The 137,244-nt window shown below is 47.9% G+C and overlaps 14 protein-coding genes and 1 long non-coding RNA gene across 32 annotated transcripts in view; 6 read left to right on the top strand and 9 right to left on the bottom strand.

Moving 5' to 3' along the window:
* The window catches only part of LOC118516626 (mannosyl-oligosaccharide alpha-1,2-mannosidase IA), a 23,525-nt gene extending 3,950 nt beyond the window's left edge, over window positions 1–19,575 (bottom strand). Inside the window, exons 1-2 of one of the 2 annotated variants that reach the window (XM_036062604.1) lie at window positions 17,045–19,575; window positions 851–1,249 (exon numbers count right to left, since the gene is read on the bottom strand). In XM_036062604.1, coding sequence (XP_035918497.1) covers window positions 851–1,249; window positions 17,045–17,764 — 1,119 coding nt within the window. In that variant the 5' untranslated portion in view covers window positions 17,765–19,575. Of the gene's footprint in view, window positions 1–850; window positions 1,250–3,019; window positions 4,591–17,044 lie in introns of those variants that run through there. The other variant, XM_036062610.1, reaches the window with a different exon arrangement.
* A 1,172-nt stretch (window positions 19,576–20,747) lies between these two features.
* Window positions 20,748–21,537, top strand: LOC118517511 (migration and invasion enhancer 1). The gene is made up of 2 exons (XM_036063736.1): window positions 20,748–21,031; window positions 21,120–21,537. The coding sequence occupies exons 1-2, from the start codon at window positions 20,892–20,894 to the stop codon at window positions 21,379–21,381; spliced, it is 402 nt and encodes a 133-aa protein (XP_035919629.1). The 5' UTR covers window positions 20,748–20,891; the 3' UTR covers window positions 21,382–21,537.
* On the bottom strand, window positions 21,043–24,822 carry LOC118517503 (molybdenum cofactor sulfurase). The gene is made up of 3 exons (XM_036063718.1): window positions 24,079–24,822; window positions 23,296–23,917; window positions 21,043–23,207 (listed from the first exon to the last, which is right to left on the bottom strand). The coding sequence occupies exons 1-3, from the start codon at window positions 24,146–24,148 to the stop codon at window positions 21,551–21,553; spliced, it is 2,349 nt and encodes a 782-aa protein (XP_035919611.1). The 5' UTR covers window positions 24,149–24,822; the 3' UTR covers window positions 21,043–21,550.
* A 968-nt stretch (window positions 24,823–25,790) lies between these two features.
* LOC118517507 (activating signal cointegrator 1) lies at window positions 25,791–28,367 on the top strand. Its single transcript, XM_036063729.1, has 4 exons — window positions 25,791–26,124; window positions 26,182–27,151; window positions 27,208–27,697; window positions 27,773–28,367. Exons 1-4 carry the CDS (start codon window positions 26,057–26,059, stop codon window positions 27,853–27,855), a joined length of 1,611 nt encoding a protein of 536 aa, XP_035919622.1. The 5' UTR covers window positions 25,791–26,056; the 3' UTR covers window positions 27,856–28,367.
* LOC118517504 (protein white) lies at window positions 28,085–37,499 on the bottom strand. 3 transcript variants are annotated; one of them, XM_036063719.1, is made up of 5 exons: window positions 37,405–37,499; window positions 35,087–35,270; window positions 29,906–30,846; window positions 29,501–29,834; window positions 28,085–29,439 (listed from the first exon to the last, which is right to left on the bottom strand). In XM_036063719.1, the coding sequence occupies exons 2-5, from the start codon at window positions 35,150–35,152 to the stop codon at window positions 28,693–28,695; spliced, it is 2,088 nt and encodes a 695-aa protein (XP_035919612.1). In that variant the 5' UTR covers window positions 35,153–35,270; window positions 37,405–37,499; the 3' UTR covers window positions 28,085–28,692. The 3 variants fall into 3 exon arrangements, with proteins under 3 accessions (XP_035919612.1, XP_035919614.1, XP_035919613.1); XM_036063721.1 differs by having other exon boundaries at window positions 28,366–29,439; window positions 35,087–35,301; window positions 37,405–37,494; XM_036063720.1 differs by having other exon boundaries at window positions 28,394–29,439; window positions 37,250–37,476.
* LOC118517502 (TBC domain-containing protein kinase-like protein) lies at window positions 32,667–44,003 on the top strand. Of its 3 annotated transcripts, none has more exons than XM_036063715.1 (8): window positions 32,667–32,901; window positions 32,962–33,219; window positions 39,733–39,877; window positions 40,056–40,501; window positions 40,561–41,320; window positions 41,417–42,219; window positions 42,307–42,578; window positions 42,726–44,003. In XM_036063715.1, the coding sequence occupies exons 4-8, from the start codon at window positions 40,195–40,197 to the stop codon at window positions 43,188–43,190; spliced, it is 2,607 nt and encodes an 868-aa protein (XP_035919608.1). In that variant the 5' UTR covers window positions 32,667–32,901; window positions 32,962–33,219; window positions 39,733–39,877; window positions 40,056–40,194; the 3' UTR covers window positions 43,191–44,003. The 3 variants fall into 3 exon arrangements, with proteins under 3 accessions (XP_035919608.1, XP_035919609.1, XP_035919610.1); XM_036063716.1 differs by lacking the exons at window positions 32,667–32,901; window positions 32,962–33,219 and adding exons at window positions 37,400–37,523; window positions 37,651–37,742; XM_036063717.1 differs by lacking the exons at window positions 32,667–32,901; window positions 32,962–33,219 and adding an exon at window positions 37,403–37,523.
* LOC118517501 (probable 2-oxoglutarate dehydrogenase E1 component DHKTD1 homolog, mitochondrial) lies at window positions 43,960–48,069 on the bottom strand. Its single transcript, XM_036063713.1, has 7 exons — window positions 47,587–48,069; window positions 46,396–47,088; window positions 45,925–46,340; window positions 45,422–45,847; window positions 44,921–45,347; window positions 44,239–44,849; window positions 43,960–44,167 (listed from the first exon to the last, which is right to left on the bottom strand). Exons 1-7 carry the CDS (start codon window positions 47,672–47,674, stop codon window positions 44,066–44,068), a joined length of 2,763 nt encoding a protein of 920 aa, XP_035919606.1. The 5' UTR covers window positions 47,675–48,069; the 3' UTR covers window positions 43,960–44,065.
* Window positions 48,070–49,859: 1,790 nt separating this feature from the next.
* On the bottom strand, window positions 49,860–57,819 carry LOC118517500 (protein mesh). Of its 2 annotated transcripts, XM_036063712.1 has the most exons (10): window positions 57,185–57,533; window positions 55,863–56,467; window positions 55,009–55,146; window positions 54,162–54,928; window positions 53,070–54,096; window positions 52,867–52,996; window positions 52,510–52,798; window positions 52,251–52,438; window positions 51,739–52,080; window positions 49,860–51,672 (listed from the first exon to the last, which is right to left on the bottom strand). In XM_036063712.1, the coding sequence occupies exons 1-10, from the start codon at window positions 57,531–57,533 to the stop codon at window positions 51,290–51,292; spliced, it is 4,218 nt and encodes a 1,405-aa protein (XP_035919605.1). In that variant the 3' UTR covers window positions 49,860–51,289. The 2 variants fall into 2 exon arrangements, with proteins under 2 accessions (XP_035919605.1, XP_035919604.1); XM_036063711.1 differs by having other exon boundaries at window positions 49,860–52,080; window positions 57,185–57,819.
* A 4,830-nt stretch (window positions 57,820–62,649) lies between these two features.
* LOC118517506 lies at window positions 62,650–66,746 on the top strand. Of its 3 annotated transcripts, XM_036063726.1 has the most exons (6): window positions 62,650–63,822; window positions 64,147–64,209; window positions 64,313–64,441; window positions 64,523–64,812; window positions 65,028–65,093; window positions 65,208–66,746. In XM_036063726.1, exons 1-6 carry the CDS (start codon window positions 63,772–63,774, stop codon window positions 66,289–66,291), a joined length of 1,683 nt encoding a protein of 560 aa, XP_035919619.1. In that variant the 5' UTR covers window positions 62,650–63,771; the 3' UTR covers window positions 66,292–66,746. The 3 variants fall into 3 exon arrangements, with proteins under 3 accessions (XP_035919619.1, XP_035919620.1, XP_035919621.1); XM_036063727.1 differs by lacking the exon at window positions 64,147–64,209 and having other exon boundaries at window positions 62,651–63,822; XM_036063728.1 differs by lacking the exon at window positions 65,028–65,093 and having other exon boundaries at window positions 62,651–63,822.
* Window positions 63,269–64,101, bottom strand: LOC118517512. Its single transcript, XR_004908322.1, has 2 exons — window positions 64,019–64,101; window positions 63,269–63,931 (listed from the first exon to the last, which is right to left on the bottom strand). It is a non-coding gene; the product is annotated as an uncharacterized LOC118517512 (long non-coding RNA).
* Window positions 66,747–67,129: 383 nt separating the features above from the next.
* LOC118517510 (AH receptor-interacting protein) lies at window positions 67,130–69,948 on the top strand. The gene is made up of 3 exons (XM_036063735.1): window positions 67,130–67,760; window positions 67,828–68,357; window positions 68,427–69,948. Exons 1-3 carry the CDS (start codon window positions 67,671–67,673, stop codon window positions 68,767–68,769), a joined length of 963 nt encoding a protein of 320 aa, XP_035919628.1. The 5' UTR covers window positions 67,130–67,670; the 3' UTR covers window positions 68,770–69,948.
* Window positions 69,949–70,045: 97 nt separating this feature from the next.
* Window positions 70,046–76,070, top strand: LOC118517505. Of its 3 annotated transcripts, XM_036063725.1 has the most exons (4): window positions 70,046–71,058; window positions 71,188–71,449; window positions 71,516–72,731; window positions 74,289–76,070. In XM_036063725.1, exons 1-4 carry the CDS (start codon window positions 70,957–70,959, stop codon window positions 74,341–74,343), a joined length of 1,635 nt encoding a protein of 544 aa, XP_035919618.1. In that variant the 5' UTR covers window positions 70,046–70,956; the 3' UTR covers window positions 74,344–76,070. The 3 variants fall into 3 exon arrangements, with proteins under 3 accessions (XP_035919618.1, XP_035919617.1, XP_035919615.1); XM_036063724.1 differs by lacking the exon at window positions 74,289–76,070 and having other exon boundaries at window positions 70,047–71,058; window positions 71,192–71,449; window positions 71,516–72,995; XM_036063722.1 differs by lacking the exon at window positions 74,289–76,070 and having other exon boundaries at window positions 70,048–71,058; window positions 71,516–72,995.
* Window positions 76,071–76,127: 57 nt separating this feature from the next.
* LOC118517508 (cytoplasmic dynein 1 light intermediate chain 2) lies at window positions 76,128–83,946 on the bottom strand. Of its 3 annotated transcripts, none has more exons than XM_036063731.1 (9): window positions 83,138–83,403; window positions 82,136–82,606; window positions 80,259–80,449; window positions 79,989–80,192; window positions 79,721–79,920; window positions 79,430–79,659; window positions 79,245–79,356; window positions 78,965–79,156; window positions 76,128–78,884 (listed from the first exon to the last, which is right to left on the bottom strand). In XM_036063731.1, the coding sequence occupies exons 2-9, from the start codon at window positions 82,225–82,227 to the stop codon at window positions 78,534–78,536; spliced, it is 1,572 nt and encodes a 523-aa protein (XP_035919624.1). In that variant the 5' UTR covers window positions 82,228–82,606; window positions 83,138–83,403; the 3' UTR covers window positions 76,128–78,533. The 3 variants fall into 3 exon arrangements, with proteins under 3 accessions (XP_035919624.1, XP_035919626.1, XP_035919623.1); XM_036063733.1 differs by lacking the exon at window positions 83,138–83,403 and adding an exon at window positions 83,848–83,946 and having other exon boundaries at window positions 76,132–78,884; XM_036063730.1 differs by lacking the exon at window positions 83,138–83,403 and adding an exon at window positions 83,725–83,928 and having other exon boundaries at window positions 76,132–78,884.
* Window positions 83,947–84,992: 1,046 nt separating this feature from the next.
* On the bottom strand, window positions 84,993–87,979 carry LOC118517509 (V-type proton ATPase subunit d). The gene is made up of 3 exons (XM_036063734.1): window positions 87,291–87,979; window positions 86,367–86,875; window positions 84,993–86,287 (listed from the first exon to the last, which is right to left on the bottom strand). Exons 1-3 carry the CDS (start codon window positions 87,409–87,411, stop codon window positions 85,871–85,873), a joined length of 1,047 nt encoding a protein of 348 aa, XP_035919627.1. The 5' UTR covers window positions 87,412–87,979; the 3' UTR covers window positions 84,993–85,870.
* A 3,524-nt stretch (window positions 87,980–91,503) lies between these two features.
* LOC118507656 (neuroglian) lies at window positions 91,504–134,475 on the bottom strand. 6 transcript variants are annotated; one of them, XR_004905707.1, is made up of 10 exons: window positions 134,353–134,475; window positions 130,852–131,117; window positions 120,815–121,115; window positions 120,613–120,739; window positions 103,514–106,324; window positions 103,096–103,427; window positions 102,781–102,991; window positions 99,556–99,674; window positions 96,360–97,570; window positions 91,504–96,047 (listed from the first exon to the last, which is right to left on the bottom strand). XR_004905707.1 is itself a non-coding variant. In XM_036046473.1 (9 exons), the coding sequence occupies exons 3-9, from the start codon at window positions 120,936–120,938 to the stop codon at window positions 95,917–95,919; spliced, it is 3,855 nt and encodes a 1,284-aa protein (XP_035902366.1). In that variant the 5' UTR covers window positions 120,939–121,115; window positions 130,852–131,117; window positions 134,353–134,475; the 3' UTR covers window positions 91,504–95,916. The 6 variants fall into 6 exon arrangements, 3 of the variants coding, with proteins under 3 accessions (XP_035902366.1, XP_035902564.1, XP_035902464.1); XR_004905708.1 differs by having other exon boundaries at window positions 99,556–99,656; XR_004905712.1 differs by lacking the exon at window positions 99,556–99,674.
* Window positions 134,476–137,244: the final 2,769 nt, after the last annotated feature.

Raw genomic sequence — 137,244 nt, 5'->3', positions numbered from 1 at the left:
TGATAGAAGAGAGAAGGAAAATACACAGTTATCGGTATGGCCATTAAGGATTTGCTGCCCACACACACACACACGTATGACGATTGTGGGTATATTATATAGAGTGATGTGCATATACCCCAAGCGGGATCGGCTGGGCATGGTAAACGACAGTGTGGACGGTGGACTAGGTGTTACTAAGAAGAATGCACTGCCGACGTGAGTTGTTACAGCATTATTAGTACAAAAAAACTAAAGCGAAAGTAGTAAGCACTGCAAAGCCACCTTAAAATGAAGATGAATGTGTGTGTTTAAGAGAAGAGCATGCTAGTAAGAACATAAAACAAGGCTTACACATTATATGCAGATGATGAGTAGCAGCACTTGTAATGACTAAAAGCTTTGATTGATAAAAATGATGTCACGCACTGCCATGAATGAATTTGTTACAAAATCGTGTTCATAGACTTCCAGAGACTTGAACAAGACTTTAGCAAAAACTGCTCCACACAATCTCCCCACAAAGGATTGACGATGCCAAATGATGCAGCAAAAAGATGACATCGACCTAATCCCCCCCGGTATGGAGCTGTGGAGATGCATTTTCTTTTCTTTTTGCGAGCATGAGAACTGAACATCCTGGATGGTGTAGCGAGATGAAGGGAAACATGTTAGGATGGCTAGGAGTATCGAACCGAACCTTCTTACATTGTGCGCCTACTGCTAACTATGGAAGGGAGGAAGGTATGTCGCTAATCTCGAGTGCAACGGATTTCAACTAATTAGTAAAGCTCAGCTGAAGACGGGTGGGAAGAGCATTCCCATACGCCATTATATGAGCCCGAATTGTCCAATCCGGGGTCCAACTTACCCCATTGTGTACGTTAACGAGCGCGTACGGGATACCGGTCGGTGTTTGGAACGCGGGCAGCAGCTTATCCGCAACGTAGCGTGCCTTCTCCAGGAACAGCCGATCGCCGGTAAAGGCGTAGCAGGTGAGAAACCCGCCGATGAAGCGAATGTTCGTCTCGAACACCGACAGCTCCGCGTCCACATTCTCGAGCGTAAACTTACGCTCGACCCACTCGCGCCCCTCGTCGAACTCTTTGTGCAGCCCCATCAGGTAGAGCGTGTCGAGCCCGTCCACGATCGTGGCGCCGAGATCGAACGAACCGAAGATGCTGTTGCTGTGGCCACGCTTGGAGAGTGGTCGAAGCTCGTTCTTGCCCCACGCGTACAGCTTGTAGTTGCTCCAGGCGTGCACCATCATCTAAAATAGGGACAAATATCGAATGGAAATATTAGTAATGTGTCATAAAGCTTCAATGTATCTAATGTGGGGCAAAAGCTGAAAGCGGATTCCCAATAGTGAGGTAATTCAACAACATCACCAAACATTGCCATCATAGAACAACCTTCTTCTTCTTCTTCTTTGACCAAACGACCTCCTTAGGTCATGCCTGCCATCTCTGGCTTACTAGACTTCATGATACCTTTTACTTGGATAGTCAGTCCTCACTACGGAGGAACGTTCCCGGATGAGACTTGAACTCCGGTCGTGTCGTATGAAGACCGGGACCGCTCCGGTACAATAGCCTACATATCCAATAAGGTTTTTTTCAATTAAAACAGTAAATTCCAGCTACACATGTGTGACAGAATTGCTTAGAATTGCTGTAAAGACAGCAATGCTGCAATGAGGTTTCTACCAATAATTGACAAAGCTGTCCACCAACTAATGCATTCCGAAAAGTCGGTTGTCGACACGAATTTTGCTGAGTGGATTGTTTTATACGTCCAGCAACCTACTCCGTATCGGCTTTCCTTGGAGAAACCAGTTTTGTCAACGCTCAGCAAATTTTCCCAACCCCCAAACCAGCCCATAAACATCACCAACTAGGCGTCCTTTCTGGGGCGTTTCTGAGTCGTTAAGCACCTAACCTTAGAAAATATACATATGGTTCAACTGTGGATCCAGCAACCGGCGGCAGATCGGAAGCGGAAGCGAACGTACGAACAAACCAACCAGCCAAGTCGGGTTCATTGTACGATAAATGCAAATATGCATAATAACTTTCCCCGCCCCCTGGCAGCCTTTGTCGTCCTTCCGCCAGCCACATACGGTATGCGAGATTTTGTGACACAACGGCAGGCAAACCGCGACCGAGCAGATGATCATCTGCTTCACACTACACCACCCCTCCCTTGCCTTATTCACCATCGGCAGGCCCCGCGTTGACTTTGGAGATGAGTTCAATAGCAATGTCAATGGGTGTTTCACGGTCGTCTGGAACACCCGCTTCTTCTTCACGGCCTAGACGACCAAGACCGAGACATCAGCTCAGCGTGAAATTTCGGGGGGACGAGTCACGGCAACGCATAACCTTGCGATGTGCGTTACTTCCTAATATTCCGCTTCGGGATGTTGGTTGTTTTCAAATGTCAGATGAGAGTGAAGGAAGGAGCACACTTCCATCTTGAAGGGCGTTAATGGCGGGACAAAATGCCTGTTTACTAAACTACTAGACGAGCAAAACCGAATGCAATCGAAATTCGAAAGGAACACCGACAACAACGATTGTATCAAGGGCAGAAGAGAGTGGGTTAAACGTCCGGTTCGATGTGTTCGGAACATCGGATCGCTAACCGATGCCAGACGAGTACGCTGTTTTAGACTTTACGAAACCGGAATCCTGTTGCTCTTACGTAGCTCGAAAGGACTCGGCCTGCCATTGCTGACGCTCTGTGACTTGATGTTACCCGTAGCTGGATACCCGGTCCTGCGTACGAGGAGGCGGACCTGGATGAGATTTGAACCCAGGTGTCCTGTGAGTTTACACATGTTCAAGTTGTAGATATGGCAGCCAAACTGACGATTCTGGGATTTCTTCCGTCAAAGATGACGATTGTTTAAATATCATGATCAGTGTAAGCTAGAATGTCGAATCGAGCGAATCCTTCTAGGTAAAGCCCTTCCGTACCCAGCAGATCATCTTGCTAAACGCTTTTGGAAGATATGCCTCCAACACCCAACACAGACCTGTCGTACGTAGTTTCGCTTCTCGTGGTCAATCGAACCTCCACCGTGGCCCACATCCGCTTCGTCGTTGGACGGGACGTCCTCGATTCGCAACCACCCGGTTGCGTTGATGTACCGCGGAACGTACGATGCACTATCGTACAGGGACCGTCGTACCCGGGTTTCCTCCTCTTCCACCTCCGTGTTTAAGCCCAGAGTCGGTTCTGGCACTGTCGGTGCCAGTTCACGCTTGGTGTGTGCGTAATGGTAGTACTGGTGATGGTGCGGGCTGTCCGGATCTAGGCCCCGGTCCGCGTGGCCGAGCCCGCTAAACCGCACATGATCGTCGTAGTCGTAGAACCGTTCCTGGTACTGGTGGGGCGGGATGGATTGGGGCTGGATTGTGCGCTGCTGACGCACCACCAACGTAACACCGGTCATTGCCACCAGAAACATTGCCGTAGCAACAGCACTCATTATGAGAGGTTATAGGCCCTGTTCCAGCCACGAAACGCTAATGCTTGCACGTTCAAGAACGTCTTCGATTCACTTGGCAGCACTGCACGACGAAGAGCGAGAGAGAGAGATTTTTACACGCAAAACCGACACTCTGTGCACTTGGTTGTCAGGTGTGTTGGAAGGGATTCGCTCGCCTGCACGCCTGTTGCACGTACCGTGTAACCTTTCGTCTAATGGGTAGCCTCTTGAGGGTCGCCTTAGCACATCAAAACCTTGCTATCGGACGCCATGTTAGGTGATGACCTCGTCCCCGTTCTGACACTTCTGGCACTTCACTATCGCTAACCCACCACACCAACACTTGTACTATCCCGCAGGATGCGAAAACAACGCGGTTGATAGGGAAGGTTCGCAGCCGCCGCCATTCAGCGTCGTGTGCTCTGTGTGTGATTGATGCGATCAGCTGTGAGGACTGGGGTAGATACACACTCTCTCTCTCTCTTTCTCTTTCTCTCTTGGAAGTTGAGTTGAACTCCTATCGCAGACGATCAATCGCCGCACAAGCTAAAGCCAGACTTCCGACACCTGCTGACGCCTATACCACTAGGGGGGCTCTGTCACCTAGAATCGGTTGATCGTTTCACTGCTAATATGGCACAGCAACACTCGGCGGAATCAGTGAGCTTCTGCTCATCATCACACCGCCGCCACTTACTAAGCTAAGCAGATGATCTAGTGCAGGGATTTTCGGAGTTCCAAATTGAGCGTTCCGGACCGGTTTGCACGGGCTGGAAAAGAGGTTTGGCGACCGGTTTTTTTTTGCCTTAGCTTTATAGCAAAAAATCTCCACTATTGCCCTCCTAGGACTAGTTGCAGTAGACTAGGCAACATCTTTAACTAGGAGCTGTATGCTGTCTCTCTCTCTCTATCTGGTGACGTCCCCCTTCGACCCAGATCAAGGTCAATAGCACGCCAATCGGAACTGACCCCACCAGGATCGGTGGGTCACACACACGCACACACACACGCAACTAGAGTTTGCAATCGAGGCGCCGGAAATGGCGTGCATACACTCTCTACTCCTCCGTCCAGTTCGGTACTGGTGCGGGCGGCGTCGTTTGACAAACTGGCAAACCGTCTATCGGCCTACCCGCCGTAATGGCTCTCTTGGTGATTGACGCACGATTGGAGACGGTTGGGAAGGAGGCTTTTGCAGCGCTCGCACTATGGGCAAAGAGCAAGGCTTTGTTTGCAAACAGTTTTCACCCTACTGATCACAAGCGAACAGCTATATCAGCTGTACACACAAGAAAATAATCAATTTTATTATGCACACAATAAAATAATTGTAAATAGAGACATTTACAAAAAAAAGAAAATTTTCTAAGTTTGCTCCAGTATTTTTTTTTTCTGAAATTTATTCAGTAATAGATCATTTTACTCGTTTTCAGATTTAATGTCAATTTTTAGCTCGACTTCAGTAAAGCAATTTACTGGATGCCTTTCAGTATTTTATTTTTTACTGCAGATTAGTATTTATTGACACACATCACGTATTTCACTGAAATTCAGCTATTGTTTTTTTTTACTGAAAACGAGGCAAAATCACACAAAATATAAATACCGGGAAAGGCAAATCATTGTTTAACTTAACGGATCGACAAACATCAACATACCATTGCATGGTTATATAGATATATACAACAAAAAAACTTGAGTTGTAGATAGACTGGACTGTTGTTCAAAGTGTGAACAGCTTGCCGCGTATTTTCAACGTGGACGTGGTATGAGCTGGCCATCACCGAAATGTGCTGTTAATTCGCTTGATTTTTTCCCCCTTTTTACCTTACAAAATCATAGGCGCCCTCCGGACAATCTAAGCCCATAGTGTTCCGGTGCAGCAGCTACTAAAGTCGCACTCTCTTTCTCTTGATCGGCTCATATTGGGTGCGTGCGCTCTTTAGTTTCGATTTTTTTTCCTTCTTCGCCTGCGATCATGGCCTTCAACGCGATCGCGCTCTCTCGTGAGGCTTTTTTTTAGCGAAGGTTTGTGCGTGTACGGCATTTCGGACACCTTAACAAACTGGATTGATTTCTTCACGCTCTGTCTACCCTGCCTTGCCAGCTTCTTCCGACGTTTACAGGTCCAGCCCAGCGTTCGGGTGGGCTGAAAATGTCACTCTTGGAGGAAAAACATTGTGCTTTAATTTACATCATGTCATTGTAAGGTTACACACGTAAATCAGCTACTGGTACATCACTTCTCTGGTGGAGTTACTTTATCCGGGGAAGGAGGTATCCAACCGTACTACTGACCGCCGCCCAGCTGATCTGTCCTTGTCGGCATCTAAACGTCGTCAGCTGAACCGTGCAAGAAGGTTAGAGAGCACCGTTGGAGGGTGGCGCTCAGATCGTGCAATCCACAGACAAGCAACAAGAAGAACCGCCCTCCATCGCTCAAATGCATACATGCTTCAGTGCAGCTAGAGGTCAACAACGCGTACCCGCCATTAGTAAATTGATCGAGCACGGCTACTGCGAGGAAGGGGGTGCGTATGTGAAGACTCATCCATACAGTCAAGGACGTGGGCACGCATAGTCAATGGTTTCCTGTGCCAAAGCCCAAGAAGAAGCGGACGCCATTTTGATGCAACCATCTTCTCTCTAATAAGGCACCTAACGTAACAGTAAACGCACCACAGGCTCGTGTCGTGGGTGAGTGGCGTTTAATTTCAAAGTTGTTGCGTTGGGTGTGGACCCCGCGAAAAGTCAAACGACTAGTGCAAGGTTAGGTCAGCTATGTGAAGGTTCAACTTGTCCAATCATTAGACCGCGCTATGCCTGTGCTGTTGCTTTTATGGGGAAAGATTTAGAAATTCTTCAACCTTTGCTACTAGCATTGCGATCTTGGCAGGTTTTTTGGTAACTTAACAAAATATTCTATCGAGATCGATCTCGAAGATGATGATGGCTAACCAACCTAAAAAGAAAAAAAAATCACCTTGACAGAAGATTAACATTTTGATATTGCTGAAGGATTTCTACGAGATCATCCTTGAAAGACCCTAATTGTGTACCGGGGCTTACACATTCGCCCCCGGTCCAAACCACTTCAACGCAGCTACTCCAAACTGTCTACGATGACCCCGCGAGATATACCTCGGGTCGGTGCGCGTATCAGTTCTTTAATGTTCAAGCCAACGGCGTGTACTTCTCGAGCACAATAAGGCGGCCTACCACCACCACCGGAGACGGACGATAAGGACACGATCGGTGATGCCCATACTCCGGAAATAATCGGTGCCCGTAATCAGAATCGTACGATGCAACCCACCACAGTACCAGAGGCCCACCATACACCGCTCTACACCGGCCCAACCGATTATAGCAGGGCTGTGTTTGAATGTGTCGAACGGTCGTTATGTTGTGGTGGACCAGATTAAGATTTCCGCGCCCCCCACCTTTACGGTTTATTGTGTTACAGTACAGTTGTTTTTAAGAACCGGGGGAGAATTCTAGGACATCACGCATCAGCTTTTCGGTTCATTCGGGTGACCTCGTTACAAGACCCAATGGCGTCTTAAAAAATCAACTGTTTGGCAGCGTGATGTAAAGCGAGCTGTACTTCGCGCTTTGTCTCAGAAGAGAAGATGTTGCAATCAATTGCTACGTGTCGGTTCAATCCTTTCAGTCATCATTTCCCTTCACAGACTAAAAAAGAAAACAAGGATAAAATTATCGCTTCCGGGACAGATGTATGCAAATGTAAAAATCCTAATCGCCACTTTAATTCGCCGGCTACAAATCGAGGCCACACGGCTGTGTAACCGCAACGGAATAGGGGTCACTGTTGGTTGCAAATGACATATTTGCGAAGCGAGACAGAAACAGATTCGTGGTTGGCCTATTTTGCCATTTCCTCTCGGTGTCCCTTTTCCCGAGCTGGGTGTAAATGCGCGCGCGGCAGCATTAGCTGGAGAAAGTAGGCTTCTCGTTCGTCTCTCTCTCTCTCTCTCTCTCTCTCTCTCTCTCTCTCTCTCTCTCTCTCTTCCGCTCTTTCATAAATGGTTCCAGATCGGCTTCTTTCCTATGTTGTTAAGTATTCATGAAGAGGCGGTGTAGTAGGCGAGCGAACTAACCAAAACAGAAAAGTTTGGCATCAACATCACTTCGTTCCATCGTGCTTTCACGCCGCACTCTCATTCGAATTGGTAAACGGATGTAACTAAATAGCATTGTGGCATTGTACCGTGCCGATGCAGTGTACCCCATCACCATCATAAAACCATTCACACACACACAAACGATTGCATTTTCCCTCTGTTTCTTCCACTGGCTTAAAGCAGAAAAAAGACACCACAGAGGGGAAAATAAACACCTAGCGGCTATTTTCTCTCGCTCCGATTAGCTCCGAACCAACCGGCAGCATAACGATCAAGGGTTCCAGTTTCATTGCTCTCCAGTTCGGTACACTGCATTCCGGGGCAAGTTTTTGTTTTTGCTTGGTTCCGTAATGGTTCTGCACATCCGCAACACAATAGCCAAGAGAATACAATTTAATGTTGATTTGTAATGTTTTCACTGCTATCTTTCGTCTACGGCGCAAAAGAAAAGTTTCCGGAAGGAAAATCCACCATTCAAACAAAGCAACGTTAAAATTCGAACGATTCGTGTAGTGCGGGTTGCCTACTAGCAAGGCGCATATACACACTGATGGCATGTGTGCTGCATAAGCACAGGGGACTAGAATTGGTTTCTGATGATGAATCGTGCGGTTTTCAAACTGAATCATACATTTTACAACATAACCATGATTATGGCCGAGATTTGAAGACATACACATACATTTTACTAAATTTTGCTGAAGAGTGTAAAAGTCATTGCTGCTTTAGCACAACAACCTCGAAAGATCCCGGTGGGTAGTTTCCGGCTTCCTTCACTAAGTGTAACCCGTAGTACCGAGAGTACTTAGTTCTGACCCCTGGCTCGACTCTCAAATTAATTGCTCTGTCCGCAACATGTTTCGAGTTCGCAGTAATTCTTTACGGCACATTTCTGATCAGCGATTAGACTTTATCTGCTGTCGCTATTTTTAACAGAGGATATTTTTAGAGTTTCAAATAACAAACTCATGGCTTAAGTTGGCTATTTGAAGGATTCGATCAACATTGGTACTCAATAAGTGAAGAAGTTCGTCTGCAGACGAAAAACAAACCTAACGCTGCTGGATAAACAAAAAAGGCCAATTGTGTAAAGAGTGTGTGAACAGCCTGCCGCGTATTTAGTTAGCCGAGATACCCTGGAGAAGCTACGGAGACCTGCTTACTTTTCGATACCGAAATCCAATATCGACGCGACACATACGACAATCAACCAAGTCGTCTAGAAGTTGTAGTGCCATAGAAACAATTGAATACCAGCGTTTTTGAATATTGTAGACTTCTGAACTTAGATAGGAAGAAGATAGAAGATATCTACTCCAATATGACCATTGTTCCTACTGTAGGTAGAAGTAGCTTAGATAGAGTAGAAAACCTCATCATAAATAAGCATCAATGCTCTACTTTCATTTGGGGGGTACCCATCTGCCCCGCTCAAAATAGCTCTGCAAATTCTTCAAAATCTTCGCCTCGTCACAATAGGCGCGGCTCTCTTCCCTCTATAAGAAAAAGCCACTCAATGCAATGCAAGTTAAAATCTTATAGAGGCCTGTAGATAATACATCTGCTGCCCTCTGTGGTGCTTCTTCTTCTTCCTTGGCACTACATACAACCTGTAGAGGTCTCGGCCTGCCATTTCTGGCCTTCTGTGACTTTATTTTACCCGTAGTAGAGTAGTACGGGGAGGCGGCGCTCTGGATGGGATTTGTACCCCGGTACTGTCGTTTGACGACCAGTGCCGTTATCGCCTCGACCACCGGACCGCCCCTAGCCTCTGTGGCTATCTTCTAATATATAGGTGAGCCACTAGAATCTGAATCTGCTTGATTCTACAACCTCGAGGGCTCTTGGCCGGCAATGGCTGACTTGTTTGACTTAATTTTATCTGTAACTGCGTAGTCGGCCTAGCGTCCAGAAAATTCGTACAGAACGTACTTGCCAAGGATATTCTATCCGGACCCAGGGTTTTGGCCCAATTTCCATGGCATAAGAAGCCGACCATGATCGTTATATAAGCAGACGTCCTCAAGATCCAATAATCCGTGCTCATGTGCTCAGGTTATATACAAAAATCTGACCAGACTTACAGAAAATGCTTGCCAACGTATTTTTCAAAACTTTCAATTTTACTGGCCCCAAATTTTAAACCTAAAGCGAATCTTAAAGACGTGCAGATCCAAGCAGTTCTCGTATAACTGTGCGCTATCTTTGCCCGTGTGGTACACATTACAAGCCGATTTCAACAAAAAGATAAGCTAAGCACCTGCAATAATAAGCGTTGAATCGCTAACGCAAAAACAAAAAGTGCTAACGCAGCAAACGATAACTACGTGGGTAAGATAATTCGCCGCTTGCTGCAGCATAAATAACCTTTTTTTATGTATTGTTTTGTTACTTTTATCTCACACAACTACGACACGAAAGAAGCAAAAAAAAACGCCCGATGGTGCGAAAGTGGCACGGTGTGGTGTTGAAAAGTAGCCACACATCAGATTAGCTGATTAGCATTGAAAAGCGGTGTTGTTCAGTTTTGGCGACGGGGACTCCCATCAGCAGCTGGAATTTCCACCATTCCAAAACCGTTTAGCAGTTCAAAGGGGAGGTAGATTTTGATTTGATAGGTTTTATTCAACATCAGACTTTAATTTCCCGTAAGGTTAAAAATAGCACCGACTGGAAAAATGGTAAGACCGACCCATAAAGAGATTTCAGAACCAACCAACCGACCAAGCATCCACACGGATTTCTCACCCATGTTGCACAAGTGTTGTTTCGCCCCTTTTTGCTAAAGTCGTGTCTAACCTCTTTTTTCTGCGTTTTTTTGTTTTGTTCTGGCTAAGCGTATAAGCCAACTGGACCATACCAGACAGGGATCGGTACACCTTTTCGCGAAAAGCGGCCAGACATGATGAAAGACGATTTTCCGAATGATTATTTTCTCTACTTATCTGTTAACATGTGGATTCAATAAGTTTAATATCTTATTTGTCTTTTTGAGTCTTCAACGGTGCCGCGTTCTTCACACGTGGTTCATATCAAATTCCGCCCGGACCGTGGTGTGGGCTGACTATCCAACTACTTTGTACTAATAAGTCTTCTTCTTGTTCTTCCTTGACACTACAACCTCGAGAGGTCTCGGCCTGCCATTTCTGTCTTTCTGTGACTTGATTTTACCCGTAGCAAAGTAGTCAGCCCTGCGTACGGAGAGGCGGTCTGGATGAGATTTGAGCCCCGGTCCTGCCGTGTGAAGACCGGCGCCGTTATAGCCTCAGCCACCGGATCGCCCCTAATAAGACTAGTAAGCCAGAAATGGCAGTCATGATCTAAGAACGTTCTTAGACGACCGCAAGTTTCACTCATTGATATGTTTTATGTTAACTTTCATTTACTTGAAATTCCACCGTTGCCGTTGCCGTTGCAAAATTAGACACGGTTGTTAATACTGCTATCTTAGGAAAGAGATATGGAGAGTTCTACCAACATATTCTCCCGTGGGCCGGCTGAGGAAATCAGCTGTCCAGATTTGGCCCGCAGGGCCTAACTTTGCCGACCCCTGCACTAATGCAGCGCACTCAAAAGAAACAAAAATACATATAACCGGGAGGTTTGGGTGGTGGCGTGCGTGCCGGCAGCATGGGAACTGCCGTTTGCGCAAGGGCATTAGTAGCGGAAAAGGCAAAACCCCATTTCGCAAACATTGCACCTTCCTCGATGTGGTATGTATGCACTTGCTGCACGGTTGAATGATGGGGGCCGCCGCGCATCAATTCATTCCGCGTTTCCACATCCACTGTCGGTAGCTGAAGTTGCACAACCGTCCAGGCAAAAAACTGGAACAGATCACTCACGGTGGACTCGTTTGCGCGTCTTCGAGAAGAAGATTTCAATCGGTTTCGGTGTCCACTATGCAAACAGTGATGCTGAGAGAGAATGTGTTGTACAAGCGCACCGTAGTCGTGCGTCACGATCTGCTTCGTTTTGCTTCGCCATTTTGCTAGACCTACCACCACCAGCGTATGCTCTGCTCGTCCATCTTGGGGTACCATTACTGTTCAATATACCGGCTCTATTGCATGTAGACTCGTGATGCCGAGCGATAAAACACCAATCTTGATCATGGTTTCGTGTCGTGTGGCGAAGCAGTCCAAGATAAGCGGTCGCTGGAGAAGGAACGCACGCCGGACGTTTGTAGTAGGCGTGAATGTATGCGCTGATTACCGAACACCACGTCGTACGGTGCCGTGGAGACACACAATGTGGATCTTGTTTGCCTTGCTGGCAGCCAAACGCAGACACTCTCTCCCCCCCCCTCCCCGATAGGCCACGTCACACGCGCTGTCAAACTCGCCGGTCCAATTATGGTGACTGGTTCCACCGGGTTCTTGGATTGGGGTAGAGGAAGTGACACAACGGTGAGCTAGAATCCGCCCGAACCAATCCAATCTTTGCATGCGATTCGAAACCATGACGCGTGCGTGTGTGTGTGCGCAGATGTATGCCAATGAACCCGAAGAACCACAGCCAAATGCGCACAGCACACATATGTGTGTGCGACGGGACGGTTCTCTCACGCGTTGGCTATGGAATGATGATGGTGGCTTGCAAATGTGACAACGATAATCTGGATTGTATTAATGAAGACCATTGCGCTTCTGCGTGTGCGTATATCTCGCTCGTTCGAATATAGTAGTACGGCTGACCTATGATCGATATGATTTATCCAGGGTTGAATAGATCGATAGAGCTAGTCAAAGTGAGTTGAGAGGAGGTGCCGTAAAAAGCCCGTTTTGACACATGGAAAGAAGTAGAAGACCAGCACCAGTTTGACGTTTACTTGACCGCATTGAATCAGCTGGTTATATGTGTTGTTTATCATTCTCGAAGCAATAACATCATTATATGATTTGTTTTCTTCCATTCTGCTGTTCAATATCGTTCGAAAAGCTTAGATCAAATGAAAAAATTAGGATATTGTAGTGTGTCAGTACTATCCGAGGTGATTCTGTATTATATTTATAACTGTTTTTGGTGGTAACGATTCAGCGCCTATATGGACAGGGCAGCTGACTGTATCGGCGTCATAGACGGAGCCGGTTTGCATCCCCGAACTATTGGAAGATCCGAGATATAGGATTATTCCACTTTTTTGCCGATCTGCAAGCAAAAATTCATCAAGAGCACAGCAGATCGAGCTTCATCAATGTATGCTAGAGATCGTTTGCTTGACCAACAAAGAATGCTTGACCGCAGTTTGTTTACATTTCAGTCAAGTAAACGTCAAAATTTTTTTCAAGATGTCCGACCGAGAAATCGCTATTCCGACACCTCCTCTCAACTCACTTTGGAGCTAGTAACGAGTGCACTGCGTCAGAGGTAAGATCACTCAACGCACGCTGAGTCCGTAACGTTCGTTACACCAGCACTTAATCTGTTATTTGTTTGTCATTAAAGAAAAACACAAACAGAAATCAAATCCAAATTCTTGGAAACGAAATAACAAGCACTTGGGGTAGATTGGGTAAGCTGCCCGAGCTTGCTGCAAACAGAATTATCAACACGTTTAGCAACATGAAGCACTCCGGACTAGTGAGGGGAAAGTACCGTTGGACCTGGTGGTTCGGAACACATACAATAATATAACGCGCCTGACCCGGTCCAAAAATTTCCTTCCTGGAAAAAGTTTGGAAATTTGTTATTTTTTTATTTTTTTAAAGAATTTTTAGAGAAATCTTCAGTTTTTCACTTTAATGCAAATCAACTTGATATTTTGAAAACGAAAGTGCAACAGCGAAGTCATATTACACACATAGGGGTAACAGAGAGGAGCAACGAATACATGTCCTCGTAACGAAACGAGGATCGTTACTTGCCCCTGGCATAATGCATGCAATTGAGAAGTAAATAACTTGTTTTTTTATTTACTTATTACAATTTAAGTATGACGGCTTGCACTGTATTATCAACACCGCAAGTGTTGAAAAATTACATATTCACAATAAAAATGACATTAAAAGAACAATTAACAAGGCATTTCCTCCCTGTTTTTTGTCGTATCCCGGGCACACTCGGCAGTGGATGAGTGGAGATTACGTTGTGGTTGTCCAGGTCTATTGCGGTGGTTCTAGTGAAGTACTATTGGAGGATATTTTAAAGATTTTAACAACAGCTAAACAATCATTTCATTGATCAGGTATCTAAACGAGCAACATGCATAAAGAATAATTAAACTTTCATTCGAAGTGGAAAAATCTGGTTCTGGAAAAGAGGAAACTCTCGGAATAAGATTTACATTAAGTGAATAACTGCTAACGTATTCCTACAACGTTCGTGAGGAGTGTCAAACATTTCTGCGCGCCCCACCGTACCCCTCATAAGCCCCACAGCCAAGGACATTAATTTCCGTTTCCCTCTTACTTATTCATCTTTTACCATAATCAATCTATGCTAATAATAAAGTTAAATGGTATTTCTTGATCAAATGATAAAAAAATGAATTGGTTTTTTCGTTCCCGAGCGTAAAAACCTTGCGGATTTTTCGCATTCACCTTTTAAAATTGCACAAAAAATCCTGCCAAAATGCACGTCATCTGATTCAACACAATACAGGTCCAAAGTAACCAGGTTTTCGTTACTGGTACTTTTTCTTGCAAACCAGGTACCAGGTCCGTTACTCCTTTTTCGGTACCTTTCCCATCACTACTCCGGACCCACGGAATACGCGTTGAACGGGTGTGTGTGTGTGGCTCTTTTCGCTGACACGACAGCAAAATCGTTGAAGCACAAAGAGATTGATAAACGTGCACAAAACCCTTATAATACACACTCACTAACACGCGCATAGGAAGAAATATGTGCCCCAGATCGCCAAAATAAAAACTACACAGCCGCGGTTGGAGCATCGTTGTTAGCCGTTCAACCGGAAGCATAGGCTCGCCGCCACCCGGGGTACAGCTTTAAATCGGGCGACCCCCGTCACCGTGACCCTACCCTTCCCCCAGCAGCTGCGTTCCAAAACTGTCCTGGCCTTAACCTTCGAGAGAGATTGGGCACATAACAAGTAGCAGTAGCTCGACCCGACCGAAGGCATTTAGGGGACAGTATCAACTTAGCTCACACACGCTTGTAATGTAAACTAGTGGATAGCCAGCCGGATAAAACGTCAAAATAAAAATAAAATAATTGTTACAAACAAAACGCTCCAACTGCGGAAACAACAGTGACGGGGAAAAACACTGAGCGCTAGAGCGGCTACAGCTGATGTTATGTTTTAAGTTGTGTTTTTATTTTATTTTTCGTTAATCTGCATTTTTGTTGCTGCTTCTGGCTTTGTTTCACCCTCGAGTCACACCGCATTCTACGTGAGAGAAGTGGGCCGAGGTGTAGCATACAACGGTGGAAAAGTGCGATTGCTTTATTTTTCGCACTTTTCCAATTAAGGGTCTCCCACTCACCCGCCCCCAGCAGCGAGTCTCTGTTGCTGGATTTGTTTTCGATTTCGGGGTTTGCACGTTTGGAAAAACAGCAAACAAACGCCCCGCCGAACAAACGAAATACAATGTCGAGTGAAAATAATACAGCTTCTCGATTAAAAAAAAAGTGGAGGTGGAAGTTACCGGCGGGGAGAGCATTCGGGATCGGAGATATATTTGCATACGTTTATGCAAAACTGTCCAGTGAGATTGATTTTTATTTCCCGGCCCTGTTCTGCACACCAAACTGTCACCACAAGTCGGTAAAATGTGGCTTTTAAGGAGCCGTTTAGTGTATGGTGGAGGAAAAAAACGCTATTTTTAAACTTGTGCAAAGATCCGTAACCGTAATCCGTAACGTTCCCGGTGGTTTTCTTTTCTTTTTCCCCTCCCTCAGCGATGAATGCGAGCAGATAGTGCGGCATTATTGACTGGTTCTTCGATCGTGTGTATATGTTTGAGGTAGGTCGAACTTGCTGATGCATCGCGTCAGCGTAATTACCGACATTTTGATTCATCCCCACACAGCACAGCACCGCTTTATTGATACAGTACCAGGCCTCACATAGCTACATTTTACAATCTTCTAACACCAGGGAACAGGATGTCTAATGATCTAATTTGAAAAATTCTTTATACAGGGGGAAAAACCCCCCATACCGGGGTGGAGGGTACAGGGATTATCATCAATTTGTCGTTGGAAAGGTTTAGCTAATGTCAACCGGGTGTTACGCTGGATACGAAATATAATTGCTTTTTCATATGCCATTATAATTCACAGCATCTTTTGGGCCCATCATCTCTCGCTCACCTGTTGTTGGAAGCGACAATCGGGCTTTTTACGCAACCGACCCCACCGAAAAACCGGTAACCATCATCCGGTATAGCAACACACAAATTGAGATTACTCAGTACCGATCGAAACGATTACACAATGCTCCGCCCAGCTAAGTGGTGGTTTTGTTTGATCCAGTTTAAATTTAAGCGGTAGCTCCGGTGGATTGGATCGATGGTTTGGTGTTAGCGGTTGCGGTTGCTAGCTCGTTGGAAGCAGGATCAAATCCCATTCCATGAATGTGTAGGTTTTTAAGGGTATATGAAGTCTGAAAAGTTTTTCCGGCAAAGGCGCGCGCGCTATATACAAGATTTCTAAATATTGTGCTGACAAAGAAGATTAAATTATGTGTTGTTTGTTAGGGGGTTTGTTTGATAATTCATTTTATGATAAATAGGTAAGTAAACCAATATCCCGGGGTAACAGGCAAGACACGACATTCTTGATGGATGGACATGGAGGATTCCCGTTTGCTTAACGCAAATATTTATCACTGTCAATATACCTTCTTCAAACCCTACACACTAGGAAGGGGGTGTAAGCGGAACACGTGGAGAGAAAAGGAAACCCATGTGCAGCTCAGCAATATGTATGGGTGGATGCAACCAAACGCAACAGGCAGGATGTAGCTACAACTTTAACTATCGGTTGATGCACACGCAAATAAGGGCAAGCGCGAGAAATCAACAACTCCACAGCAACAACAACAAAAAAGACATTTGTTCGTGCACGTCACCATTAGTAACGTTTGCTTTCCATAATCACGCAAAAAATGAGCACCTAGGCTGCACGCATGCAGCACTCATTCACCCCCCAACCCACCCAACAACAAAAAAACCGCCCCGTTTCATGTGGTTCAATTAATTGATTAACTTCAGCACAATGTGCCCTTTTTTCGCCCTATCAGATGTGCCGGAAACCCCCATACGCCTTCCTTCCCTTTCTTGCGATCCTACGTTTCACCTCTTCATCCGAAGCGTTTAATTTGAAATTGCTTTTTTTCATGTCGAATTTCCCTTGTAACAGCGGCAAGATAAGTCACTTATCGTTTGCGGTTACCATTGTAACACATTCCCCCCCCCCCCCCCCCATTTCCCTCCAAATTCCCCCCACTGGCACCTACCTCCTTCACTTTGTTGCGTTTTTCACGCACAGCTCGATCCGGATCTTCGCCAACGGACGCATTAAAGATAAGCCCGGCCGGGAACCGTGGTGCACCCTGCTGATGACGCCTGTCCGCCTGCTCCGCTTCCTCCTGCTCCAGCCCATTCTGGGGCGGTTGCACTACCCCATCCGGGCCCTCGATGGCCGGGCCGGCCACAACACCGACACCGCCGGGCAAGCGGTTCGCTTGGTCCGGTACGTCGATCGGTCCGCCACCCGCCCGCTGCTCACCGGCATCGGTTTCCTCACCGCCTCCTCCACCACCACCACCACCACCACCCCCATCGTCTCCACCACCGGTGTCGGGTTTTTCGAGAAAATCGTCCGGCAGCTCCTTCCGTATCTTTTCCTGCAGCTTCACGCGATCGTCCTGCTTGTGGATGTCCTCCTCGCCGGTACGGCCGTGGGCGGGCGGTGGCGCCGGTATGAATATTTCCGGCCCGGCTCGCTGAAACTGTTTGTACGCTTTCAGCACCCGGTCCGCGCTAAAGTTGTCCGGCAGGAAGAAGAAGCCCCCGAAGCACACGAACCCGAACGTGGAGAGGACGAGCAGGATGAGACACTTTTCCCGCGACCGGAACGAACGCCGGCCGAGCAGTGGGTTCGTGACGGTCGATCCGTTTGCCGTACCGGCTCCACCGCCCGCACCGCTCCCGACCCGCTGATACGTGGGTAACATTGTGGGCTGGTGGCGTTTGTCTTACGAAACGACCTTGACCGTTTCCTTCAGCCACGTTGCTAGTCTCCGTGGTAGCCTTCCCTTTTGGCGCTGATGGGTACAGAGCAGTAATTCGTAGTTTCCTCGCGCGTTCGCAAAACCCGTTTCGACCCGTATTGGTTTCCTCCTTTCCGTGCGCGCGCTCGCTTCCTCCAGCTCTTTGCTTTTATCACAACTTGCCTACCCGGCAGGACTGTTCTTCTTCTTCTTCTTCTTGAGGTAGAGTTGAAGGACACCCGCAGGTTGATGCGTTCGTGCTTTCCTTTCTCCCTTCGGCTCAAGACTTTCCTTCCGATTGCTTCAGGTATGCACCGGGGACGCCGAAGCACACATGGTACTTAGGGGCCGCACTATACCTTCGGACACGCTGCTTCACCCCGTTTTTCCGAACGCCTTTTTCCCTTTGAACCAATTTCGTTCAGAGGCTTTTTCGCAAATCGATCGATCCGAGTCGCTGCTTGGTGCGGGCTAAGCTCGGCCGTGTGCCATTACCGGTGTAGGCGTAAATGCTGCTGGTAATGATAAAGTCACGCTTGTACATGTGTGCGTTCGGGTTGGTGTTTTTGTTGCTATATTCGCACACCTACTTCCCAGTGAAAGTTCGTGGCCATTCAGTTCCAGGTGGACATCCAGCTTTCCTTAGCGCTAATTAGCTTTTTTGCCCGCGTTGCTACACCCGTCCGGGGTGCCTTCTCGACCCTTCTCGTCCTATTGCTTTTCTTAGCCCCTTCCACAACCGGCTTATACGCTTACGCTACACAGCTCTGCATTGGAATGCTCCGGCAGGGCCCCTATTATCGCTATGTGTGGTTGAATGGTTGGTTGCTGTTTTTGGTCGGGTTGATTGGCCCTTTGCGGGTTTCGTTCGGTTGATAGGGTGGTCTTGCGGCTCCACTTCACCGCCGGCTTCACCGTCGCCTGAGCGGATTAGGCCGTTGCGTTACCGACCGAGGGCGCACAAGAACGCCACAGCACACAGAAGTTTTGTTTGGACGGAGTTGCAAATAATAAAAACCCGCGGCGGGCTGTGGTATTGGTGGGTTTTGCTGGTTTGGCGAGAGAGGGAGAACGGCAGCACAACCACACTCACCAATGCGCCATTGCAGTTTCGCAACCGAAATCGATCGAGGAACTGTCTTGCTGCGGTGAAAACCCGGACGCGCCACACACTTCGCACGATAATTCACGGAAACGGCACATTAATCCACACACACACACACGCACACGCACGCACACGCTCGACGGTACAGTGGACCGCGGGGGATAAATCACAGGCTGTTGTTGGTTGAGTGAGAACGCCGCACATTCACCGAACGTAAAACAAGGATAGAATGCTCCAAAGAAGGCAATGGCAGCAAGGGAGAGAAAGAGAGAGAGCACCAAAAAAAGGCAATTCTACCCAAAAAGCCCCAAACGGAACCGTTATTTATTTAATATTTTTTCTTCCAACACTTAAAAAAAAGTCACCGAGACGCGCGCACACACACACACGCAGCATCACAATTATGCTACACTTTATTTTGCTTTAACGAGATCGGTTTCCGCCACCGTTCGGACCCAGTGATTTCTTTCACCCGCGTGTGCCTGTACACTTAACACGCCAGTAGAGTGTCCAACCGAAACCGTGCACACCGTTACGAGCAGTGCGTGTGTATGGAAGCAAGCTGCTCCCAATTCCGAACCACGGGTTTTTTTTTACAAACACCAGCGGCAGTCAAACGGCTTATATTGTGTCCGGTTTTGGAAATCCCACCGTGCCGTTTGACCAGTGCAAAACGATTGCTAGCCCGTAGTCTTATGTTACGGCGAGAAGGTGATCTTATGTTGCACGAGTGTAAGAGAGAAAGGAATATTAAATGACAGTTAGCAGCTATGACAGTTTCGCCACGAAGACCCGCTGTCATTTTTGCAGGGTTGCTCAGCCGTTCTGATCACGTGAAATAATATGGAAAAAAATGAGGATATTTTTTTTTAAATCTTTATTTGATTTAATTCCCATACACAAATAACCCTCTAGCTATTTTAATTTTTTTTAAATGATTTTCAATCCACTTCTGCTTCATTTTAATTTATCTACTACCTCTAGAGTTTGTTTGCCTATTGGCGGCTTCATTGATTCAGTGTTCACTTGTAGTTGAATATTACGTCCCGTCTAAGGGCAAGCGGTCCGAGCGGGATTTGATACCCGTTCCTGTCCAGTGAAGGTCGGAGCTGCTACCTACGCTCGGCATTGGACCACTTCAGATCGAATTAAAAATATTAAACCCATTGCTATAGCCCTGCTCAAAAACCCGGCATCGACGACCCAGTGCACAATTGGGTCGCGTTTTGGTCGAAATCGGGTCGAAACGGCCCGTCACCGTGTATGAAACACCCGGTTGTGAGAGTGTGAGTGTGTGTGACTTGTCAGTTTCGGATTTCTCTTCAGGAAGATCAGAAGAAAAAACGGTAAAAGACTCGAGAAGGCCTCCCCCTGACAAAATTTGTTAGGCACTATAGGATATACGGCTAAAAGAATGCAATCCGCAGTACACGTTGTGAAAGCTTCACAATGTGCAAAAAATGTTTGAATAAAGACGAAATAAATATTGCTTATGATTCGATTAAATCCCCCTCCCTCTATCCTGACCATTTATATTGGCTTACAGGAGCTACGTAATAATTTCTGGTCACGCTAGGAGTGACCAATCAGGCTTACAACATACACGGTGTTCCCAGACTGTAACGGAACATTGGTTCGAAGGATACTTGTTAACGGGCATATATATTCCGAAAAGGAGGAAAAATAAGAATAATAGCATTTCAAATCACTTCTTATAATGTTTATTATCATGCTTTACTCGCTGTTCGGTAACAGTATTAAGGAACAATGCACAATGTTTATATGAAACGAGTTATGACCATACAAAAATCCCACTGTGCAATAAAAATGACAGGCCACAGTGCTGCACATAAAAGATTCTAGGGGGGGCCTTCTCGAGTCTTTTACCATTTTTTTGAAATGACATAAAATTGGTCCGAAGATGTTTGTGTTTCGACCCCCGAAGGCAGTCGTTCCGACGGTCAAAACAACCGCCTTCGGACCGCGATGCGACTGATTTTACGCTCCGGAGAACACCAAAACAAATGCCACAGTAGGTTCGAATTCTCCGAAACTCGTCGCACAGTGCATGCAATGGCATCAGGCAAAGAAACGAGCAACAAACTACACGTCGATATTGAATACTGGTAAGCATAGGTAGCTTGGGCGGGAGTAAATGGTGTTTTTATTCATGTTTTAACTCTATTCTCACCTTCCCCTCCTGTACATCCGCAGTAATGTGTGCAATTCCGAACCACAGTGCGTGGAGCTGGCAAGCATTATCCGGGCACAGATCCCGGAGGCGGAAGTTGTGTGTCGCACGGGAAGACGTGGTTCGTTCGAGGTGCAGATCAACGACACACTAGTGCACTCAAAGCTGGGCTCGTTAGCGTTTCCTCAGTACGAGGATGTGGTGCAGAACGTGCGCAATGCACGGGACGGTTTGCCCGTGAATCGTGTGGCGGAACAACCGATCACCGACTGTGTGGTGCAGTAGCGAAACACACATTCACCGCGAAAAGTATGGTTAACCGGGTCGATTGTTCGTGGAGATCGCTCGTCGTGCTAGTCGTGTTTTTTTAGCATCTATTTTTTAACCCGTCGTTGTGGTGTGGTCATACCATCCAAAATGATACTGTTATTGCGCTAACAACCCTTGTACGAATCTATTCCTTTGCTAGCTCGATTACACCCGAAACCGTAGCACCACAGTGAAGTTCCCCGTCGAAAGTGTTTGTTCCGTCGGTTCCGTTCCGTTCGTCACCGTGGTCGTGCGACAGATACACGCCGAACCGCATGCGTCCACCAAACTCACGGCTGATGGTGCGCAGTGGTTCCGCCGTACGCACACCACTCGACTGATCGATACAGATCATTTGACACCGGGTACAGGGACCGTCGACGCTAAATCCACTCGCCCCTATCCGTACCCGTTGCCAGTCGGACTCCTCCAGCGGGCGGGCCGTTTCGATGATCAGATTGCCCCGGAACCGATCGACGAGCGAATCGAGCGCGGGCATCTCGGCCCCATCCCAATCGTCCACCTTGTCGCGCAACCACCGCACCGAGGTGCGGTTAATTAGCAGCAGCTGGGCTTGATTGTTGAGCGAAAGTTCGCGTGCGGTACGTCGTTGCCGGCGGGTTTCCTGCGCCGATTGGCGTAACAATCGCAACCCGGAAACACCGAGCGCTCGGCTCACCCAATCCGCGCACCGTTCGCCACAGTCCACGCCCTGCACACTGTCCAGGCACACCTTCGTCTGGCAGAGTTGTATCGGTTCACGCGCTGCGTCCAATCGTTCCGCTTCGTCGAGATCGATAACCAGCTCGTCCTCGAGCTCGTCGTGGTGCAGCGTCATACGGTCCCGTTCCACCGTGGGTCGGATGCGGCACATTTCGGGCAGTTTCTTCTGCGTCATCGCCACCCCATGCTCGTCGACGATAAGAAAGGCACGGTCGTACCGTAACCCGGTGGCGGACAGTGGCCAACACCCACCGGTAACACGGTACGGTCCACAGGATTTCACCGGATACAGACAGATCTGCACCAAACGGGGCCGATCGTACCCCTTGTACTGGGCCAGAATTTGATCCCTCGAGAGGGTACCGACGGTCAGCGGTCCGGTAAGTGAAGCGCGAACATAACAGCGTCGTATCATGCCCACCAACCGTGCGACATCGGCCGTACGCGTACAGTAGCCGAACGAAACGCGTACCGATCCGGTCGGCTGTCCGTCGATGAGATCGTTCGCGTCACCACACACATGGCCTGCCTGGTAGTGGCGCAGCAGATCGTTATCGGCAAGCCGCAGATGACGCTGGCAGGCGCCCGGATTGCAGAAACACCCGGTACGCAGGTAGATGCCGTGATTGGCGGCCATACAAGCAATCTCCGCAAATCCAACGTAACCGCCATCGTCGTTTAGCACGTTAAAGTTAACGATGGCGCCCTGGGAAAGTGGATCCCCGAATGCGGTATCGTGGTACAGCTCCACCACCCGGCCCCCGTTCGCGTGCTGCAGTGCTTGCAGCTCCCGGTAGCAGTGGCGCGCGAGCTGAAACGTGTGGCGCTGAATGCGCTCCATCGTTGCGCCTGGGATAAGCCGCTCGAGCGTGTCCATGCAGGGCAGCAGGGCGGCAATCGCCAGAAAGTTGATCGTACCATCCTCGAACCGTTCCGCCAGCGAGTCTCGCTTCTCGTGGAACGCATTCGTACCGCTCATCGCTATCTTCACCGTACCGCCGCCGTAGTATCGCTTGCCGGGCAGCAGCAACCGTCCGGCGTCCTTGCGCACCAACAACGCACCCAGCCCGGTGGGATAGCTACAGGGTGGAGAGAAAGAAGCAAAACCCGTTTTAAAAAGCTACTCAAGTGGAAGCTGCCGACCATCCCGGCCTAGCTGAACCTTACCCGAATATCTTGTAGAAAGAAACACACACAAAGCTAGGCCGGTAGCGGGTAAGATCTAGTGCGCTGGTCGATACGTAACTGGCCGCATCCAAGCATACGTGGAATGCGTCCTCGCCGTACCCGCGCACCCCACTCCTTTCCACCAGCTCGATCAGTTCCAGTGGGTACTTGACACCGTTAAAGTTACACTGGGCCGGAAATACAAGCAGCGATGGGCGATGTCGCTGACGGGCGGCTTCCGGTTCGTTGAGCACCTGCAGCAGTTCGGTCCGTTCGATCGGGCGCACGCGCTCGGTGCGTACGATTTCGCGCATCCCCAGCACCGACGTATGACTGTCGCGCAGATACACGAACGCACCCGCGTTATCCGGTTCGCCAAAGCCGAACGATTCGCCGAGCAGCTTCAAGCTGGCGGTCGTACCGGATGTAAACACAACATCGTACTCGGCTGGGCGGGTATTGAACCAGCGCAGCACCCGGTATCGGACCAGATCCATCAAATCTTCCATCGTGCGGCTGGTGTGCGGATTACAGAACAGACCACCGGCCAGCAGCTCCTGGATGGCGCGGAGCTGCGACTCACCGTACAGTGCCGTTCCAGCATGGTCCAGGTAACATTTATCTGTAAGTAAACGAACACAGGTAAGGCATGTCTCTTCTTTGTCCCCTAGCGATCTCTTAAGACCATTTCTGGAACTAACGAACGGTCCCGGATGGGGTTCGAACCCTCCGGACCTCCACCCAATCCTTTGTCCGCTTGCGCAGAGAGATATATATACTGACCGGTAAGGCGTGAGAAGTCCTGTTCAATCCGGGTCCGCTCTTCGTCGGTATACTCGGTTATGAAATCCATCGCTATTAGGCCGCACAACTGCAAAACAACAATCACAGCACCCACCTCGTCGGAGAACAAATTGATAACTGATGGCCGTCGATAGCGCTGCGATGATCGCGTGTGACGCGTACAGATAACCACCAGCAACAGTAGCAGCCTACTCAACTGCCCTTTCTTTGATACACGGCACGCTTTTAAACACACTTCACCGGTGGCTACATTTAAATCTGGACCCACGAAAGTGCGTATTCACCGTGCAAAATTATATAGCCCTCATTTAATGCCCCTTGTCGTTCCCGTGCCGGAGCAGCTTGACTGTTGCCATGGAAACGATTGAGGACGGTGAAGAAGACCACAGAACACCAAATAACAAACAAATCTCTCTTGAAAGCTATAAATATATGCAATGCGTGTGTGGCCCTGTTCGAATGATAATGATCGATTGGTGCGACATTTCCGACGTGCCGAACATTTCATTTCCTATCATCACCCGGAACCGGGCGACAAGCTTATTGCACTGACGCGTGCCATGTGACTTCTTTTCCCTTGGATTTAATGGCCGTTTTTGTTGTTGTTGCTTGCTGAAGTGTTCAAATACGTGGCGATGTGCAGTGTAGCCGTACCGGTGGTGCCTCACCACACCATAACTTTCCGGTATAAACTCTGTGTTCCGACCATGGGCACCACAGCAGCCGGTTGGGCCTTGGAGTAAATACAGGCCCACAAGTTGCATGGAACAAGCGTCGTGCAAGCTTTCGTGGTAGTGCACAGTGGTATGGGAACATGAAGCGATAGGACAAAATGATTTAATTTAAACTGACAGTAAGTGGTGTATGATGTAAAGCCTTTTACATTTGACGTGGTAAAATGTAGTTATAGATTTTTTAGAAATTTTCAGATAAAAGTATGAACAATTTACTAATTTTTATTAAGTCATGTAGGGTAACTGCTCCAGTTGTCGGCAATGTACATATTTTCACAAAATATTGGGCTAAAGTCTGAATAGATGCCCCCCCCCCCCCCTCACTCACGGACACTCATTTTTGCAACTGAGTTACCCAAAAGGGTATATTTTTCAGACTTTTTAGTGTAAGTTTTTATTTATTTATTATTTATTTATTATTTTAACTAGTATAAATAATTATTACAACGATTTCTCATATTTTTGCTTAGTTTTTACCTACATTTAAGGTAACTCAGTAGCGAAAAGTGAGTGTCGTGAGTGGGGGGCATCTATTCAGACTTTAGCCATTATTTATAATAATCAAAAATAATAAATAATTAATAAATAAATAAATTCTTACAGTACAAAGTAAAAAAATATACACTTTTAGGTAACTCAGTAGCGTAAAGTGAGTGCCGTGAGTGGGGGGCATCTATTCAGACAATAGCCAATTATTGTTATAAATGGTAAAAAAATAGGCTAAAGTCTGAATAGATGCCCCCCCCCACTCACGGACACTCATTTTTGCCACTGAGTTACCCAAAAGGGTATATTTTTCAGACTTTTTACTATAAGTATTTATTAATTTATTATTTTTAATTATTATAAATAACTATTACAACGATTTCTCACATTTTTGCTTAATTTTTACCTAAATTTAAGGTAACTCAGTAGCGAAAAGTGAGTGCCGTGAGTGGGGGGGGCATCTATTCAGAGTTTAGCCAATTATTGTTATTAAAGGTAAAAAATTAAATTAAAAATATTACCCTTATTTCTTAAATACTCATGCACACATGTCACCGTGAACTTTCACACACCTTGCATACAGTTGCGCCCCGGTACAACTTGTGGGCCTATTGTACTCCTTAGCCGCCGGTTGTCAAGTGAATCAAGCCAGTCAAATCAGCTGTGTGTTGATTGCGATACGTTGCGAAAACAGTGTGTGTGTGTGTTTGTGTGTTTAATTTAGAGCGGAAGCCAACATGAATCAGTGGATTAAAGAGGAACTGTCCAAATGCCTGCAGTTCGATATACCGAAAGAATTAATTGCGTAAGTTAACCATTGCTATGGGCGAACAGCGGAACATAACATACCTCTTCCTTGTAGCTACATCTACACCATCCAAACGGCGGACGAGATCGATGGCTACTTCCGCACACTGCTAGATTACAACAATCCACAGCATACGGCGTTTATGCGCGAGCTGAAAATTAAGCTTGGTCATGCCACCGCACCGGAGGCAGTAAATACGAAGGCAGCCGCCCAAGGGCCGCCAACAACCGGCAAGGGCAAACAAGCTTCCGCCAAGCAACAGCAGCAAACCGAATCATCCAAAACAATCATTCCGGCCGCCATCGTATCGCCGACGGCTAAACGATCGTCCGGCCAAGAGTCCGGCAAGAAGAAAACCAAGTACGTGAACCTGTACGGCCAGGATGGTGAGTTGGCGGATGTGGTGCTGCTGAAGGGACGCCATCGCTGCGATTGCCAGGCGTCAAAGCATCGGTTAGTGAACAACTGCATACACTGTGGCCGGATCGTGTGCGAGCAGGAGGGCAGCGGGCCGTGCCTGTTCTGCGGCAGTCTCGTCTGTACCGAGCACGAGCAGCGCACGATCGAAAGCTCCTCCCGGAAGGGTGACAGTCTGCGCCGCAGCCTGATGGAACAGAACCGGCCGGCTGGATGGGAGGAAGCATTGGCGATGCGGAACCGTTTGCTGGAGTACGATCGAAACAGTGAAAAGCGCACCACGGTGATCGATGACGAGGCGGACTATTTTAAAACACACTCGATATGGCTGTCGGACGCGGAGCGCAGGAAGCTGGCCCAGCTGGAGGAAGAGTTGCGCGAGAAGCGGCATGCCAGCAGGCTCGCCCGCAAGGTGACACTCGATTTCGCTGGCCGGCAGGTGCTGGACGAAGCGGTACTGTCGACGGAAGATATGGAGGAAATCTTTCGCCAGGCGTCGTTGGTGGACGCACCGCAAACGGAACGGGGCAAGGAAAATGATGACCCCGGCTGGATTGCGCACGATAGCGACGATGTACATCCGACACTGTGCGGACCTGCACCAACGGTATGTTGCGAAACACGTCGGTCAATATTATTTTACTATAAAATTCTATACTTCAGTTTATTGACAGCACTGCCGGACCGCTTGCGTCGAGTGGGTTGCGCCCCGCTTCCGGTTACGACGGTGTTTACTCGCGCGTGCAAGATAAAGAGTTTCTCGAAATGTCCGACATGCGTCACTGCTTGTCGATGCACCAACCGTGGGCCTCGCTGCTGGTGGCCGGCATTAAGCGGCACGAGGGTCGTACCTGGTACTCGTCGCATCGCGGTAGGCTGTGGATCGCAGCCACGGCGAAACCGGCCTGTCCGGATACGGTGCGAGAGCTGGAACATTTCTACCGCAAGCTGTACGAGGACGACACGATCCAGTTTCCTACCCAGTACCCGTCCGGATGTTTGCTCGGTTGCGTTTCGGTGCAGGATTGCTTGCCGCAGGAGGAATACCGCAAGCAACACCCGCACGGCGAATCGGACAGCCCGTTCGTATTTGTGTGTGAGGAACCGCAGGAACTACCGATACGATTCCCGGTCAAGGGTGATCACAAGATATGTAAGCTGTTCGCGTCAATAATGCTCCTGTTGCGGCATGTTCGTTCCTAATGCGTTTTTTCATTTGCGGTTTTAGATATGCTGGATTCCAAAATACATCAGGCCGCCGTTAAAGCGCTACAGCGGTTAGCGAAACAGAACAAACAGCTGGATGGTTGAGCAACGTTCGCAGCTCTGGTATTCAAATTCAATTTGGCCGTTATGGTCTATTACACGTGGGCGCTCGCTTTGAAGGGATTGAGTGCAATTTCGTTCGGTGTATTGGTGAAATCCTAATTCGGATTTGGAAATTGCTCGACGATACTGTGTTTCCGATCTTCCGGACCTTAGCGACCACCCGGCCATGTTGCCTAAATAATAAAGTGCTTAAAGTGCTCACAGATTAGAATCATTTTTATATTAATGTTATCGTTTATTACTACTATTACTATTCTTATCGCTTGCTCGTCACTTGTCATAATATTTCTACATTTAAAAGAACACCATAGCTGACCGCGGGCAGACAGAGAGGCAGCAGAGACTTACGAGCATCGTGTGTCGCGCCAAGGTGGCACACAATCATGGTTGCGAGAAAATTAAGGATAAGGAGATTCCAGGTGGAGAAGAATCTTCCGACAAGCAGCAAACAACGTAATTGGAGTGAGGAAAACGAAAAAAAAAACAAAAAAATACTTGACACAAACTACTTAATCTTCGGTTCGGTAACTAGGCCAACTTGCAAATTCGCTATATGTGTGTATTAATGTGTATGTATATGTATATCTCTCTCTCTGTCTTAAACGCCATAACGCCTTGTTGCGGGCCTTGTTGTCCTACGCATTTGCGTTAAGTTACTTAACCGTAGAAGAACAAAAACAGAACATATGCAAAGGTAGACAAAAGTAACAAAAATTAAGAAAAACAAACACATCTGAAATACAAAACAAGTTGCCTCGGAGAACAACTCGGAGAGAGAAAGAGAGAGAGAGAAAAAAACAAACATAACCCCAATCCTTCTTACTCTTTGCTGCGCGAACGCAACCATAGACAGAAGAGCGCACCGAGCCGGAACAGGACGATCAGCGCAAACAGGCAGGCAATGTCGAGCGCAAAGTCTTCCACGCGGAAGTTGAACGTCTCGAGTATGATCTCGCCCGACCGGGGACAGGTGACGTTGGTGCGTGTGCACGCAATCTCCCCATCGACCACCGTGCTCCACTGGTTGATCAGCAGCGCCTCGTTGGCGTACCGGAACCAGGACAGGTAGGAGAGATACTTGAAGTACGCCGGTACCGAGGCCGAGTTGAGGAAGAATCCACCGAAGATCAGGAACGGAATGACGACCGGCGGCCCGACCGACAGGGCCATCGAGATGGAGGAGCTGGCGCAGGATATCAGGTACCCGAACGAGGTGGACACATTCGCCACGAGCGTCACCACGAACAGGGTGATGAAATAGTGGGACGCACCGGCACGCAACCCAATCATCGGGTACGTGATCGAGGTGAAGACGAACGGTACCGCGATGAAGAGGGGCAGCTCAGCGATCGTTTTGCCCAGGAAGTAGGTGTCGACGCGGTACAGCCGGGAACGCTTTTCGCGCAAAAACACTGGCAGCTCGGCGGAAAACACGTTGATCACGGCGAACACGTTCTGGAAGGTCATGTTGGTGAGGAAGAGGAAGAGGGAACCGTTGATATTCATCACACCGTCCTGATCCAGCACCTGGCCGAAGTAGATCGAACCGATCAGCGTTGCAACCATCTGTGGGGAAACGATTCGAAAGTCAGCATGCCATCGCGGTGTAAAGCTCGGCACGACTTACCGCTGTCTGCAGCAGGCGTACTTTCACCAGCATCGGATCCTTCAGAACACTCAGCCATGAACGCCACAGAATGCAGTAGAACTGTGTCCACCAGCTGGAACGATACCCGGTGCTACCGACTCCCTCCATCGGCTGCAGCAGGTACGGCTCATCCATGCCCTTGCCCGTCACCGATGCCGTCTCGAGTACTTCCCGCGCAATCGGGCTGACCGCGAACGAGTCACAGATCTTCTTGATCATATCGCGACACTCGGCTTCCTTCGCCGGTGCGATCGCCAGCATCTGTACGTAGAAATCGGCCGGGTTGTAGTTGGGCGGACAGGGTATTCCTAGCCTGCGAGTAGTCGGGACGAATAGGTTAGTGGATAACCTGCTGTAGAGGGAAAACAGTTGTCCATTACTTACTGAGAGAAAAACTCCGCCGACTGGTAGGGCGATCCGAGAAACGCTACACGACCCTCCGCCACCAGCAGTATCTTGTCGAACAGGCAGTACAGCTCCGACGACGGTTGGTGGATGGTGAGGATGATGGTTTTACCCTTCATCGCCATACCCTTCAACACCTGCAGCACACTGTGGGCCATAAACGAGTCGAGCCCGGACGTCGGTTCGTCGCACAGCAGCAAATGCGGATCGGTCAGCGTTTCCGATGCGAACGCCAGACGCTTGCGCTCCCCACCGGACAAACCCTTGATGCGACCGGGCGCCCCAATGATGGTGTCGGCACACTTCACCAACGACAGCTCCTGCAGCACCTCCTGCACACGGTGCTGCTTCACACTGGCCGGTACATCGCGCCCCATGCGCAGCATAGCCTGAAACAGCAGATGCTCGCGCGTCGTCAGCGACGGGATGAACAGATCGTCCTGCTGCACGTAAGCGCACCGGGCACGCAACTGTTCCGCATTCACCGGCACACCGTTCAGCGCGCGGACCGCATTCGGCGATATCTTCACGCCCGGCGGTGAACGGAAGGCGAGCGCATTCAGCAGGGTGGTCTTACCGGCACCGGAGCTACCCATCACCGCGAGCAGCTCGCCGCTCCGGGCGACTCCCGTCACATTCTTCAGCAGGTGCTTGCGGGGATTGAAATCTTTGCGCTGGCGGGTACAGCAGTTGCGCAGCCGCGTGCACAGTGGTTCGCGTGACTTCCCGTCCGAGGGCGCCTCGCCGAACACGTCGATCTCCTTCCAGGTGTAGGTGAGTCGGTCCTGCTGCGGTATCTGACCCTTGACCGACCCGTAACTCTTCGGTTTCCACACCTGTATCAGTGTTGCCTTGTCGTTCGTTAGCGTCGTGCTGAGCGCATCGTCCATCTGGTCCTGGTAGCTGCTGCTACTGTAGCGCTAAAAGTAGACCGAAGCAACAAATTACTATTACCGCAGCATGGGATTTAGGAACCATAACGTTTAACCTCTCAATGTTACTACTCCTAACTCAACAAGCCACCATTGGATTAACGACGGTATCCTTCCACTACCCAGGAAAGCAGGAATGTTAGCGTATCGCACAAGCGACATGTGTCCAACGGTTTGTGGAGGCAGAGCAGCATCGTCTACACGAGCGAAGTAACGAACAACTAGGGCTCTGGTTCCAGAACAAGCGCAGCATGAAGCAAGTATTTACTCCCGCGGGACACAAGATAGACAACAATTGTACAGTAAACCTTAACCAAAGAAAAACATTACGTAAGATGTGATGGGAAAGTCGTAATTTCTCGATTCACAGCTTAATCTCCATGTGCATTCGTAGATCTCGCGCTACGATTTCCAGGATGGATTCATGAATGAGACGACCGGTCAGTGTATGGTTGACAAAATGTTTGCAAACAGAAAAAGGAAGAGAAAGAAGAAAAAGAAACAATAGGACCGCCAGTTATCAGGAACTCTCACTACTAGCCCTAGGCCCTGGCCGCCTGCCTTATCAGGTTGTACAGGCCTTTGAATGTTTCACAAACTCCATTCGTAAGAAATTCCAATTCCATTATCAAGGTTTTTCATCCCTTAAATCTCTAGAATATTTCTGAGATTGATGATGGGGGCTGCTCTCAGAAGATAGGCGGGCGCGATTTAAATGGAGGACTTATCAGCTTAGAACAGATAGTTTTGAGTAGAAGAGAGAGAGAGAGACAGAGATATCCATCGATGTATGCCACTGAAACTGGCTAGTCATGGGTATAAGTGACTCAATTATTTACTTAATATGTCCTCTTCTTCTTCTTTGCTCTAACGACCTCTCTTGGGTCATGTCTGCCATTTTTGGCTTACTTAGACTTAATGATCGACTTGTCCCATTCGTCGAATAGATAGTCGGAAACTATCAGAGAGGATTCCGAAACGGAAAATCAATCACCTACGAGATCTTCATGATGCGGCAAATCTTGGAGAAGATGCCGGAGCAGCAGCTCCACTCCTACCATCTCTTCATTGATTTTACAGCCGCATATGACAGCATAGCCAGGGTAAAACTGTACGACGCAATGAGCTCTTTTGGAATCCCTAAGGCTTGTAAGAATGGCCAACGTCACATGCCAGGTGAAGGTGGATGGAAAAATCTCAGAGTCCTTTGCCAGGGAGATGGGCTTGTCTGTCTCCTTTTCAATCTGGCGCTAGCGAGAGGACCATCCGTGACTCGGAGGTGGAAACTTCGGGGACCATCTTCTGTAAGTCAATCCAGATCCTGGCATACGCTGATGACATAGACATCATTGGTTTGAGGCTCTTCTATGAAGCGGAAGCTTATCAAAGTATCGAGCGTGCGGAACAGAACCTCGGATTGGAGATTAACGAGGCAAAAACCAAAATGATGGTGGCATCACCAGCGGCCCTGCTAACAAACACTGATTTACGCTCTACGAGCTCTACGAGCTGTATGACTGACGAGCTCTACGAGCTGTATGATGATCTTACCATCGTGCAGCGAATTAGACTCGCCAGGCTCCGGTGGGCTGGTCCCGTCATGAGAATGACGCCGGACGACCGTAAAGCGGTTGTAGCGCCTGATAAGTAAGTAAGTAAGTAAGACTTAATGATAACACACAGTTGGATAGTAAACGAAGAAACGGTCAGGTTGTGGTTGCGATTGTGACTCTGACAGCACCGGATTTCAACTATGCTTTGGTGCCTATGTTTGTCGCACACTTCAAACCTTAGTGGTGCGGTTAGTTTACCATGATATCGGAGACAGGCTGTACATCAATGCCGCATGTTTCGTTTGAGTCTGATCGGGGTTACTAATTGCGTTAAAACTTCAAGTACACACAGCTACGCACGGGGTTGAAACAACAGTTCGGTAAATGGCGGCACATCCAACACTGGCAGTGCGGGAGTAGCTGACAGTTCGGTGGGCTTTAAGCCGGTAGCGAGCGAGTGTTGACAGCGGGTCCGAGTTAGCTTGCTCTGGTAAGTTTTGCAAAACGAAACAGCACTGAACAAATGCTGAAACTACCATCTCTTTCGCAGCCCGAGAGTGGGAACGGGAGCACCAAAAACCGCAAAACGAATCGGACGCAGACGCTCGACAAAATAACCGGGGCGAACCAGGGTAGTTTTTCTCCACATGACGGAGCGTACATCTGTGGATTGCGGTTCGAGCTGAATTGGTATGGAAGGACAGTTGAACGTTTCACACGGACGCGTACTCGTCTCCAAAAAGCGGTTTTTGTTTTGTTTTCGCAAATTCCGAAAAGACTTTGGGACATGATGTGTGGTTTTGTACAGGTACTTTCCATCGAATCGAATTATTTTCAACAACGATGGACCTTCAAACAAAGGTCCTTAGCCGGTTTTTGAGCAACTCCCCGTATGCCAGCGCCACGGTTTGGTAGTTGCCTCGATGCGTTTCCGATCATGATCATGGCCGGGCGATGTTGGACGGTGGTCGTGAGAGGAAAACCTACAACTTCCCCCCCCTCAAAAAACATGCACCGACCGGGACGCAGGTAACTGGTCTGTTCTCAACCTCCCCAAACTTCCAATGACATGGGTACAGTGAATATGCTACCTGTTTGTGTCGTGTCTACGAGTTGCGGTACTCTTGGGCGACGTATTTTTTTGTTTGTTGATGTGAAGGAAGGAAACGTAAGAGACGGCTGTTTGGGCTTAACACAGTCCGGAACTGCGCCCACAACAACCCGTCCAGCGTAGTTGTTGGTACGTAGTGAAATTAGATCCCTCACCGCGCGCAGCCGTTTTCCGACGTTGTACTGCTTCCATTGCATTACACACGCCTCTCGAAGTAGTGCGGATTGAATCAATGCAAGCGCGCGGGAACGTGGTAAACCCTACCAAGAGGGGGGGACGTGTCTCGAAGCCTCTGTTTAATTATTTCATAACAGTTTGCTAACGTACTGAAATGGGATCTAATGTGCTACACAGCCAACCTGGAAACATTGTAGTCTACACCAAATTCATCAATCCACGCCTCTGAAATCCACATCCCTTTAGTTAAATTTTCACCCAATGGCGATCGATGCCTGTGGAATGATGATAAGAAACGATCATTGAGCCGATTTGTCAGTGTGCGCTACATTGTGATTACGAAGGGGGGGGGGCTGCTAGGCCTTATCATGGACCCTGAACCAACATTAAGAAGCTGTGTTGTTCGTCACGGTGCACTAGGCACTTGGGCATGGTTCATCGAACAAGAGGGTCCAGTACGAGGCAGAAGAATCAGCAGAGCAATTCCAAATTAATTAGAGTTCGCATTACCGACAGTCTGACGCCGCTTCCTGCTTAACACCCTTCAGGCGGCTACCTAATAGCGGCCGATTAAGAGAGAAGTCCGTTCAGGAGCGGGAAAGGCGGCAGACACATTCATGCGTTAGTCAACACACTAACCACCATTAGACACCCGTGCAACCCTAACCTACATCTAACACTTGGTGCGTTAGTTGAGGTTATGGTCCGGGCAGCAGCAATATCGGGTGTCACCTTACACCGGATCTTGTACACACTCAATAAGGCGTAGCCCACCGTCGGGATTGTTCTCCTTCCTTCGTTAATACACCGTCGGCTTGGTAACTTCCAATGATTGTTATCGGGCTTCATTATCCCATTGACGCCATCGCGGAAAGTGAAATCCATATTTGTTTTCCTTCAGACAACTACAGGTCTGTACTACATGTAGCCCGATAAAACATCAACAAGCTGTGCTCTAACCAGCCAATACATTCGTCCACCGTTCGCTCTGCATCGCTTGCTCATTATCACAGCACGCGCTCCATGATCCATGTCCTTTCCCACAAGAAAGTGGAGGAGAAGACAACGATAGACGGAGATTCCATTTGCTTCGTGGTTCCATCAAACTGGTTCATGGACGCCGGCGCCCTTGTTTTTGTGCTAAGTTGTGCCGACTCATCCTCAACTTATTGGTTCATAAGAGCTGCTGCGCAGCTTACCGAAGTACGCAATCGTCCCTGCTTGATACGCTGCAAATTCCCGCACAGGCAACAACCGGGCGGGGACCCTACCAGATCCTGTGCGATCGTCCAAAGGTTTCGTTAAGCCGTCTGCAACAAACACTTCCGCCTCTGATCTCTTCTCAGGCCATCATTTCTTATTCCTACGATGATATTTGACGACTTACCCGACTGGAGCTGAGAGTTGTTTTCGATTCCCCATCACCATACTGGTCGTCGGTGTTGATCGTCATCGTGCGTGTAGGGTGCCGAGGTTCGGTATTTCCGTATATCGCGACTTGCTTGCTAGTTGCGTTGCGTACTCTCCTCTGGACAATGCTAAACAGTAGTGCGTGTCAGTTGCTGTAGATCCTGTGCCGTAGAAAGAAGACAAACGAGAGGACTGAAGTTAGATTATCTGCAAATTCACATCTTACCATTCTCCCCTCCTGTAAGAACGATCCCCGAATTTCATCCGTCTGAAAAATTCACTCTCGACTATCAGCAACCGGGCTAATGCGCATTCTTCCTCACCCCTAATGAGCACATGTTCTGATGTTCTGCGAGTCTTTCTACGCCGGGCTTAATTGATGCGCGCACTGGACGGCGGGGTTTTTTTTTTGTACTACCTCAACACAAAAAATGTTCGTCAAGGCGCGAGATGTCTAACTACCTATGCTGGAGAGCTTTCACAGGACATGCTGTTAGATATTTCCCACCCTTTTTAACTTCATGTGATGAAAACCCTTCACGGCACAGTATTTCATCATCGCTAGCTTCCGATTTCCGGTCCCATTTCACAACTTGCTATGGACCATCGGACCGCAGTTCCATTCCGAACGGACGACCTTTAGCTTAACCTCACTTTTTTGGGTTTGGGGCTGGTACATCTCTTCCCCACAATCGATTAATTTGGGGTGGGCTGAGCTATATGACTCGAGGAGTGACAAAAAGTGGCTTGTACATGAAGTGACAACAACAAAAACTGTGGATCTGTGATGCAGATGAATGTGTGCTGCTGGGATGCTTGGAAGCAATCTTTGTAATAACGTTCCTCCTGGTTTTTCATAATCAGCCAAAGAGATTTTTTCTTGCCGTGGTTCTTGTCGCTCCATTAGAAGCGATCGTCGGGACGTTAACGATGCTCCTAATTTAACTACTCTTGCTGCGAGTCAGCTCATTTCAATAGCTGTGTGATTAGGATTTAGATTTGTGTCCATCCATTTAATAACATCATGAAGCAAGAACTTGGCTTTCTCTACCATTGTTTCTAGAATCACTTCTAGCTAGGAAAATTTAAGAATATAGGATTCGCTGTCGCTTAACGACCTCCTTTTAGGTCATATGTCTACCATAACTGGCTTACTAGACTTAATGATATCGCGTAAGTTGGATAGTTAGTCCCAACTAATGGGGGACACGGTCCGGATGGGAGTTGAACCCCGGTCCTGTCTGCCGAATAAAGACCGGTGCATCGTTATCGCCTCAAGCACTGCCCCACGGACTGAAAGTAATTATCGGACGTCCAGAAAACTGCAAGAATACATATAAGTAATTGCCCCACCCGCAAACCCGGGCACGCGTTTCGGTTGGAAAATGCCGCGCTTCATTAAGCCAAACAGGAAAACAAAAAAACCGGCCGGCGTTCCGGGAATGCATATATGGGAAACATAACCTGGCAGGCGATATGCATGTATATATATATGCCGGGTATCCGTTTACAGGTTCGGTGTTGTGCACCGCGACAAAACACTAATCCGATTGGCTTCATCAGCCTGACCGGCTTCATTTGTGCTGCGGTCCGTTTGGCGTATTTTCTTACGGGTTGCACCATTTTTGTTGTTGTTGTTGTGGAAAATCTACCAATCCGCGCCTGATCTACGGCTTCCTCAGGTGCACAAAACAATCAAGTCTGTAGATTCTGTGGCGATAGTTTCGGTAGTATAGGCCAGTTATCTTGAAAAGGGGGGAAAACTCCAAGGCGAGGATCGTAGTTCAGCATCGTTTTTACCGATGGTGCGGGAAAATGGACGGGAAATTGCGGGTTAGGACTAGATGTGTGGGTGTGTGTGTCAGCTTCTTTCATCGCCCTTAAGGTTGATCGGGAGTGTTGCAAACTATCTGAACAATCCGCATATCCCATATAATGTTAAGGAAAAGGACGAGATGTGTCGATGTGGGTACAAAATGGCGTTTGATTGTGACGTTTGACGGGATTGCTTCGCATACTATTTTCGGCACCGGCTAGTATGCAGGTACCGAACCCGACGGTTTACTACTAAAGAAAAGTTCGTGACTTCATTAAACACACACAAGCACACACTTCACTTTCACACACAGAAATGCATCACCTTTCTCTTCGCTTCTAGATTGATAAAGATCCAATGGATCGTTGGAAAAATGTGGAAAATTGTTCGCAACACTTATCCCACCACCAAACACACACACGGGCCTGTAAACAATTCGTACAGAACTTTGGGAGGTTCCGGCCCGTGGGGCTACTCACATCGAAGACACACGGCGCGGCACCACCAGGTTCACAGCAACTTTGCTACTGGCTCCGAGCAACGATCGAACTGGAATGAATGCTGCCGAACCACTGCTACGGGTAGGAAAATGAACTCGGTACGTACGTCCATATGTATGTGGTTGTGCACGCACACATGCGGTGCTTCTTACCCAGGCCAGCGATGCGGCTCGGAGTAGAAGAGACGCACATATCCCATCCTGTGCCTTGTCTGCCCCTTTTCAGCTTCGACGTCACGATTCAGATTCCCTGTCCCGCACAACGCAGGCCACTCGTTGACTGCTGTTATCAGATGGAGGATGGTATAGGAGCAGAAGGTTCGTTGGCATGATCGCGATGATGATTATCCGACACTGGGCGTCCTTTTACCAATACTAGAGGAACGTTTAGGAAGGAATGCTTACTTAGGCATGCAGAAGTAGATGTAGTGCAGTAGTAGATACCTTAGTGGCATTGGTTTATTACATGGTATGCGTGTGAAGGAAAGGGGTTTTTTTATCGAGTTGAAAGCTATTAACCTCGTTGATAGTATTTTTACTTCTATTTATTTTTGTTAATTTTATTTATTTATCTTTTCTTTACGAAACGGTTTGATGAACCTGATCTTGACAGAGCTTCAGTGAGAAAAAGAAAAGTGATGTTTGTATTGAAAAAAGGGATATCATCACATACGAAACATCAAACGATTTTTTTTTTGTCTTTACAAGAGTACGACAAAAATGTTGTAATTTCGCAAATCACGCGTTAGCTTTACGCCCGCTTCTTGTCGTAGCTCAAGACGGCGGTTTCTATGCGACAATCCGTCTGATAAGGTGGTACGGAATGCGATCGCAAAAAAAGACGAGGATTAAATTAATTCTCGCTACTGATCGTACACTGATGCCATTCAGGAAATTATATTCAGCACCGCAACGGACCAGAGCGTCTGTAATCAAAACAGTGTACTCGGTAGCGCAATCAAACGTGCGTCGTGCAGCTCAACAAAAAAAAAAAAAAACGCACGGCTAGAAAGTTGCAATTATTTTATGGGGAGCAAAAAAAACACAGTTAGAAATCGAAACGTTGTCGCAATTTTGATAATTCTTTTACATCTAGAGCGGTACTGGAAGCGTGTAGCGGATTGTGTATAACGATAGCAAACGCTAGCGTGTATGTTAAAGCTGTTGACGTTATTCAAGGTTTTGATACAATACGCTCGACAGGCCGTTCCGTAGGTTCTCCAATTGTAAACCGTAGCGAAATCCTTTCGCCAGTCGGATTGTCGGAGCGTTGTGTTTAAACTCACTATTTTTTTTTCAAAGTTGAATGAATGTTTATCAAAACCTCCGACATTGAAGCGTTACGTATGGAAAAAATGTCTTAATTACGGCTGGGAGGACCACGTGCGAATTATTTCCTTTGTTTTATCGCAGTGCTTTGCGATTTTACCGCTTTGCTAACAATCGAGATGGAGTGTTTGATAATCGATGGTGAATGGTTATTGTTTAAACCGGCGAAAGCTTTTTTTTTTGTTTGCAAATAGTTGTTTGAGCATTGAAATTATGAATTGATCTGTATAGGAAAAAAAGTGTGAATGTTTTTTTTAAACTTTCAGGCTAGAGTTTTGTCCAAAACATTGCCTTAAAAAAAGAATTTTATTGAAAAGGAACGCTAAAGGGGAATGTGAAGCAATACCGAGAAGCTCACATTACCTTCATTTGTTGCTGTATGAATATTTCGTGCTCGTTTGTTATCCCTGCGGTATGTTATGTTATCGGGATGAGTATTCCGATGGTAGTGGCGGTAGCGGCATCAGTCCTAAGACGGTAGGAAGGGGGTCTCAAACCTCCTTCCGGACCATCTTCCCGTAAGCGGGACTGACTATCCGGCTTCGGGTGTAATCAAGTAAAGATATCCAGTAATGGTAGGCCAAGATCTCTTCCGGTTGTAGAGGCAAACAAAGAAGAAGAAGTCATGCGTGCCATATGATTTGGAAAACGTAACTGAAAAGATTATCATATTTCGAAAATCTTATCTACACGATGATTACGATTTATAATCTGCAGTGAGTTCAGTAACTAAATGCTGTCCCATCGCCTCATCACTTTTAACGATTCAAATTCATAATATTATCGGAAAGTATTAAAGCACTTGAGGAGTAAGTGATAAACTAAAAAAAAAACAATTAAATGTTATCATGAAATGAATTAGTACTTAATTTGTAAATAATGCCACTAATTGCACCTAGCCGGGAAGGAATGATTTTAATTAAAACTTTTTTTTTGTACACCATTATGAAATCATTTAAAGCATTTTCTCCTCTTCCAGGAAACCCTGCATTCGCTTGGTACGGGGCCAAACAATGGCAAACTTGCTGTCAACACTGTCAGCTGTCTGTATTATCTTCGGGCTTATTGGGTTCATCAGGCACAACACAATACGGTTCGTCGATGTTGGGGTGAAAGAACTGACTGTAAGTATTGTTTTCAAACCTAATTCCATGGAAACATGAAACAATCATAACATAATCTGTGATAAACATCGCAATCCTCCTGCTGTGCACAGTGTATGAGGCGGCGCATCACCACCGAAGACCAATAATGACTTTAACAAACAATGAATTAAAAGTTGTGTTATGATTATGCTTTTAGCGTCTCATAGGAGCCAACATCTGTCCGAAAGGGGGGCGTATTCGGTACACCGGCAAGCGCGTTCTGTAACAGGCATAACTGAACCTCCTCCTGCTGTCTTCGGGTGTTGGCAGTTTCAAAAAGCAGGGTTCGCGCTGGAATGAAAGTTACCAACGCCTCGACGGAGCGCCGTACCGCGTCCGAGTACCAGAGTGGCAGCATATTTCGTGGCTGTTCGGTGGAAAGTGGTACCGTGGTACCGATGGCACCATCGAAGCTGAACTATCGCATCTCCGTGCTAACGTTCTTTGCCAAGGCACACCCGAACGATGAGTGTTGCGGTACGAACGGGCTACCGCTGACGCCAAATTCGATCGGCATCTTTGGCCGTGCACAGCTGCTCAAATCCGATGCACTGCGGCACGAAAATCTGTGCACGTACCTCGATGCAATCCGGGGCAAGCATGGTATGTAGCCTGACAGGGTTCAATTAAGTAAATGATATTAAATTTGCCTTTGCTCATAGAACGGACAATAATCGTGCAGGAGTACGTCGGCTGTCCACTGTCGGAAACGTTCATCGGCGAGAACAATAAGCAGGAAACGTTGCTGCGCATCGGGTATCAGGTGTTGAGTGCGCTGGCCCATCTTAATCGGTGCGGACTGGTGTGCCGCAATCTCGATCCAAGCAACGTGATGGTGAGCCGCGATTTCGGCGTAAAGCTGTACAACTACGGGCTTTACCATATGACGTGCGGCGGCCGGTACGTGTCGTTTCCGATCGGCAATGTGCGCTACCTTGCGCCCGAGGTACTGCTGGGCAGCCGGGAAAACGTGAAGAGCGATGTGTGGAGCTTGGGCATCATGCTGGCCGAGCTGGCCCTCTGCTGCACGTTCTGGGAGTCGCTGAAGCTGTCCCAGATCATACGGAAGGTGCTGAGCCTGGTCAACACGCAGAACGTGTTCGAGAAGATTGCCCGCGAACACGGCAGGCTAGAGCTGTACGAATCGATGGACGCTGGGCTGCGGCGCATGGTGGAAGCATTTCTAACCATCTCACCGAGGAAGCGCCCGTTAGCGAAGGATGCGCTAGAGGATCCGGTGTTTGATTTTGTGCGGCTTAGCAGTACGCCCACGCACGACACCGGTGGACTAACGTTGGTCGAGAAGCATCTAACCCTTGCCCAGCTGTACTATCTGTGGCAGCTGGCCGGTGGCGATGTCCAGCAGGAGCTAAAAAAGGAAGGTCTCATTAAGAGTGAGGCACCGATTCTTTCCCTACCGAAGTAAGTTGTTTGCATGAGTCGCTTGTCGCTAGAAGCAGGTTGGAAACGATGTTTGATGCCGATTTTCTTTTTCCACCCCCCCGTATCGATTTCCAGCCTGGTGATGCTGAATGGAAAGTCTATCTCGCCGCCAAAGAGTCAAAGCTTCCTGCACGATAATCGTATCATTTTCCTCAACTTCAACACGCTGCTGGAACGGTTGTCCGCCATTCCGGAGGAGGATTACTTGCCGCTGATTTACAGCACGGACGCCTACCTCGAATCGCCCATCTTCAAAACCGACCTGCCGCTGGTGATACGCGAGCGGGACATGCTCTACCAGTTTCATCGGATCGTGCTGCTCAACACGCTGCTCCAGGGTTACCCCTACACGCACGATCTGTTACGGTCGTTTGCCGCCAAAGATATACCGCCCCTGTTCCGGGGTCAGGTATGGGCCTGCCTGCTCGGCGTGGTGGAGAATGGGATGTACGAGCGGTTGGACAAGTGCAGCCCGACGCACACCGATCGGCAGATTGAGGTTGACATACCGAGATGCCACCAGTACAATGAGCTACTGTCCGCCCCGGAAGGGCACTCCAAGCTAAAGCGCCTACTGAAGGCGTGGGTGTCGGCCCATCCGCAGTACGTGTACTGGCAGGGGTTGGACTCGTTGACCGCACCGTTCCTGTACCTTAACTTTAACAACGAGGAACGTGCCTTTCTTAGCCTGTACAAGTTCATACCGAAGTATCTGCATCTGTTCTTCCTGAAGGACAATTCGTCGATCATTAAGGAGTATCTGGTGAAGTTCTTTCAGCTGATATTCTTTCACGAGCCGGCACTCGCCAAACATCTGCACGGCATCAACTTCATACCGGAGCTGTACGCGATACCGTGGTTTTTAACAATGTTTAGCCGTAAATATCCCCTTTCTCCGTGCTGATCCGTGGAGGGTAGGAGATTCTTTCTTTAACTTGCTAACATGCCTCTTTTCTCCTTTTTAGACGTGTTTCCGTTGCACAAGATATTTCACCTCTGGGACAAGCTGATACTGGGCGACAATTCCTATCCGCTCTTTATCGGCATCGCGATACTGAAGCAGCTGAAAAGCACACTGCTCAAATCGGGCTTCAACGAATGCATCCTGCTGTTTAGTGATCTGCCGGACATTGTGATTGAATCGTGCGTTAACGATTCGGAAAGCATGTACCAGTTTACGCCGAAAAGTATCACCTACCGGAAGTACGCCCTGCACGACGAAGGACCAGAAGAGTTTGTAGGTGGTTTTAAGAAAATTTTACTTATAGTAATAAGTGTGGTGTCGCTTGTGATTTGTTGCTTCAATCGTAACTGCGAATCACGTTAGTGGTAAGTGTATGGTAATGTAAATCACAATTTTTGTTTGCAATCCCCCCGCCCGCAGGACCTTAACTACACCGAGACCGATCTGTGTGAGGTGCAGGCGGAGCTGCATCCACGCATTAGCGTGTACGATCTGATACGACTGTTGCGCGATCGTCCCGCCAGTACGGCCATACTCGACATACGCAGCAGCCTCGACTACCGGAAGGCGGCGATCGAGAACAGCATTAACGTACCGTTCAGCTCGGTCTCGCTGAAGGAGCCACGGCTCGATGCGCTAAACGTGCCTCGGCTGGAAGCGTATCTGCGCCGCCAGCCCACCATCACCGTCATCGTCAGTGTGTCGCACGAAAATGCGATGCTGTTTGCGAAGTTTCTCGTCGACAGTGACGTACCGTACGTGACGGTGCTGCACCGTGGCTTTGAAGCGATCTACCGCACGGACGACAAGCTGATGCTGCAAACGTTCGATTACATCAATACGCTCGCCAAACATCTAACACCAATCACATCATTTGTTGAATGAGGGGTTTTTCTGCATTCCTTAAGCCCACCCTAGGCGATAGCTAGAGGGAGCGGTGGACCTTTGGCGGGGGTTCAAAAATGCATTTGTTAGCGTGTCCCAGCTTGCGTAACCCGTTATTTGGGGATCATGGAACCATGATGGATATATCTGAACCATTATTGATTAAACATTATTGATATCTGGTGAGATGGAGGAATTTGCCCATCGCGGCATTGAAGCTATGATTATGTTTCCTGACCCTACGCTACCTCGAACAACACGTTTGAGTAGGAGAGTAAATCATACACATCACTTGCTAGCAAAAGACTCTTTATAATAGACCTGCTCAGTTTTGCTTTTGTTTTTAGGCCGCAGCACAGTAGTAAAAGCGTTAAACGATAGCAATATTGATATCGCTACCAGATAGCAAACAAAGCCTTCGCCAACCTAGCCTCGAAAATGAGCCGGACAACTTCACCGTGCACTCAAAGCTCAGCAGTAAGCCAGTGCTATCCTTTCACTCAACAAGCTCAACACAGATATAGGTAACTGCCGACTTGACTACGCTCATCCGGTATATAGCTATAACCTGCAAATCAGCACCAAACGGAGATTGTGGACAATGTGCAATAGTATTTAAAGAAAACAATACTCTATACAGAATCAATGCAGTGCTGCTGCTGCTGCTGCTGCTGATATGCTTAACCAGATACTCACCGAATAATACCAAAAAAAACCATTGAAAATAGTCAATTTCTTGTAAACAAAACAAAAACCAAGGGTGGCGCCATTTTGTTTCGAGCGGATGAAAGCTTATTAAAATTTGAATTAAAACAAAAAAACGAGACAATGGTGTTTGAAGGTTTACAGAGCAAAGGGAGGAGAAGGAGAAACGTTTAATACAAGGTGGTTTTAATCACTTCTTCAGCCTCCTTCAGATGCCACTGGCTAACACCGACGGCAACGGTAGCAGCTTCCGGCCGGCCACGGTACTGAATCTACAAAAGGAAAGGTATGTGTGGTTGTGTGTGGTTTTTTTTAGCTTTTTCTTTTCTCTTCTACCACTTACCCTTCTTTCACACATATTTTCGAAGCGTGGCTGCACAAACGTCCAGGCGCCCATGTTGCGGTGCTCCTCCTGGCTCCACACGTACTCCCGTGCGTTCGGATACTTGGCGAGCTCGTCCCGTACCGCCTGCACCGGGAATGGGCAGAGCGATTCTAACCGCACCAGTGCGACATCGCTCACCTGCCGCGTTTTCCGCTCGGCCTGTAGCGTGTAGTAGTGTTTGCCGCTGCACAGTACGACGCGCCGTACGCGCTTCGGATCGATGCGTGCGCCCGCTTCAGGATCGCCCAGCACCGGTTGGAAGTGTGTGCCGGGCGCGAAATCCCCGTGCGGTGACACACAGTCCGACAGGCGGAGTAACGTTTTCGGTGCCACCACCACCAGCGGCTTCCGGAAGTTGCGTATCATCTGACGGCGCAGTGCGTGGAAGTATTGGGCCGGCGTGGAGGGATTCACAACCTGCAGGTTGACCGTGTCACCGTCCGGGCTGGTTTCCCGCGAATCCGTCATCTGCAAGAAGCGTTCCATCCGGCAGGAGCTGTGCTCCGAGGCGGCACCATCGTAACCGTGCGGTAGCAGCATTACGAGCCCGTTGCACATCATCCATTTAGCTGCCGGAGAGGGTTCAACCGAAACGTTAGTCTAACGGGAGCGAAAGAAAAAAAGCCGTCCAGACACTTACTTTCACCGCTCACCAGGAAGGTATCGATGATGATTTGTGCACCGTTGAAGAAATCACCAAACTGTGCCTCCCACAGTATCAGATTGTTGGGATTGTCGATCGCCATGCCGTACTCGAACCCGAGAACGGCTTCCTCGGAGAGAATGCTGTTTGCCAGCTCGAACCGTCCGGTGTTTGGGCCGGCCGCCGCCGCCATTGCGTTCAGCGGGATGAAGATTTCGTTCGTCTGTTGATCGACGAGCATCGCGTGCCGCTGGGAGAATGTGCCCCGGCCCACATCCTCACCACTGAGCCGCACGTTACAGCCCTGGTACATCAGGCTACCGATCGCTAGCGCTTCCGCCGTTGCCCAATCGATCCGCTGACCCTCGGCAAGACGCTTCAGGCGTGCGTCAATGTGTATCTTCTGCAAATGCGGATGAACATTCTGGACGTGCGACAATGCATTAGCGACAAACCTAGCTAGCGGGGCGGGGGTGAAAATCAAACCACAATACTCACGAAACCTTCCGGAAGCTTAACACTCTCCCGGCCGATATGGCTGAGCAGCCGATAGTCAACGCCCGTGTTCCACACGGTCACCTCATCGCTCGGTTGCCGCAAACCGCTCCACTGTTTGTCGAAGTACGTACGCTCCGGCTCGTACTGCTCGTACGCCTGCAGCTCCGCCGTCAGGTAGTTCTGGTGACTCTTGGAGATGGCGTCCACGTCGGCTCGATCGAACAGGCCCGCTTCGATCAGCTTCTCGGCGTACACGTCCGGGATGGATTTGCGCGCGTGTATTACCTTGTACAGCAGTGGGTTCGTCATCGTCGGATCGTCCAACTCGTTGTGGCCCCAGCGCCGGAAGCAGTTCAGATCGATGAAGAAATCTTTGCCAAACTTTTGCCGATATTCCACCGCAATCTTTGTCACTCCAGCCAGAGCCTACAAAAGAATTGGGTGAGATAATTGATTGCTTGCTCCTCTTAATGGTGTATATCGGGGAATCCCTCTTTGCCTACCTCCGGATCATCTGCATTAACGTGTACTACCGGTGCCATGATTGCTTTTGCCAGATCGGACACATACCGGGTGCTGCGTCCTCGTTCGGCCGGTGTCGTAAAGCCGACCTGATTGTTCACGATCAGATGGATCGTACCTTCCACCTCGAAGTGGGGCACATTAGCCATCATCAGACACTCCTGGTTGATGCCCTGCCCGGGAAAGGCAGCATCACCGTGCACCTGCACGTTGAGCACCCTCGAACGGTGGTACCCATCCGCACCCTGCTGCACAGCGTACGGACCGTCGGCGTGGGCTAGTTGCTTTGCCCGTGCCTTACCCATCGACACGGGATTTACCGCTTCCAGATGGGACGGATTGTGGAGCATGTTGAGATGAAACGTTTTACCACCGACGGTCACATCCGTTGACGTATCTGGGAAGGAGACCATTAGAACCGAGCAATAAGCATGCAGCAGCTGGCTACTTACGAAAATGGCTCGCAATATCGCACATCGCCTGTGCGTCGGCGGGAAACTCTGGATAGCCCTTAAACTTTTTAAATATCTTTGCCGGCCGCGTCCCGAACAGTGTCGTCAGCACGTTCAGCTTGCCACGGTGCGGCATACCGATGACGAGGTTGGTCAGGTCGGCCTCCCCGGCACACCGGAACAGCTCCCAGTAGAATGCCATCATGCTCTCGGCACCCTCACCACCGTACCGTTTCACCGTCGGGAACTTGACCGCCAGGAACTGATCGAACGCTTGCGATTTGAGCATCAGTTCGGCAATTTCGCGCCGTTCGCTCGGTGCCGGTGCCTGCTGGAACAGTTGCTCGTACCGCGCGGCAAGCCACTCCCGTTCCTCCTCCGATTCGATGAAACCCAGCTCGATGCTGCACGTGCCACAATACATCCGGGCGAGCAGCTGGTCCAGTTCAGCCATCGTGCGCGTCTGCTGCTGTGGCACATTGATCAAGCCGGTTGGATCGATACGATCGGCAGCGGTAAGCCCGTACCGTGCATATTGCAGTTCCGGAAGCTGGGTGAAGCTCTGCTCCTCGGCAGGATAGAATTTAACCGGATCAATCGTGGCGATACGGTGTCCATGGGTGCGGTAAGCTTCAACCCATCGGTACACATTGCTGTTCGCGTTACGTTTTTCCAACACCGCTGCACTGATGCCTGGTTCGGTAAGGAGGGTGGTACGACAAGAAGCGGGACAGGATCATGAGTTTAATGCCGTAGAAAGTGAACGCGAAAAACAATTTGCACTAAGATAAGCGACGATGTGTTCTACGGTGGGACGAGGCGCGTTGGTTGTTTCTAATGCAGCGTCGTGGCCATCTTCAAGACCTTATCAACGGATGCGCGCAGGTACGGTGAGGAATCTCCACATACTTCAACTAGTGGACGGCTCAAAGTGGACATCATTATTGCGATAAGGAGCTTAACAAAAGTCACTCAGCAACTGATCTTTGCAAAAGAACACACACACACACAACATCCTCCACAGGGAGATACTGGCTAGACGGGGGTTTCGGTGATAGAAGAAGGTTCCTAGTTGACGTCTATTGTGCAGCAGGTGATTGAAGAGGCATGTGGTTGTTAACACACTTAGAAAAACACATTGATCGTGTGGTCGGCAGCATCCTGAAGCTAAAAACAGTGTTGGAAACTTACCTTCGTACCGTGAGCGAGGCTTAGGCCGGTTTCCGAACACGCCCTTCGTGCTGTGATATCCTCGTGACAGTAGCAAGCGGCCCAGCATCTTCAGATTGTAAACAACACGCGTAAGGATGTGTGCTCGCCTGTCTCGCGTCTCGTATCCTTCCACATACACCCACGCACCCAGCAACGCAACACAACTACACGCACAGCAAAACGACGTGAATGAATGACGACGATCGCTTCAATGAGTGATCTGTGCTGAAGGTCGAATCCCCTGACTGGCTGTGGCTGTGGACGCGCCTCTCACAACGAACGCGCTACAATGCACTGTGCAGAGGAGGTACGGAAGGCTCGCCACACCAAAAAGGCAACCGGCGAACGAACACTACTGCGCAAGATTACGGTGCTCCTGACAACACACGCTCCGGGTGCCGTATCAGGCCCGACGCTGATACACTGCGCCGTCGCGACATACGCGTGTGTACGGTTGGAGTGGTGTATGCGTAGCAACATGTTGACGCCCTTAGCTCGCGCGTACTTATGTATGCGCGTGTATCTCGCTACACACATCGCAGTGTGTGTCTTACGGGGCGATAAGTCCGCGGCGCAACTAGCTTTGGCTGTGTTGCATGCTTGGTACGCACATTCAACATATGGTGGACAGTGAAGCACGTTTCTCGATGGAAACGATGAGCGTCGATTAAATTATTTCGCGAAACTAACTTCACATGTCAACTTCGTTGCTAGGACATCTTGTCGTTGTCCACGGCAGCACTAGTCGACGCTGGTTGTTTGTTCAAGATAAGCGTAACAGACAATCATTCACCCCGCCGCCCCTATGATCGATTAATTGGCAATTGAACAGCGTTATCGTGAGCGTCATGCTAGTAGTTTTCAACTAACACTATCACACGTGTATGGTGAAGGACACGGCTGATAACTTTTCCTCTTCTCTTATTCGCCTTGAGAGATTTCCGATTCAAAAGTCATCCGACGCAGTTTGGAGTTTGAGCACCACGCGAGATAGTGAGGACTGACTATACAGCTACCTGGTATCGTTTAGTCTAGTAGGCCAAAAATGGCCGGCATGAGAGAGAGAGAGAGAGAGAGTAGGGAGAGGGGGTACAAGGGGCCAATCCTAATCCCTTCCAAGCTGTTACCTCGTTCAGAGGGCTTGAGTATCCTTCTTCTTCTTTTGCATGCCATTTCAGGCTTTCTGAGACTTGATTTCATCCGTAGCAAAGTAGTCAGTCCTGCGTACGGGGAGGCGGCTTGGATAGGATTTGAAACCCGGTCCTGTTTTGTGAAGACCGACGCCGCTGTCCCTTATGCCACCGGATCGCCCCATACTTCACTTGACTACCCCGCTGCTGATAAAATCAGTAATGGAAGGTCTACTGCTGACCTCATCTTGTGTCAGGAAGAGATTCCTGAGGTGAAAGTGTTGAACTCTATGCTAATCCATTATCCCGTTCGATGCATCAAAGCCGGTTTGGGCCTAAAAGGACTCTACGGGATGGGTCGTCCGGGTGTCATTCTGATAACATCACCAGTCCACCAGAGTCCTGGCGAGTCTAATTTATTGCACGATGATGAGATCCTCGATATCGCTCTCGGTCCAGCGCCTTCGTCTGCCAATCGATTGAATTCAACGCCTTCACTTCATCTCGGTTTGGGACTATCACGTCTCCTCTGTCCGTGTGGACGGTCTAAAAGAACTTTACGGACTGACTCCTCCATTGTCCTTCCACACATACGGAGTCATAAATCCTTCCGAGCATCTACCTTTCGAACGTGGATAAGAGGGTTTTGTCAGTTTTGGACAGAGTCCATGTCTCAGAGGCGTAATGCAAGTCCCAGACTCGTCCATCCCGACATATATTTAGAGTCAACCAGCACCCTTACGCGTAACTCCACATCTAAGTTGTTTTTTGGTGATGACTTTTGACCCCTGATAGGTGAAGTTTTGGACGACTTCAAAACTACGATCGCACAGGCCCTTGATGGGCAGCAAACGACCTTCACCTGACGTATGTGATTCCATTGCCATTGTGATTCTTACAAGCATGATAAGATTTGCCGGGAGGGCTCCAAAAGAGCTCATGGCGTCGTATAGTTTTAGCCACTGGCTATGCTGTCATACGCGGCATTAAAATCAATGAAGAGATAGTGGCGCTGCTGCTCCGCCATCTTCTCCAAGATTTGCCACATCGTGAAGATCTCTGGACAGTGGTTGATTGGCCGTTTCGGAATCATCTCTAACAGTTTTCAACTATCGGTCTCAGTTAAGTTAGATAAAAAACCTAAATGTTTATTAACTGTTTTCTCGGTACACGTTCAGTTTGATGCTGTGATATTTCTCTGGAGCTGGAGGATAATTCCCTTAGACTTTCAGCAGTCGGAAGCTAGTGTCTACTATTGTTTTCCAGGTTATAAAACAAGAGTCCACAAGAATCCGAAAGCAGTGAGCCAGTCCAAGAAAACTGTTTAAGCTATTCTTGGATATCTTGATCCGCGCACTGTTCCAAGCTTGTGGACGCTTGCTTAATGACTTGTAGAATTGGAATGAAACATTTCAAGAGCTCGTAACATTGTGTCGCTATGTCAGTTTGCTTGTGAGAGCTGTATTACCGATCTAGACAAGCAAAGAGCAAAAAAAAATCAACTTGATGCGTATTGCTATTTGAGCACGTGGTGCGTACATGTTTTTTGTTTTGTTATCTTTGCGTCCTCCAACATAACCTTACATTAAACAAAAAAAAGAAAAGCTTTTTAAAACCTAAAAGTAGTTTAAGGAGAGGAAGAGGATGAACCACGGTCCTTATTGTCTACGCAGTTACGCTAAGCCTAGTCGTTCGATGGGGGTTCTGCTCGGTGAAGGCTTGTACTATTTTCGATGGCCTACACATGACATGGCTCTACTAAAAACTGTTGCTGCCTTTCTCGCCGGACCTACGTTGAAAGTGTTTGATTTTGTAGCGTACGATTAGTATGACGATGAGCAGTATTGGGATGACGATGATCAGCACAATGCCGAACGAGGTGCTCGTATTGCGCGCAACGTACTCTTCCCCACCTGCAACGACACACGCCCAATGCGGGAGAACAGAGTATAGAGTATAGAGTCCAAATCGTGCTGGTTCGTCCCCCAATTTCGAAGGTTAGGTGCTAACTCGTGGATGTACTAGCGTTGAACAGGCGAAACCGGCATTGCCATTGCTGTGGTGCTGTGTGCTTTTGTTTAAGGTTACTGCTGCTGCCTGTATAACGCCACATGTGTCTTGTTGGAATGTTGGGAAGGCAGGAGCTAAAAGCACTGCTCCAAAAACAAAAACACATACTCTATATTGCTACCTGTCCGGAGGTAGGTGCGCTTATCTTATCAAGCCACCTCAATATAACGCGAGCCCATCCGCTTGGTGCGGGGTGTCGCTCTACTGTCGACGTACTTAAAGGAAGATAAGATTAAGGTCAAAACTGATATGGTTACTGTGCCTACCTAGCAGAGCTCGGAAGTCATGCAATCTATATAATGCTATTTGCTTAGAGTGTGCTGAAACTACTACACAAGAAGTTGCCTTTCCCTACCGCATGACTGCCATGGACATATTTGAAACAAAAGGTACACACACCAAGAGCCTCACTAGAGTTGTGTGTCGGTGTGTGGTTGTGCTCGTATTATACTGATTGAATGATGATGTCAGAATGCTGGTCCTTAAACCTCGGTCGAGCGACTATCCATACGATTCGGCAGTCCCGTGTTCTGGACCAGCGGTTGCGTTTGACCCTGTTCGCCGGTGTAGTAGCTGCGGCTAGTGTTGGGCATCGGGGACAGGTTGCCGTTCTGCGGACGCCGCTGGTTCAGTGGTGAGTTGTCCTCGGTCGCGAAGCTGCTCACCTGATCGATGTCACTGAACGTGGGGCTGTACGCACCGTACGTCTGGGTGGGCGAGTCCGCACCGGGCTGCTGTAGCTGGCGCTGCTGCTGGTTCATCGTGACCGGGGGCGGTGGTGGTGGGTATCCCTTCGGGTCGTCATCCTCTTCCTCCTCGCCGGAGAACATGCCCGCCTGCTGGAGCCCGCGCTGGCTGCGTCGACCTAGTTGTTTTTGATCAGCCATGTTTTTATACTCGATATCGCGTGCAACCTTAGCGCTATATTCACCTCCTTCCGAGGATGTGATATCTTCTTCGTCCAGGTCCATCTTTTTCGGCTCGAACTGGATGTTGGGTTTGCCCTCGAGCGGCTCGTTCGTCCGGTAGGTCGCATCGTACCGGAGCGTCTTCTTGATCGTGGTGTCGTCAAACTCGCTGTCGTCGCCCTTGCGCAGTGTCGCCCGCGAACCGGAACGGGATGGCAGCGGTAAACGCCAGTCCGGGTCTTCCTTGCGCTTGCGCTTGCGCAAACAGTATACGCCGCACACGATGCACAGCATCAGCGGTATGATCACAGCAATGACAATGCCAATCGCAATCCAAGCCGTACGGCGCGAATAGAACACACCACCTGCAGGACAACGCAAAATGGAGGACGTGTTTGTGAAACGTTTGGGCGATGAAGGCCGTTTGGAGCAGGGGTTTTTGACGAGATGGTTCGGAACGGTCGTTAAAAGCATGATGAACATGAATATGGGGGTGGGTGGACCCAGGACCCACCGGCTTTCTGCCTATACTTACGCAAACATTCCGTGTAGCCATACTCCGGAACGTCCCACTGGCCGTTCTCCAAGCAGATGCGACGCGAGTCGCCAATCAGGAAAAAGCCTTCGTTACACTCGAACGACACGCGTGCACCCGGCGTGAACAGGAAGTTGGATTTACGTCCAAAGCGAGGCGTCTCCAGAATACCGCACGATATTACACGTCTGCAAGTATCGAGATATGGAGGTAAGGTAAGCAGCCTTCCACAAACTCCACTGACAGATCGCTCACTTACTTTTCGTTTACCGTCTGTATGTTGACCACGCTCGCATGATAGTTTTTGGTGAAGTGTGCCATCTCCCGGCTCAACGACATACCGTAGTCGAACCGACACTGGTAGCTCTCGCCACACAGCTCCTCCGCCCGCTGTATGTCCTGCGATCGGTTTGGCGGCAGGAACTGGCTCGGTTCCCGCACAAAGTTCGGCACAAAGCTTGCGTTGGCAAAGTAGCTGGAGGTTCGACCAAACTCGCGTGTGAACAGTGCCTGCCCCACGTTCTCTACCTCACGGTCCGATAACATCCCTAGTGCAGCGGAAGAGCAGGTAAGTACCAGATTTGAATTGAAGCTTTCCCGACACCCGACTACTTACAGTGTAACCCGAATTGGTCGTGCACATTCTGGAAGTTGTTAATGTTGGGCTGTATGATTGCTCCACCCGGTGTTGTCAGATCGTCCATCATATCCCAGCTCCAGTTGCCGAACAAGCCGCGCGTTTTATTCTGCCAAAGGAAACGTCAAGAATTCTTTAGGAACGTGCTACCCTACAGCAATCGCTCTACCTCAGACACTTACGATAAAGCTCCAAGGTGTGTAGACCCGTGCCGTCATGAAGCCATTGTTCTCGACCACCTCCACACCGACACCGGACGAAAACATGATGACCACCTCCGACTGGTTCAGGATGTAGGTAGGCGTGTAGACGGTAACACCGTGGAAGTGCTGGAACTTGAGACTCTGCCGATCGAAGTAGATACGGCGCTGGTCGGCAAACACATCCAAACGGTAGCGCCACTGTGCTTCCCGCGGCCTCAACCGCACCTCAATAATGGTGGACGTGTTACCGCGTGCCGCAATCGACGTTAGCTGCGTCGCCATTACCGGACCGTGGATGTTGCGCGGTACCTGCTCGAACCGGCCCTGCACATCGATCCGCTCCCGGCCATTGTTGCCTCGCAGCAGCACAAACTCACCCATCCCGTTGAACGTGTACTGGAGCCCATCGAACGTCACGACATGCGGATCGCCGAATATACCGGCAACGCCAGGCGACTGGTACGCGATACAGTCCTGCGATGGGCGTCGCTCGAACCGGAACGTTTCACACCCAACTGCCTGCTCATCCTGCCACATGCAGCACGAGTAGTACGGGCGGACGTCGTGGAACCAGGTCGACAGGGTCGGTACCTTGTTCGCTTCGTTCCACGGTATCTGGCCAATGTTATGATTACGGCGCGGGCGTGAACCCCACATCTGATCGTACGACAGCATCAGGTAGCTGTTGCGATCGTAGCAACACTGCTGCTCCGACCCTTGCACCGTCGGTTGCCCGGAGCGGACGCAGTGTATCGCACCACGGTGCTGCAGGCAGGTCGGGTTCGAGTCGCGGTCGCAGTCGGGATCGGGCAGGAACCGACCCTTGTCATGCAGTGCGTGTTCCAGCGTACACGGACAGATCGGTAGCTCGTGGGCGAAGTTGCGCAGGAACCGATCCGTACGCAGCCAGTTTTCGCACAGTGCCCGGGGCCAGTTTCGACCATGTATACGCTCCCACTGTGGACCAAAGTACCAACCGAGAGGTATTGGTTTCGACCACAACACACTAAGAAAGCGAAGAAGGGAAACGATGAGAGTTTTGCCGTATCGTAGGGCAGTGACTGTACTTACGGTGAAATTCTGAGATTGTTGTACTGTTCCGGGTTGGTGAGGTTAATCTGGATAAAGCCGAACTGCATGTCGACGGTACGGGGGTTATCGCGCATGCGATAGTTTGCCGGCACGATCGTGTACGCACCCGTATTGGTGAGCTGCGTCTCAATCATATCGATGAACTCCAGTTCCGGCCGAATCGTTGCCTCACGGTAACCCCACAGCGAAATCTGCACGTTAGCGTTCAGGTTGGTCGTCAGATTGAACCGGTTCCAGGTGATACGGATCTCGTTCGGATTGCGCCGATGCACATCGTCCGTCTCGAAGAAGATACGATCGGTGGCAGTTGCCGGCGTCTCGACAAAGTACCGTCCACGCCACTTGAACCGATCCGTACCGATCGAGATCTCGAACCGGATGTAGCCTTGCGCCTTCAGGAACGGTTGGATGCAGATGGCGCGGTTTGTGTCGACCACCGTACCGACAACCTCCTCCGTATCAAACCGACACGCGATGCGATCCTCGCGCGTGAAACAGGGTCCCGTAATGTTGACCACCGTACCGCCAAGCATGTTGCCCGACTCCGGCGCAAACACCAGCGGAAGATGCGATGCGTCAATGTCCTTATTGCACGTACCGAGCATGATGCGCTCGTCGATACGGAAGATGTGCCGACCGGGGAATCCGTTTGCCCAGCCACGCCCTGTCAGATCGCGCAGTACGGACGCCTGGCTGTAGGGTTTATACTCGTAGGCCTGCGTACCGTTGCCTGCATTGAACCCGATCTGAAAGCGAAACGATTGCATCCGCAACAGTTCACAAGTGGTCGTACGGATAATGGGGAACGATGGGTCAGTAGACTTACGTAGGCCGGAACACCACCTTCTCCGCCAGTAGTATCACCTCCGGCTTCCGTATGCGAGGACCAGTTAATTTCAGCATAATTAAATATGGCGTACGTGTACACTTCATCCGTGGCCAGAACCATTTGGAACGAGTTCGTCTGTGGTGCGTTAAGGAAGTACAGATTTAAATTAAAATGGCTTCGACCCCGGTACCACACTAAGTGATCGGAATAACCACTCAGTAACGTGAATCAGAGTGAATGAGTTAGAATAGTGAGTTGAATCTTATCTCTCTCTCTCTCTCTCGACGACCTCTTACAGACTAAATGATATCACGTAGTTGGATGGTCAGTCCTCACTACGGGGGAACGGTCCGGATGGGATTATAAATCATAAACTCACTCTTTAAGAGTTAACTCTCGAGGAATGATTCAACTCTCAGGGCCGACTAGCCTTAAATAACTAAATGGTAATTTAACTCGTCGTGAAGATTGATCATTCAATGCGTTTTAACTCACTCACCGTTTCAGCTCACTCACTTCATTTTAACTCACTCAGTACGGTTAGTTTCACTCGTGAGTTGAATATCGCTTCACATTAGTTTTATCTCAAACTGCACACGAACTGTACTGACTGAAATCATGTTGCCCTCGTGTTTTGGATTTGCCAACGCGATATTTGATTCACGAGGGAATAATATATAGTGAGTGAGTTTAAACGAGGAGAGTGAGTTAAAACGTAGTGAGTGAGTTGTTAGTCAGCCCGGAGAGTTAGATCACAAGTGAGTTGAAATAACTCTTCGTGATGATTCATTGCTAAGATTAAGGTCATTCACTCATCCTGACTCAATTTGCACCCACACACACACACTTACCCGGTAAAGTGAATTATCAATACCACCAGCGAAGCTCATATTCTTCCAGGTGGTAATGATGACGTGCTTCGGTACGAACGTGTCCGAACCGACCACACCCTCCCGAATGTCCCACATGACACGCTCGCGCATCTCCACACCCGCCCGATCGGTACGCGTCATCAGATCGCGCTCCATCCGGAAGTACACACCGGGCGAACGCTGATCAAAGTCCGTCTGGTAGATGCGTCCGATACGGCACTTCGAGAAGAAGATGCCGATGAACGACGGATCGTTCCGCTGCGGCCAGTCCTTGATGGGGAACGACAGCGGGTAGGTGTAGTGTTCCGGCGGGTCGGAAAACTCCAGAAATCCGTTCATCGACACGCGCGTATAGTTAAACCGGAAGCCAAAGAAGGGCAGCTGGAAGTTGAAGTTCTTGTGGACCTGCGGCATGGACGCGTGGATGTCACGCTGAAGATCGCCGGTATCTTCCGGGCCACCCCGATCGTAGAACGGGTACAGGAAGTTCCGACGGATCTGAGCGAGCCGGGTCGGATTGATGGTATAGCCACCGTCGATGCTATGATTCGGTGGTTCCTTGGGCTGGACGCGGTTCATTGGATCTGCAAGCAAGATGGCGACCATGAAACAACTCTCCTAACGATACATTTCGCAACCTCCTATCGGCACATTTTATCTATCGCTTGTGATACTGTTATCAGCGATGGAGGAGGGGGGGGAGGAAAGCATGTACAACCTCGTCCTCCATACATTGATTTCTGATTGTTAGACACTTGCTGGAAAGATTGAAATACTTCTTATCCAGCGGTGAGTATAGGCAAACTTAAATCAATCAAACAACAACCCTACGTTCTACGTACGGTGTCCTCCATTTTGCCACACCGAAACATTGCATTATATTGAACGACGTTATCATTTCCAACACAGGTCGTTATCAAGATAACGCACATCGTTTCCTAAGGCAAACTGAATCGAACCCGTAACATTCCAGCATGAAAATTGCAACATACATCGCGTCGCAAACTTCAGCCTTCCATTGCACCACAGGCAGCGCGTCTCTGGCCGGCAGAACCCTCTCCCCGTAATATCCAGACGCTCTCAACAACACACATTGCTACAGGGCTCGTCTAATCTAATCAATAACGAGCGTTTGCGCAAAAGGAATGTGTCATCCGTTTGCCGCGGAGAAGGACAGGTGCGATAAGATATGTGGAAAAGAAAGAAAAAATGGCCGAACGTGGTAGCCATCTTTGCGGTTTGATGTTTACTACTGGCAGCGACTAAGGCACCTAGTACTCGATCGGGCACGCTAGACTTACCTTCCCAGTTGTAGTTGGAATCGGACAGATCAAGGCTAGACATGAAGTCATCGTAGTTGTAGTATCTACCCTTCTTATCCTTGACTTCGTCCACACCGGCCGCATCGACGTCAACGAGCTCGTCGTTTGGTTTTTGATCGGTGTCTCCCGGCTCGTCATCGTTCGGATCGCTTTGTTCCGGTTCGGTTTGATCTTCACCGTCCGCTGTGTCTACCGGACTGTAGTCCTCCTCGTCAGCGTTACCGGTTGCGTCATCCTGATCTTGGTCGTACTCCTCTGCGACGGCATTGGTTGATAGAGAGATCAGCGAAACCGCACAGAAAAGCAGCAGAAGTAATTTCCACCGCATGGCTGTGCTACGGGGCCGTGCTCTAGCGTTCGATTGGTTGTTGAAAGGTTACGGCTTAGAGAAAGAACTAAGTTCCACTGTTCTGGACGAATCTTGAACTACGTTTGTAACCACACTGCACTATGGATATATTTAGTAACACTTGTCACACACACACACACACACACACACACTCGAAACACTCCACGTTCTGTCACTCGGCACTGTTCAGCATGCCCAACCGCTTTGGGCGTTGTCTTGTCGATAACTGGATAACTACGGCAGGTGTCGACGCGTTTCTGATGGTCTTCGGTAGAATCACCTTGCTTCTCCAGTTCCTTATCGCAACTCTTCAGTGCTGGCAAAGAGCTAGATAAGCCTGAAATGGAAAAAAATTGAACCAAAAAAAAAAAATTACCAGATAAGATAAGACTGCAAACTCTGAAGCCCACGGTTTGCTCTAGCAGACCCCAACACCCAATATAGGGACACACCGGTAAAGGGTTTTGCGATTACACCAACCAGCGCAGATCCGCCAGATATGGGGGGGCCCTTATTTCCTTTTTCAGTACTGTTTTGTCGATCAACTTGTTGAGTAAGTTAGTGTCAACAGTGTGCGTGTGCGTGTGTTCTTATCAGCAAGATAAAGATAGGGCAAAATAGCTGGAAATAGTAAGCAGCAGAAAAAGGGGAAACCGTGATTCACGATTGGTTGGTTCTCGGAATCGCTTACTGAGACATTCCGATGGTATGTGGTGTTCCTTCCCAACGCATAGTTGTAGGGTAAGGGTTTTGCATGGCTTACTGTGGAAACTAGCTAAGGCTGGCTATGATCGAGTAGTTTGATGGTTCCTAATCATAAACACTGACCCTACCTTACATTGACTCACACCGATAAAGGTGTAGTTAAACTCTACTGATAGCATTATGGAGACCGTACCGAAGTACCGAAGTTTGGAATCGAAGTTGACATTGGAAGCTGTATCAGAATATTAACACAGCTTAGTGTGCAATAGAACTTCTTGAAGAAAACACGGCTAAAGTCTGAAGAAAGACCTCCGACACTCACGGGCACTCACCTTAAATTAAGACCATACCGGATGCTCTTCGCCCAAAGGTAGTTCCGGGTATTTTCAGGGATAACTATAACCAAATAAGTCAGAACTAGTTGCAATCTTGTCCCTTTTATTGATGATAGCAGCAGATACCTTCGAAGCAGCGAAGAGATTTTTGAAGGCTGTTAGGGTCAGGGATCTCCTTACCAATTAAAATCATAGAATTGCTTGGCTCAATGTTCGACAAGGTGTTCAGGATTTCGCTAACTCAGGTCACCCTTTTCATTGTGGAATTTTGCGGCAGCGGAGAAGGTAGAATCACTGGCCAAAATAGGCGTCGGCCTTCCTTCGTTTTCCACAGCAACCTTTTCTCGATCTCTTCACAAGTGTCTGCTGCAGCCTTGGTTCGGTGGGCTTTCTGTAGACCCCAGGCAGTCGAGAGTATCTGCAGACGAGCGAGTATACAAATTAAAGAAGTGTTATCGTCCAGAGATCTCACCTACATGATGCTCATCTACTGAATCGTCAGAGACAACGGTCTTATCCTTTGATTCCAATCCTTATTCTTTCGTTCTTCATATCTGTCTAGTATTGACTGGGGCTAGACAGAGAGTGTAGGGGCGTTGGGTTCGGAGGTGGTCGGCGAGTTCAGCCTCGTGATTAGCAGAGACCCTGCTTTTACGGGATGGAACTCCCCGTTAGTTTCTGGGTTCGGTGCTGGCCTGGTCGAGTTTAGAACAATCTTTGCAACCGACCAGTCCTAGCAACTGACACCGCACCGAGTATAGACCCTCGGTACCCTCTCCAACCTATCCATGAAGGTGACACCTGCTGGGGTCACCAAACGATTCTGGCGTAGTCCAAAAGAGGGAAGGACCGAGCAGCAATACAACGCCTTCAAGCACTGCAGATCATGGGCCTCAGACGCCATACTTAGGTCTGAGCTGATATGTGGCTCTAAAGACAGTTTGGAGAAGGACCTTGGTGTGTGGCTCAATGACAGAGTTCCTCATGGGAATGGTGAGCCACAGAGCTCCCAAGTATCACCGTGGCTTTGAAGAGATAGGAAGTCTTGAGACACTGGAAGATGGAACTTGATATCGTCGGCATACAACAGACATCCTTCCCCAATGGGACCCAACACCTCTCTAGAGTCAATCAGTACTGGTCTTCATACGGCAGGTCCGAGGTCCAAATCCCACCCGGAAACAGTTCCCCCGTAGTGAGGACTTGACTATCCTTGACTACGTGGTATCTCTAAGTCTAGTAAGCCACAAACAGCAGGCATAACCTTAAGAGGTCGTTAGGCCAAAGAAGAAGACGTACATCAGTCTTTAAAAAGGGCACAACTCGAGGAAGGAAAACTTGAGGGAAAACGAATTTCGAGATTATGTAGTAAGAAGAGGCTCAAACATTAAAACAAATGCTTTAGTCTTTCGATGAATCATTCATTTCCCTTTTAAAATGCTCTTTGCTGTGCACACATAAGCTTTCCTTGCAGTGGTTATACCGGCGGTGATATAGCGATAAGATACCAACCGTTTCCGGCACGACAGTGCTCCGGCATGTGTGTTAGTAGAGCATACGCGACCAATACGTACACAAACTACGCTTCAGACCAGAGCTACACCAACGATCGTCTGGTCTAGTGTGACCTATTTCCATCTGATCAGTGAGGTTTAGGTAAGTGTACACAGACAAAAGTGAAACATTGTTTGGAAGGTTTCTTCTTCTTTCTTGGTCTAACGTCCTCTTAAGGTCATGTCTGTCATTTCTGGCTTACTGGAATTAATATGATGCCACGTAGTTGGATAGTCAGTCCCTCGAACACAAGATTGAATATCTGGATCAGATCAGCCATCTTGGTTTATGGCTATAAAAGTGCTCACCAGTTAGATCGATAGAAACACACGGTAGAAACACTTCTCAGCGACGATAGACTTCATCAATCATATCTTTCCACATAGAAACTTCATCCAAAGAAACTTCAACAACTCCAAATATCAGGAATCATAAATACGACTTCCTATGTTGATGGTTTTCAGGCTAGTCATCATCAACTCAAATCAGCCTAGTTTCCAGGCTACTCAGCTGTAATCCTGATTTACTAGAACCTAGTAGAGCCTTATGCCATCACATTAAAATATTACTGCAATCCTTAGTGTATTCTATTGAACTCCTGGGGAGAGTTGTTAGCTGTCATCGACTTGTATTAGAATAAACGATGAAACACGTTGTTCGTCTTCCGCACAGAAGGTTCGCTGTGCTGGACCCGATTCCATGAACATTTTTATTAGTGCGACCTTGGGTGTAGAGAAGAAACAGCATCGTCGCGGCACCTGTCTTAGTCAATAACCAGTCAAGAAGAGGAGCTCAATACGACGGTCCCTGTCCCTAACACGAGGTCTCAAAATCTGAGACCCCTAGTACGAGGTAGTCGATGGGGTCTTCTTAGGCGGTCGCCTACTCCTTCCACCCGCCACTGTAATCACATGAGTCTGCCATACCTGTCCCACACCCATACAAAAAAGCTTTCAAACGAGGTTTTCGCATAACGGATGAATGAGCCTGAGAGCTTTTAAGAGCTAACGCGTTACGAAAGATTCACGCTGAGAGATGGTCATGCTCTCAGTGATGTTTTCAGTGTTTCATGAACCTCTTGGGTGGGTCATGTTTGCCAATTTTAGCTTTCTAGACTTATTGATATCACGTAGTTGGATATTCAGTCCTAAATACGGGGAAACGGTTCCCGGATGAGATTTGAACCCCGGTACTGCCACGGTGGCCCCATTTAAGGCCCAACTATTACTGGCGAATTTTTTATCTTAAATACGTATATTCTTCTTTTATTAATTTTATTTTATTATAACTGTTTCTATTTGTAATGATTTTTTGGTAAAAGACTCGAGAAGGCCCCCCCTAGAATCTTTTGTGTGCAGCGCTGTGGCCTGTCATTTTTATTGTACAGTGGGATTTATGTATGGTCAAAACCCATTTGATATAAACATTGTGCATTGTTCCTTAATACTGTTAATAGACAGCGAGTAGAACTTGATACAATACATTGTAACAAGTGGTTTGAGATTATGATATTCGTATGTTTCCTCCTTTGCTGAATATCAATGCAAGGTAACAAGTATTCATCGAATTACTGTTCCGTTACCGTCCGAGAACGCCGTGCATGTTTTAGGCCCGATTGTTCACCCCTAGTGCGACCGAAAATTAGTACGAAGCCCCTATAAGCCAAAATGAATGGTAGGGTTAGCGGAGAGGGGGTTTTAATCAAATAATAACAATATTTTTTTCGACTTTCTTTAACCAATTTTGACCACACTGAAAGCACACTGAAAGCTCACTGTGAAGCTCTCGCAACGTGTACTGCGGATTGCATATCTTTAGGCGTAAAACCTACAGCGCCTAACAAATTTTGTCAGGGGGGGGCCTTCTCGAGTCTTTTACCGATTTTTTCTTTCACAGCTGCATAGAACATCACTGCGATTAAGTATAGAAAACCCAATTTATGCATTTGAAAAACGCACAATCTCTCACGCAGTGAACGCATGTATGTTCAACCGATCATTAGAACTGCGCGAAAGATTTCATTGAAACATTTCACTCCCCAACGCGTTACTTTTCGCGTAACGCGTTACCTTCTAAAAGCTCTCGGGCGCATTCTTCCGTTATGCCCTTCAAGCGTATTGGTAATCGTAAACGAGTGTGGTGCGTGGAACAACAAGCATCCAATTTGTTTAGCTCAGATGGAATAACAACCTCGTCACGGTTTTTGCTCCTCTCTATGTCCCCCCCCCCATCTCTCGCTAAACAAATTACTTAAAGCAACCCCTTACAAATGCACCCCCAACAGTCTCACCCTTACTTTGTCCGCTCATCTGCTTCCCAATCTCGCTCGGCGAACAGTTGTTTGGGGATGCGAGATAATTTCGAGAGACCGTTCACACCTTCACCACAGCCCCCCAGCCCCCCTCCCTCCCTCCACCACACCCCCGCCCCACCACATCTCGCCACGCTGATGATGTAATTGTTTGCACTACGCGAAAATCCCGAAGCCGAAAAATGTTGCGCATGCGATCCAATTGCACGTGCCCGAAACCATCCCCTCTCGGCACGCACACGCACGGCTCGCCGGCGAGTCTCCACATCAGTTCGAACGCAGAGCGCAAGCGGTCAGTTTGGTTCGGCTGTTCGGTGGTAGGGGAGGGTTAGCCAGGCAGAAACAACAATTCGTTCTGCCTCCACACGGAGCTCGTTTGCTTCCTAACGCCCCCCCCCCCCTCCTGCCACACGCACCACCCGTCTCTACTCTATGCTTTTGGGTGGGAGCGTGCGCGCTACATTCGTTTGGTGTTTTGTTCGGGGCGAGCGTGTGTGTGTGTGTGTGTGCACAGGTGCACTCGACCGATGGGGCAGCCGTCCCTTCTTCCTTACGCACAGGCGGTCCCCCCCTCCCAAAAGGGGGTTGTGAGTAAATTGCCGTGGTCGTTACCGATGAAGTGAAATTGTTTGGTGTATCAATTGGTGTTCGCGTTCAGCGCTTATCGTCGTGCCACCGGTGGGTTGGTTTAGTGGCTAATCTGATCCCGCGTACTCGGTGGTGCATTCAATCAACCCGTCACGAACCACGAACAACAATCCGCACCACCGCACCATCCAAGCTGCCTGCTGTTCTCTATGGAAAGGGGATTTTTTTTTTTGTTTGGTCGGTGTAGTACAATTGCTTAGTACACGCATACCACCACAGTAGCTGACTTTTTTTGGCTGACAATCATTCGCGTTCGCGACGCTTGGCATGCTCCTGAGGAGCTTTACAGACATAGTGTCCACTAAAAGTTGCATCGAACGGGACGGTGGCCATGTCCTACACACACGCGCACACGCCCGTAGTAACCGGAGAACCAGCCCGCAACCGTACTAACTAGCGAGTCCGTCGTGTGGATTGCATTTTACTGCTTCTAGCCAACCGACCCCACCGGTGGTAAGCTCGATCGTACACAACGTACAAAAAGGAAAAAAGGGTCTAGCAAACAAAACAAAAAGAAAAACCCCCGCTGAATGGTTACTACGGCGGGAAAGCTTCCCCGCGATCGATAGTCAGCCGTCAGTGTGCAACGTCGCCAACACGGTGTTGGTAGTAGACAACACCATCGCTCCAGCACTGCAATCAACCAACCTTCAACCTGGCTAACATGACATCGGTGGACAGTGATAGTAACGTTCCGGTGGATCCTAGGGTGCAGGTAATGTCCGTCTTTTAACCCTTAACGCACACACACACGCAATGCAGTTTGCGAAGGATCGATTACGAATTTATCCCGAGGGCGCTGGGGGACCGGGAGATTCGTGTCCCTAACAAAAAAAAAAGGAGGGGGATTAGCTAACAGTGTTATCCGCTGCGTATGCGTATGCACTTTACAACTATTCATGTCAGCTTACCGTGGGTGAGGTATATTAAAAGTGCTCTTCTTTCTTACTGTTCTTGCATCGCTTTCTTCCGGCTGGGATATCTGGATCTTTTGGAAAATCAAAAATTAAAAATATTAATTTAAAAAAAAAACCCCCAGATTGAGCTAGAAAAACTAAACGAAGCAACCGACAACATAAACAAATATGAAGTCGATCTGGACGTAAGTGGCCTCGACCCTCGACCATTGTTTTTTTTTTTTAGTTTCTCTCTATTGTTCATCTTTCGGCTGGCCCCCTAACTAATTGTCTGTCCCGCCACCGCAGGAAGCGAAAAATGAGTTCCGCGAGCTACTGCGCGAAAGTGCGGAAAAGATAAAGGCGGTCGCGAAAAAGGTGGGCAACTCGATCGATGCGGCCAAACCATACTACGAGGCACGGTTGTACGCGTCGCAGGTAAGCATCGACAAAGTGCGACGTCCGGACATACTAACGGACCGGTTCTCTCCCCCTTTCCCCCCCCCCCCCACCCGTTAGCTAGCGAAGGAAACGCAGCAGTGTGCGCTGAACTTCGACAAAGCGAAATCGGTACATGCAGCCGCGAAGGAGATGGTGTACCTGGCGGAACAGGGGCTGGGCGAAAAGTCGACGCTGGATACGGCGTGCCAGGAGATGCTGACGCACGCGACGACGCGCGTTAACGAGAGCCAGAACGAGTGTACCGAGATGCGGAACGTGCTGAAGATAAGCGAGCTGAAGCTGGAGGTGGCAAACAATCGGGTGTGCAAGCTGCACTCCCAGCTGAAGGGTGCGATCCGGGCATCAAGGTAGGCCCGCTAGCCATCGGGGCAGCCAGCTCCACCCTGCGCAACCAGTAGTAGAGAGCAGTTTTCAGTTGGGTTGTAATGCTAGTGTTTGTTTGTTGTTGCTTTTGTTCTTGCATTAATTGCCATTCTTCTTGTTTTTCTTTTCCTTCTGCGGCTGCTTGCTTTCTGTTTTCCGTTTCCGTTTTGCGTGTTTTCTACTTTCTTTGGTTAGCTAGTTTCGATATCCGGCGCAATCTTTTGTTGATGAACATTATAGCGTACCAGCATGTGTTGCTTTTTCTGTAAGTATCTCAAACGGTAGCATTAGAGTAATGACGCACAGTAGATAATCTTATTGCTGGTTGAATGTGCAGCAGTGGCTTACTAACTTCACTTCCCAACACTGCCTTCCGTAGGCCGTACTATGAGCTGCGGGCCAACTATAATGCGCTGCTGCTGGAACAGAAGCAGAAGGTGGTGGAGCTCGAAACGAAGGTAGCCGAGTCGAAGCTACGGTACAACGAGTCGTTGTCGAACCTGGAACGCATCTCGGAGGAAATCCACCGGCAGCGGAAGGCACGGGCCAACAGTCTGGACGAGGACGGTGGCGGTTCCGGTTCGTCCTCCTCTTCGGCGGTGACCGGACGTGGTGGCAAGATGCTGGCGACGATGCACCTCCCATTCAGCACATCACCGTCGGCGGCCCGGATCGACAGTCACGACGAGTATCTCGAGTTTCCCGCCAAACTGTCGATCAAGGCGAGCCCGATCAAGCAGAAGTATCTGGACAAGCTGGACTGTCCGCATCTGCTGAAGGACTTTGCGCGCAAGACGAGCCCGAGCGGTGAGAGCGACTCGGACAACTATCAGTTCTCGCCGAACCCAACCATCGACGACATTACCAACATGTCGTCGGAGGACATCGAGCAGTGGACGGAGATACGGTTGTCGAACTCGAACAGTAGCAGCTCGGGCTACTCGCAGCACAACTCGCTCGTGCTGGAGGATGCACCGACGCCGCAGGACGAAACGACCGACTCCTCGTCCGAGGACAGCCCGAAAGCGAAGACACGCATTATCAAGATGGAAACGTACCAGCCGGAGGGTGGGACGCGCCGCACGGACGGTATTGCCGGGTGGATCGCAAAGACGGGCAGCAGCGTGGTCGGGTCGGCTGCATCGTCCGGTTCGCATGCCGCCGGCCACAATAACACCAGCAACGGTACCGGCGGGCGGCGCCAAAGCCTGGACATCATCATCGATACGGGCGACCGGGTGAAGGACGTGTTTGCGCAGGGCATCCAGCGTATCGGCAAAACGCTCGAGCGGCGCAACAGCGAATCGGAGGTGGCACGGGACGAATCGGCCGGAAGCGATTTTTTTCTCTTCCAGCGCTCGGACCCTGCAAAGGATGGTCTGTCGGATGAGCAGGTGGCGAACCTTCTTCTAGATCAGGACTGCACCGACATCTTTCAGAACGTGGTAAACATATCAAAATGAGGCCGGCTCGCATCCGTCCCCACCGGCACACCGGTACCGGTGCGGACGGACGGACCAGCCAGCAGCCAACCAGAGTGAGACGATGTGTTGCAGCATCGAGATGTATGTGTGTGTGTTTATATCGTATACCGTATGCCATTGGGGGGATAGGGGAGTTTGATTCCCGAGCGCATTTGCGGGAAGCACCCGTGTGGGTGTGCGGGATAAGCGCGTCCCCGAAAAACTACCCCAAAGGGAAGGGGGGGAGGGGTGGCAGGTGGCTGAAAGGTGGAAAGTAATTAGCAATGAAACTCATGAAGCAATTATTCAACAATGATCACACCATACCTAACGTGCGCGAAACACCGCAACCATGCGTGTATTGTGTTAAGCGATGTTGTTGATTTATCATAGATTCTAACGCCCCAGCAATAAATAAACCATAGAAGCGTGGCACGGATCCACGATGCAGTAGAGCTAGTGATGCGATATGATGGGGTGAGTTTCTGAACCCCGAAATAAAAAATAAAACCCCGAAAAAGCAACACCTTTCACCCTCCAATTTCAGCTGCGCGGCACAGCTGATCGGAATGTAAACAAACATCGTTTGACAGGTCGCTTTCGCAAACGTACACTGGGGGGCGTGTTTATACTGTCGGGTTCAACCCATAGCAACAAGGGCGACACACACACACACACACACCAAGGAAAAACAACGCATACCCAGTCGCCAAACTATTTTTCTTCTCGCAAAAGAGTGAGAAGGTTAATGTTTAAGTTTCAATCGCCCACGGAGGCAATGAAAAGTTGGGAAAATGGTTTCAGGGGTCGTGTGTAATGTGGATTGCATACGTAACGGCGGCAATCACCAGCTAAGGCTATAATCGCTGCGGAAAACCACACCTGTTGTTGGAAAACTGTCTTAACAACAAGCTTATTAACGGCTCGTTAAATGCCTTCGTAAAGCTTTCGCCTGCTAGGAAAAGAAAGGTACCGGAAAATTGCATAGAATTATTGTTGTTGTTTTTTTTTGTTTTCAACTTAGATAAACAGTTGTGGTAGCAATGTGAAAATATGTTAAATTTTCCACCGCGCGTTCGTGTGGGGTTGGGAAAGTGTAACTGCGAGATGCCAAACTGACGTGCGCACTGTATACATAAAAGCGTACGGTGTGTACAAGGTCCCCCTGCACCAACGTCCCGATCCCCACTGCCCTCCCCCGTAGGACTGCATTGCTCACCGTGAGTCACGCGCGTGAGAAAAATCGAAAGAAAATGTCACGAACAGCCCACTGAAAACAAAACAAACACCCATTCGAAAGCAGGTGGCACACTTTCTCCTGCTGCTCGCGCTGGGCGTTGATTTCTGCTGTCGTTTGTGCCTGTTCGTGTGCCCGTGTGATGGAGGAATGCAGCCAGCCGGATATGCACATCGTGAAAACGATCGTGCATGCGGGCACGAAAGTGGTTCCGTTTCGTGATGGCACCAAGGTAGGTGGTGGTGGTGAAGACAACAAAGTCCTCCCTTTTGATTCAGTGTTTTGTCTTTTTTTTTCAGGTAAAGTTCCACTATCAGACGAGAAAGTGCGACGCAGCACGAACGCTCATAGACGACAGCCGAACGCAGCAGAAACCGATGGAGCTAGTGTTGGGCAAAAAGTTTAAGCTCGAGGTGTGGGAATCGATCGTACAGCAGATGGCGCTGCACGAGGTGGCCCGCTTCCGGTGCGACCGGTCGCTCGTCATGCAGTACCCGTTCGTGTCGAAAACGATACGCGACTCGCAGAAGCCACGCGAGGAACGGAAGCACTGCTGCGGCATGACGGTACAGAACGAGGGCATCGGGTACAAGGATCTCGACGAGCTGTTTACCAACCCGCAGGATCTGGAGTTTACCATCGAGATACTGTCGATCGAGAGCCCGGAAGAGTACGAGAAAGAATCGTGGCAGCTGAGCGATACCGAGAAGCGGACGCTGGTCGAGAAGCTCCGGGTGCAGGGTAATGCGGCGTACAAGGCAAACGATGTGACTGCCGCACTGGCATCGTACTCGTACGCCACCGGCATCATCGAGCAGCTGATGCTCAAGTAAGCAGGACGCACCATCCGTCCCCCGGCGTATCGCTGATAGTTTTCCCCTTCTCATTCCGTTTCCAGAGAAAAGCCAAACGAACCGGAATGGGTTGAGCTGGCTCAGATGAAGGTTCCACTGCTGCTGAACTACTCCCAGTGCAAGCTGGCGGAGAAAGATTACTACGCCGTCATCGAGCACTGCACGGAGGTGCTCAAGTACGACCAGTGCTGCGTGAAGGCCTGGTTCCGGCGCGGCCGGGCCCACGCCGGCGCCTGGAACTTTGACCGGGCGAAGGCCGACTTTGAGCGGGCTGCCGAGCTGGACTCGAATCTGCAGCCCGCGGTACGCAAGGAGCTGGCCAAGTTGCAGGAACAACAGCGCCTGCGGGATCTAGAGGATAAGTTAAAGTATCAGAAGCTGTTCTAGAGCTTTCGGGCGGGGTTTGGTCGTAGGTTTTATGGGGACGGGGGAAAAGTGTGCTCTATTTTTTTTTAAATGGTTTTTAGCCCGATAGTTCTGCTATCGATAGTCCATTTTTGCCGTGTGAGTGGGTAGGGAAAAGTATTGCGATCCCGTTTCCTACCTACCCTTTTTTTTATTTCTCGCCGGCGAGTATGTTTTTTTTTTAGAAGAGCTTTTGTTTTTTGTTGTTCAACGGTTAATGTGTTGCTTGTGTACAGTGCTTACTATTTATTTCTACTGTTTATGTGAATGGTCATTTACCATATTTTTTAAACTGTTTCAAAAAGTAGAACAGTTGCTCAAGCCTTGAGTGCTTTTTTTTCTCAAGGTATAGCTTGCTATTCTTCCCTTGGCACTACAATCTCGAAAGGTGTAGAGGCCTGCCATATTTCTGGCTTTCTGTGACTCGATTTTACCCCTAGCAAAGTAGTCTGGATGGGATTTGAACCCCGGTCCGGCCGCCATGTGAGGGGAGGGCCAGTTCTGGCTTCCTGTTTACGAAAGGCTTGTTAAGCTTCCGTTGCCTTGCGCCATCCAACTGGCCGGCTATTCTGTGATCCGAACGGCCTACCCAGGATAATCAATCCGAATCCGAGTGGAAGGAACCTTCCCCCAAAAACCTCCCCACTAATGTACCTAAGAAATTGTAACTTTTTTATATATGTTTTATACACGCATTTTTGTTTATACTCACACGTTTGTTTTCCAGCATATATTGCCCACCCCGAAAAAAAAGAAGAGGCGAGAGCTATAGATTATCTCTGTGTTATATGTATTGGTGGTAGATAGTAGAAAACAAAATGTCTCCCGCAAGCGTCACACAAATTGATGGCCGCATTTTATCTATCTCTGTATGTTGTGCTATGTTTCTCCGGGGGGAGGGGAGTTTCCCCCCCCCCCCCTCTAATACACAATATTTCGAAATCTATATTGCACACACCCACACAAGTGCACAGCAAAATAGAAACACGATAGCTCTTATTGTGCCATTAGTGGATCGGTTGGGCCCAGAAGAGAAAAAAAAAATGGCGGCACCTCATTCTGTGGAGAGAAAGCGTGAAAGGGTACTCCGGTCACAGGACACAGGTCTCTAGAGTCTGGAAATATAGAATGCAGATATGGACATCTCACAGATTGAAACAATTTTCTTTGACTCTGCTGTTTCTTCGAAGTAAACATCCGAACGAATCTGATTCGCGGGAGATACGCATGGTACGTGCGTAACCCACATCTATCGAACTGAGCGCTATGGTGAGACCGAGATAACGAACACCTTTACCGACGGAGGCTCCTAGACCTGTGGGAACCCGTAGAATAGCCGGGCCACGCGTGGATCGCATGTCGAGTGGCGGGTCTCGGTACGCCCTCTCCTGAAAGGGCCTTTTCCTGGACTTCTCAATCTCAATCTCGCAAAAACCCTCACGGCCTTACTGAATCTGAGTAGGCTCCCCTTCTCCGGCCCAGATTAAGCGCCCGAAGCGAAACACCCCAAACAAGGATCTTATCTACGGGTGTAGGGCCGCGCAAGTTCGTCACCGTTAAGATGTTTGTCCCTCGAAAACAATCCCCGGCCGGTGGCGAGGCTGAGTGATAAGGTGTGTCTCATCGTCGTTGAAGCTTCACGCTGTGTTCCGGTGAATCCGGCGCCTTTCTACGCCCCACCAGGGGCCTGTGGTTATCGGCGGTTGCGGACAGGCAGGCACGATAAGATAAGCAGATAAGAGGGCGGCCGTGGTTAATGCTGCCGGATTTTTCGACCGAATGGATGGGACAACGGGGCCCATCAACACTGGCCAGCAAAAACTTCACAAACAGGTAGTAGAAACACACACTAGAGGCGTGGTGCGACCTCAACACCCCACGATGCTGAGACAGTCGCCAGCGCATCAGACCACATACAGCAACAGAGACGTTTCCGTTTCCGTCCAGTGTTGAACACCCGCTACCAGCAGCAGTTTCAGTGTGCGTGTGTTTGTTTTGTGTGTAGTTCCGGCCAGGTCTCCAATATCCGCTACAGCCGACTACTACACCCACACACACACCCCCCAGACGCCTGGTAGGTAGGCAACAATTATGTAACACGCATCCGTATCCCGGGGGTCAACGACACACTCGCGCACGGCAGTCACCGGCCGTTTCCGGTGCGCCATAATGGAGGCGTTCATCAACGAGATGGTAGAGCCGCGCGTCTTCGATCTGATCGTGCTGATACTGCCGAAATGGAAGCTGCTGCTGTACATCTTCCTGATGAATGTAAGGTTTTTAACCCCTAACGTTGGTCCGGCGAGCAGGAGTGACAGGTGCTGTGACCGAAAAGCCCGTGTGTCCTACATCTTTATCTCTCTCTCTCTCTCTCTCTCTGTCTCTTGCATCCATCACTAGATAGTGATCTTTACGCCGGTGTACGTGTTCGGTGCGCTTGCCAGCAATGAGCCGGAGCTGGAGCTCATCTGTCCGCCGGTCATGCTGATCGGCTTCAATCTGGTGCATCGGGCCACCTTTCGGTACAGCAACGAACGGAACACCCGCTCACTGTTGCTCGGTATCGCCATCCTCAGTCTCGGAATCTCAACCAGCGGCATGATCGCCATGCTGTGTACGCCCCACTACGTACTGCTGGTGCTACTGTACAGTGTCGTTGGAGGTAAGCTGCCACCTTGGAGACGATGGGGTTCTCTTACCAATTCGTCCTACTCTCTATCTTCCCAAGGGTTCGGCTACCAGCTGGTGTTCTCGCGCATGTGGAAGCTACTGGCGAAGATCTTTAACGCTCGCAAGGAGATGTTTGTGATCAAGTTTTTGCATTCGTGCGGTCAAGCCACCAGTCTGCTACTGCTGCTCATCTGCTTTCAAGTGCCCTGGGAGGGCTACATCTACGGTGTACTGCTTGTGCTCCTGACCGGCGTTGTGCTACATCTCGTCCCGCTCACGATACTGATCGCGGGCGAGAAGGGACGCTTGCGCAGCGATCTGGATGCGTTGGTACAGCTCACCGAGAAAGGCAACGAGTCGTACTATGCGCACGTTGCAACGCGTGCCCTCCCGGAGGTAAAGTCTGAGCAGCCAGCAATCAACCCACCAACAGCTATCCCCACATCAACCCTGCCACTGACGTGGAAGAATCCAGCCAACTTTAGCACCACGCACGACGAAGACGACGAGGAACCTGACCAGGAGTTGGGGATCAACTCACACCTCTCGCCGATGGATGACTACGCGTACAGAGAGTACGAGGAGTCGCTGCTGAACCGCCCGGAGGGCAAATGCTACAACCAGGACGGTGTCGAGATACTGGAGATGATTCTAGAGGAGGATGAATCCACTGTGGAGGACGCGTGTGAACAGCCGAACGCACCAGGAACGGTGGACAGTGGTACGGACTCGGACACCGGTTCGAACGCAACGCCCATGGCGACTGGCAAATGGCGCTGGTTAGGTCAGCTATGTGACGCGTTTGTCGATGGCTACCGAGCGCTAGATCTTGACTTTCGGCCAACGATCAATCGGCGGCTGGTTGCGTCCACGCGCAGTGCGCTCAGTGATTGGCGGTGTTGTAGTTGCGCCCTGCTCAAAGCAACCGACACCAGCATCTTCGTGCTGTTTCTGTGCATACTGCCACGCTTGAACGTGCACTACTACCAGCAGCAGACCCGAGCCCGGCACATGACACTGCTGGCGGTGATTGTGATAGCGTCGGTGTGGGCCGTTGCCTCCTTTCTGCTGCTCTGCTGCGAGCTACGGTTCCGGAAGCTGCACGAACGGCTGCTCGTGTTTGGGCTGTTCTTCCAGGCGTTCGGGTACTTCTGTGTGTACACGATCCGGTCGAACTTTTGGACGTTTGCCGGCTGTATGCTGATCGGCATTGGGCACTCGCTTACCTGCGCTTACCAGGAAGCGGTCATCAAGCAACAGCTCGGGCAGCATCGCTGGAGTACCGCCAAGGCCGGTATTGGTTTGCTGGCTGGGTTGACCGTGATCGTGCTTGCCGCCATCGTGAACGTGTTCTACGTGTACGGACCGATCGATCAGCTGCTGCTGACGTTGCTGCTCATCTACAGTGCTGCCGGTGCATTTTGGATCGCCTGCAGCTGTCGGATATTATTCATCTAGCCTGTAGCCTAAACCATCTCTATGACCGTATACCGTTTAAATATACCCGCACACAATCAAGCAGCTTCCGGCTAATTACACACGGTGGCGTATCGTTTTGATGAAGAGGTGTCTCTTAGTGGACGGCCACCTTCAACTCATATCTCGGTAAGGATTCTCGGACGAGACCTCTCTGTGGGAAGAGGCTCTTGAGATGACCTCTTAGTAGACGAGGGCCCATTTGATTGGTAACGTCCCTTGGATGTAGAGGTCCTGGGCGGTGAGTTCCCTTGGTAGACGAGGCAACTTGGAAGACAAGGCCTCTTAGTAGACGACGACGAGGTCTTGGTAAGGCTTCTTGGGAGATGAGGTCTCTTGCCATACGAGACCTTTAGACGACAGCAAGCTCTTAGTAGACGAGGCCTCATATATCGATAAGGATTCTCCGGCGAATCCTCCCTGTGCGTAGAGAACTTTGAGATGACAAGGTCTCTTAGTAGACGAGGGCCCCTTTGATTGATAACGTCCCTTGGATGAAGAGTTCCTTCGGCGTTGTGCGTTGGGCAAAGATTTCCCTCGTTAGAGGAGGCCCCATGAACGACGTGGTCTCTTGGTAGACGAGGCCCCTTGAACGACAAGGTCTTCTAGAGTAGACGAGGTCGCATATATCGGAAAGATTTCTTGGACGAAGAGAATCCTCGGTAGATGGGGCCCCTTGGACAACAGGGTCTCTTAGTAGACGACGACGAGGTCTTGGTAAGGTTTCTTGGGAGATGAGGTCTCTTGCCATACGAGACTATTAGACGACAGCAGGCTCTTAGTAGACGAGGCCTCATATATCGATTAGGATTCACGGGCGAGACCCCCTCTGTGCGTAGGGAACCTTGAGATGACAAGGTCTCTTAGTAGACCTCATAGAGCCCTATTATTAACGTTCCTTGGATGTAGAGTTTGCTCCGGCGAAATGTTCCCTCGGTGGAGGAGGCCCCTTGAACAACAACAAAAATATTGAACGAAGAAGTTCCTTGGACGAAGAGTTCCCTAGGCAAACAAAGTCCTTTGAACGACAAGGTCTTCTAGAGTAGACGAGGTATCATGTATTGGAAAGATTTGTTGGACGAAGGAATTTTTTGGGCGAAGAGATTCCTTGATAGATGAGACCCCGTGTACAACAAAAAGTTTCTTGGACGAAGAGTTCCTTAGGTAGACGAGGCCCCTTGAAAGACGTGGTCTCTTGGTAGACAAGGCCCCTTGAACAACAAAAAGTTTCTTGTACGAAGAAGTTCATATCTCATATCTCGGTAAAGATTCTCGGGGGAGTCCTTTCTGTGCGAAGAGAACCTTGAGATGAAAAGGTCTCTTAGTAGACGAAGGCCCTATGATTAGTAACGTTCCTTGGATGTAGAGTTGCTTCGGCGAAGTGTTCCCTTGGTGGAGGAGGCCCCTTGAACAACATCAAAAAAATGGAACGAAGAAGTTCCTTGGACGAAGAGTTCCCTAGGCAAACAAAGTCCTTTGAACGACAAGGTCTTCTAGAGTAGACGAGGTCTCATGTATCATTAAGATTTGATGGACGAAGGAGTTTCTTGGACGAAGAGATTCCTCGGTAAATGAGGCCCCTTGGACAACAAGGTCTCTTAGAAGACGAGGCCTTATGTCTTGGTAAGGCTTCTTGGGTGATGGTCCTCTGTGCATAGAGGACCTTGAGATGACAAGGTCTCTTAGAAGACGAGGGCCCTTTTGATTGATAACGTCCCTTGGATGTAGAGTTCCTGGGCGATGAGTTCCCTTGGTAGACTAGGCAACTTGGACGACAAGGCCTTATGTCTTGGTAAAGCTTCTTGGGTGATGATGTCTCTTGCCATACGAGAATTTTAGACGACTTCTTCTTCCTTAGCACTACAACCTCGAGAGGTCTCGGCCTGCCATTTCTGGCTTTCTGTGACTTAATTTTACCCGTAGTAAAGTAGTCAGCCTTACGTACGGGGAGGTGGTCTGGATGGGATTTGATCCCCGGCCCCGACAGCATGGAACTTTAAGACGACAGCAGGCTCTTAGTAGACGGAGCCTCATATCTCCATAAAGATACTCGGGCGAGTCCTCTTTGTGCGAAGAGGACGTTGAGATGAAAAGGTCTCTTAGTAGACGAGGGTCCCTTTGATTGATAACGTCTCTTGGATGTAGAGTTCCTTCGGCGAAGTGTTCCCTTGGTGGAGGAGGCCCCTTGAACAACAACAAAAATATTGAACGAAGAAGTTCCTTTGAACGACAAGGTGTTGTGGAGTAGACGAGGTATCATGCATTGGAAAGATTTGTTGGACGAAGGATTTTTTGGGCGAAGAGATTCCTGGATAGATGAGACCCCGTGTACAACAAAAAGTTTCTTGGACGAAGAGTTCCCTAGGTAGACGAGGCCCCTTAAAAGACATGGTCTCTTGGTAGACGAGGCCGCTTGAATAACAAAAAGGTTCTTGGACGAAGAAGTTCATATCTCATATCTCGGTAAAGATTCTCGGGGGAGTCCTTTCTGTGTGAAGAAAACCTTGAGATGAAAACGTCTCTTAGTAGACGAGGGCTCCTTTCATTGGTAACGTCCCTTGGATGTAGAGTTCCTGGGCGATGAGTTCCCTTGGTAGACGAGGCCCCTTGAACAGCAAAAAATTTATTGAACGAAGAAGTTCCTTGCACGAAGAGTTTCCTAGGTAGACGAGGCCCCTTGAACCACGTGGAATTCTAGAGTAGACAAAGTCTCATGTAGCGGAAAGATTTCTTGGTCGAAGGGGTTTCTTGGACGAAAAGATTCAATGATAGATGAGCCCTCTGGAACGGCAAGGTCTCGTAGTAGACGAGGCCTTATGTATTCGTAGGGATTCTTGGACGATGAGGTCTCTTCCCATACGACCGGGTCTCTTAATAGACGGGAGGTCCCATTTTTGGTTCGATGGAGTTCCCTTGCTAGGCGAGGACCCATGTTTCGTGAGCTCACACATGCTCCACTTCAACTCACACGGCTCTTACTGGTGGTCATTCATTGTTGCTGCCATTCACATGCGTTCCCGGAACATTAAACTATAACGAAACGATAAGCTTCTCTAAATCACCTACGAATAAAGAGAGATAGAGAGAAAGAGGAAAATAAAGGTAAAAAACACAGACAAGAGCTAAGGAGAAAGAGACATAATGCCTCGCCTATTTCTTTTTTGTATGATTATGTGTGTGTGTTGTGGTCCTGATTTTTTTTAGCATGTTATACGCGTACAGTGGCGCTTTTATTCCCACAGAACAGAAAAACAGAAATTCTTCCTTTGCCTTCGCATTTTTTTTGTTGCACATCGCTTTTCCGCTTTCTTTCAGGATTGCCGACCGTCCCTAACACGTGCATTCAGCTGCAAACCGTAGCAGAGCACACTCTTCACACGCCTCATTTGCCCGTCTTTTTGTGTGTATGTGTGTTTGTTTTTATCTGGTTTTAAATAATATCGCTACAACGGCTGTTCCGTTACGATTCCTGCCTTTTCGATTCACAGCAGCGAACCCTGCACGGCCAATGTTTCCGATGCTGATTGGTGCACGCTGCGTGTCCCTGCATTTCTAGCCCATCAATGCCCTGCCGCAGCGTCGATGGAGAGTTAGTGTTTTTTTTTATAAATAAGACGATACATATTTTCCCGCTGCTCTCCATTTTCATACTTCCACGGGAAATGGGGAAACGGGGAAGGATCGGGCCCGGGAAAGGATAGCAGAACGGCAGAGAACGGTTTGCCTTGTGTGTGTGTTTGTGTTTGTATATATATTTATATTTAAAGAGTAAGTATTAAGGAGCTTTTTCTTTTTATCCGTATGCAGGAGATGCATCTTGGTGCATGCGTATTAATGCTGCTCGCTTGCATGCGCTTCCTTCTGCTGCTGCCGCTACTGCTTGGTTTATGTTTTTTGTTTTTTGTTTTGTTATAGTATTAATATTATCTTTAACTACTACTGTACTAAACGTCTTTCCAATCCGTTACGCCATTCGTTAAATCTCGCATCTCGTTTTGCCCTTTAGTAGTTTTAATTATATGCTGCGCCTTTTCTTTTTGGGGTGCACTTTGAGTCCACACAGTGTTTATTTTGCTGCTCTCTCTCTCTCTCTATCTCTCTCTCTCTCTCTCTCGTTTTCACCTATTTTCTATTTCATTTTGTTTCTCTCTGCCTACAATTCCCGCAGGCTGCCTGCAGGAAAGGATTCTGCCCCATGTCCTTGCCCTTACGGTTTTGGCTCCGTGTTTGACCCAGCTGGTTTCCTAGAGCTTCCACGGCTGGTGAAGAAAACCCTCGCATCCTTTTAGGGTGTTAAGGGTACTGCGATTTCTGCTTGGTGTGTGTGTGTGTGTGATAAGCCTCAAACTTTACGACAAGATTCCTAGGGAATCTGTTTCTCACACCGCTCGACCCGCTGTAGCTCGCGAGGAAGCGGTGGAAAGGAGGAAGGGGTTTGCACGGGTACGTGGGGGGGGGGGGAAGGGATTGGTGAGTGGTAGTCCTAGCATGAGTTAGCATAAATATCGCGCCGTATGGGCAGGTACAGCACGACGGTTTTTCCCGGCGCACACACACACACACACACGCTAGGATGGAAGCCAACATACGATAAGCCAATGTAGAGACCATTCTGTGTCTGTGTATAATGCAAAAATCCCAACAGAAAAAAACAAACAAAAAAGAAACACCGTAAGCGGTAAGCGCTTGCACTAAAAGCAAACCACAATTTACCTCCTTCCCGTTCGCACCGCACACACGCACGTTTTCAAATCACGCTTACGTCCTCCATTTTGTTGTTGTTTTTTTTTAAATGTTCGTTACGCCAGCAAACTAAACCGCGAACACCATTTCGTACTATCACAATGATATATGTATATTCCCCCTCCCCCCCCCCCCCCCCTTCCACGCGGGAAGGTTTTGTGATTCGGGGGGGGGAGGGGGGGCGATGTGGGGAGGTGGGGGATGGGGAGGAACCCAGAACCAAACAATCCTAGCAGACGGGTGGTAACATCGAGCCGGAGACTTTTTGTAAACGTAATACTGTGGAGAGAGCGAGTGTGATGGATGGTATGACTTTTATGCTTATCAGATACAAAACATAAATACATAGTACACGGAAGGCTCACCACTCCACAACTCCACCGAGAACGGACTGTGTGTGTGTGTGTGTGTGTGTGTGGGAGGCCCATTTTGTGCTCTACAATCGAAGCGCTAGTATCGTTAGCAGAGGGTTGAAGCATTAGATTGCATACTTTCAGGCACTTGCTCGGCCGATAGGTTCAAAACGGAAAACCGTTCCCCTTGGTAGTTAAAAAATTCAAATTAAAAAATAAATTTCATATCTGAAAGTATTGCGAAACCCTGCAAATCAAACCAACACAATGCGGCTGCTACAAATGTGTAAAAAGTTGTGTAGAAGAAGTAGAAAACAAAACCCATTCCCCATCCCATTCACACACTGAGATGGATGGATGACGCATGGCCAATTGGTCGATGGCCAGTCACAAAAATGGAAAAAAAAATCCAAAAACTGTAAACCCACATCAGCTCTCTCTCGCTCTCTCGGTTCCCACCCCAAAAACGATACCACCACCCCTTCCACCACCACCATCCGCAATTCAGCAGTCCGACTGTGCCGCGGAGAAGTCTAGATCCTTTTTGACGCTGCGTGCGAGACGATCGAGCTCGAGGGCGGCATCGGTGCGCATGCTTATCTTGTCGGTTGCCGACACCGGCTCGATCGCTGCCGTACCACCACCGTTCATGACGTTCACGCGCGGTGACAGTGAGGAGGGCGAGGCGGATGCGCTGAGCGGACCAACGCCGCCGCCGGTACCGGTGACGCCACCGGCGGCAGCGGCCGCCGCAGCCGAACCGGGCGAAACCGACTTCTTGTGCAGCAGGGAGTTGAAGAAGTTCGCCAGCACACCTTCGCCGCTCTGCGTGCCGGGTGTAAGCTTACCGTCGACCTGCGACGTAAATAGGGCGGGGGTTAGAGCCTTGTGTGTCACACACCGGCACGGTGCAGCGGTTTGATGGGATTGCTTACCTTCTTTGGTGAGCCCTGCGCACCGGCGGTCACCGGCGTCCGCTGGGTGCTCTTCGTACCGTTGCTCGGCTGCGACCGGAGCGGCGATTCGCCCCGCGTTGGCGTTTGGCCCTGCTGTAGCAGCTGCTGTTGCCGGGCAAGGAATGATTGCTCATCCTCCGTTTGAATTTCGCTCTCACGGTTCGATACAGTCTAGAGATAGAGGGGTACGGGATCAGCCAAGGGCACCCAGATTTGGAGAGGAACGGTTTGTTTTTTTCTTCCCCACCTTCGCACTTACCTTTCTCGAAGGCGGTTGTGCAATAATATCGTTGTAGTAATCGTCCGGTTTGCAGGACTGCATGTTCTCGTACAGTATGCTAATCTTCTTCATATTATCCCAACCGGCCGGTCTGCAACAAGAAAAACAACAGGCTGTTACTCACACACATACACAGCCCACTCTAATGGGTAGGAATGACGCACATTAGCACCGCATCCTTCTCCACGACCAGGGCGGGCGTCCGGAATGGTAAGCCGTAGATTCGGTGCGTGAGGTATTTGTAGAGCAGATCGCAGTTCTTGTCCTCCTTCACGCTGGTGTAGAAGAGTGACGCACCGTACATCAGGCAGAACCGTCGGATCCACTGCTGCATGAAGTCGAAATGCTCATCCCGATAGTCGAGCTCCTTCTCCAGCGTGGTCATATAGTCGGTCTGCGGGGTTTGGTTTGTTATTATTTGGGTGAAACATATTGTTCACATTGCCTACACCCACCTTGGTAACGACGACAACCACATCGAGGCCTAGGTTGGTCGTGAGGACGCCTTCCGGCAGCGGCAACGTGTCCAGCTCGTCGTCCACCGAGGGCAACCGGTTGGTGCGCTTGATCGGCGACCCGGGATCGAGATCGTCGATCGTTTCGCAGTAATTCTGCCATTCGGTCGTTAACCGTGCCTGGCACTGTTGCTTTTCCTCTGCAAACGGGTACGGGGTTGTGAAACCGTCGGTTGCAGTGGCCACCAGGGGCCAAATCTTCACCTACCTTGATCGATCTTTAGCCCAGCGATGTGATCGTCCAGTATCTTCATCCAGTGTTGCAGCTGATCCACCCAGCTCCACGGTGTCGTCATCGAGAGCGTCAGTATGACGAGCGTGTGCGGGAAGTTCTGTTCGTTAAGGGCGAACTTGAGCAGATTGTTGTGTCCTGGATCGCCGTCCAAAATCCACACACTGAGACGCGTCACGTCTGTGGAAAGCAAACGAAGTGCGATTGTTTAGAAAAGCTGGAAAAAAATCCCGGACGCGCCCGTACCGTCTCGATACTCGTCTCGCACATCGATGTAGGCATATTCCAGGCCGGAACCCTTCTTCGGATCCTCGACGCCCTGCAGCTTAGCGATGAGGGTGGTTTTGCCGCTCGCATTATCGCCCAGCACCAGCACCGATTTGTTCGACGGCAGCTTGGTGTTGCTCTGTGTTTGCACCTCGCTCAGGATGGACGACCTGTCGGGGAAGGTGGAGATGATAAGCAGCAGGATTCCGTCATCATACCGTTGGTGGGTGAATGTATATGCTAATGTGTTGGAACATGGAACCAATACCGCAGACAGCACGAAGGTGTGTGCAGTAGGCGAGCTTAACATGACGTAAGATGATCGCGCTCATGTCGATGCCTATTTTTTCGGGTGTTTGCTTTCTTGCTCATCGGCGGTTTGTCATTTGACTTCCAGCGCCAACTGTCCCTCCCTTCGCTGTTGCATGCCGTTGCCACGTGACATATTTGTCTATTTGTTTTACACCTTCCATTACCTACAACAAACAGCCACACACACAAGCAAATGCCATCACTATCTCTCACCAAGCGATGGATTAATCGCAGTCGGCCTAGTAGGGAGATAGTGACATTACCGTTTGCCTGCTGCATGGCTTAATTTGGTATTACGCTGCTAATTTAAATGCGACATGCGTCCTCGTCCGTTGTGATTCATGCATGTCGGAAGGGTAGTGTGAGGAAGCTAGTAAGCTGCAATTGCTTTTCGATTGCATACATTCCTATACTGAATCAAATTATAACATTACCCCAATTTAGGAGAGCTTCTCCATCTTCTTAGGTTAAAAATCTTCCAGATCATACCGATGGCTGACTTTCTAGGCTTCTTTGCCATAACCTCGACTATGACTTGATTTTACCCGTAGCTAAAATCGCGGATTGACGGTCTGGATGGGATTTGATACCCAACCCTGACACGCCGCATGATGAGCGACCCGCGAAGAGATGATGCCAGTTCCATCTCTTCTTCTATTTCTTCTTGCTTGACCTATCGACCTGTTAAATACATGACCTGGTGTCCAATCCGTTTCTAGGAGACACGGTCCATGGCTGCACTCCTCCATCCCCGGCTGCATCCGATCTCCCTTAGGTCTGACTCCACTTGATCCAGCCAACGAGCTGGCTGGGCTCCTCTACGCTTCGTGCCGACGTTCCTGGTAGGGCATGAGTCTGGCATCCGCATCACGTGCCCTAACCAGCGTATCCTTCCGGCTTTGGCAACCGTCAGGGCGTCTGCATCGCCAAACAGTTCAGCTAGCTCATGGTTCATTCTCCTTCTCCACAAGCCCTGCTCGCAACCACCGCCAAAGCCTTGGATGGTCAGTCCTCACTACGGAGGAACGGTCCAGGACAGGATTTGATCCCCGGTAGTAATATTAGTGAGTGTTTAACTGGTGCTTTAGCACTACAAGCTCAACACTTCTCTAGGCATAAGTTTACCCAGCGCTGGATAGTTCCAGCGCCCGTAAAAATCGTCTCCGGATTGAGGTTACCCATGCCAGCAGGAAAAGAAACTGCGATATGCTGTTCGGGATGTGAAATTGGAGCAACTGTCAAATTTGGATCTTTCCTAACCATCACCAGGCAGAGGGTGGATCACATCTTGCTGACACCTGCTGTCATGCGAGGGATTGATCGTACCGCCCTGCGAGAGGCAATAGGTTTGCCTAAGCAGCACCTCTCAAGCAGACCGAAATGAAAAGAAAGCGGAGCGTGGGAAAAAAAGAAAGGCCGGTTGGCAATCGGTTTCCGGCATCGGATCTTTTGTGGATCAAACTCGCAAAGACGATGCTGGCATGCCGGGGATGTCTTGAATAGGAAAAAACAAAACCCCCGGATGAAAGGCTCAGGTTACTCACCAGAGGTTTTCCTTCGCTTCGGCATCCTTCTTGCGGGCGGCCGTTGTGGGGGTGGTAAGCCCGTGCACCTGTGACTGCGTTAGAATTTCCATCTCGTCACCCAAAAAACCTTTCTCGTTGATAAGGAGGGTGTGGGTTCGTGTCCGAACGCCAGAGTAGGTTGATCGTGGGGCGGCGCACTAGGCTGTTCTCTGTACCGCTCGCTTTATCAGCCGGTGAAACAACACTTGCACACACACACACACAAACACTAACGTGCGCGCACAGCCGCAGACGCATGCACAGCGCAAAATGCACACACACACACGCACACTCGGTGGTGGCCGCGATTGAGGCTTTCTGATGGAGGTGTTGATAGTTGTTGATGACGATGCACGGTGCGCTGCAGGGGTTTTCTTTCACCGAAACGAGAGTCAGCTAACCCCCGGCACTTGTGAACTTCACACCGTCACGGGCACCAGAGACGTGATCCTTTATTTGGCACAGCATCCACCGGTTCGATAAAATGAGAAGATAGACAGTGAGAAGAGGATATTAGAAATCAATGCAAAAGAAAGCCCGTACGTAAGGTAAATGGTTAAATGGATGTTGGAAAGACTTTTGTGCCCCCCCCCCCCCCCCCCCCCCTGTTTCTATGCCGCACGGACTCTCTTTTCGCTTTCACACATACACACACGCACACACACACGCGTAGACGCGCGCACTGTTACAACCAGATGGGAACGGGGAAAGAAAAGCGTGAGTCATCGATGGAATCGGCTGCCGAATGTCCGTGAGGAGCTGCAATTTTGCCGTTTCCACGCACGATGTAACGGGGCCGTAACGGGTTGTAACGGGTGTGTCTTCTGCTCCAAGGTTTCTTGCTGCTTGTCGCTGCGTTTCCTTTTCCCCCTGAGCAGGGGAGGGGGAGGGGGCGTTGGGGGCTCTGGCTGTCACATCCGCCAAGCAGCAGCAGCAACACCTGGAGGACCGATCGGGCAGGGTGGGATAACACAAACTCACGGGCGATGACGACGACACCCGGTGGTGCCGTGGCGTTAGTATTGATCGGTCCCTCAAGCAGGTCCCGCAATCTCAACAAACGGCACGGAATCCGACGGAAACGGATGACGGTCGGTCGGCTTCCATCAGGTATTCTACACACACACACACACACACACACACACACACTAGCATACGGGATTTTCACACAGTCGGCCAGTCACCGAGAGTCACCAGCAAACATGCAGCACACATCAACACAGCCACACACATACACGGACACGGGGACATGCCACAAACGCATGCCGAAGCGAGTGTGAGGAATTTCGGACGCACGGGTGGACTGATGTCATCGCGAATAGGGTGGCGTGGCGTGGGCGCTTCACTCTCTCTCCCTCCTCCTTCCCCCCTCCCCACCGTTACCCCTTCCTTCTAACCTGTCCAACCGCTTCGAAATATTTCCACCTTATTTGGCGTGCACAGGCAAGGGGATGGCAGAGGGGCGAAGGGGGGGGGGGGGGGTGAAGGGATTTGGATGCTGCAGCCAGGATTTTGTGGCCAGGTCTGCTGCTGGTTGCCCTCGCTCGTTCCTGCCCTGTGCTACTTACGTGCTGGGTGAGTGTTGTTGGGGCGGGTGTGATCGATTCGTGGTCGAGGATGGTAGCGGCGCTACTTCGACTACGGATTCTTGGGTCGAATTCGTCGCTAGCCCATCCAAGTGGCCATTTTACCTGGCTTTGACGTATGTCGTTTTCTTTTCGCTTTTGTTCTCGCTTCGCAAGTGTCTTTGCTTGGTTTTTTTTTTTTTTTTGTTGGTTCATCCACTTTTGACAGCTGCTGCGTGTGTTTGTGTTCGTGTGTCGTACGCATCGCCAAGGTGTGTAGAGAGATTGATGACGCAATCGGTATGTGTATTTCCTACCCCCCCATTCGATGGAAATGGTAATCGAAAGAAGAAATTGGTGGTGTAAAAAACCTTTTCCTTGCTTTTTAAATTTATTGTCTTAAACAATTACAGACCCGGGATGTGAATCTGCAAGGGATTTCTGAACTTTTAATTGTATCAACTTGATGTGGGATCGTTCCGTAGCAATGTCGCCGGGATTTACTGCTCCAGGTGCCTTAAAGCAGTACATATTGTGGTGCTGCCATTCGATTGCTGCAAAACAATCAAGTATAGCAATAACAGGCTTTCTTACGCATTTCTATGAAGTTTTTCGTGAGTAAAAATCGTAGCAAATAGAGGCAAGCGAAACGTAAACAAACACATTTCCCGATGCGAAAAGCGCCAACAGTCAAACTGTCAAAAATGGTTGTAAGCACCTTGGCACTGCATTTTGAAATATTTTGCAACACTTCGGTATCGGGAAAAACAATTAATTTAATACAATTCGAAGGTAAAAATGTGCATAAGTGTCATAGTACAACATTTCACTGTTTATTCATCTTTTTAATACTGCTTCCATGTACCTGGAATGGTTTATTTTGAGCTTCGCTGTTTACATCCACATCTCACACATAGATGGCGCCGCACACGATGCACCTGCAGCTGAAGGTGCACTCCAAACAAGGGTGTCACGTGACTGGGAAAGCCTTGAGGGATTACGTCGCTACATCGTTCTGTTCATGTGGTGTTTTCAACCCAGTCAATGCCACCGTAAATCATCTCGCTAAAGCTGAACTACTTTTCTTCCTTTGCGCGTCACGTGCTGTGGTGGGCTTAGCGGTACGTGGATTAAGCCTCAAGCTCGCCCCACGCGACACCCTGAATGCACAATGATCACGATACCGATCGATGCAGAATAGCGATGTGATAGCGGGTCCCCAAAAGACCCATTCCGCTGAAGGGACAAAATCCGCCACATGAGACGGGAGCGAATATCCGGATTTGTTTTTGTTTTACGGGGATAACTACACTGTAATGTGCTTTATTATAATTATTTATACCAGCACGCAATAATATATTTCCTGCCTATTTTTTCGCGATAATATGTGTTCTGGAGGGTGTGTTACCTCGAACGCGGAATGCAGTTGGTTCTTGTCTGTTTCGGTAGTTGTTCCGGGCCCACCGGTAGTTCGATTGTTTGTTCTGTACACTTTTTAATTCGCTATACCTGGACACACACACACAGTTTTTGGCGGGGTACCGTGATTTAGCTAACGTAATAAAACCTTACAAAAATTAAATATTGCCACAAATAACAGAAAACAAAACACATACACACACACAGACGCCTCTCTTTTTGCGTGGGGAGGGGGATGGGTGCGGGAGGTCGGTTAAAGGGAAAGGAAAGATTTAAAAAATTGGACACTCAAGGTCACAAAGGCAGATACATAGGGGGAAAAACGGGAATCAAATGGGACGAGAGATGATATAACCGGAAGCGGAACCATTGAGTAACAACTTCTCTCACACAACCGCACACCTAACGAACATTTTAGCACTTCCAAAAACAAAGGTACCGGGAACACGGTAAATCCTACCCGTGGGTGCGATAGGGGGTCGTGTTTTGGGGAGCAACACGAATCCCAGGCGGGCAGGATTTAGCGCGCCGAAAACGATTGTTGATTGATGGTCAATATTTGATAGTGCTGGTGAGGATGTGGCTGGGAATCGGGGGAAGGGGCTTCCGTGCAGAATCGTGTTCCATAAACTCTCTCTCTCTCTCACACACATTGTCTCACTGTTGTTTCGGTCCGAACCGTTGTGCGAGCTCATTAAAGGTATGCCGCCCCCCCACACGGGTATTCCTCTTAGAAGATTGGAATGTAGTTATCGATCTTGGCCCGATGCTTCTGGGCGACACACTCCGCAATCCACACAATGTTGCGGCACTCCTGCTCCTTCAGCTTCAGGTAGGAGTAGAACACGCCGAAATGGAACTGCTGCATAAAGCCGTACATGTTCAGCTTCACCTCGTGCTCGTAGAACTTGTCCTCGAGCGTTTTGTCGCCCGGATTGTTGCCCGACCCATCGAACAGGGCCGCATACTCGGCGTAGTACTCGGCGACCGCCTTCACCTGCTCGTAATCGTCCGCTCGCGCGAGCGCGGCCAACCCGTCCGGGTTCATGCGGCCACAGCGCGGATACAGCTTCGCCCGATCGTCCTTGGACAGCTCGGTGCCGAACGAGTTGATCGTGATGATGATCGCACGACGATCGGCCTCGAACTGGAATCGAAAAATGGTCGAACGGTAGCGCATGAATAGGGGACGGTCAACACTAGCTCAGCAAGCAGTCAATAATTACCGCCAAAATTTCGCACATCACGTCCGCGGTAGTGCCACCGATGTTCTTGCAGAAATCGTAGAACGCCTCCAGGTACGCCTTGTACAGCGTGTTACGGATGATCTCGATGTTCATCTCGTCCAGATCCTGCTCCGAGATGCAGTCGACGAAGAACGGGGCGAGCGGCGTATCGACCAGCACCGCATTGTAGAGTTCGGCCGGGGTGGCCGCTACGTGGATCGCCTCCATCTGCTCGAAGCTACCGAGCGGGTGACACTTCGGTATCAGCTCCGAGATTGGGCGCTGGTGCAGCGTGCCCGTAATCAGCAGGATGATGTTGTCGATCATGTAGCTGTACGTGATGTAGTCCAGAAAGGTGGACAGCGGTTCGACGGCATGGTTGCGCATATGCTGGAACTCAATCACCAGCTTTTCCCGCAGCTTGTCGTCGATCACCGACACGGCCAACGGGGACGGTTCGTTCGCCAGGAACTGCCCATAGTCCGTACCCTGCAGATGCAGCTTCAGGTCTGCACCGAGCGACCGAGCATGGTGAGTAAGGAAAGAGGAATCCAGTTAAACATAACAATTGTGGGCAAATGTGGATTTTCTGCGAGAATATTTCTTCAAAGTTTTTTTTTCTGTTATTGCAATATGGTTTCTTCACGTCATGGGGTGAATGAGGCGGTTGAGTAGGTCATATGACCCGCCTACCCGTAAGCAACACACGAGCACACACACATACACACACACATCACGAGCAGTTGTGTCTTGAATCGCGCCGTCGTTTACAGCGCGAATGCACCACCCCACACACACCGCTCCGTCTGTCGGGTCACGAGGTCTGTTTTCCTACATTTTACCCGCTGTGCATATGATCTTCTGCGCTGGAAAAGAAACAAATGGGGAAACGAATTTCACGACACATTTTTGCCACTGACTCACCTTCGAGCGTTTCGCACTGCACCAGGTTGAGGTAGTCGGCCTGCTTCAGGATACCGCACTTGAACCCACGGCAAAGGCCCTCCAGATAGCCACCGTCAATGTTGAACATATAGCCAGGCATGTTGCTGTTTGTTCTTCGCGCGGGTGCTGCTGCTTTTCTCTTGATCGGTGGATTAGTCGCTCCTTATCCCCGCTCGGTGCTGCGAATGCCTTTTTATAAATGTTGCAACTCGCTTGATTGGGAGATGCCGTTTTCTTTCAACAAATAGTGCGCATAAGCACGCAATACGCAACACCACCAACACGCACTCACACTAGCGCAACACACAACACACACAGGTTCGCGCGAAACGACGAGGAGGAAACAGGGCCTTGTTCGACCTACTCGACCCGATGGCAAATGACAACGAACGACTTCACCGCAAGTGGCAGGCCAGTAAGCACCAGCAGCTCTCGTTTGCGTTTTTGTTGCTTATGTGCGACGGTGTGTGACCCTTTTTTCTCGGGGGAGGCCTCGTCTCATCTAATCTTGCTCAAGTGGTAAGGGCAAAATGTATCATATGACTACAATTTTGTACGCAAGACGTGGAAGCGGGCGACGCGAGCCGTACGCGAGACGAGCAAGGGAAACAGATTGCGTATCTGCGCCGTGTTTACACCGCCAGGCTGACAGATGCGACCGTACGATTACAAGGCGTTTAAAGGGAACGGACCTTTCAGCTTCCGTGGTATAAACGGGCGGCGGCGGTCAGCTGATGGAAGGCATTTAATTTTGTGTTGACCGTTACCGGTGCGCAAATTGGAAACGGTTTCGTTTAGCAAATCAAAATATTGAATAATTACTTCAAGTGTGATGAAAATCGGGTGCTGTTACTAAAACAAATAATAACAAAACAGGGCGGGAAATAAATAAGAAATGTGAATGCACCTCATTTTGACCACACGAGTTACGAAAAAAATCGATAAATCAAGTAGCTATTTAATGACAACCCACAGTAGGATTTTATGTCAGGATTTTTAAAACGTAGAAAGAAGTTTAAAACTCTCGTCCGAACTGTACGGTACGAGTAAAATTCGATAGACGAAACCGGAAAGATAGGTCAAGACCGTGAGGTTGTTAGGGCCAAAGCAGATGCTACGTCAGCAAAGTAACACGTTGAGCCGTACCAACGCACGCATCGGTTGACGACCTCCTCCAACTGGCGTAATATGGAGCACTCCGCCATGGTCTACAGAACTACAGACGCCTGGTCGCCGGAAGTGACTGACGACACGCTGACGTAGCATTAGCGTGAGCGAACACGCTGTATACAAGGAGTGTCCGATTACCAACCACACGATCATCAACAAAGGTGAGAATTGAAAGAAGAAAAAAAAACTAGACTAACGACCTTTGTCGATCGATATCATAACATCAGTATTCATTTCTAACGCAAATGTAACTCGGAGTTTTTTGACACATTTTTCATTTATTAAATTTTTACACTTCAATTGTTATTTTCGAAATCAAACTTTACGAAAAAATTTCATCAGAAGCTTAAAGCGGAAATGAAAGGGAAAGGTGATATGAGGTGTTATGAATTGAGTAATTAAAGAAGAAGGAGTTAAATCTGCTTAAACACGAGCGAAGAGGATCATTGTAACCACGTGTATGTAAGAATATCTTTAGGGCAAAGGAATCATAAAGTAGATCTGCAGCCAAAGTAAACCCTGAATGAGCTAAAACCATATAGAAGTCGACGTGATTCATGCGGATGAAAAGATGCGTTTATAGACGAGACACGAGAGCAGTCCGTTACTCCATATTTAGAACTGAATAGAAAGCGACGGATGTAGATGAAGTCGAAGAAGCCCGGAAAGACAGTCCAGACCTCGCCGAATAAAGGAAGAAGAAGAACTTAATCCGCCATCGCCTACATGCGATTCGCAAATGTCGCCATGATTACTAGATAGAGTGGTTAATGCCACTCTTCCAGCTATCCTCCAGAGTATCTTTCTCTGGTATAAAAAAAAAAGAGGCAGGCAAAAGAGGAGTGCATGGAGTTTCTTGGACATAGCGAACCATACCTCAGGGACGTATGGTGTACTTACATACAATTCCTGGAGATCTTGTGGAGATCGTTCTTGATGACAACAAGTACCCTTGAGTGTATCTTAGCATCCATATTGCTGTCAGCAACTTTCACTCAAAAGTGAGTTGAAGTGTTTGGACGACTTTAAACGTTGGCAGACGACATACCTGTATTCTGAGTGACTATTAGCAGATTGTCCTGACAGATGGCAATTCCCACCGCCGAGTCTTCACCGAGATATCCCTGCAATCGAGCGTCGCATTAAAGATCCCGTAGAACAACACTTCTCCGCCATTAAACTTCGGATGTAATGCACCGATCTCCTGTCTCGTTAAGGTAGGTGTTTACTTTATTTTCCATTATACCAATTTGCGGTTTGTGGTTGTGTTTTCACCAGGTTTTATTTTAGGCAACATAAAATCGTGCAATGATTTTCTCGTTTCGTTTAGTGTGTGTAAATGTGTTTTTTCCCCGCCCCATTTCCTTCCTATAAGTCCGTGTGTCTGTGTGTTGTATCTTCTTTTAAAGCAAACGAATTGTTTCAGTTTTACTCACGTGGCTCGTCACGAGGCTAGACGAGTATATGCAGCTGCTAACAACACGAGCTTACTCCTTCTAGCAGTGGAGAGTGCTGTATACGATTAATTTATGGCAAGAATTTGATAACAAAAAATTCCAACATAAAAACGCTCTTCCTACTATGTTGAACCTAAGGGAGCTACTATAAACGTAAACGCTAGGAGTAATAATCTTGACGGTCCTTTAAGAGCGAATGGCAAGAGCTATTGCTGCCGTTTGGTTGTGTTAGAAAAATATGTTTTGTATATCTTTTCGTTACCCTCGCGCTAGTAGTTGGTCTACCACAGCTCAGTATTACTGCTACGGAGTTCTATGGGTTCTATTTGGGAGCTGTCCGTTTTGTTGTCTTCTGGATGATGATTCGATGTAATTTGTGCATATGAAACTTAAAAAAAAAAACACGAAAAGGACCTTTTAAGGACCCCTCTGATGTTGGAGTTAAAGTTGAAGAGTATGCATTTACAGCGTTTCTCGAACCCCTGCGTTTGCGTTGCTAGTAGTAGTTGCGCGTTTAATTACGAGTATAAATAAATCACTTCCATGCTCTTGATGACTTGCTTGGGTTCCGCAGATCGTAAAACCTTCCCCTAATTGATTTACACCGCTCCACTCCGGGCTAATACTTGAACGCGCAGCAGAAGGTCCTTAATATCTCTTCTTCGCGTCACCACATGCCTTCTGTCAGATAATTGATTGGCAAAATGGCGGTAGTAGTAGTAGTGTGTGTGTGTGTTTTTTCTCTCTTCTGTTTCTGTGCTATTTTCGCAGCGATTGTGTATGTGTGCGTGAAGAAGAGGTGAGAATGCTCCCTCCTTTCTTCTTGGTTAACTTTCAATATCAAAATATGTTCAATATCTCTCTTCCTCTTTTCGTTTTCTTTTCGCTAGCTTTATACTGATCGGCATGAGGAAAACTAATCTCATTCCTGGTCCGTCTTGTAGGACGTAACGAATGGAGAAAAAAGAAAAAAAAACACCCACAGTGTGGCTGCGCCGAAAAGTATGCAAACGCAATGCTTTCAGAGCACATTTCATGGTCATGCAAACAGTGATGTTGCATACATTTAGGCGCACGTCTTAAATCTTTCATCCTCACACTATTCCTGCTCGGCTGATGATGATTTTGGGTGAACATCTCTTTGTGTGTGTATGTGTGTTTTTAAAATTTTATAATGATGAGTTTACGTGTGTGACGTTTCACATTATCTACCTCTAAAAAGAGCTTAGCTGTGTGTAGGCTAACTTCTGCGCTTCGCAATAGAGATTCACAGAGAGATGGTAGAGAAAGGGGGAAAAAAAAGAAACCGGAAAACAAAACCATATAACATTAATTTTAGAGACGAACCGTAGCATCATATGTTAGCATTGTCATTCATTTAAGTCGTTTGCGGGTGCATGAGTTTGTGTCGATGCGCAATTGTGTAAACACTTACAACACCCATCTTCATCTTCAAAGTCGTTCGTTTTAAAGTTTGCGAAATTGGTTTTATCGACCGAGAGCCATTACTTCCCCGTCAGACAGCGAGAGAAAAACAGACGTAAGCACATTGATTTTGCTTCTTCTTTTTTTTTTTTTGGGACAGGGAGCGATAGACAAGGATCTACAGGATTCTATGAGCTGTTCAAAATGGTTGAACGATGCCACAGGAGGCAGGAAAAAGGAAATGGTGGACAGGTAGCAGGAACGGAGCATTTGGAAATTGGAATAAAGTTAGACTATATATCTTCGACGACTATAATTATGTATATAGAACCTAATAAGCTGCAGTGTTTTGTTTGTTTGTTAACGCTCTTCCCCGAGAGCACCACCCTACTTCCTCTACCCACACACTCTTGGGTCGGTCCGTTTTTCTACACCGTCTCACACACATCAAAGTTTTTTGTTTTTGGTTGCGAATTTTCTTCTTCTTGCGTGTTTGCATTTTACAATAATATATTAAAAAGCACTTGCGCGGTTTAATCTAAACATATCATTTTATCCCTCCCCTTCCTCCCGCTCCCCCCAGCCCACCTATACTCCCTACGTTGTTCACCCCGGAATAAACTCCACCTCCTCTTAGATTCTAAGCCTGTTCCTTCAATAATCTCCCGTGCTAAAAACTAACTAGTTTTTTTTTATTTCGAATTTTTTTTTATAATTCGTTTTGCTTTTTCTTTCCCCCGGGGAAAAAAATCCACCCAGAACAGAATAATACTAAAGCGAAAAACAATAACGCCGCCATATTGGACGCGCGCGCCATTTTATCGACATCCAATTTTGCAATCAAGCCTTTATAAATGCGCAACTCAACTGTGCGTACATATATGCCTGATTTATGTGTGTGTGTGTGCGTGTTTTTTTATCCCATCTCTTTGTATACACACAAATACTATGCTGCTTTTTATCCTTGCTCTCTCTCTCTTGAAATGGCCCCAAATGTATCCCGAACAATTAAATACATCACCATCCTCCATCTTGCTTTTTTTTTTTTTTGAATCCTATGCGGTGTGTGTCCGTCTTCTTCGTTTGCAGTCAGTCGTTTTAGTGGTACTTCTTCTTCTCCCATTCTTCCCGCTTCGTCCACTACTAGAGAAAGCCTTACTTTTAATGGTATAAATATTACTTCTTTCCATTTTTTGTTGTTGTTGTTCGTATCATCTTCGCCATTTTGTTTCTATTTTACTTCATTTCGTTTCGCTCCATCATTCCCAATCACGGATTGTGTGAAGTGGGTGGGGGTTTTGCTTTCCCCTCCCATAAAGGGTCACACACCACCGGCCCTTGTCTACTACGTTATCGGGAACGGGATAAAATAAAGAAAACCGTTTAGGCAGCAAGGCAAAACAAAGCAACTAAGACAGCGGAAGCGTGTGCGAAACTCTTAAGGATCGTTGTCGCACCTACAGACAACACAAAGCTCGTAGGTATATATTGCAACAATTGTTTGGCCGTGGCTGCTGGCTACCCTAACGCCTACTAAATGCGGAAACACCATTATTAGCTACTAAATAATTCAAAATGGCTCATATAGAGTATATGTGTGTTTGTGTCTAAGGACACGATTCTTGTTTTTTGCCGCATTTTAAAGAAAACAATTATCCAATTAGAAAAGTACTAGCACAGAGAGGTTTCGTAAATAGCAATAACCCCATCTTCTTAATAGTAACTTACGCACACACATACATATTCATTACACAACAGTGTGTGTGTGTGTGGGATAGCTCTCAGTAAGCTTTTTAACCAGGGGATTCGACCCATAGAAAGGAATTCATCACTCAGATGAAAGTTGTGGAACTTTGCAATCATATAATGGAATCTTGCAACTAGCATTCCACTGCCGCAAATCGTTTGCAAGCTTCCATTATATGATTGCAAAGCTCCGCAGCCCGATTATCGAATCCTTATGTGGTTCCCCAGGATGGGAAGCAATTTTTAAGGGTGGCATATATAGGGACATGTGTGTGCCTGTAGTTACAGTACGCATTAGCTAACAGAAAGCAAATATACGAGTAATAATAAGTTTAACTGCACACACCCCTCTATATAATTCGGTTTTTCTTGTTGGTTTCCTGAGGATTCCCTTTTTACGTCTGTACTCGTCTTTGGGCGGTATCCCATTACTTCGTTTGTGCGTAGCATTAAGGGAACAACTAATCAGAAAGCTCGAGCAATTACAGAGGGTACAGACGAGATTATCTCAAGAGAACCGTCGCTCTGATGGAGAATGGAAAACCAGGGAGTTCCTCCTAAAGAGCTACTACCCCACTGAAACCCACACCCCCTGCCCTGCTGTACATAGTCTGCACACAGAAGACTCATTTTCGATGACGCAGCATTTCGTTTTGTTTTGCTAATCGTGTGCAGGTGGCGCACGCATTTCTTGTAGTAATCAGTTTAAATATTTGGACTAAGACCCTGTGTGTTTTGTATTAGAGAGAGCGAGAGAGCGAGAATATCAATTGTGTTATCTCTTAGTAGTTTGTGCGTTTTTGACGGCTTGCTTTTGTTTTTGCTTTGCGGCGGATACATATCCACAAATACATAACCTAATATGGTCGGTAACATACAGTTCAAGCCACGTGTTCGGACCGTTGTATTTTTTTTTAATTCAGTGTGGAGAGCTGTTGGAGAGATCGCGCAGATTGGAGGAAGTAATTTTAATCTGAAAAGAAATAAAACAAAGCTCGAAAGAAAACAAGAAGAAAATTACAAAAAAACAAATTTTAAAGAGATTTAAAAATTAAAAAAAAAACAACTAAAGTGATACAGTTCCTAGTAATGTTTTATTATAAATTATGTTAAAAATAAAGAATTCCGCTCAATGTTTCCTTCTTGAAATAAAAAAAAAACTGAAGGAACAAAAATATTGTGTTGCTCGATTTCAATTATTCTTACACGGGAAAATGTAAAGTTTTCTTTCTGCTTTTCTTGCTTTGTATAACTTCTGCACTGTAGTAAAGTTCGTTCGATTTTTTTTCGCTTTTTTCGCCTGAATTTCGCTCACCTCCTTTAATCCACGCGCGCCTTAAAGGCACCCCTCAGTGGGTGCCCTCAAAACGAAAGTCGGTTAAAGAACGGTTTGTGTTTGGGTATTCCGTGGGGTGGGGTAAGGGAAGCGGTTCACACACACTCATAACGGACAGGTGCTCCTCCCGGCGCGGACTTATTACATATACACGATATACAGATACACATAAAGATAACAACAACATAAATTGTGATACAATTTGTTAGCTGTAGCGCGTGGAGACGGAGTTGTGTGTGTGATGGTTTTGCTAATTCGTATTTGAATGTTCTTCGTTGCCCTGAATAGCTGCGCCCAGAAGGTTGGATTAATAATCCTGGCGTGAGGCGGCGCTCCCTCTCGTACCTCCCGCAAAAAAATAATCCGCTCGACACAGAGCGCAATAGAGAGAGAGAGAGGGAGAGAGAGCGAACTAAGTCTAAAATATGTGTTTCACTTCATTTAAAAAAGGCTTTCTTGATGGATAAAACAAACACATGTAGCTACCTAGAAGAAAAAAAAAACCTAATTGAGATTTCTACATACAAATGGACGCAAAAAATTGGGGTGCCGTACGCCTTTACTGTTCGAAAAAAAAGCACGACATTCGGCACAATGAGATTGTGCGACATTCTGTAGCGGGGGTGTGTGTGTTTGTCGATGTTAAACAACCGCTTTTGCCTACTAACAGAGATTCATTGTTTGTGAGAAGTTTGAGAGCTGAGACGCTTTTAACGTTAACGATACATCCGTGTGTACGCCAATATCTCCTAGCTTCGGGTTCACTGACCGAAAAAAACTGGACAGGCAGTATTTTATTCGAGAAAGGTTTTCGTTATCTTATTGAGTGTCCGTGTCGAAAAATCTTCATTCAGTAAATTAAATTTGCAATAAAAACGAGATTTCTGGTTGGATAATATTGAGAGAGAGACACTGATCTATATATAAAACATTTCGAAACAGAATAAAAAGAAAGTAAAAACAAACACAATAACGATTAAACGATCCGATAAGTTCCCGTGCGGCGATCGTCACGCACTCCACACACACAACATTGCCCTAAGAAAAAGATCTTCAATTTTTAATATCTGTGCTCCTGGTGCGATTGTTTTTTGCTTGCCCGAAGCTTTGCACATGGCGGCTGCTATCTCAGTACAACATTCAAACTTTTTCCTTTTCCGTCGAACATCGATGAAAAGGATATTAAGAGTAGAGCTCTCTCTCTCTCTCTCTCTCTCTAGCTGTTGCAACCTCAGAGTGATGTTTGACGGGAATTTCGGCAGTGTGTAATCTTCTTCTTCCTCTCTATCCGTGCACTACTATCCTTCGATTCGTTCGATTAAGCTAGGAGGCGAGAATGCGTCACCCCCACACAGCTGGAGTACGACGTTACATCATACGTTGCTGCCTGCTGCTCCCTTTTGGGACGGGGGCTTGTGGGGCCGCGAGTGTTGGCTGATGTTTGCAAGCCAGCTTTTTTCCACTTATCTGCCTAGACGTACGTTGCCATGCCAGCATTAGCGCCCTGTAGCGATGGATTCTGCGGTGTCGATTGTGCACTAACCGGTGGCTTGCCCGGTACGTACTGTCCAATAAAGGAACCATCTTCCGTAAATTGACCACCTAGATTAACCGTCCCGGGAAAGGAGGACAAGTGGGGAGGTAAGTGAAGAACGAGAACAAATCGGAATTAGTATACCGCAGCCGCCATCAAAGAACCAAAGGATCAACAAGCTCTCTTCGATTGGATATGTTTTTACGTTGGCCCGCAAAAGCGAAATGCGAAGAAAGTAAATTAAAAATTTTGAATTCTAACCACTATTTGTGTAGGTACACGTGGGTGTGTGGGAGGGTAATTTTGCGATCGAGAGATTGTTATAGAGAGCTTAAAAAAATAGTAAAACAACTGAACAAACTTAAAACATAAATACCTACATAATTTCGTGCATTTTTTGTTTTGCAACGGAAGAGTGTGTGGGTGTGTGTGTGTGAAGAAGGCGCCGCGCACGCACGTCCCACAGCGGCCAAGTCAACCAAACTAAAGATGCGGTTAAACCGAAACTGAAAATCGCGGCCTTTCATTCGGATCGTTCCCGGTCTCTGCGGATGAGGTGATTTCTGCTACATGTGTATGTGTGTGCCATTAGGATGGAGCAGTTGGGGTGGCGGCATTGGCGTCCGCTACACGACGCAGGATCCTTTACTTGTACCGCTTTGCAAACAACACCCTACCTACTACAGAGCTAGCACCCTCCTAGCAACATACGAGCGCGCGCACAGGGACCTTTCGTTGCTTTTTGTTTCGCGCTACCGGTTAACCGTGATTGAAAGGCGATTTAAAAAAATACAAGTTCAACTGCTAGCTTTATATATCTTTAACTCGAGTGTGTTTACACGCTAGATAACATCCTAAGCGCTTGTGTATGTTGGTTTTGTGATAGGGTTCACTTTTGATTTCGAGCTCACGTTTACTTCTTCTCTACCGCTTCCGAACACGGCTTTGCTTAAGCTGCTAAACGTTCAGCGGAGCACTACACTATGTTTAACATTACCACCCGTCGCGTTCTGCGGACCAATAACGAGCGCACAGCAGCGGATGCAGACGGTTACCATCCTCCGTGTCGCGAAGGGACAACTTTCCCGGACTATCACCATGCGCGCGGCGCACATGGGTCTAATGGACACAATAACTCTCCCCAGCCTTATACATCCTTAATGCTGTCTCTCGTCGACGCGTTTGCTAGAGCGTGCTTGAGAGGAAGTAGTAAGATTAGCAGGACACGTCCACGCGAACAGGTTGTTGAATGAAAAAAAAAAACTTAGTTCTACTCCAAACTCTTACATACACAACGATATATGCATATTCAACCTATCTTTCTTCTTCTTGTGACGCACTTGAAGTGATTTTGTGTTTGGAAAACGCGCTCACTCGCTGTATCGCGCTCTCATACTACATGCGGTATTCTCCCTTGCTAAGCTAAAATTAATCCTGTTTTATTTTCTTCTCTCTTTTTTCGATCTCTATGCGCCTCTCGCTACTATACTAAACTAAACTAGTGTTGCGAACGCCTGCGAATTGCTATCCGCATTTTTGCCACCCTTCCGCCCGTACTGCCCGATGAAGGAGCCGTCCTCATTCATACCTTCTGCACGCGGCAGTAACATAATTATGGCGGCGCGCACACACCCGCGACGGATAAAGAGAAGAAAAAAAAATGAAAGAAAGAAAACAGAAACAAAATGAAACAACAGAAACAGTGAACAAGCAAACGGAAGATAAACACCACAATTTAAAAATAAAAAAAAGCACGAAGGTTCATTCATTTCCATTCATGTGGTGTATGTGTGTCGAAGAAAAGTGAGTACGGCGGGACGATTATTTTTTATAGCAAGTGATAGATATACTCTGTATACACTATTTATATATATTTTTATATATTAATTTTATAATTATGTGCAAAAAAAAGCTTGCGCTTTGGGAGCTTGCGCATTAACATTAAACAAAGTCGAAAAAAACACATTAAAAAAAGGCACAAATAAGCAAAACTGTAAAACTGTACGATTACTTGGTGCTTGGTGAAAAATTATAAAGGGGAAAAACAAAACACAACTAGACGAGAAGCAGAAGATAGGTGAAGAGAGTGGTGAAAGTGGAAAATTTTATGTCATAAGAGAAAGAGGAAGATAAAATAAAAGGGGGAAACAGCATAAATGTACAAAATAAAATCACATTTAATCAAACAACAACAAAAAATCAAAACTTTTCGCAAAACAAACACAAGTTACATAAATATTTGTTTTTTTTTTTTCAAAATTAAAAACATAGCCGCGAATTAAAGCGCCGAAATGAAGCAGCAAATGGAGCCGAAAAGTAACGCTTCGTAACGCCTGGTCTTTTTTTGCCGTGACTACTCGTTTCATTTCGGTTTCTTTCGCGCTTGAGATTGGTTTAACCGTTCCCCTTGAATTATATTTTTATAGATCCAGGGAACCATACACAAAATGTGGACTGGAGACTATAAAGCGAGCGAAAAAAAATAAAAAAATAAAAAATCAAAAAACAAATTCACATCAAAAACACAGCGCGCAGAGCAAACCATAATGGAAGCGAAATGGGAAGAATGTTGGGTAACTGTGTGTGTGTGTGAGTGTGTATTGAAGATGGAAGAATTTTATACTAAGCACACATAGTTAGTTAATCAAACTGGGCCTCGGAACAATAAAAAAGCCACAACCACATGCGCCCGTGTAAATAGTATAATGTAGAAATCCGCAAGCACCCGAAAAGGAAAACTAAATAAATTAAAGAAATCTAAGTAATAATTGTGATATGAAATAAAAAGAAGTAAAAATAAAGATAAGTTAACTCAAAATTAAAAGAAGTGCTCTATAAAAAAAGGTAATGAAGAACAAGTGAGAGAGGATAAAAGGGAGTAGAAACGACACTATGATGTTTGTGAGATGAGAATAGAGAGAGAGAAAAAAAATGGGATGCAGACAAGCATGAAATAAATAAAAAAACAAATCAAATAAATCTGCCTCCTCCACACGCAGCTACTACACAGCTAACGCGAGGCGCGCGAACGTCCTCACACACACGGCGCAGTTCTATAGCTCCTCTACTAATAATAGGAGAGAGTTGTTGGTGGTTTCGGTATAAAAATGATGATCAGAATGTTTTGTTACTAACCCAAGGTACTAATAACTGATGGCATGGCACAATTAGATGTACAGAGAAGGATGACACGAATAAATGATATAGAGAATGAAGAGAGCGAGAGAGAGAGAGAAAGAGAGAAAAAACATGGGATGAGTTAGGTGAGTGAGTGAATGATGATGATGATGATGGGGACCACAAAAAAAACATTGGTGTGTGAGTTTAAGAAGAAGGGGCAATCACCGGGGAGAAGGGCTATATGGTTCAAGGAGGCTCACAGGGAAAGACACACATATGGGGGACACAGGGGATGAAGAAGAAAGAATTAAAAATAATCGTTAAAATAAAACTAAAAACATATTTTTCATAATGATTGAGTTGATGGAGTGATGAGTGCGAAATATAAAGGACAGATAGAGAGATAGAGAGAGAGTATTATGAGCGGGTGATGGTAGCATAACAACACAACATTACCTGTATCACCTTCACCGTATTCCGCCATGGAATCTGTATCACTTTCCGGTCCTACTTTTTGCGAGTTCAGCGATTGTCGGCCCTGGCTTTTATTGTCCAAACTGTAATCACGTAAAACACTACACTCCATTTGGTATCAAAGCAGTGGACGGCTACCGTCCGTGGCTATTGTTTTTAGTATGTATGCATGTATGTAATGTATGTATAGAAATGGGGGGGTGTATATGTGTACGCAGCAGCCGGCAGTAGCAGCAGCAGCAGCACCAATTACAACCAAAACAAAAACCATTGGCCTTTCCGGAGTGTGTGAGGTTGGTGGTTGAGGTTAGGAATCCTCCGGAATGGCGGCAGGTTTCATACTGGGTAGCTTTATCCTCTTTACCTCGTCATACTGTTTTACGGGGATGAGGGGGTGGTGTTGGAAGGGCAGGAGGACGGAAATACCCGAGAGGTGGTGTGAAGGGGTAGACTCTTCGCTACCCCGCAGCAAGGGTGTGAAGTGAAAAATAATGAACGCAAAGTTTGCTATAAGAATGCTATAAAAATAAGGATCTCGCCTTGATAACGGCCAATATGTACGCTTTTTGAATAGTTATCCATGATTCTATAGGTTCAATTTTTTTAGCGAAGTACCAAGGATTTTACTGAAGGTAGAATTACACTACTTATTGGTAGCTTAGCCTACAAAAGTGAGCGCGCGTCGCTATGTATAGCGAACAAGCAAACCCGTTTTGGAAACTGGAAAGGATTTCCTCTCTGTGTGCCTGAGGCAAAGAGGGGGCTCGTGATGAAATTGGCAATGAATTTTAAGAGTGTTTAAGATAAGGGAGAGTTGGGGATGGTTAACGACGGTAATCGTTGAACAATAAGTTAAATTACTGTTCTGTTTGCAATGCTGTGATATGTACATCGGGGGGCACGTGTAGTGAATATAGGGCGACGAGCGCAACAGTAGTGCTCAGTGCGAATATCTTCAAGTGATCGTACCAACCACATATACGCGTGGGTGATGAGCATCATTATATACACATGAAAATTAACTTCTCTTCAAAAAATATTTAAAATTTTGAAATTTAAGAAGGCCATGAACTTATACGAAGAACGGTACAAGCGGAATCGGAAGTAGTGAACGTGTTTCCTTTCGTAAACGGAATGCTAAAGCCAATCCCAATACACCAGAGATTTAAATAAAATTATAATCAGTTTTGTTCTGCCCGAAGATATCCTACCCCCGATGATGATGGTGTTAAAAATAAATAAATCATTAGCATTGAAATAATACTAAGACTAAAAGAGGGTATTAGTAGTAGGTTAGCGAGATGGAGAACAACACAAGTGGATTGTTTTTTTTTCGTTTTGGATCAAAAAGGCTCGAAAGTATGGTACCAAACAAAAACTGTTGCATACTTCCAGGCGTTTATGATCGTGCATAGCAATTCACTTGTATTCCTTGGGTAGGATTAGTTGGATGAGATGTTTATTACATGAAACAGGATAGCGCGAGAAAGAGAGCGAGTATGAGAGTTAGAGAGGCATAGCTGTTAGGAGAAGAGCTAGATAGATACCACATTACACAGGTACAGTTAAAAACAATAGCATAGGGCGGAATTTGGGTATGAAATATTGTTATCAAGATTGCTTAAACACGTATTTAAAATTAGGCTACATAGGAAGAGGAAGTTTGATAAGATGCGATGCATATGATGTTGTGATTAGTAGAATGCAGCGGATGGTGTGTGTTTCTGCGGCGTTAGAGTGGTGTGTGATGAGCGAGCTGAAAATGATCAGTTAGAGATTCTTTTCGTTTTTTTTTCAAGACATCTATAAATAGAAGATGTAAACGCTTCCGAGATGTTATCAGAGAGTTGGCTCGGGATGTTGTTTTTTTTTTTAATCGTGGTTCCAATTAAAGGTTTTGTTTAATTTGGTAGAGTCCAATGTACAAATGATGCATACAATTGTTACATCTTCTAGACCATATGGTGGTTACGTGATGTGTACTCGCCGGGGGTTGCGTAGTAAAAGTATGTTAAAAGGTTTTCTAGTTGTTATAACAACGATCGCACCAAGATCGTAGATTCGTAGCCCCATCATCGACGCTGCTGGAACCAGAATTGTTATACTGACTAAACCACGCGCACACACACACATATCGAAAAACAAAAACCCCCATTTTCATGTATTTACCTTTAAACACTAGAACGAGTCATTACCAACCTTCGTGTGTGTGTGTCTCCGACACAAATGTTTTTTTCAGGAGAACTTAAACCATATACACAGAGAGCGGCTTTAGTACACAGTTAAAGCTCCACACAAACACGCACGCGGGGCATCAGGCGATGTATTATTACTGTAGGTTAACTTTTTTCAACCACAAAAACAAAATGGCGCGTGTAAGGAGAATAGTACGAATGATGATGGAGGGAAAGATGACGATATTTCAGAAGAAATGCGACGAAGATGATGATTGTGATGATTGAAGGGATTCAAAAGATGGAGAAGAGCTACACACTAGAGACGAAAGAGATCTATAGGATACGAGCGGTCGGCTTTCGACAAGAAATGGTTTGTTACTATCTACACAAGAATGAAAACACGCACGCACTCACACTCGAACATTCGACACGTGTGCAAGCGTGCAAAGGTAGTGTGTAGTGGACAAGGAAGATTTCAAAATGGGGAGGCTCAGGGTCGTGTGTACATTCGCCATATTGGAATTGGGCACACAACACACGTGCGCAACCCGGGGCAGAAAACAGTCAGTAAAGGAGGAAAAACCATCACCACACAATCGCGGTGTGATGTAGGATGAGTAGCAGAAATAGATAAAGTAATTCCGGAAACAGAAAGCAGCGTTAGCAAAATGGTCAACAGTCGCTTCATATCTCACTCGCTCAGCAAAATCCACGGTTATCACGCACGTGCTGCAAACGGTAGGCAGTAGGTAAGAAAGGGGGGGGCGGAAAAATAGTTTCCACTTAAGCATTTGTGAGTGTGCGTCTCAAAAAGACGCCTGCCCGATTAGGAAGGAAGTAATAAAGAAGGAGAGTTGTGGGGTGTTGCTTGAAGAGGACAAGAACACAGCGCTAGCGCTCGCTCTAGAAGGGCTAATCGACGCTTTCAGGTGCTCCGTATCCGCCATCCACCCAGAAGAAGCAGCAGAAGGGTTTTGGAGGGTGGAACGGCTCCTTGTAGATCTCTATCCACACACACAAACACACTTACGGTTGCGAGTACTCCGGGAATCCGCCCTCCTCGGTGTAGTCGTTGCGGCCGTTCGCCAGTTCACGGTCGTGCACATCGTACTTGCCGCCACGGTTACGCTTCACGATGCAGATGATGATCAGCACCAGTATCAGGAAGGCAATCGCCAGCATCATACCGATAAACCAACCGGCGGTCGCAATATTATCACCCGGCACCTTCACGGAGCTTTCTGTAGGCGTCCGACACAACAAAAAAAAGGGATATTAAAAGAGACGGTGCCGTTAGTACCGGGCTGCTGCCTATTGGTCGGACGCGACTCCGCCAGATACGTACGGATACCGTAGGTGTCAACTTCCTGCGTGCCCGATTCCGTCTGATATTCGCCATCGACCGACACGACCCGGAACTCGTACAGATGGTCCGGGTTGATGCCGTGCACGATCAGATAGTTTTCGTACAGCTCCGGATCGGTCGTTTGCCAGGTCGATTCGTCCTTGATGCGGTACTTGACGTAGAAGTGGGATCCGGCTTTACCGCCGAGCGCCGGCTGCCACACAACCTTAATGTTGGCCAGCCCATTGTCCGAGGGAAGATTTTCCCAGTAGAAGTTCGGCACATCCGGTGGTATGCCCAGCCCGGACGAGGTTGCCCGTTCGATGTAAAGACTACAATGAGGGGGGGTGAGAAAAAGAACAAAATGGCCGGTGTAAGGTGTAATTGGAGCTGCAAACACGCGCGCGGCACTACTTACTCTTGACCTTCGCCAGCCTTGGTGGTGGCGACCACGTGAATGCGGTACTTGGAAGCCGGCTTCAGACGGGCCAGCTTCGCCTCCAGCACGGCCGGATCGGAGATGTGCGGTTCACGTTCCATGCGCGGCCCGACCGTCGTACCCTTCACCTCCTCGTAGTAGATCCGGTAGCCGGTCAGCTTACCGTTCGGCTGGAGCGGTTTCTTCCACCGCAGCAGGAACGCGGACGAACCGAGCGGGAACGCTTCCAGCGCCTGGATCGTGTTCGGCAAACCTTCGGGCGTATCGAACGACAGCGTCGTACTGGCGGGCCCATTGTACCGTCCGTTGTACGCGAGAATGCGTGCGTAGTTGGTCGCATCGGGGATGAAGTCCGTCACCAGCGCTTGCTTCGCGTCGGCCGTGATCAGTATTTCGCGCAGATTTTCCTCCCCGTCCGCCTCGGTCCAGGTTTGGATCTTGTAGCCCTTGAAATGGCCCCGCAACGAACCCGGCTCGACCGGGTTCCAGCTCAGGATGGCCGCCGTTGGTCCCGTCACCTGGATCAGCGTAAAGTTGCCCGGCGCGTCCAACGGTGTGTCTTCGCCGGTGTACGCTTCGATTTCCCACGGGCCGGAGTTGGCTTCGCCGCGCTCGTTAAACGCCACCACCTTGACGCGGTAGCGCGTGAACGTGGGCAGCCCCTCGACCGTGTAGCTTGACTGCCGCCAATCGCGCACATCCGCCGAATTCCACGTCCCGCTCGGTATGTCCCTGCGCCAGTACACCCGGTACTGCAAGCCGGGCGCGTTATGATCCACCTGCGCTAGCGGGCGCCACTTGATGACGAGATTGTTCGGCGTCGTACCTTCGCCCTCGAGATTGTCCGGGTTTTTGTACGGCACGCTGGTGGGCGTGCTGCACACATCGCTGTGGCCGGACGGTAGCGAGCGGCCGATCTTGTTCACCGCGATCACGCGGTAGGTGTAATTGTTCCACGGCGTCGTGTTCACCACCCAGGCAAAGTCCGTACCGGGCACCTCGTCCGACAGTACATCGTACGTGTCCGGCGTGAAGCTGGTGTTGTACTCGATGATGTAGTTCAGGATGGGCGAACGGTTGTCCCCGTTCGACACCCATTCAATCTTCGCCACCTTACCCTTGCACGTGACCGCGGTCAGGGTGGGCGGATTCGGACGGTCCATTACCGTGAGCGTTGCGTTGGCCATCACTTCGTCCAGATCGGTACGCGCCAGACAGGTGTAGATGCCCGTATCCAGTTCGATCGTTTTCGAAATCATCAGCGAATTGTCCGACGTGCGGATGAACCGGGGTTGGTTTTCGAAATCAATGATCTCACCCTTGGTAAGCCACTCGATCGTGAGCTCGAGCGACGAGTCGGCGATGGCGTTACAGCGGAACGTGACGGTTGTGCCCGCCTCTGCCTCGTAGTCCTGCGGCGGATCGTTGATCACCGTGCGCTCCTTCACGATCAGCTCGCCCGCGGCCGACTTGCTGCCGAGCGTGTTGAACGCGTAACACTTGTACTCGCCCGCGTCGTCAAACTTTACGTCCCGAATGAACAGATCGCCGCTCGGCATCGTCTGGTACCGGCCGCCGGTCAGCTCCCGATCGTTGCGCAACCACTTCACTTCCGGCTTTGGCGCACCAAACACCCGGCACGTCATCGTCACGTTACGCTGGTCGACGGTGAACTCGCGCTTCGGTGGATCCGTAATCTCCGGCGCCAGCGCCAACACGTTCAGGTACACATCCTTGTACACGTAGCCGAGCGAATTGGTTGCGTTGCAGCCGTAGTTACCGGTGTCACTCTTCTGCAGCTTCCCGATGTAGATGCTGTTCGTGCGGATGATACGGCGCGGGTTCGCGTAGCTCAAATCGATATGCTTGCCGTTGTGGATCCACATAATGTTCGGTCGCGGATTACCCGCCGCCTCGCACTTGAACTCGGCCCATTCCCCTTCCGCCGCGTTCACTATTTCCGGCTCGACCGTAAAGTACGGTACCGCGTTCACCGCCAGGTTGATCGAGTACGAATCGGCATTGCCGACACCGTTCGACACCTCGCACGTGTACGTTCCTGCGTCCTCCGACGAGACGCGCCGTATCTTGAGCGACTTGCCGTAGTTATCCTGCTGGATCTTATCGTTCCAAATGATGGCGCGCCCGTTCTTCGTCCACACCGTCTCGGGCAGCGGCGTACCACCGTAGATACAGAACAGCTCAATCTGTTTGCCCTTCAGCGCGACCTCGTTCTTGCGCGACACGTACTGGCGCTGCGGGGCGTGGCGGTTCTGGGCGGCCGAGATGCCGGTCTGGCGCACCTGCAGCAACACCCGGTTGCCGATTTTGTACTCGCTTCGGAACACGGACGATGCGGCACACGCGTAAAAGAAATCGTTCGACTCGTCGTCGCGCGTCACGTTCGAAAACCACAGGTTACCTTCCGGGTCGAGGGTCATGCGCGAGTTGTTAATGCTCCGGATGCCACCGTCCATGTTCTGGATCATCCAGTACACGTTCGGTTTCGGCCAACCGTCCGGTGGTTGACACACGAGCTTAAACGGTTTGCCCTCGTCCGCCTGTACCGTTTGCGGCGAACCGTCCTTGAACGAGTTCAGCTCGGCCTTGCGCACAAACACCGAGTTGGACGTGGCGGTACCGTGCTCGTTTTCGGCGAAACATTGATACTGGCCAAGATCTTCGTCGCGCGGTGACGTAATGACCAGCGTACCACGCCCTGGCTGTTGCGACATCCGATCGTCGTACGTTTGCCATTCGAACTTTTTGCCGTTCTTGATCCAGCGATATCTAGTTGTTGAAGAAGAGAAGAAAGAAAAAAGCGGATAGGGTTAGAAATATCTTGATCGAAGCATGCACATAACGGTGTTACACATACGCGCCCGGATTACATTGATCATTCCGAAAATTGAATAAACAGCAAGATGTTATAGCCCACCCCCCATGGGGTATTTTTGTAGGTGTTGTTGCTTCGCTTCCAGCCTTCCACAAACCATCGTTGCACATATGTTTTGCACACGATTTGTCGGTGAAGATCATAATAGAGCACGAGCATCGCATATGTTGTCGCAACACGTCTGCCGTCTCCCTTCCGGACCATGGTGGATGCCGGTATTATTAAATTAGATCAACCTCACCTAAACCACACATTGTCATAAAGGGAAGCGCGAAAGAAGACGTCTCCCGAAGACCCGAAAGTTCAAGTTCCGAGCTATCTTTGGAACCTGCGCGACTTAAATTGAGCTCAATTGTTGTTGTCGCAAACGTGTGCCAGAAGACCCCGATTACAGCCAACTACTACTGGACGCGATCACAATAGCGATGTCTCCTTCAGAACGCTCGGAGTCTCGGAGTGGATGTCAAGATTTGCATCATTTACCGGTAAACTTGGGGAGATTATATTGGAGTGTTACGACTCCAGATATCAGATAAGGTTAGACGTCCTCAAAGTTGTCTAGCAACAGATTCTAGCGAGTATGCGTTCCGTCTGGAAGGAAGTCACATGTGCAAGGCTTTAAATAGATCCAACCAGATGTCTCTTTTTACGAAGGGAAAAACATTGTACATCAGCAAGACACATTTTCTCCCCATGAAGCGAGGAGCGCCCTGATCCGGTAGGGATATTGCAAGGTCAGGGCGCTGTCCAGTACAACTTCTTTGCGAGCAAAACCAACCACGTGCAATAACTATCGACAGCAGGTGACGCGCGCGCGCGCGTTGATGTGTTTACTGACAATGCACATGGACAACCGGTAATGAGAACGGAATTCCATTCCCCCTCGGTGGCGGCGAACCGGCGATGTTTAATGAGTCGCGACCAGGTGTGGAAGCGGTTAACACCGATGGATGTCCCGGTGATCGGCAGAATTTTGTAACCGGCTGCAAACTACTAAGGGTGTACGTGTATGTATGTGCCCCGGACTGGGTCGGGATGACAGTGCCGAGAACACATGACGACGACCTTGCAGCGCCAGCAGTGTATAGCGTCATCGACGAGAAATATATTTACATATTAGTGTTGGATGCGGGAGGGGGGGAGTGGGGGGGGGGTCCATATTGCATATCCACATAGATCGCGATATTTATATCTCTGCCTGTGTACGACCTTACAGCGAGGAAGAGTCGTAGCATAGGGGCTAGAGAGTGACATCATCGCTCAAATAGTGCGACAGGCGAAACGCGGTGCGTGTGTGTGTATCGATGGTATACATCTTGACATCCAGAAGAAGGGAAGTAGGAGGTTATAGAGATGACGAAATCTACCAGTTGACAGGTGGTCGAGTGCAACAACGAGAATTCGGGTATCCCCTCCCCTCAGGCAGCAATTGTGCGACCACCAAAACGCATGGTGGACATGGTTGCCGCGCGTTTCGAATTGCTGTCACTGACATAGATTGCTCGTTTACAAAACCGTTTAAGAGAAGGGCGATCTCTCGCTGACGTTACTGCTTCACCGCCGCCTGCTCCAACACAGCATCCTCGGCCCATCGAATCGCGTCGTGTGAAGTTAGTTTATTTGTTCTGAGAAGAAGCAACGATTGCGGGTGAGAGGGTGCGCGCTCGTTCGTGAAGGATTGAAACAAATCGTACCAATAACCAAACGACGCGTTGTTTCGTTGACGTTTCACCAATGAAGAAGCCGTGTCGAAACATGGTGCGCGCGAGGAAATTTTGAATTTGGTCTTCCTCACATCTGCACCGGTTAGCTTCAGTGTTGGGCGAACGTGGAAGTGTGATGATGTCACGCCACCGAGTTCCGAGAACTTTTGCTGAGATGTCGTCCACATACGCTGGATGATGACCAAGCATACTCTCTGGTCTGCTTGCGGTGGAGCGAGATCTTTTCTTGATGGAAACCGTACATTCTTGGACCGATTATGTGTTTGCCCGCGCACATCACACAACACACTCCCCCCGAATGGCGGTCTCCCCACCATGTAGTAAACTACTGCTGTTTAAGATATTCAAATTATATACAATTACGTAATCTGTCGCCATCCACCATAGGCGCGGACCTCGCGGGACGGACCAGGAATAGTTCGCGATTTGTGCCATTTTCGATGCTAGGGTTTCATCATATTCCATTGGTGGCGTGGTCAGAAGGGAAAAGACCCCCCCCCCCCTCTGCAAGAATGTTTGCATATATTGAAATAGGAAACACACACACGCGCTTACGCCAATAAAACTGTATATGGCTTTAATATGGCGAAACATCCGGAGATAGAGAATGGAGCAGCGCTAGGAAAAAAAAGCCGGTATATGTGTTGTCTAGCAGTGTATGCCCCCCCTCCTTATTAAACCCATGCCCAAATCATTCGAAATGGCGGCATTTTTTTTCTCAATCCTCATGTTTGCTCAATCCTAAAGTCTTGGACAAATTCTTGATAGCGGAAATGAATCTAAAGTGGGTATCTATACGACTTTCTCTAGACCCGGACACAACTGTCATCGTCCAAACGTTTGCCATTTTGAATTGGAACACGCCTTTTGTTGAGGATGTCCATAGAGTACAAACACACACACACTTCACAGGATTCCCCCGCGCTGGGTGCAGAAGTAGAATTAATTTTCTGAACCCATCAGCCACCACAAGCGAGACCTCCTTCTTTAGGGGTAAAGAACATAAATTAAGCCTCACCATAAGTCGGGGCTCAGGCGAAGGCGATTAAATGCGCCCAGTGAGAGTGTGTGTGGTGGGTTCTTCTTGCCCGGCATCAATACACGGGAAGGGTAAGCCCCCGGGGGCGACGGTTTCGTTGTTGCTGGTCCGAAGCCCGAAGCCTGACTAATGACCCTCCGCGAGACACCGTTCGCCGCAGCTCCCGTCACCCCCTTCTCACCCCGCGATAATGCGGAGGCATCTGGACACCAGAAATTTATGCGAACGTCGTATAGACGGACGACGGTACACACACGGGCCCGGGAGCCGTTCCCGTTTATGACCCGAACTTTTATTTTTAACGCGAATGGCGGCTTGACGGCGGCTGGACCCGCGAAACCGGGGGTTCCGGTAGACACGTTAAAAGTGACCCTTTTTTGTTGTTGTTATTCCTTCTTTTGCCCACCCCGGTTTCGCTTAATTCTCTGCGTAGGACACTAAATGAATTAATTCTTGCAAACGAACCCGAAAGTGAGTGTGGCTCACCGCTGCTAACTCCTTCTTGGGTTAAAATGGTCAACCTCAAACGATTCTACCGAAGAAGCGGGTTATGTGGCTGTTTCTGTGCTTCACTGGCGATTTGCACACGATAAAACTAAACCTCTGCTGGCTCTGGATTCCCTCCCCAGGAGGCGATTTCGACCGGAGTTCAGAAAATTTGCCCTTCAAGCGACATTGGCTGGATTGCACTATCGGCGACATTTTTTTTTTGCTAGGTCTGAACGAGAAAGAGTTGTTGTTAAGAAGACGAGAACATCTATTAAAAACACATCAAACAATCATCGAACGTGCGGTACCGTCTGGACGAATCGATTTGTCACAGGATCGTACCTCAATCCGAGAAAGAGCGAGAGAGAGAGACACGAGATGTCTCAGCCCCTCTAACCATATGCTTGTTTGTCGTACGGTTGCCGGTCGCAATAATATTTCGTACAGGACATTCGGACAACCATGGCTAGAGTGGTGCATTTAAATAAATATAAATTTTTCCCACCAAGTTCCGTCTCGCCCTACACATCATCATACACACCCCGGACACTGGACGCGCGCGGCACTGCGCTTCACTGGAGCGGAAAGTATAGTCTCACACACGGTAGGGCGAGGATACGCCGTGTCTAGAATTTGGGAGACATGACACACGTCCGTTATCCTTTGCCAAAGGTGCCTTGTCAGGTCGTTTACGGTGTCAAACAAAATAAAAAACAACACTTGGGAAAATGGTGCGCAACCTTCTACCCCTTGCTATGATGTAAGGTTTTTTTTGCTCTATGGGTGCAAAATACTCGTCCAAGAACTCTTGAACCCCCAAGATATTTCTAGAGTTGCAGAGTTCAGAGTCCAGATGACGAGTTTTTTTTTTGGGGGTACAAAATAATCGTCCAAGAACTCTCATAGCTCTAAGAAATTTTTAGAGTAGCAGAGTTCAGAGTCTAGATGGCTCGCAAATTTTAAAATAAGAAAACTAATACATCCTGAATTTTGCCGTGAGGTTAGATATCTCCAGAGATATCGTCTTCACCGCAATTATTGTGTGTACAAAATACTCGTCCAAGAACTCTTTTTTGTGTGTAGACGGGTGGGTCCAACGAGTATATTTTTGGGTACAAAATACTCGTCCAACAACTCTTGTACTTCTAAGATATTTCTAGAACAGTAGAGTTCAGAGTCCAGATGACGGATGATTTTTTTTTGGGTACAAAATACTCGTCCGAAAACTCCCATTCCACTAACATATTTCTATTACCACAGAATTCAAAGTCCAGATGACCAACAAGTTTTAAAACAAGAAATTCAATAAATCCTGCCGTTTGCCGTTAAGTAATTTATCTCCAGAGATATCTTCTTTGCTCCAGCGAGCATTTTATGGGTGCAAAATACTCGTCCAAGGACTCTTGTACCTCTAAGATATTTCTAGAGTTGCAGAGTTCAGAGTCCAGATGGTTTGCAACTTTTAAAATGAGAAAACTAATAGATCCTACATTTTGCCATGAGGTCACATATCTCCAGAGATATCTTCTTCGCATCAAAGAGTTTTTAGTTGTGTTCAAAATACTCGTCCAAGAACTCCCATACCTCTAAGATATTTCTATAGTCGCAGAGTTCAGAGTCCAGATGACCAAGATTTAAAACAGGAAATTAAATAGATCCTGCCGTTTGCCGTTACGTCAGTTATCTCCAGAGATATCTTCGTCGCCTCATAGTAAGCCATTACTCAAACGAGCCAGTATTATATTAGAAACCGTCACAAAAGCACATTACGCAAACAACCTGGCCAGATTGGCTCTGCAACCAAATAGCACACATCTACGATTCGCTGGCTCTGTAATAGGCAAAACGAAACCTTCTCCTTCCGTATTCCATGTCCCACACCTTCCGACCTTCCTCGTACCTACTCCTTCCGGTCGTAACGGCGTTTTAGGTTACCTATTCTTACCAACCAACTCCTGCGAGCTGTGTTGCATTATTCGCGTGTGCAAGAGTGCTCACCTTTACGGTCCTCCTCCTCCTCCTTTTCCATACCCTGGGTACGGGGCTCTGGTAGGGAAAAAGGGGTCACCGCTCACGTGTATATGCTCATTGTCTCCGGTGTAACGGAGACGACGTTTGGCCACAGTAACCCGAGTTAAAACGGGCATGTTAAACGAAACATTGACACATGCCGGTCACGGCAGAGGTCAAGCCGTTTTTGGTGGCTGTTTTTACTGCTGCTGCCGCCAACTTGCTCGAGGTGCAAGCATTCTGTGTGTGTGTGTTCGAAAGACCTCACCCACCTTAATGGTGGCCCGAGAGGGCCTGGGCTAGAAGGAGGCACACAATGCACATTTACTGGTAAGTGTCTAAAATCCTCGGATCACTCCAGTCGACCGGGCACTCTCCGGGTCGTTTGGTTGCGCGCCGTTTCGGAAGCGGCAATTATTAACGACGGACCAATTATCCCACACACGCACACACACACATACACACTCACTGGTGACCCTTTTTTTTGTTGGTTGATCCTTTCCCGACTGGATTTTATGGGTTTTTCTCTCGGTGGTTGCGGGTAGAATTGGAGTGTGTAGCCGGGATGAAAGATTCGTTACACACATACAGCAGCCACCAACGCATCTGGACGTTGAACAGATGGTTTTCTGAGCAGCCAGCCGGCCCACTGCGCTTACAAAAGATCATCTGAAGGGTGCCCTCACATATGGGAAACACGGTCACATCCTTGATCCTTTAGGTACACAGACGCACACATACGGGTTCGGGACGCGTTACTACCCTCAAACCAGCTGTTATAACACCACCACGTTTTCTGCACCCAAAAATTGGTGCACGCGTGCCACGGCAACAACCAATATAAGGGAGAGATGGATTCGAGCTTCCTTGCTTCGAAGTAACAGCGGAAAATTGGCTTTCGCCGGAATGTTGGAGAAATTAATTAACCTCAAAAATGGTACGATTTCACGCGTGTACACCGTCGTGGATGAGACAGGCACACTCTTGGGACTAGGTGTTTAGGTTAGGAATTAGAATTAACCGCAAAAATAAGAGGGACTCGTTCATTGCATTTTTCCATTGGTTTAAGATGCTCTTAAAGCCGAGGACAGAGTTGCCACAGCATTGCCCGCATACGGTCCCCGTCCCGTCCCGGGCGCGGATGCGTGCGTGTCATATTTTCCCATCAAAACTTCGGGGGGGTCCATTAAGGCGCGCCCCGCCCTTTAGAGACCGACCCTCGCTTATTGGCAAATGAATCAACGACGACCGCACGGGTGCAATTAAATTAACGGATTATTTATTGGAAAACTTTTCGCATCGCCCCCGGATAATATGACTACTCGTCCAACAGAAAACCGGGAAGTAACGATAAATCAGTGTAATTTTAAAGAGATCTCCAGAATTCTTGCGCATCAAGTCAAAGCCATATTGGGCAATAATAAGCACGAAATAAATAAAAAACAAATCAATATCAGCACAATCAATAGTTGCCTTCCAGAATTGCGTGATTGACGGGGAAGGTTGACGAAATTTTCACGAGCACCTCTATTGAGGACCGGGGACCCGTGGCATGAATTGAGGTTTATTGGGTACGCTGTCGTGGGTTCAAAGTTCTTGGTTGGTGTGGTGTTTGCCCGTTCGGGCGCAATCAATAAAACCGAAAAGATAAAAGTTAATTCAATCAAATGTTATTTTCAACGGTATGTTTTTCACATCGAGAAGTCATTGGAAGGAATTTGATAAAGCAAATGAACAATATGTAAGTGATAGATTCAGGTGAGAACATTCGATAGAAAACGAAAACTTTTCAATATGAACAAGAATATTCGAAGAATTAAGTCGAGTTATAGGAAGAAATAAAAATTAAAGGATTAAAAAATTGTTTCTTGGCTTCTAAAAATTTATTTAAAAATAGGCATAAGGGTGAAAAAACTCTCTTTTTAATAATACTATATTAACCGGTTGAAAAAATCTTTTGACTCTTATTAAGCCATTAAAAAGCCTTGAAAATTGAACGAGCAAACAAGAGTTGTTAAGAGACTAAAAACTCGTTTTAAAAATAGGGGAAAAAGAACATCACAAGAAACGCCCGTTAAAGGCAGTAAAATTATAAATGAACAATAAAAAAGAAGTGAAAAACAAAACAAGAAAAAACATTAAACACTGGTTTAACAGTACGTTTACCTCTTAATAAGTCATTAAAAAGACATGAAAATTGAAGGAGAAAACCAAGCATATTAAGAGCATTAAAAAACATAACAAAACCACCGGAGCAAAGAACTTAAAATGATAATAAAACAATGAAAATAAAGGAGAAAGAAACAAAACAAACCATTAAAATCGGTTCAAGCGTTTTGGGTGACTCTTAATAAGGCCATTTAAAAAAAAATTGGAATGTTTCACGACCGTGCTTAAGAACGTGATCCTTCTCCGCCGCTCAACCGAATTTCCCTTCTCCTCGCTCAGTGTTTCACATCCTTCCGCTTTCCTCCTTCACAGCTCTATAACCTAGTTGTCGCCGTTCGCCCCTCCCAATCACAATGCATTTTCATCGTGCGTGAGTGTGTATTGCCCTTTGGGTTTTCTTCAGTCCATCCTTCTTAAACCACTTGCGCACCCACGACGACGTCTCTCGTACGCCGCGCGCCTATCATATCCTCTTGTCGGAGGGTGTCGTGTGGCGTCGTGCACTCTTTAAATAGTTCCCCCCCGCCCCATAATACCTCGCCCCATCCCCCCTCCTTCCGCTCCACGTAACCAAGACGGTGAAAGAAAAGTGCCGCTGCAACCTGATCCGCGTGCGTCCGTCGTGCGCGCGCTCACGGGGCTTGCGAGGCGGAGGAAGAAGCAGAAGAAGGAGGTCCAGTCAACATAACCTCCTTTTGCTCCGTTTTTAGTTTCAAACCGAGAACTGGGTGTGCGTGTTTGGTTTGTTTGTTTTTTTTTCTTCCTCACTTTCCTTCGCTGCCGCGTGCATTATTCACGCTCGGGACAGACAAACAAGGCCCGGGGGAGGGTGGCCAAAGGGAAACGCGTGTATTACATCCTCCCGTGACGAAGTAAGTGGTAAAAGGCACATCGTGATGTCTGTGTGTGTGTCTGTGCGTGGTTGTAATTGATACATTAACCTTCTCCGTTGATACACACCCATTAGTGCGCGGGACCAGCCGTCATCTCGTTGGTCCCGCCGACGTCTAGGTGTCGCTAACTACTGTCAGCCGGCGAGAGCAAGGGAGAAATGGAAAATCTGAAGTTTTTACAGTGCATCTCACTGGAACACTGGTAGCAAGTTATCGTAAGAGAGCTTCATTTTTTAAATACTTAATATTAGTTTTTCGGCACTAAGAGACCACCAGAGTTGTTGGACACGCCATTATTGACCTCCTTTGACTCTTCGATTACCCGAAGCGGGATAGGATGGAGATACTTGGTTTAGGACCTGAGAAAGACTTTCAACAACATCCACACGGGAGCATTAAACAGTGATTCTTGGGCTTTACCACTTCAAGAGATCTTGGGTCTGATATTACTGACATCTATGACAACATCATCTATCTACATTTAGCCGTAGCTGGATAGAATGGAGATACTTGGTTTATGACCTGAGAAAGACTACCAACAACTTCCAGCCACGGGAGCTTCAAACAGTGATTCTTGGGCTCTACAACTTCAAGAGATCTTGGGCCTGCCATTACTGACATCTAGGACTTCGTTTAGCCGTAGCTGGATAGTCGAGTCCTATTACTCAGAGGAGATGTTCCGTGGATGGGATTTAATAAGCGTGTCGTGAAGACCGGCGACTACCGGACTGTCCCAATTCTATGCTGTTCTCAGGACAAACATTTATTGATAGCCTCTCTTGACGTGCCTTCAACAGGAAGTTATCAATCAAAAAGACTTCAAATTGTACCAATCAAAAGCGTCTTTTGCAAGACCACCATTTTGAAGAATTTAAATTCAGTTTCTCCAAAAGCATGTGGAGAATATAGACTAAAATCGTGTTATTAAGTTGGACTAACTGCGAATAATGAATTACTAGTTAAACTTTTCTTCTTATTTATTCGTCTAGGCCTCAAATTCTATGAGGAGCCGCCAATAACCAGAAATGATACAGAGTCGACTTTTCTTTTCAACCTTCATGAATTGAGTTTTATTTTTTTTAATTTGAAAACCAAAAACTAAACAACCATCGTTCTGACAAGATTTGAAAAAGACAGAACAGGCGGCAATTCCAGCCAACAAAAACAAGGTGAGAAAATCAAACGAACCACACAAAAGCACATTTTACCTATCGAAACGTTATTAAGGGAGGCCGCCGCCGCCTCCTCTTGCAGAATTTGTGTCCTCGAGCGGGAAAACCATTCATACCCACACACTCACGCAAACACATACAAGCGAGAGTTTCTGGCAAAAATCGATAATTTTGCCCATACACATCATCGCCGCCGCCGTTGTGTTTGGTGTGTATATATTTTGCCGCATTTTCCTGCCATCGGCAAAGCCACACACACACACGCTCTACGATATAAAAGCACGCACACAAATGTATACGCGCGCGGCGTGTGGAAATGCCGCATATTTTCCACCAAAGCGGCGCACAATACCACCCCACCCAGTGGATGGAAAGATTGGCCCGATACACGCCGGACTCGTCACAATGGATCGTGACAGGGGACCGAGAGCGAGAGTGACAGAGAGGGAAAATGGACGAGTGAGCAGTAGTAGCAGCATGGCAGCAGGACCTGCGCACCAATATACACGCAACACATGCCACCAGTGTGCTGCTGCATACAACACCTCACCTCCTTCCGTTCGCCGCGTGGTCCTCACACGCTTTCGGGGCCACGGAAAGCCCTAGACATGAATGTCCTTTAAAGAGGCTTTTAGATGTCCCCAACAAGATAAAAAGAGCTCGCCTTACTCTGCATCAGGAAAAGAGAGAAGAAAGTTAGTTTCTTCCCACCTACTTCTTGATGTCCTTTCCGTGGAGGTTAGATTGTTGGAGCACTAAAAAGAAGGGCCAAGTTTACGATCGAGAGAGGACTCCCCCCTCTCGTCATTCGCCATCCACCAAGGCACCAATGTCTCATCCTCCCGAAACAATGTTGCACAACGGTGTAGTGTGACGAGATGCCGACGACAAGGACGAAAACGCTGGTATAATGTCCTGGCATTCTTTGTCGTCGCCAAAAGTCTAGCCCGAAAGCAGTAGTGGTAGTGTGTGTGTGTGTGTGTGTGTGTGTGTGTGTGTGTGTATGCGCAAAAAGCAACTCTGTTACACCACCACCAGCATTTCTTTTCGGTTTCGCCCAGCACGAGAAACTATAGCCTCTGGTGACTCTGACGTGCAGTGAAAGGGACACGGAAAGCCTTAAAAGGATAACGTTTATAGTGGCAGTAACGATAGGCGCGAGGCAGCTGGGAGAGATTAGGGGGCGACCAGTAGTATAGTGTTGGGAAGGATACATATATACCCAGCGCCAACGAGGGAAAGAAGGCATCGTTCGTCGATGTGTCTCAAGATCAGACACATATCCTAACGAGAAACCTACGCAAGAATGTATCCCTTTTTTTGCTGCTAGTCATCCTATTTCCTTTCCTACATTGGATGACATCACAGGGAGAGAGAGGGAGAGAGAGAGACAACACACATAAAACAATATTACCAGCAGTGGTGGTCTTGGGTCGGGGAACTCGGTTTGATCTATAATCGTACCGAACGGGCCACCACTAACGGATGGAGAACGGGGTCTTCGCAAGCCAGAGTACACGTCAGGTAGCAACAGTGAAACTCTGCTCACATCCCCCCAAGAAGATTCTTTTTCTCGCTGTAGCTTATTTGCAGTCCTTAGCTCCCCTTATGCTCTATAGCTGCATGTAAGAGCCAAACCCCCCCCCCCCCCCCCCCCCCCCACGTACGACCTTTCTATGTATCTCTGTGTGTTTTTGAAGGTTACTACTCTCACCGTTTGGGCAAGCAGCAGAAGCAGTTATAAATGTAGCAAGAAAACACGAACACGTAAAAGGGAAGTAGCAGAATAAATGTTTTCCTTTTTATGGTCGTCCCCGGTTCTTCGTTTGCCCAGTTCTTGGTTCACGCTTTTCCACGCCAGTGAGCGACAACCAAGAGTCGAATCGATATTCGCATGTTGCGTCGGCGGTCGTACACCACCACCTCTGGGTCTTGGGAGCGCTACTGTTTGAGATGTGATTACACCTTCTCGATTGCAATACACACACACACACACACACCATCATCTTCTATGATGAAAAGAGAGAGAATTGCAGGTAGGAAGAAAGCAGGAAGTAATGTCTTTATAAATTTATAAGAAATGAAACCCAGATTAAAAATGTATTCTCACTTTAACGCCAAACGAAGAGAATGGTGGAATGATGTTCGTTGATGTATTATTTTATGTTTATGCTCTAAACGTGATTATTTGATGATTTTATTTTATCACGCCTTTCTGTTCCCTTTCGGAGGACATATTTGCTCAGCAAGATTAAGCAATTGTAGATATGGGTTCAACATAAAGCTGCTCTCTCGGGAAGCTGACTCATGGTGTGATTGGTAAGCGTATGCGCGCGTAACAATATGCTCTCACCCATCCTGGGATCAATTCTTGGATCGCGGGAAACATGTTTGCATCTCTTTTTCCTGGTAATTTCTGGTGTTCCAAATGCATCGCTCGCCTATATTGATTACTTGTGATTGGGGCATGTCCAAACACATATTCAACAAGATTGTTGTGTGCTTGTTTGTTGGCAATGCCCCGCCGCCGTGCACTCATAAATAAATCTTACTCTCATTATCTCTCTCAGCCGCATTCAGGCACGTCCAGCAACTATATACCCATCGGAATGAGGGGGATGTCTTATGCTCCAGTAAATTTCACTGGAATATGCTTCCCATTTCCTTGGAAAGTGTAAAAACAACAACCAAACGGCTCACAATTATTTACACTTTTGCATCGCGATCGCATCATCGCATCGAGAAAAAAGAAATGCAAATATTGATCAGCAGAACCATTATCAGCCAGACATTTATTGGCAACCTATGACCGCACCACCATGGAGCAATATTGTAATAAAAATTAAACCAGTGGCGGGGGGGCGACCTTTTAGCCTACCAATTAAAATGGCAGATTCTAACTGGTGATAATCCGTGAAGCAGCGCAAAACAGCACCTTTAACCGCGAACTTTAAGGCCCGACCACCAATAAAACTGGCCGACTCCAAGTACTTCAATAAAATCGCGAACGTGAGGAAAGTGTAGAGCCGTTCATCTCGCGTCGGTCGCCGGCACCAGCCTCTTCCCGTTGTGAGCCCCCCCCCCCCCATATTTGGTCCGAGTAATCTCGTCTGTTGTGATGACTCACATCAGAGCTCCAAGTAAACGGGGCTCTAGAGCGAAACCACATACTGTAAGGAATGTGTGGCTGTTCTTCACCATAGAAGGAAGAGAGAATGCAGGCGCGGATTGCGAAGCAAACAAAAAAAAGCACCAAAAGAGGGGGTTAATCATATAATCCGTCATGTGTGTGACGACCCAGTTGCAGTGGATTATTTCGAACAAAACGTGGTCTCGTACAAGTGTGACATATGGGAGGGATAGATTAAAACGAACCGAGTTATGAAACCGCGAGCTCGACAATCAGTTCTATAGTTTCTATGGAATGATTTTCCAATCGTTTTTTTTTTTTTTTGTTCGCATTGTAAGTTGAATCATTCGACTCGCATGTACCTCGCTGGAAAAACATCAGAAAATCAATACATTTCGTCGTTCCTTTTTTTCTTCGAGTTGAACCCTAATGGGGAGTTCATCACGAACGCGAAAAAACACACAGTGCAGTTAAAAAAAAAAATCATTCTTCCATCATCAATTTCCACGCCGACACATTATTTAACAGGCCATTATAACGGACAGCCAGGAATAACCGTTTACTGGGAGAAGATTCGATTTGCAGCTACTGTTATTTGAACAGTGACGGAAAATGGAGAACAAAAAACAAAGTCCCGTCTACTCCACACAGGAAACGAATAAATTCCAGTTCAAACAACAACAACAAAAAAAAGGAAACCGACGGAAAAACCCCGGAAACAGACAGTTGGGCGAAGCCCGTGGGCGAAGAGAAAAGCCAGACACACAATCGAATTCAACGACAGGCGAATTTCGATCGATCAAATTTTTCCCTTTACTTCCCACCCTTGCGGCCATTTGCCAAAAGCGCAATATAATCGAACAATCGTACTGGCGAGGAGGTGAAGTTTCCTTCCTTACGTCTCTCTCTCCCTCTCGGCTATACTATATATCAAACGATTCCTGTGTAAAGCGCTTTTTTGTGTGTATATCCTTATTTCATCCTGACTATACACCAATATCGATAGCTGTAACGTGGCTGTGGACTTTTTTCCGCACATTTTAGACTATTGTTAAAAAAACAAATGATCCTCTAAATAAATTAACAATCTGCCACACATTCCTCAACTCCACAGCAACCCGCTTAACCATGCGCTTCAACATTTTTTATTCTATTCTAAGGGATCCCCTCAAAGTCCCTCTCAACCAGCATAAAAAACTAACAATCCCATTACATCATCTCCCACCCACATTCTCATTGTTCGTATTCAATCAAAATGGAGTTAAATTAAATCTCGCAAAGGATTGTGGACACGTGTCGGAACCCAACCCTCAAGTCCGCCCCCCGTAGGGGTAGGAATTAACGAACCTCCTAGGGAGTTTGCAACAGCATCGCGCAGTGTCCCGATGAGGCGAGCAACACAAACCGTTGAGAATGGGCCATGGTGTTAACCAACGTACCCTCCCCTTGCCCCCCTAAGGGGTGTGGTGATCTAGTGAACTTAAAATGAGCAGCAGGATAAATCCTGCCGTTCCTTGGACTATGGCGAGCCCCATCCTACTACTACTACTACTTACTTCGGTGTCGGTTCACCTTCCGCTTCGCACTCGATCAGGAAGGGTTTGTCACTTTCGCCCTGCTGAGCGACCTGGAACAGCATCTCGTCCGGTGGCGGTTGCTTGATGATGCGCGGCGGCGAATGTACTGCAATACAGACATATCGAAGAACGTTGGTGATTAGCATACACGCTGAGGTTTTGTGTGTGTGTGATTACTTACTTAAACTGTGCACTGTCAGCACGTTGAGCATCAGCATGATGGCGGCGGCTAGGAGTAGCTGGGCCGTGGAGCAACGATGGCGGCCACCGGCAACATGGCCGGTTCGATGGTGTGTCGTCCACATCGGGAATGAGGGGTGTGTTTGTCCTCACCAAGAGGACGACGCCGTCGGACGCTTACCAGGACACGCGCTCACACACGTTTGTGGCGGAGTTTTTAAGGGGGATCCGAGTGGATGAAGATCTCGGCGGATCTCCCAAGTCTGTATCTCTAGCGGAATCGAAGTTGCTTTCGATTAGCTCTGTGAAGAAAATGGAGGGAAGAGAAGCATTAGAGCTCTTCATCGAGAGTTTTCGTCTAGCGTTTCGGGAGTTCGTAGAGATAGCGAGATTAATCTTTTCAAGGGTCAATCTTCTGTGTGCTTGACATATATACAACCATTTCCCAAGTTTCCGTTTTAAGTCACATTCGGGAGGAGGGGGGGGGGGGGGGAACACACACACCAACCCACAATCTCTAGAGCCAGCTCGATAGGCTAGAGCGAAGAGTTAGCGTGCGCACACGGCGTGAGAGAGGCCAACGCCCATTCCACAAGCCACACTACCACTACCGGACAACACGACGACACGCACCAGCGCAAGAGCGAGCGAGTATAACCTCACTACTGGCCTGGGGGGGGGGGGGGGGGTCCCGACTGCCACCAAACACACTCTGGCTCTGTTGTGTTGCAGCGCCGCGGCCGCATGTCAGCGAGACTCACTCATGCATAGAGCCACAACCGTCAACCGTCACGAGCTCCAGAGTATGATGTTGCGCGTTGTTTATCCACCTCCTTCTACCAGACACGGCTGGAGAGATATTACACCGTGCAGAAGGGGGAGAGATCACGCTAAAGATCTCGCGTGTGTGAGAAGAGGTGAAGTTAACACCTTTTGAACGACTTCACGACGCTCGGGACGCTTTGCCCTCAGCATACCGAACCGTCTATCTAACCGGTTGTCTAAAAAACTTTAGCCAATTGTTGATTGATGTTTGTGGAGGGATATGTGAAGATATTGTGGACATCAAAGTTAGCCTTTCGGATGACAAAGGTTCTAGATTCGAAAAACGTGATATTTAAGAACTACTCTAAATTCTAGAGTTGCATACACATCACCCTTGGGAAGAGCCTATTAGCCACATATTAAAGCCTCCATATTGTTGTCTGCACCCGACCGACAACAAAATGGCGACACCCAACGAAACTTAAAACGGTCGATTATTAGAAACTGGACGCACAGATAAAGGCACTATACACCACAGACGGGTATAATTAAGATCACGACCTCGCCTCCGCCCCCATCCCGCGTCCAGCACTCCTCACTGCTCTGGGTTTACATACCGTACGACGACTGTCATCATCATCATCAATCTTTCAACGCCCACCGAAAAGCGATGACCACTTGAAATATGAACGCAAACGAGACTTTAAATAGCTAGGAGGAGCATTGATTCGACCGACAGCAACAAAAAAATAGCTATATATCCCAAGGCATCCACAGGTCACTGGATGTGTGTTGATCTCCTATTCTCCAATTTCTGGAGCCTTGGAGGAAAGCGCGATCCAGATCCCGCAAATAGGCGTTGTCAACCCTTTGGGCCTCTGGTACTTCTCGCTCCTCCAACATGCTCAAGGGTATAGGATTACATGACAAAATAAGCATTAAATTCATTTTCCAGCTGCAGTACTCGCGTCAACGACGAGACTACAAACCCTTGCATTGTGCGTGAAGATGACGACGGCGGGTGTGACATCATCAGCTTGAGATGCTGACTTCAAAAATAAATATTACTCCATCGAACTACCCGGTCCACAAGTATCCAGATGGTTACCGCGAAACGGTGCCAGGAAGAAGTGCCCGATGTTTATTGCTGGACCATAAGAGATACACAAGAAATGCCAGAGAAATCAGAAATCGTTCACATTTTTATGGTTTTCGAGTGCGGTCTCAGTGGTGTGGAAGTATCCAGCCATATCCAGAGAGCGCGTCGTAAAGGAGGCGGATGCTTCGTGGTAGGTACCGAGCGCCTCTGATGGTTTTTGATGTGTGTGCGCAATTAAGATTTATGTTTCTTACCACCAGGCACACACACTTCACGGAACAGAGCTTCAATTTGGTCCAGAGACATATTATTATGCAGAAAAGCACTGCTGGATGTGTCCACGGTGCGGTCCTTCTTGTTTGACGTTTGCTAAATGGATGACCAAAATGCAATTTCCGCCCCGTTGGTACGGGCAAGCGTAATCGACAAGACAAAGTTAATTTACGTCTGCGGTTTTGTGCTATCCGCAATATCCAGCAGCTCGCCAGACATCAGGAGCCAGTGAATTGCACACTGCTCCGGACAATGTTGCGGTTGTTAGCAGCAAACGAGAACACGGCCAGACGAAGAGTTTCTCCAATAGCGAGCAAGATTACTGTTTCGGCGTGCGAGACACAACCCGTAGACCACCACTCTTTTCATTTCAAATGTCAACTTCCTGGTTCTTGTGAAGTGGTTATCTCCGGTATAGCTCCACCTCGGGACACAAAGTTCTGATTCGGAGTATCCTCCTCTTACGCCCGATGGGAATGACAAATCACTCAACAGAGATCATCCAGATGGAGGCACCTGAGATATACTGGGTCCTCCGTTCCAATATCCTTTTTTTTGTCAGTGCAATTCTTTGGAACTCTTCGATGCTTCTATTAGACGGTTCGCTTCCATCCCGGACACAATTCCCAACCCGAATCCAGCAAAATTCCGAACGAGAAAAATTCTACTGCGTAATCATCAAGCCGCATATCATAGACCAAAGGTGATCCCTTGGTGTTCTTCGGGGATGTTCCTACCGCCCAGAGAAGCATAGGGCGCACACACACCGTCATGTCCCAATACGAAGATTTAGCTCACTAAATACGATTTATTATGCATCACCGTCGCAGCGGGTTATCTCCACCCCGCAACTGTGACTTCATGTACACGTAGTCTAAGCCAAAAAAAAAAAAATGGCCGGGGAGAGGTCTCCTCTGTCCTTGGGGAAAATGGTGCATCATGCTTTCCCAACCCCCATATTGATGATTGCAGAGAGATAATATGACGTCATTTGGTGTGAACCTAGAACCATATGTGTGAGTGTGTGCGTTGTTCAAATAAAAAAGCGAGACTAGGATATCCCTTTGCGTCAATCCCCTGCAGGCGGCCATGTTCGGACGCTGGGGGACACACTGAATATTAGATTTTTGCGCTGTAATATTGATCGAGATAGTGTACAGAGAATATCTTAAGACGTTGAACACTGGGTCAAATTTTATATATTTTCCCTCCCCATCGCAAAATGCTTGTCTCGTTTGCGCAGTACAAGTTATGACTCAATGTAACACTTCATATGCTTTATTTATCCACCATTTTCGCAGGTGTAATGACTCAGTTTCCGGACAGTTAGGCAGCGAGCGTGGGCACAAACTCCCTCCCCCGTTTGCTGTGTGCACAATAATTAGCATAATTCTATTTCAGTCAGATTGGGCAGACAGTTGGGCGCGTCTAAAACTGCTCACAGAAGCGTCGGAAATACGTTTACAGCACTAATGGGTGTCTGCTTTCCGTTTTCCATTGCTGATGTACTTTGGACGACATCGTACGGTGAGCGAGTTCCTTATGCATCCTTATTCTGTTGAAATTTGCTGACTCACGCGGTGAAAAATCCATCAAAAAGCTTTTTTTCCCTGTTACAGAACGGTAAAATGACACGTACATCGCTGCCCGTCATTTTTTTCTGACTTTTGAAGTTAGAGGCTACCCCCTACTAGAGACCAATTTTCGACAACTTTTACGATTGAATTTTTTTTTCGATGAGATTTCAGGCGGAGGTCTGGTGGCACTGTCCTTCACACGACAGGACCGGGGTTCAAATCCGATCAGAGACCGCCTCCCTGTACGCAGAGCTGACTACGAGTAAAATCAAGTCACAGAAATCCAGAAATGGCAGGTCGAGGAAGAAGAAGAAGATGTCAGACAATGTCTGAGGAAGATACCAATAGGATCCATCAAAATCTCAACTTGGTAGATGATCCTTAAAACCTTTAAGGGAGAGAGAGCTAAAGGTTGTCTGGAGCGTTTCAAGAAACTTCGAAGAAGCGACTGTCACAGGACAGCGGACAAGCAATACCAAACTAATAAGATATGTCATGGGGTCATTCAACTTAACCCTGCCCCGTTCTGGTCTCTGGACGGTGGAAGCACATCGTTGGACATAACAGGATTTAATAAAGAGAGGTCTGGTGCAAAGCAGCATACTGCAGGGGCTTCACAACCAACGCCTCTTCGCGGCTCAAGAAAGTCCGGAAGTAATTAAATCTAGAGCCGGGGAAAAGTGACGTCGGGAGCGCGTCCGGATGTCGGAGGAGGAGTGCTATCATCAGGACCGGAGCGCAATAAGAAAACAAATGAAAGTCATTAGGGGAACACACACCCGCTGTGTCTAGACGGGATTTATGCGAAATATTACTTCACTATCGGCGGAGTCTTGCACAGTACGAGACACGGCGAGGTGACGGAAAGTGACTCCACACGGTCCAATTTTAATTAGGATTCCTTTTTGTTTTTGGAAATTCCACAAATATCTCAACCGAGGTAATAATCTGCTCGACAATGTTGCTGTCTATCGACACCTCATTAGTCAGTCAGTGTTGGGCCATTTCCACTCATTAGCCGACTGTCCGAAAAACGCAACCGTACATATGAGAGGCTTCTCTCTCTCTCATTTGTCTTGGCCCGCAGCAGATGTCTGCTTTCGTTGTTCGGACAACAACACAGGCACACACACACACGCAAGCACGCCATATATCGTGTTTTGGTTCCAAACGGACATTCCAAGGTTTTTCGCAACCAGGCAGTGTGTGAGGAGTGCATGGCCGAGGTTCGTCATCGCCGAGATTATCTCGCTTGACACCAAGGGGGGAGGTAGAGAGAGAGAGAGAGAGCAGTAGCAGAGGTCAGTTAGCTGATTCGGGACACCAACCAACATCGAACAAGAAATTGTCTACTACGTTGGATGGATGGATGATATCACCACCTTCCCTTCGATGGCAGGCTAAAAAAGAAGATGGACACATCCGAGGCAAGAAAAACAGACCAACAGAGGGACGCCTCTTTTTCTGTTCGATCTCTGGCTACAAATAGACGCCCGGCGTTGTGATTTGTTTGAGTGTGTGTGTGTGCTGTGGTATCAACACGCTTACGCCCACATCACCACTACTAGCTATTGGGGACACAGAAAACGTTTGGAAAACCCTTTCCTTTGGATGTCCTCGAGATGGAGCGATGTCGTCATCTCTTTGGGGAGGAAAAATTGATGTATCTGACACAGAGGCTAGTGTTGGTTATCATTTCTGAAGTTGAAGAACCTGGGTTCAATCAGAGTTTCCGATCTCCAGAGTTCCAGAATTATTCTTCACGAATCCGGCAAATCTTGATTATTTCTGGACTCAGATGTAATAACTCTGATGGTCGTGCCCATTCTTCTACCACATGCCTGAGTGCAATAGCGAGAAGAAAAGAAGCGAAAGCGATGAATAATCGAAGTTTTCAATGTGAGTACATGCGGAGGACTCCTATTAATAGAACCCTGTGGCCCGATGGCGTTTCAATGATCAAGAGAGCATCTCTCCGTAAGTATACACCCTCGCGCGGTGTCATCACACTTCCCATATGCAGATCTTCCTTCTCCGCTTCTGGCGGTGTACACGCACATATGGGGTTGTCGATTCGCATCTGCCGACAAACCCTGTCGCAACATAGGACGCGCTCGATCTCACAAACGAAAACAAACACTCGTGGGGGGACAGGGGCGGCGGTGGCACAGGGAAAGAAGGGGGGGGGGGGAGGGAGGAGGAGAATTTATTTTCATCGACCCCACACACATCCACAGCGAAAAGCAAGGCCAATTCGGTTAGACATTTTTGCGTAATGTAAGGGGAAATAAAATTGGAACCGATCGGCGGCGGCCGTTCCTCAGCTTGACCTCATTTTCTTCTCCACGTGGGGGGCAAAATGATGTCATGCACCATCCGCTTTCGTTTTTCAATTCTTGCGGGAGAATCCTTTCCTCTGGAGGAGAGAATTCTATCATCCCTACAAGCGACTGCACTGGAAGAAGAATTGATTTGCTGGAGGGTGAGAGCATTATTTAAATTACCAACTTTAAAAATAGTGCATTTGTTCTTCGCTTGCAACTTGGTCCCAGGGTGATGATGACACAATAAACTCTATTTGGCTGTTTTCCTTGGCAAGTTATCCAACTCAAGCAGGGACACAAAGCGAAAACCCCCCCAAGCACGAACTTGAACCTCAAAAAACGAGATCCGTTTTACTTTTCACCCTGCTGTCGGGGCACACGGGTGCGAACAAAACAAGACATCCCATTGACGCTTTCTATTTATGTCAAACCGTGTGCATCGCGAAAATAACCGCATCCCATCCAATCTCCCCCGAGAAGGATATAAAAAAAGAATGAATCTTCACTTCATTCATTGCAGCATCTTTACTGATCTCATCCGGGAACAAGAGACCAATTCTGGTGCCATTTGCAGTAGCGCTACACTTTCTCTATCAAGTTTTGTGTTTTTGTTCTGGGATAATGATTTCCTCAAGATTTTGTGACAGAAAAGTGATAGGATACAGATTTTTAAACTAAACACACCATTCTACGCTCTGCTAACGCCTGGTAGTATGCAATCACGCGATTTTTTATAGTTTATGTAGGTGTTTATATACGAGAGATACGAGTCAAGTCAGTAGAATATGGTCAACTTTCCAACTTAAATTTCTTCAAGATGATGCAGGTTTAATAGTGGGTTATTTGATAACCTCTTCTTTCTTCTTTGGCTCTACAACCTCAAGAGGCCATGGTCGGCCATCACTGGCTTTTTTAACTTAGCTTCATAGGCGGACTTAGATTCGGAAGCAAACTGAGGCATATCTTCCTATAAGTAGCCGGAGCGATCCTCGGAGCCTCGATCCTTCAGAGAGCCCCGAACTACACAACGGGATTAGCATAACATCTCCATTTGGTCAAGTCAGCTGATTCGATGTGTTGGAGACCTCCAACCTCTGCTTAGGTAATCCAAGGGTCTTGGATCCACCAGTGTTTTGATTAGCCGTAACTGGATAGTTAGTTCTGCTTACCGGAAGACGCTCTGGATGGGATTTGATATCCGATCTTGCCGACGTCGCAACCGCCTTGACTATCGGACCACCTTAGAACACCTTATTCTTGCAATTATATTGCGGTGACGTAATTGAGGGCCGGCATACCTTCAAGAGTGCATAAGCACGGATTAAACCCTAATGGTTGCATTCATACAATTAAAACCATTCTCATTTAGCAATAAAAGTAATCCACAGTAAGCAAGAGCGAGAGAGAGAGAGGGAGGCACGGATTGCAGCCAATTAAAATGCAAAACGATCTCGTTCCCATCATCTTGAGCAACATCATTCACCGTTCTCTACACGATTGCCATTCAACATGGTCTGACCTATATACAGCTCTCTCCCTCTCTTCCTGTCCCCATCATCATCTCGTTATACACCGGTCCAGTAATCTCGCTGCTTGCTTTGGGAATGCAATTTTACAACCCCCGATAATGCTTATCATGACTTCCGGATGAGTTGGCGGAGATTCGCGGGAGCTCAGGGGGTTTAAGATTGTATGTGGCGAAGAAATGCGATGATGGTTCAAGGTACAGTGACCTTTACCAGGCTTGCTGCTGCTGTCCATCAGCAGGAACCAGAAATTGCATCTTTCATTTTGTTTTTTCCTGGACCGCGTGTTCTTCTGTATGCCCACTGTCCGGAATATTTCCAATGGAGTCTTCAGTTTTTGTTTCTTTGTTACTGCCAAGTATAGCTTAATCTCAATAACAGGATGTAACCTATCAGCTTCACGATCTGAAGTACAAAAAACCGCCATCAATTTTTAAAACGCTTGACTTCAAGTACAATTTCAACTCTCTTTCGAGACTTATACGAGTTGGCAGTGTAGAAGAGAACCGAATTGGGAGTTAAAGATTAACCGATGAAACAGAATGATGGGGACACGTAATACTAAGGTCCCGCCGTACAACAATGCACAAACAGACCTATGACTTCATCATGATCCTCGCTCACGCTGTCCAACAGCTCCGCGATGACGCGATGAACGTGACGCAATGCTTTGCGCGAGGCCTCACTAACTAGCACAGAGGCTAAGACGACCGACTGGTTCTCCTACTCCTTCCTTTTCCTGCTCTAAAATCCACCAATCTCGATGACTAATTGCATTGTGCATTCTCGGTCCCCCTCTCTCTTCCGCTCTCTCCCCATACACCGCTTCACCTTCACGGTGCAGCAACGGCTTAGTTAAAAGGTTGTGTGGCTGATGCCACACACCCCTTACGAGCTGGAAAACAGCACAGGGTTTGTGCCCTGTTTCGTCTTCCGCAAACATGCGGCACACACAGAAGCCCCACATACATTTATGGCGATGGTTTATGGTGCACTGCTCCACACACTTGAGAGTTTTATGGTTGGGCATCATTACGGTATCATAAATGGGTCCTTCACTGTGGCTGTGGCTCTCGTCATTCTCGGAGTGGCTTTAAAATGACAACTTTCTTGCACTGTTTCCCGCTGTCTAACACACACATACACACACACACACACACACACGGAGGGGTGAAAACTGCATGCGGGAATGTGTATGGTTGTGTGCGTTCTTTTTTGTTTTGTTTCTTCCAACCTTCATTTTCACATCGCTTGCCGCCGGAAGCAGGTGCAGCAGAGTTAGGGAAACCATTCTCTCTTTCCAATTGTTGGACAAACTCAGCATAGGAGTTGTTAAAGGGCTCGGATGTGATCTACAACCTCACGAGGTCCTCCATTTGGCCTGACGTTACTGGATAGTGGATATACCGGTGGTCGAAGATGAGTCTGTACTGAACATGTGCAGTCCTATAATTCAAATACGACCCTGTTCGAAGCTCACAATATCCTCTTAATGCCGTTTCATGGGAAGTATCTGCTCAGGACGATTTTCAGGCCCAGTATGTGAGGTGGAAGGACAGCAGATGCACACCAACAAGTACGACGTCTACGAGCTGATACGATGATCTCAGTCCTGGTACTCTCATACGATTCTGAGACATGGGTTATGGTACAAAACTGACGGATAGACTATAGCGAAGTTGCGCTACGATTGCGACTATGAAGGCGTCTCCCGCTAGAATTACGGGCCAACCTGCTTGAGTCTCAGAGTGTCAGAGTTCACATGGACACAACTGAGATGAAGTGACGGCGTTGATGCGTTCTCCCGGAAGTCCCCTAGAGTGATGGGGACATCGAGGACTTCTACAGCCTTCCAAGTCAGTCCTGTGAAAGTGGTAGTGACACATTCCTCGGGACGGAATCAAACATCCGGCGGTGTTTGAGCGATCCCTCAAAAACAATCCATTGTCGAGAACCCAACAGTAAGTTTTGGCAGCTGTCATTTAGTGGGGTGGTGGTGTTTGGTACAAAAATGTCTAACCGTAAACCGGTTTTTCTAAGGGGTGGTGGTTGTTTGGTGCTGATGACGGTATGGCGGTTGTGTTGGTGCGCTCGAGTGCGTGCATCCGAGATCAAGAAATGCGTGCAGTTTGAACACGCACACACACACATGCGGAGGCACAAAAACAGTAGCTGCAGCTACCGGGGGCTAATGTGTGAAGGAACGACGCGTTTTGTGTGTGTGTTGGTAAGACACAATGAATTACACATTGCGCAACAAAACCTCAATTTTAACCGACAACAACGCGGCACACCCTTACCGAGCGAGGGGTTATTCTAAGCACAGCAGGACTTGCTGCTTTCTTCTTGCCGCCTATTTTTACGTTGTTTATGTTAAGAGGTTTTGTTTATGTTGGTTTACAAGATCGTCATCATGTAAAATATGTTTTACTTTTAAAAGGTAGAAAGGTTGTTTTGAGACACACTGTACTTACCAGCATTAGACGCAGAAATGGAATCCGGTATTCGTTTCCTATCCTTCGGGAACGCTTCTCGTTTGATTGGTGTATGTGACACGGTTTAACCCCGCTTTTCTTCTGTTCCGGCAGCACGGTGGTGCCACGCTTAAAGGTTGATTGCTGCTGGGTTTGATGATGGAGTTTTCGAACACACAAACAGTGACGCAAGCACAAAAACACACCAGCAGCACTGAACCTTTGCTCGTAATCGACGTACAGTGTTTTTCTTCTCCTTTGTACAGCTACACCACACGAAAGATAGCAAAAACAATAAAGAATATATATATCACAATGCACACGCACACGTACACGGCTGGTTGATTTGTTCTGATGCGCGCCACACCACACCGTCTCCACGAGTTTCCACCGCCAAAGCGCACGATTGGTCACACAATTTCGTACGAATAAAAGAAAAACAACCTTACACTGGACGCCCAGCAACAAGATCGCTTATCTAACACGAATATTATTTCTTTACTACGGTTCAGTTTATGTTGCGACAGCTTTGTTTTTCTTTCCAATTTAAGTGGAAAAAGGGGGCCAGATAAATCATGGTGGTAAGGTGTTTTTCCGGCTAGTAGAAATGACGTCAACAACAGGGGCTCACACGATGCACACGATTCAACCGGTCAACGCCACACACACACACATGGGTGCGGTTGGACAGGTGAGATGAAGGTGTACGGGACCGGACAAAAGCTCACACACCTGAAAGCACACGCACACACGCATCAACCTCGATCGACGACGCCTAAAAATTGACATCTGCTGTCACTGTCTCGCTCTCGCCGACACACGACGGCCGAGCAGTAGAAGCCTTCTTCAAGTCTCTTGCTCTCTCTTTCTCTCTCTCGCTCTCTATTTCTCGATCTCGATCTACGCCCCTTATTGCAACGGTTCTTTTCAAACACCTTAATGCTTCCATGTATGTGTGTGTGTGTGCTGACTAAAGCCAGATTTACGTTGCTGTTTGCTCATCACGCAGCAATGAAAATAGAACCGAATGTTATAATATATTGCGTGCATAAACACGATCAATTTTCCTTGCGTTTTTCACACACACACACCTACACGCGATCGTAGATGGGGTGAATGACGATGATGATGGAATTATTGTTAAGGGTGCGGCGCGCCCAAACATGCACGCATCTCGCGCCACTAACACCAAGAAAGTGTTTGTATAGCAAAAAAAATTAAAACGGATAGGCCCGGCATGCACACACACACACAGAGAGAGGTATGCGCAACGCAATGGAAGATGGAGCCTACTGCAAAACTCCCCCCCACGCCAAACTCGCCACACGCAACGTGTAAAAGCTTTGTGCGTTCCTGGGGGTTGTGCCTGACTCGGGGAGAAAAACCTTCTCCACACACACACTTTCCTCCAACCAACCTCCCTCCTCACATACATAAAGCACCGTCTCCCCCGGTGGTGAGCAAAAAGGAAAGCGCGTTTCACGCAGGTGAGTGTTGAGTGAGAAACGTCAAGACGCCTTCATCTATATATCCAGTAGTAGTATCCGCTTGTATTTACTTCTCAATTGTTTTGGGAAATGCAGGAAAATTTACTTCCGTTTGAAGCTTGAAAACGTCCGGAAAATCATTTTCTAACTCTGCTACGTCATATTGGGTCTCTCGCCGTGAGTGAGGACGGTGGCGTCTCGGGAAGTGTTGTTGCCAGTGAGAAGAACCCCCCGTGAGAACACCTTCGCTATGGGCGTCTGTGAGTATGAGTAAGCCACAAACAACAAATAAGCTCTTCTTAAGGCGATAATAGAAAAACTAATCAATTATTCTTCATTTCGTGGGAAAATATCGGAAGAAACAAATTTTGGTCACAACAAATCGGCAACACGGCCAAACGAAACAAAAGCTTCTACACCACTCGCACACACACACATACTACGGCACACAAAGGTACACGCGCGCGCACATACTTCGGCAGGCAAGTGTATAGAATTGGGTCGGTTTTTCCCGAGTTCTTCCAACGCTTACCCACCGCGTGTGGCGTATCACTACCCCCTCCTGGAAAACCCCTTCCCTCACACGAAAGGGGACGAAAGAAGCGGGCAAAAAACCACAGACGACGCCGGTATTTTATTGCAATAGGAAAGAGCCCTAAAGAGCCGCCGAAGTAGTCCGAGCGGGGGCGGCGTTTACAATGTAGAGTTGAGTTTGGCTTTACAGCTAGCTTTGTTGAGTTTTGTGAGAAGTTAAAAAAAATGTTTTACCTTCCGAAAGTTCCATCAGATATATCTTCCGGCTCCCCTACTTCTTCCCTACCTACAATCGTTTTCTTTGGCACGAAGCAAAAACTGCAACGAGAAGCCCAAGGTACTCATCATACCAAGAGCGAGCTCAGTAAGAAGTACCGTTAATTTTTGGTTGGAAGCCCCCCCCCCCCACCGCCCTATATCGTGTGGAACCCCCCTTTCTTTGGTGCTTACTTTTTTACCCAGCCACACACACACACACATACGTACACCCATAAGGTCCGGAAGACACAACTAAACCGGGGAGAACATCATCATCAAGAAGAATCAAAATTCTTGGTCAATATTCCGGGTAAGCGAATCTCCATTGTATCCCAGCACCTGTCCCTGTCCTGGGTCATGTAGATTTGCTCGCCTTTATCTCGAAGTATTTGCTCAGATCGCTTTTTCAAAGTTCCAGATTAAACCAAAAAAAAAATGTTCAGAAACTCGACACAAACAATTACAACTTCGATAGCCCGGACCCCTGAACAATAATCACAGTTTGCAGACTTCGTTGGAAAAATGCGAGACCTCGTGTATAGTGGTGACACACACAGTCCACCAAACAATTGGGTGGAGATGATTTGTTCATCTCCAAAAAAATCTTCGACCTCGTCAGGACTCCGACTCAAATAATATTCATCTGAATCTAATTCGCTCTTGAAAGGCTTTAGAATCGTTTTTAGGCAGATTGTGGTTCACAATAGTTCGTCGGGATTAAACATGCAACTGCCGAACCGTTTTTCCCCAAAACTTTCTTACGCTGGAGGGCCGGCCAACCGCCCACCGGGTGTCGTCAGTTCTCTTCTGCCCCGGAAAAACTCGGACCGTAGAAGGAAAAATCGTCAGGACAATTTACATCTCCTCGCGCGCTACTTCAGAATGTCTGCGCACCGGGTGGTTGCTTGATGATTGGCCGTTCGTTCGTGTTTGAAGGAATATTCGGCTGGCGCTATCCACACACGCGTTGCACACTTACGCTACACAAATACACAAACGCACAACGATCACACACACACGCACGCAGACAACGAAACTCTTCGTACACGCCGGGGATAAAAAAAATCTTCCCTCTTCCAACCGGTAGCGTCCAAAGGGACACAACAGATGGGCTGGTTGCGGCAGAATAACAACGGAATATAGGCTAGAAAAACGTGGTGATCAAAAGGGTGTCCTCGGATGCACCACACCACGCGCTGTGTGTTGCCACACTCTATCTAACCTGCAACTGTGTTTCACTGCTCACTGGCCGCGACGGCACGGACAAACATCCGTACGCTTCGAGACGTTCAAGACAAATGAACTGCGCTGGGACAGCAGATGAACGCATCGACGCTTGCGAAGCGGCGGCGCGCGTATACCCGTGCACAGCTTTAATGAATGAACCAATACACACGAAGCAGAATTGGGTAGTGATGGGTAAGGGAGCAAACGAAAAAAAAAACATCGAATTTACAATCGCTTGTTTTTTGTACGTAATGCAGGATTTTGGCAGGTTTACGTTAATAACAGCAGTATGAAGTTTGTTTTACATAAATTTCTACTGACCTCAAATTTATCTCTCTAGTGAGCGGAGTCAGAATAAGTCGTGAGCTATCTGGAGTTATGTGAGCAGCTCCGTCGTGTCCTTTTGTTACGCACGGATATGACAAATTTTGTATGGGATTTGACAGACGACCAAAACTTAAGTTTATTATCGTAAGAAAGGTCATCTGTCAAATCTCATATAAAAAATCATACGTAAAAAAGTATACGATGGAGCTGTGACTCCCGTCTAAGAGAGAAGAATTAAGTTGAACCATGTTAGTGAAAGGATGGATTCAATTCAGCTCGAAGAGTGAGAGGTGACTTTGCTCACTATTCACTCTTTATTTTCTTATGACTCACTCTTTACGAGTACTACTCAGGCTTAAGCTTATCGCTCAGGTTAAGGCTATCGCGGAAACTCCCAAAAGAATTAAGCCATTGAGGTCGACACAGAGATTGAGGGAGTGTAGTGCATTCTTTTTTCAGATTTTTTTCAAACAGTGAGTTTAAGATTCGATTCTTTCGAGCTAATCTTCGAGTCCGAGTTAAGTCATTAAAAATATTCTCATGTTCCGAAAAACTCCATAAGCCAATGTATACCCGTAGTTTTGGGTTTAGCCCGTGAATGCAGCCAACCATATTCAAAGAGTTCTGAGTCTATTTCGTATATGCTCTGTGTGCGGGATAATCAGAACTTGATGTACACACGAATCGAATTCAACTCCCACTGGGGACTCACTCGACTCTGAGTCGATCGGCGAAACAAATCGTATGACCCACCCCTAACATATACAGGCTCGAGCTAACGAGAGCGCTCAATGCATACCTGTCAGTTTGTTTATCATGTAATTTCTCGCATGGTGAAGAGAAGGCTTCAGTGAGATCAAGACCTTTAGACTCTAGACCTTCAAGCATTTCCCCGAATTCAGATGATGTTGAATATGGAATATCCATGCGTTGAATAAAGTTTTGTCACTTTCGCACATAATACGAACCTCAGTTAGGTGAGTTCGATGCAATAGAGCTTTTGCGTTTGGAAAATAATTAAAAACGATAACATTCTCGATGGTGGAAAATGGTTCCATCATCTTTTTTTTAAATTTAATGAAACAGATCAATGCCGATTTGAGGAAATAAAATTGCGAAATTACACGAGCAGGAAGCATTTTTTGATAAAAGACTCGAGAAGGCTCCCCCTAGAATCTTTTGTGTGCAGCACTGTGGTCTGTCATTTTTATTGCACAGTGGGATTTTTGTATGGTCATAGCTCGTTTGATATAAACATTGTGCATTGTTCCTTAATACTGTGACTGGACAGCGAGTAGAGCATGATAATATACATTGTAAGAAGTGATTTGGGTAAAAGACTCGAGAAGGCCCCCCCCTGACAAAATTTGTTAGGCGCTGTAGGATTTACGCCTAAAGGTATGCAATCCGCAGTACACGTTGCGAGAGCTTCACAGTGAGCTTTCAGTGTGCTTTCAGTGTGGTCAAAATTGGTTGAAGAAAGTCGAATAAAATATTGTTATTATTTGATTAAAACCCCCTCTCCGCTAACCCTACCATTCATTTTGGGTTATAGGGGCTTCGTACTAGTTTTCAGTCGCACTAGGGGTGAACAATCGGGCCTAAAACATGCACGGCGTTCTCAGACAGTAACGGAACAGTAATTCGATGAATACTTGTTACCTTGCATTGATATTCAGCAAAGGAGGAAACATAAGAATATCATAATCTCAAACCACTTGTTACAATGTATTGTATCATGTTCTACTCGCTGTCTATTAACAGTATTAAGGAACAATGCACAATGTTTACATCAAATGGGTTTTGACCATACAGAAATCCCACTGTACAACAAAAATGACAGGCCACAGTGCTGCACACAAAATATTCTAGGGGGGGCCTTCTCGAGTCTTTTACCGTGATTTGAAATGCTATTGTTCTTATTTTTCCTCCTTTTCGGAATATATATGCCCGTTAACAAGTATCCATCGAACAATGTTCCGTTACAGTCCGGGAACACCTTGTATGTTGTAAGCCTGATTGGTCACTCCTAGCGTGTCCAAAAATTATTACGTAGCTCTTTTAAGCCAAAATAAATGGTCAGGATAGAAGGAGGGGGATTTAATCGAATAATAAGCAATATTTCATTTGACTTTATTCAACCATTTTTGACCACACTGAAAGCACATTGTGAAGCTTTCGCAACGTGTATTGCGGATTGCATACATTTAGGCGTAAATCCTACAGTGCCTTAAAAATTTTGTCGGTGGGGGGGGGGCCTTCGCGAGTCTTTTACCCAATTTTTTTGTCTCAGCAAAATAAATCAATTGCTCAACAATATCAATCAATATCAAAAATAAAATCAATGAATCAATATTCTGATTTGTCAGAGTTTGTTATCAGTTTTGTTATTTTGTGTTCGTTGTTTCGCTACGTGTAAACGCAGCCTAATCAAAGTTTAGTGTGACAAATGTCGTATTTTGAATTGAACAATTTTTAAAATATTTTAAAACGTTCCTTAACATCAAAGATACTTAATTCTATCACAATAAATCACAAACCCTATTAATTATTGCGTTCA

This window comes from Anopheles stephensi, chromosome X, assembly GCF_013141755.1.
Source record: "Anopheles stephensi strain Indian chromosome X, UCI_ANSTEP_V1.0, whole genome shotgun sequence".
Taxonomy (NCBI): Eukaryota; Metazoa; Arthropoda; class Insecta; order Diptera; family Culicidae; genus Anopheles; species Anopheles stephensi.
The sequence above is the reverse complement of the archived record's forward strand: the minus strand, read 5'-3'. Positions and strand labels throughout refer to the sequence as shown.

Excerpts from the sequence above, each read along its gene's own strand:
- LOC118517511 (XM_036063736.1), top strand. The coding sequence starts at position 20,892 with ATGCGACTGATTTTACGCTCCGGAGAACACCAAAACAAATGCCACAGT. Across the intron at positions 21,032-21,119 it reads CACGTCGATATTGAATACTG|TAATGTGTGCAATTCCGAAC; the intron begins GTAAGCATAGGT and ends GTACATCCGCAG.
- LOC118517503 (XM_036063718.1), bottom strand. The coding sequence starts at position 24,148 with ATGGATTTCATAACCGAGTATACCGACGAAGAGCGGACCCGGATTGAA. Across the intron at positions 23,918-24,078 it reads GGACTTCTCACGCCTTACCG|ATAAATGTTACCTGGACCAT; the intron begins GTCAGTATATAT and ends GTTTACTTACAG. Across the intron at positions 23,208-23,295 it reads TCTTTCTACAAGATATTCGG|CTATCCCACCGGGCTGGGTG; the intron begins GTAAGGTTCAGC and ends TCCACCCTGTAG.
- LOC118517507 (XM_036063729.1), top strand. The coding sequence starts at position 26,057 with ATGAATCAGTGGATTAAAGAGGAACTGTCCAAATGCCTGCAGTTCGAT. Across the intron at positions 27,152-27,207 it reads TGTGCGGACCTGCACCAACG|TTTATTGACAGCACTGCCGG; the intron begins GTATGTTGCGAA and ends TCTATACTTCAG. Across the intron at positions 27,698-27,772 it reads CAAGGGTGATCACAAGATAT|ATATGCTGGATTCCAAAATA; the intron begins GTAAGCTGTTCG and ends TTGCGGTTTTAG.
- LOC118517504 (XM_036063719.1), bottom strand. The coding sequence starts at position 35,152 with ATGACGATCAACACCGACGACCAGTATGGTGATGGGGAATCGAAAACA. Across the intron at positions 29,835-29,905 it reads TCGGCGGAGTTTTTCTCTCA|GCTAGGAATACCCTGTCCGC; the intron begins GTAAGTAATGGA and ends GACTACTCGCAG. Across the intron at positions 29,440-29,500 it reads TACGCCTGCTGCAGACAGCG|ATGGTTGCAACGCTGATCGG; the intron begins GTAAGTCGTGCC and ends GTTTCCCCACAG.
- LOC118517502 (XM_036063715.1), top strand. The coding sequence starts at position 40,195 with ATGAAAGTTACCAACGCCTCGACGGAGCGCCGTACCGCGTCCGAGTAC. Across the intron at positions 41,321-41,416 it reads CCGATTCTTTCCCTACCGAA|CCTGGTGATGCTGAATGGAA; the intron begins GTAAGTTGTTTG and ends ATCGATTTCCAG. Across the intron at positions 42,220-42,306 it reads GTTTTTAACAATGTTTAGCC|ACGTGTTTCCGTTGCACAAG; the intron begins GTAAATATCCCC and ends TCTCCTTTTTAG.
- LOC118517501 (XM_036063713.1), bottom strand. The coding sequence starts at position 47,674 with ATGCTGGGCCGCTTGCTACTGTCACGAGGATATCACAGCACGAAGGGC. Across the intron at positions 46,341-46,395 it reads CGATATTGCGAGCCATTTTC|ATACGTCAACGGATGTGACC; the intron begins GTAAGTAGCCAG and ends TCTCCTTCCCAG. Across the intron at positions 44,168-44,238 it reads AAAATATGTGTGAAAGAAGG|ATTCAGTACCGTGGCCGGCC; the intron begins GTAAGTGGTAGA and ends TTCCTTTTGTAG.
- LOC118517500 (XM_036063711.1), bottom strand. The coding sequence starts at position 57,533 with ATGCGGTGGAAATTACTTCTGCTGCTTTTCTGTGCGGTTTCGCTGATC. Across the intron at positions 52,997-53,069 it reads ACACACCTTGGAGCTTTATC|AATAAAACGCGCGGCTTGTT; the intron begins GTAAGTGTCTGA and ends TTCCTTTGGCAG. Across the intron at positions 52,439-52,509 it reads ATACAGACGGTAAACGAAAA|ACGTGTAATATCGTGCGGTA; the intron begins GTAAGTGAGCGA and ends CGATACTTGCAG.
- LOC118517506 (XM_036063726.1), top strand. The coding sequence starts at position 63,772 with ATGACATCGGTGGACAGTGATAGTAACGTTCCGGTGGATCCTAGGGTG. Across the intron at positions 63,823-64,146 it reads CGGTGGATCCTAGGGTGCAG|ATTGAGCTAGAAAAACTAAA; the intron begins GTAATGTCCGTC and ends AAAAACCCCCAG. Across the intron at positions 64,813-65,027 it reads GGTGCGATCCGGGCATCAAG|TTTCGATATCCGGCGCAATC; the intron begins GTAGGCCCGCTA and ends TTGGTTAGCTAG.
- LOC118517510 (XM_036063735.1), top strand. The coding sequence starts at position 67,671 with ATGGAGGAATGCAGCCAGCCGGATATGCACATCGTGAAAACGATCGTG. Across the intron at positions 67,761-67,827 it reads CGTTTCGTGATGGCACCAAG|GTAAAGTTCCACTATCAGAC; the intron begins GTAGGTGGTGGT and ends TTTTTTTTTCAG. Across the intron at positions 68,358-68,426 it reads ATCGAGCAGCTGATGCTCAA|AGAAAAGCCAAACGAACCGG; the intron begins GTAAGCAGGACG and ends TTCCGTTTCCAG.
- LOC118517505 (XM_036063722.1), top strand. The coding sequence starts at position 70,957 with ATGGAGGCGTTCATCAACGAGATGGTAGAGCCGCGCGTCTTCGATCTG. Across the intron at positions 71,059-71,187 it reads TGTACATCTTCCTGATGAAT|ATAGTGATCTTTACGCCGGT; the intron begins GTAAGGTTTTTA and ends ATCCATCACTAG. Across the intron at positions 71,450-71,515 it reads ACTGTACAGTGTCGTTGGAG|GGTTCGGCTACCAGCTGGTG; the intron begins GTAAGCTGCCAC and ends TATCTTCCCAAG.
- LOC118517508 (XM_036063733.1), bottom strand. The coding sequence starts at position 82,227 with ATGGAAATTCTAACGCAGTCACAGGTGCACGGGCTTACCACCCCCACA. Across the intron at positions 79,921-79,988 it reads TGGGCTAAAGATCGATCAAG|AGGAAAAGCAACAGTGCCAG; the intron begins GTAGGTGAAGAT and ends ACCCGTTTGCAG. Across the intron at positions 78,885-78,964 it reads CGCAGGGCTCACCAAAGAAG|GTCGACGGTAAGCTTACACC; the intron begins GTAAGCAATCCC and ends TTTACGTCGCAG.
- LOC118517509 (XM_036063734.1), bottom strand. The coding sequence starts at position 87,411 with ATGCCTGGCTATATGTTCAACATTGACGGTGGCTATCTGGAGGGCCTT. Across the intron at positions 86,876-87,290 it reads GCAGTGCGAAACGCTCGAAG|ACCTGAAGCTGCATCTGCAG; the intron begins GTGAGTCAGTGG and ends CGCTCGGTGCAG. Across the intron at positions 86,288-86,366 it reads TGATGTGCGAAATTTTGGCG|TTCGAGGCCGATCGTCGTGC; the intron begins GTAATTATTGAC and ends TTTCGATTCCAG.
- LOC118507656 (XM_036046473.1), bottom strand. The coding sequence starts at position 120,938 with ATGTGGACGACACACCATCGAACCGGCCATGTTGCCGGTGGCCGCCAT. Across the intron at positions 106,325-120,612 it reads GAAGGTGAACCGACACCGAA|ATATCGCTGGATCAAGAACG; the intron begins GTAAGTAGTAGT and ends TTCAACAACTAG. Across the intron at positions 103,428-103,513 it reads AAGGCTGGCGAAGGTCAAGA|TCTTTACATCGAACGGGCAA; the intron begins GTAAGTAGTGCC and ends CCCTCATTGTAG.